General features: G+C 32.0%; 19 protein-coding genes, 1 long non-coding RNA gene and 1 pseudogene across 36 annotated transcripts in view; 13 read left to right on the forward strand and 8 right to left on the reverse strand.

Moving 5' to 3' along the window:
• Positions 1-8,920: 8,920 nt before the first annotated feature.
• LOC105786674 (receptor-like protein 33) lies at positions 8,921-11,721 on the forward strand. The gene is made up of 2 exons (XM_052630370.1): positions 8,921-9,564; positions 9,694-11,721. Exons 1-2 carry the CDS (start codon positions 9,164-9,166, stop codon positions 11,576-11,578), a joined length of 2,286 nt encoding a protein of 761 aa, XP_052486330.1. The 5' UTR covers positions 8,921-9,163; the 3' UTR covers positions 11,579-11,721.
• A 2,020-nt stretch (positions 11,722-13,741) lies between these two features.
• On the forward strand, positions 13,742-14,854 carry LOC105786675 (receptor-like protein 9DC1). The gene is made up of 2 exons (XM_012613178.1): positions 13,742-14,450; positions 14,556-14,854. Exons 1-2 carry the CDS (start codon positions 13,742-13,744, stop codon positions 14,852-14,854), a joined length of 1,008 nt encoding a protein of 335 aa, XP_012468632.1.
• Positions 14,855-15,091: 237 nt separating this feature from the next.
• Positions 15,092-17,196, forward strand: LOC105777199 (receptor-like protein 9DC3). 2 transcript variants are annotated; one of them, XM_052630392.1, is made up of 2 exons: positions 15,092-16,318; positions 16,411-17,196. In XM_052630392.1, the coding sequence occupies exon 2, from the start codon at positions 16,422-16,424 to the stop codon at positions 16,995-16,997; it is 576 nt and encodes a 191-aa protein (XP_052486352.1). In that variant the 5' UTR covers positions 15,092-16,318; positions 16,411-16,421; the 3' UTR covers positions 16,998-17,196. The 2 variants fall into 2 exon arrangements, with proteins under 2 accessions (XP_052486352.1, XP_052486351.1); XM_052630391.1 differs by having other exon boundaries at positions 15,092-15,508; positions 15,711-17,196.
• Positions 17,166-19,998, reverse strand: LOC105777226 (cytosolic sulfotransferase 12). Its single transcript, XM_012600365.2, is given in 3 exon segments — positions 17,166-17,522; positions 17,524-18,831; positions 19,479-19,998. Coding segments are annotated over 2 exon segments (951 nt in total). The 5' UTR covers positions 18,276-18,831; positions 19,479-19,998; the 3' UTR covers positions 17,166-17,323.
• A 379-nt stretch (positions 19,999-20,377) lies between these two features.
• On the reverse strand, positions 20,378-24,053 carry LOC105777207 (uncharacterized). 4 transcript variants are annotated; one of them, XM_052630387.1, is made up of 6 exons: positions 23,844-24,053; positions 22,958-23,350; positions 22,291-22,436; positions 21,812-22,088; positions 21,383-21,655; positions 20,378-21,021 (listed from the first exon to the last, which is right to left on the reverse strand). In XM_052630387.1, exons 2-6 carry the CDS (start codon positions 23,264-23,266, stop codon positions 20,539-20,541), a joined length of 1,488 nt encoding a protein of 495 aa, XP_052486347.1. In that variant the 5' UTR covers positions 23,267-23,350; positions 23,844-24,053; the 3' UTR covers positions 20,378-20,538. The 4 variants fall into 4 exon arrangements, with proteins under 4 accessions (XP_052486347.1, XP_012455790.1, XP_012455786.1 ...); XM_012600336.2 differs by having other exon boundaries at positions 22,958-23,356; XM_012600332.2 differs by having other exon boundaries at positions 22,958-23,382.
• A 6,519-nt stretch (positions 24,054-30,572) lies between these two features.
• On the forward strand, positions 30,573-34,583 carry LOC105777241 (uncharacterized). 2 transcript variants are annotated; one of them, XM_012600388.2, is made up of 7 exons: positions 30,573-31,746; positions 32,342-32,581; positions 32,773-32,862; positions 33,237-33,386; positions 33,502-33,626; positions 33,837-33,966; positions 34,142-34,583. In XM_012600388.2, the coding sequence occupies exons 1-7, from the start codon at positions 31,195-31,197 to the stop codon at positions 34,265-34,267; spliced, it is 1,413 nt and encodes a 470-aa protein (XP_012455842.1). In that variant the 5' UTR covers positions 30,573-31,194; the 3' UTR covers positions 34,268-34,583. The 2 variants fall into 2 exon arrangements, with proteins under 2 accessions (XP_012455842.1, XP_012455851.1); XM_012600397.2 differs by having other exon boundaries at positions 32,345-32,581.
• Positions 34,584-37,202: 2,619 nt separating this feature from the next.
• On the forward strand, positions 37,203-42,430 carry LOC105777250 (APO protein 1, chloroplastic). 2 transcript variants are annotated; one of them, XM_052630402.1, is made up of 6 exons: positions 37,203-37,455; positions 39,015-39,418; positions 40,330-40,385; positions 40,559-40,632; positions 40,983-41,350; positions 41,462-42,430. In XM_052630402.1, exons 3-6 carry the CDS (start codon positions 40,334-40,336, stop codon positions 42,300-42,302), a joined length of 1,335 nt encoding a protein of 444 aa, XP_052486362.1. In that variant the 5' UTR covers positions 37,203-37,455; positions 39,015-39,418; positions 40,330-40,333; the 3' UTR covers positions 42,303-42,430. The 2 variants fall into 2 exon arrangements, with proteins under 2 accessions (XP_052486362.1, XP_012455858.1); XM_012600404.2 differs by having other exon boundaries at positions 37,203-39,418.
• Positions 42,431-43,003: 573 nt separating this feature from the next.
• On the forward strand, positions 43,004-44,142 carry LOC105786676 (cytochrome b561 and DOMON domain-containing protein At5g47530-like). The gene is made up of 2 exons (XM_012613179.2): positions 43,004-43,517; positions 43,565-44,142. Exons 1-2 carry the CDS (start codon positions 43,004-43,006, stop codon positions 44,140-44,142), a joined length of 1,092 nt encoding a protein of 363 aa, XP_012468633.2.
• Positions 44,143-46,648: 2,506 nt separating this feature from the next.
• On the reverse strand, positions 46,649-48,480 carry LOC105777274 (uncharacterized). Its single transcript, XM_012600439.2, has 2 exons — positions 48,114-48,480; positions 46,649-47,069 (listed from the first exon to the last, which is right to left on the reverse strand). The coding sequence occupies exons 1-2, from the start codon at positions 48,420-48,422 to the stop codon at positions 47,049-47,051; spliced, it is 330 nt and encodes a 109-aa protein (XP_012455893.1). The 5' UTR covers positions 48,423-48,480; the 3' UTR covers positions 46,649-47,048.
• A 9,842-nt stretch (positions 48,481-58,322) lies between these two features.
• LOC105777267 (uncharacterized) lies at positions 58,323-60,331 on the forward strand. Its single transcript, XM_012600427.2, has 3 exons — positions 58,323-58,657; positions 58,970-59,036; positions 59,871-60,331. Exons 1-3 carry the CDS (start codon positions 58,368-58,370, stop codon positions 59,967-59,969), a joined length of 456 nt encoding a protein of 151 aa, XP_012455881.1. The 5' UTR covers positions 58,323-58,367; the 3' UTR covers positions 59,970-60,331.
• A 1,295-nt stretch (positions 60,332-61,626) lies between these two features.
• On the forward strand, positions 61,627-69,571 carry LOC105777232 (anaphase-promoting complex subunit 6). Its single transcript, XM_012600377.2, has 16 exons — positions 61,627-61,984; positions 62,280-62,414; positions 62,643-62,716; positions 63,492-63,531; positions 63,617-63,662; positions 63,877-63,956; positions 64,069-64,250; positions 65,323-65,448; positions 65,551-65,625; positions 66,344-66,469; positions 66,924-66,993; positions 67,629-67,711; positions 68,133-68,246; positions 68,477-68,576; positions 69,090-69,125; positions 69,340-69,571. Exons 1-16 carry the CDS (start codon positions 61,739-61,741, stop codon positions 69,442-69,444), a joined length of 1,638 nt encoding a protein of 545 aa, XP_012455831.1. The 5' UTR covers positions 61,627-61,738; the 3' UTR covers positions 69,445-69,571.
• Positions 69,572-70,312: 741 nt separating this feature from the next.
• On the reverse strand, positions 70,313-72,230 carry LOC105777286 (pathogen-related protein). Of its 4 annotated transcripts, none has more exons than XM_012600474.2 (4): positions 72,043-72,230; positions 71,772-71,904; positions 71,371-71,669; positions 70,313-70,646 (listed from the first exon to the last, which is right to left on the reverse strand). In XM_012600474.2, exons 1-4 carry the CDS (start codon positions 72,175-72,177, stop codon positions 70,623-70,625), a joined length of 591 nt encoding a protein of 196 aa, XP_012455928.1. In that variant the 5' UTR covers positions 72,178-72,230; the 3' UTR covers positions 70,313-70,622. The 4 variants fall into 4 exon arrangements, with proteins under 4 accessions (XP_012455928.1, XP_012455919.1, XP_012455932.1 ...); XM_012600465.2 differs by having other exon boundaries at positions 70,313-70,638; positions 72,043-72,229; XM_012600478.2 differs by having other exon boundaries at positions 70,579-70,653.
• An 8,058-nt stretch (positions 72,231-80,288) lies between these two features.
• On the reverse strand, positions 80,289-81,993 carry LOC105777301 (pathogen-related protein-like; annotated as a pseudogene).
• A 3,966-nt stretch (positions 81,994-85,959) lies between these two features.
• Positions 85,960-88,618, reverse strand: LOC105777281 (uncharacterized). Its single transcript, XM_012600452.2, has 8 exons — positions 88,444-88,618; positions 88,016-88,132; positions 87,509-87,702; positions 87,322-87,427; positions 87,071-87,218; positions 86,785-86,924; positions 86,515-86,681; positions 85,960-86,435 (listed from the first exon to the last, which is right to left on the reverse strand). Exons 1-8 carry the CDS (start codon positions 88,520-88,522, stop codon positions 86,142-86,144), a joined length of 1,245 nt encoding a protein of 414 aa, XP_012455906.1. The 5' UTR covers positions 88,523-88,618; the 3' UTR covers positions 85,960-86,141.
• Positions 88,619-89,109: 491 nt separating this feature from the next.
• Positions 89,110-91,336, forward strand: LOC105777307 (uncharacterized). 4 transcript variants are annotated; one of them, XR_001128249.2, is made up of 4 exons: positions 89,110-89,316; positions 89,392-89,525; positions 90,833-90,942; positions 91,031-91,336. It is a non-coding gene; the product is annotated as an uncharacterized LOC105777307 (long non-coding RNA). The 4 variants fall into 4 exon arrangements; XR_008195815.1 differs by having other exon boundaries at positions 91,119-91,336; XR_008195814.1 differs by having other exon boundaries at positions 89,113-89,316; positions 90,833-91,336.
• An 18,890-nt stretch (positions 91,337-110,226) lies between these two features.
• On the forward strand, positions 110,227-114,452 carry LOC105777314 (axial regulator YABBY 5). Of its 3 annotated transcripts, none has more exons than XM_012600528.2 (8): positions 110,227-110,340; positions 110,765-110,890; positions 111,937-112,056; positions 113,243-113,366; positions 113,452-113,500; positions 113,611-113,686; positions 113,802-113,870; positions 114,251-114,452. In XM_012600528.2, the coding sequence occupies exons 2-8, from the start codon at positions 110,816-110,818 to the stop codon at positions 114,284-114,286; spliced, it is 549 nt and encodes a 182-aa protein (XP_012455982.1). In that variant the 5' UTR covers positions 110,227-110,340; positions 110,765-110,815; the 3' UTR covers positions 114,287-114,452. The 3 variants fall into 3 exon arrangements, with proteins under 3 accessions (XP_012455982.1, XP_012455990.1, XP_052486383.1); XM_012600536.2 differs by having other exon boundaries at positions 110,238-110,340; positions 110,801-110,890; XM_052630423.1 differs by lacking the exon at positions 110,227-110,340 and having other exon boundaries at positions 110,462-110,890.
• A 1,020-nt stretch (positions 114,453-115,472) lies between these two features.
• Positions 115,473-119,132, forward strand: LOC105777332 (tubby-like F-box protein 7). The gene is made up of 4 exons (XM_012600556.2): positions 115,473-115,927; positions 116,708-116,795; positions 117,958-118,087; positions 118,362-119,132. Exons 1-4 carry the CDS (start codon positions 115,550-115,552, stop codon positions 118,933-118,935), a joined length of 1,170 nt encoding a protein of 389 aa, XP_012456010.1. The 5' UTR covers positions 115,473-115,549; the 3' UTR covers positions 118,936-119,132.
• Positions 119,133-121,246: 2,114 nt separating this feature from the next.
• Positions 121,247-123,434, reverse strand: LOC105777339 (multiprotein-bridging factor 1a). Its single transcript, XM_012600566.2, has 4 exons — positions 123,190-123,434; positions 122,930-123,013; positions 121,779-121,861; positions 121,247-121,674 (listed from the first exon to the last, which is right to left on the reverse strand). The coding sequence occupies exons 1-4, from the start codon at positions 123,329-123,331 to the stop codon at positions 121,555-121,557; spliced, it is 429 nt and encodes a 142-aa protein (XP_012456020.1). The 5' UTR covers positions 123,332-123,434; the 3' UTR covers positions 121,247-121,554.
• A 5,125-nt stretch (positions 123,435-128,559) lies between these two features.
• On the reverse strand, positions 128,560-132,525 carry LOC105777348 (uncharacterized). Of its 2 annotated transcripts, XM_012600578.2 has the most exons (8): positions 131,597-132,525; positions 131,181-131,276; positions 131,023-131,073; positions 130,442-130,576; positions 130,273-130,362; positions 129,200-129,877; positions 129,027-129,119; positions 128,560-128,879 (listed from the first exon to the last, which is right to left on the reverse strand). In XM_012600578.2, exons 1-8 carry the CDS (start codon positions 132,347-132,349, stop codon positions 128,835-128,837), a joined length of 1,941 nt encoding a protein of 646 aa, XP_012456032.2. In that variant the 5' UTR covers positions 132,350-132,525; the 3' UTR covers positions 128,560-128,834. The 2 variants fall into 2 exon arrangements, with proteins under 2 accessions (XP_012456032.2, XP_012456040.2); XM_012600586.2 differs by lacking the exon at positions 131,023-131,073.
• Positions 132,526-134,052: 1,527 nt separating this feature from the next.
• On the forward strand, positions 134,053-138,649 carry LOC105777361 (polynucleotide 3'-phosphatase ZDP). Its single transcript, XM_012600609.2, has 11 exons — positions 134,053-134,579; positions 134,670-134,729; positions 135,126-135,206; positions 135,661-135,732; positions 135,868-135,924; positions 136,192-136,268; positions 136,710-136,791; positions 136,893-137,009; positions 137,655-137,782; positions 137,954-138,023; positions 138,429-138,649. Exons 1-11 carry the CDS (start codon positions 134,232-134,234, stop codon positions 138,474-138,476), a joined length of 1,140 nt encoding a protein of 379 aa, XP_012456063.1. The 5' UTR covers positions 134,053-134,231; the 3' UTR covers positions 138,477-138,649.
• Positions 138,650-139,458: 809 nt separating this feature from the next.
• Positions 139,459-139,555, forward strand: part of LOC105777375 (uncharacterized) — a 5,025-nt gene continuing 4,928 nt past the window's right edge. For both annotated transcript variants that reach the window (XM_012600639.2, XM_052630453.1), the window contains exon 1: positions 139,459-139,555. This exon is cut by the window's right edge and continues 314 nt beyond it. In XM_012600639.2, coding sequence (XP_012456093.1) covers positions 139,513-139,555 — 43 coding nt within the window. In that variant the 5' untranslated portion in view covers positions 139,459-139,512.

The raw sequence follows: 139,555 nt of genomic DNA on the forward strand, positions 1-139,555 counted from the left end.
ATCATTTAAAGAGTAAATAACATATATTTTTCTAAAATTTGAAAGGTTTTATATTTTACGTGATTTAAAATTTTAAAATGAATTTTAAAAGATTTTAAAATTTTTAAAAATTTAAAACGATTTTAAACTTTTATTTTTATAATATTTATATACTTTTAAAGAAAAGACCCAACTTTCCCTGAAACCCTAACCTTTAACCCTAATTTAAATCATAATGATAATTAATATTAATTATATAAAGCTTTTAAAATTTATAAATATATTGATATGGATAGTTTTTAAAGCTTTTTTTTCCTTCATATTTTAAATTTTTTATTTTCTTACCTCAAAATTATATAAAAATTTTAAAAATTATCTAATTCTTTAAAATATTACTTAATTTTTCAAAAATTATTTATTTAAAATTAATTTGAATTATATAATAATTAAATATAAAATTACAAAAAAATTCAATCATTAGCGGCGTTTATGAGAAAAACGCCGCTAAAGGTAAGCAATAGCCGCGTTTGAACCAGAAACGCCGCAATTATGAGAATTTTTATTTTTCAAAACGGCGTCGTTTGATACAGGAATTTAATTTTTAGTGGCGTTTTTAATAAAAACGCCGCAAAAGTCATATAATTAGTGGCGTTTTTTATAAGCGCCGCAAATTTTACAATACCAAAACGAGGTCATTTTTTCCCCAAATCAGATTTGACTTAAAAAAACTTAAAATTGAGCGGTGGGCTTTATTACCAAATGCCGCCAACCCCCCCAAGTTCTGAAATCAAAATCCTTCACTTCAAAAATTCGCTTTCCCTCACTTCAAATGCCGCCGGCGATGCCTCTCCTCAAGCTCCCTTGCCTATGCTCAAGTCCACCATCACTGGCGCCGCTTCCACCTCTCTTTCTGCTCATAAGAAGACCAAGGGTCGTGGCTTCCGTGAGGGCGATGCTGACCGCCACTCCCGTCTCGCCTCCCGCGACTTCGAGTCCCTCGGCACTAACGGCGGCCCTGGTCCCTAGAGATGTTAGTCCCTTCACTAAACCCTAATTTTTTCTCTCCCTATTCACTTATATTGTTTCATTTTGTTTGATTTTCTAGGGTTTTATTCTTATTTTTTTGCCCTACAAAACAAGATGATTACGAAATTGCTTTCATTTTTGCTGTATGGAAGTTGATCTTAATTTCATAACAAAATTGGGTTTGAAATAAGTTGGGAATTTGATAGTTTTCGCTTAATGCTGAACCTTGAGCGGGTTTCTATTTTTTTGGGATTATATGAATTATTGAACCAAAGCATCAAAACGACGTTGCAGATTTAATAAATAGTTACAAAAGTTTATACCCAAAATGGGTTTTTGATCTCAGGTAATTTAAAACTCTTATTTACTTAATGGTGTAATTTTGAATTTCATTGGAAACTTTAATTTGTTAGAATTTAAAACGTTTTTTAGCTTTGGTATTTGTGTTGTTAATGATGTTAATATCTATCTAATTCCTTTACTTGATCCTTTTTAGTGTGTTTTATTTATCGCATCCTTAGCATGTGTAACTAATCCTTTCTTGTGTAGAATGATATCTTTGTCCTCTGTGACTTCAATTATAGACGGCTTAAAGAGATTGTACCTTTAGAAGTTGAAGCCTTTAGAAGTTACATATCATTTTAATGATTTTGTATCCCCATTGTTGGTGAGTGAGTTATAGATCCAACTCAGTTTTAACTATCCTTGACTATGTGCTAAAAGTTCTATTTAACAGCTCTGTAAAGCTAATCAGCTGGTTCTGATTTTTGTTTATTGCAGACAAATAGTGATTTTATATGCCCTTCGCCTTTACCAAAACCAACAGCCTCCACTTGTTCTTCACCATGGAACCAATGATCTTCGCCTTTATCAAAATAGTGTAGTTTATAAGTTTAAATCGCCTTTATCAAAGTTTAATATAAGCAAGTTAGAGAGGAATCAAGAAAGGGAGCACTTCATCTAGGATACAAACAAGCTTTGGCTTTTTGTAAGTCTTATACATAATTTCTTATACATAATTTTTTTCTTGATTTATTTATGTGTTCTTGTTACTGTAAAATTACATATACAGCATGAATTACTGTAAAAAGAAATAAATGGTTGAAGTTGAGCAGGTGTAGACAATATTCCATTCTTTATACATCTTTCTTTCTTACTCTCTAGTGCCCTTCTGTTTTTCAGCTGGTGTTCCATGCACCACAGTTCCTTTTGAAGAATGAAAATTGAAGCTTTTTCTTTCCATGTTCTCAGATAATGGAAAATTCTTTATACATTCCATGCATAAATTGCGTATTTTCTTAGCATTAGTTGTTAATGTTCACAGATGTGTAGATTATTTTCAATGGCAAGCTAGAGTTTTTATTTAAAATATTTGAGGATGGATTTTGCACCGCTAACTTGATGCTTGATTGTAGGAGTCGTGAATTTCTATGGCAGGAAGGGCATACTACCTTCGCAACAAAGGAAGAGGCAGACATTGAGTTTGTGGTTGAAGGCTTCAGTGCAAGACCTTGCTTCTCGTGCAGCTAGTCGAGCCATGGTCAAGCGCAAAAGCATCGACCTCCAAATACTGAGATATCAATTTGAGGTTTCTGTAGAGCCCTATCTAGTGACCGTTCGCTCTGTGCTCATCTTCGAAGGTCTCTGTTAGTTCATATTTTCTATTTCATTTTACATAATAAGGCACCTATATGGGGTCCTTTAAGATGAATGTCCATGTGAATGTTATTATTTCTCGTCCAAGTCTCTTCATTTGTCCTTGTATACTAGCTTCTTTAATCATGATTGTTAATTATTACGTGTTTTGTAGCTTCTTTTATATTTGGCCGAGTTAATATAGATCATATGAGTTTGAACATAATATTTTAATTCTAAATTTAAATTCATTAATTTTATATTTACCTTTAAAGTTAAAATTTTAATAGAAAGTTTAATTTAATTTAATTAATTTTTATCCTTAAAAGTATATAGTTTAAAGTTTAAATATCAAAATAAAACATAATATAATATTTATCATAGAAATAAATATTATTTAATTAAATTTTTTTTAAAAGTTATGTTTTTAACGGCGTTTGTGAAAAAGCGTCGCTAAAAGTCATTTTTATAGGGCCCTTAAAAGTTATGACCTATAGTGGCGTTTGTGGTAGAAGCGCCGCTAAAGGTCCTGGTCTTTAGCGGCGTTTGTGGTAAAAGCGCCGCTAAAGGTCCTGGTCTTTAGCGGCGTTTGTCGTAAAAGCGCCGCTAAATGTCATGGTCTTTAGCGGCGTTTATTTTTGAAAACGCCGCTAAAGTTAGCGACGCTGTCATTGGCGGCGTTTTTTGCGGCGCTTTAGCGGCGCTAAAAAGCGCCGCTAAAGGCCTAAAAAAGCGCCGCTAAAAGCCTGTTTTGGTGTAGTGTTTATTTGAAATGGATCTAATGAAAGCCTCGGGAAGTGATAATTTCCATGCACTTCTTTTCCAGAGCCAGTGGGATATTGTTGGCAGTGCTGTTTGTGAGTGGGTATAAGATATTTTTGCAGGGAATCCTATTAATTCAAACTTGAATAACACATTGATCGTTCTTATCCCAAAAAAATAGATTTTCTTGAGAACTTTAATCAATTTCATCCAATCAGTCTTTGCTCTGTCTTGTATAACTGGTGATGAAAGTGATTGCAAATCGATTTAAGTTGGTTTTTCCCAACTTTATTTCATAGGAACAAGGTGGTTTCATTGTTGGGCACAATATCTCAAATAATATTATTATAGAGCAAGAAGTCATTCACACCATGAGAAGGAAACGTAATGGGAAGAATTGGATGGCTATTAAGTTCGATTTAGAAAAGGCGTATGACAGAGTAAATTGGGAATTTAGTGATGCATCTTTACAAGTTGTCGGGATACTTGATTTACTTCTAAAAGTGATCATGTCAGCCATTTCTTCTTTGACCATGCAGATTCTTTGGAATAGAGTTCCTACTCGAAAGTTTAAACCGGTAAGGGGGATTCGTCAAGGTTGTCCACTTTCTCTATACCTGTTTGTTCTGTGCATGAAATGGCTAGGGCATATTATTTGTTCAAAATTTAACAAGGGTAGGTGGAAGCCAATTCAACTTTCGAGATCGGGGCCGATTCTTTGCCAATTGTTTTTTGCTGACGACTTGGTCATCTTTTGTAAAGTAGATCTTGATCAAGTTTGTTTATTGGAGAGAGTTCTGAATCATTTCTGTAAGCTTTCTAGGCACAAGGTCAGTGACAGGAAAAGCAGTATTTTGTTTTCCATAGGGTTCGAAATAATATGAGTAATCAAATTAGCTCTATGCTCGATTTTCAAGAAATTCAGAACCTTGGTACCTACTTAGGGGTACCTCTCTTACATGATGGGGTTACTAAAGGTACCCTAAGCTATATGGTTGATAAAGTAAGGCGCAAGTTGCAAAATTGGGATGCAAGGAAGTTATTCATAGCTGGAAGAATAACTCTAGCCCAATATGTTTTACTCTCCATTTCGAATTATTTCATGCAGTCTATGTTGAGACTGAAAGGAATTTATGATGAGATTGATATATTGGCAAGGCAATTCATTTGGGGGAGCTCTAACGGTCATCCAAAAATGTCTTTAGTAATGTGGGATTCCATCTGTCAGCCTAATTCTCGAGGTGCCCTTGGTTTACGTCACTTGCAAGATCAAAATATATCGTTTATTATGAAGATTGTGTTTAATCTAGTCTCCAAAGATAATTCCTTGTAGGTTTGTGTCCTTTGTTCGAAATATGGTTGGAAAGAGCAAATACCAAAATCAATTGCTAGGAGTCCATGTTCACAGTTATGGCAAGCCTTCTATAAGGTTTGGACTCTCTTCCGTGAGAACTTAGTTTGGTCTATTGGTGGTGGTACTAATATTTGATGCTGGAAAGCTTCATGGATTCCTAGTATTGGTCGCTTAAGTTCCCATATTCCCTTTTATGCTAACCTTAACATGGACTGTTCTCTCAAGGATTTGGTCACGCCAGATGGTACTTGGAATTTGGATATGTTTTGTATTTGGTTGTCTGATGAAATGATTAATCGTATTATCAGTATTCCCCCATTCATCTTTATTTGAGTTCGAATAGAGTGATTTGGGCTTGTTCGGCCTCAAGCTCCTTCTCTATTCTGAATGCATATTGGTCGTTTAAAGAAGAAACTTGGAACCCCATAGAGAAATTCTTGAAGAGCACTTGGAAGTATTAGGGACCTCAAATAGTGAGATTTTTCCTTTGGTTGTCATCTAAGCAGAGACTTCTACTGAATTCGGAGTGTACCTAGTTAGGAATTGGTTTTATCAACTCTTGTCCGATATGTGGGCATGGTTTAGAGGATATTATTCATGTTGTTTGAGATTGTCCGACAGCTAAGGATATGTAGATGCATGTGATTCCAATAGAGCTTCAATAAAGGTTTTTTTTTATGACTTTCAGGTTTGGTTTTCTTCTAATCTGTGTTGTAATTGAGTTTGCAGGGTCGTGGAGTTACTTGGTCATCCCTTTTTGGATTAATAGCTTGGCGCATTTGGAAGAATAGAAACCTTTTCATATTCCAAAACATTACATAGTCAGCAACTGAAGTTGTTAAAGCCTCCATTACCTGGGCTCAATTCGAATTTCATCAAAATGGATACAAGAGCAATACTTTGATGCGAAGCCATAATCTTCATACCAATAAGATGTGGGTTCACTTATTCATGAATGGCGCAATTGCAAAGGAGACAGGAAACATTGTTGCTGGAGGTATGCTGCGGGATCAATTTGGAAATTGGATTCTCGGCTTCAATCGATACTTGGGAAAATGTTCACCTTTTAAGGCGAAACTTTGGGGCATCTTGGATGGGCTCCTTGTTATGCTTAATAAAAGATATGGATAGACGAGTAATAATTCAGATCGATAATCTTGATGTGGTCCAAGCTTTATCCAATATTGAGCTAGAGAAACCATGCATCACCTTGTTTAGAAGGCTCCATAAAACTATGAGATCTGAAAGGTAATGGTAAATTAGATATGTGCCTAGAGAACACAACATTGTCGCGAACCGGCTGGCCAAACTTAACCTAAAGTGGAAATCGAGTTTACAAGTTTTTAATGTGGCCCTAAAGGAAATCCTTGAGGTCTTACGACAGGATAAACTGAGTGGTACTTTTAAGCATTTGAATTAATGTAATTTATTATTTATTTTCACAAAGAAAAATTACAAGTAAAAAAAATTATACTTATTAAAGGTAAAATCATTTGCTTTCATTGAGGTTACTGAAGTCTGAAGCAAAATTTATATCATAAATATATGATAAACTTAAAAGAATCAAAAAAACTAAGACATGATTTGCACATATGATACGATTGAAAACTCACCCCTGGCAATTATAGTCTCATTAGCTTGGTTTCCGCAAATCAATCCAATTATTTGATTTGTGCCTCGTCCTTAATTAATGTTAAGAATCTGACGTACACGCTAGGGTGAAAAATTGTAATTCTTCATCAATTTCAGTCAGTCCTTTCTTTGCGGGTAACATCATCTGCTTGATTTATAGAAAAAATAAGAGGCAATTGATGTTGAAATGAATTTTGATTAACTTGACTTTCAACTTTTTTTTTTATTAGTCTAAATACAGACCAGGTCTGATGTTGCAAATTAAAGTTATTGCTACGTTTTATGTAATACACATGATAACGAGTATTAGTCAATTTAAAAGTAAAAAATAAAAATAAAAAATTGAGTCTCGCTTACAAAGGAAGAACAAGCATGTAACTTGATGCAATTAATTTAGACCGGAGAAGAAACTTTATGCTGTCTGCTGTTCGGCGTAAATTTGTGGTGTCTCATCAATTTATTATTGTTTTATAAGGTTATTTTGCACTTTTTTTTCCAAAGAGGGGAGTAAAATAAATCTCACATTTGAATCTAGCATTAAATGTCAATTAGCCAATGAACATTTGACATTAATTATCCTATTTTACTTGCAATACAAAACATGAAAGGGGGGGACGCAAGAAGAAAACTTGTTTTCTTGACAGCTATAATATTTCCATAAACTCGGACCATAGTCTTCATAGCTGAATTTTCGACACCATTCAGATGAAGACTTTATAATAAATTTTCACAATACTACAGCCCTCAGATTAAGACTTAATAATAATTTCCACAATGAAATGTAAACATGATTGGCGCAATTTTCTTGGAATCTTATATAAATATAAGCTCCCCACTCCACCTATTTTCACTCATCCTTCTCATTTTACAATATCCATTTGCTTGATTTTATTGTCTATATCTGAGAGAAACATGAAAGGGTGGTTACTACTGTTGTATTTTCTGCTATTTTTCCTCTTCATTACATGTAATTCTTCTACTCTACCATTATCGTCGTGCCCTCATGACCAAAGTTTTGCCTTGACCCAGTTCAGCAACTCCTTTTCCATTGATTGCCCCTTTTTTAACCCATGGTGTACTGTATCCAGGGCTAAGACAATCTCCTGGAAGGAAGGAACAAACTGTTGTTTGTGGGATGGGGTTAAGTGTGATACTGAAACAAGGAATGTGATTGCCCTTGATCTTAGTTGCAGCTGCCTTGTTGGCCCTTTCACTTCTAATAGCACCCTCTTCCTCCTCCGCCATCTCCGTCAGCTTAACCTCGCCGGGAATGATTTCAGATTCTCCCCAATGGCATCCCAGTTTGGTCAATTGACTAGTTTGACCCATCTAAACATCTATGGGTCACTTTTTCAAGGTAATATCCCCCTAGAAATCTCACACCTTTCCAAACTGTTATCCCTCAATCTTTCCAAAAATTATGAGTTGATCTTTGAAGGACATGTCTTCGAAAGTGTCGTGAAAAACTTGACACAACTAAGACACCTTCTTCTCACAGGTGTCAATATGTCTTCGGCTGTTTTAACCAAATAACCCAAAAAAATATTATATTTATAAAAATAACCTAAGTTTAAAAATAATCACCAAAATAACCTAAAATGAACAGTACTCACTCTTTTTTTGCACCAATGATTACCTAAGTTTAAAAATAATCACCAAAATAACCTAAAATAAACAGTACCCACTCTTTTTTTGCACCAATGATTGGCTAATCATTGTGTCAGACTTAAAAAAATTATTTTTTTGGGTTCTGGCCTGTCAATGGCCGGAACCCATGTATTTTTTTTTAAAATTGTGTAATACTGAAATACGGATATACGAAAAAAAAAAAAAAAAAAAAAATTTTGGGTGCTGGCCTGTCAATGGCCGGCACCCAAGACACAAAGGCACAAAAAAAATTTTTTTTTCGTGTCGAATCGATAAAAAATACGAAAAAATAAAATAAAAAATTTTGGGTCTTTGGCCTGTCAATGGCGGCACCAAGATAAGATACTAAAAAAAATTTATTTTTTCGTGTGTCGAATCGAATAAAAAATACGAAAAAATAAAAAATTTGAGTCTTGGCTTTGTCAATGGCGGCACCCAATCTGATACGAAAAAAATTATTTTTTTTTCGTGTCAAAATCAGATAAAAAAATACGAAAAAATAAAAAAATTTTTCTTTTTATTGTATCGGTGCCGCCATTGACAAGCCAAAGACCCAAAAAAAATTTTAATTTTTTCGTATTTTTATCTCGATTCGACACGAAAAAAAATAATTTTTTTTCTTTCTATGTACTGGGTGCCGCCATTGATAAAGCCAGACCCAAAAAAATTTTTTATTTTTTCGTATTTTTATCTGATCGACACTAAAAAAAAAATTTTATATTTTTCGTATCAGATCGGTGCCGCCATTGACCATTAAAGACCCAAAAAAAATTTTTTATTTTTTTCGTATTTTTTTATCTGATTCTGACACGAAAAAAATAATTTTTTTTCGTGTACTGTGTACTGGGTGCTGGCCTGCACCCAAAAAATTTTTTTTTTGTTTTTTTCTTTTTCGTATATCCGTATTTCAGTATTACACAATTTTTAAAAAAAATACATGGGTTCCGGCCATTGACAGGCCATAACCCAAAAAAATAATTTTTTTAAGTCTGACACAATAATTAGCCAATCATTGGTGCAAAAAAAGAGTGGATACTGTTCATTTTAGGTTATTTTGGTGATTGTTTTTAAACCTGAATTATTTTTGTAAATATAATATTTTTTTGGGTTATTTGGGTAACACAGCCTATGTCTTCAGTTGTACCTACCTCTTTCCGTAACATGTCTTCTTACATAACAACTCTTATCCTTGAGGAGAATGGACTTCAAGGAAAGTTCCCCGAAGATGGTTTCCGCTTTCCATACCTGCAGAAGTTCCACTTTGCAATATTTCTTCTAGAATCCGGGCAGGAACAGGAACTAGAACTCAAGTTCCCAAAGACAAATTGGAGTGGTCCCCTCAAGTCATTGCAAGTCTCATCTCCATATTTGCAGGAACTACCTGATTCAATTGGCAATCTTAGATCTTTGGAGATATTGGATCTTTCCCATAGCAATTTAAGATGGCCAACTCCAGTATCTCTCGGCAACCTCACTCAACTTGAGTATCTAGATCTTTCCCATAATAACCTTAGTGGTCCTATTCCATGGTCAGTTTTCAACCTCACTCAAGTTCAGTTTCTAGATTTTTCAAAAAACAAGTTGGAGGGTTCCCTTCCTTCTCAAGTGAGTGGGCTTTCACAGCTTAGTATTCTACTCTTTGATCACAACTTTCTCAGTGGCAGGGTACCGACCTGGTTGTTCTCTCTTCCTTCTTTAGTTAAGTTAAGGCTCAATAACAACAAGCTGAATGGCAACTTTGAATTGGACAAACCATCAGAGCGCAGCAAACTTGAGCAGCTCTCTCTCTCAGATAATGCTTTGTCATCATTTACCAGTGCAAGCAATGCCAATTACTCGTTGCCTAATCTTGTAAGTTTAGAACTCTCTTCTTGCAGCATAAGTGAATTTCCAAATTTTGTTAGAAATCTAGAAGGTTTAACCTATCTAGACCTTTCTAACAATAGAACTCATGTCCTCGAGAAAGATATGTTTCTAAAGCTCAAAAGCCTTAAAACTTTGGATCTACACAACAGTCCGCTGTCTGTGAGTGACAATAGCAACCTGAGTGTTGTGTTACCCCATCTTGATACGTTGTGGTTGTCTTCTTGTAATATAACTGAGTTTTCAAATTTCTTGACAATGCAAGAGAGTTTGACTTATTTAGATATTTCAAACAACAGCATTCAAGGTCAAATTACCCAAAAAGAAAACAATTGGAAAAGCTACTTACAATATCTTGATCTTTCTAACAATGTTTTGACAGCTTTAAAATATTATCCATGGAAGAATATAAGATTTCTTAAGCTTGGGTCCAACCTGCTAGAAGGGCCACTTCTAGTACCACCAATTTCAACGACTGTTTTCTCAATTTCAAAGAACAGATTGAATGGAGAAATTCCATCTTCGATATGCAATTTGGTTGATTCGGAGTTCGGTGTACTTCTAGACTTGGCCCATAACAACTTGAGTGGAGCAATCCCAAAATGTCTGGGCTTGAGAAATATTTTCATTTTGGATTTACAGATGAATAGGTTTCATGGGAACATCCCTGATTTTTGGGTTGAGGAAAACCACAGGTTACAAACACTTAACCTCAACAACAATGATTTTGATGGGTCATTACCTAAATCCTTGGCCAATTGTGTTGATCTAGAAGTGCTGAATCTTGGAAACAACAAGATAAATGACATATTTCCCCACTGGTTGGGAAATCTTCCTCGGCTACAAGTTCTTGCGTTGCGCTCCAACTATTTCCATGGTCAAATAACACATTTTGAAAATGAGTCGCATTTCTCGACTTTGCGAATCTTAGACCTCTCGCATAATAAGTTCTCTGGTTTAATGCCAACAACATACTTCACAAGTTTCCAAGGTATGATGAGTTTGGCTGATGTTCAAATGGGATATATAGGAGCTGAAGATACTTATTACCGCGTTTCCGTGGCTGTCACAATGAAAGGTGTGGACATTGAGCTTGAGAAAATTCTAACTGTTTTTGCAGCCATCGATATGTCAAGCAACAAATTCGAAGGAACAATTCCAGAAACAGTTGGAAACCTTATTTCTCTCCAGGTGCTCAACTTTTCTCACAACCACTTAACCGGTCATATTCCTTCCTCATTGGGGAATTTGGTAGCACTTGAGTCGCTAGATCTTTCTTGCAACGAGCTTGTTGGGGAGATTCCTTCGGAGTTGACTGGTTTGAATTTTCTTGAAGTGTTAAACCTGTCAGAGAACCAGCTCGTTGGGCTCATACCTCAGGGAAAACAATTCAACACCTTTCTCAACGATTCCTACGCTGGAAATATAGGACTGTGTGGGTTTCCCGTTTCAAAAAGCTGCGGCCGTAGTGAACCACCACCAGCAATTTTTGATGAAGAGGAAGTTGATTCTGCATTTGGATTGGATTGGAAATTTGTAATGATGGGTTATGGATGTGGAATGGCTTTTGGATTTTCAGCTGGCTACATCATGATGACAATTCGTAAACCAAAATGGCTTGTTGGGATGGTTCAACGAGTCGGCAACAAAATTCTGAAGAGATTCAAGAAATATCGTTGAGGAAGACGGAATTTGTGAAGACAGATGTTTGCTCATCAGTGGCTGCTTGAACACCTTTTATTAGGAGTTTCTCTTATTTTAATTTTAAGATGTAAAAAAAGTTACCGGGAAATAAATCTAAAAGATACAATAAAATTTAATAATTATCTATATTTTGTACTAATGAAAATAGTTGATTAAACATTAAGCTGAACATAACAATTATATTAACTTTTATAACAAATTTCTTCAGTAATTTTTTATAAAACAAGCTAATAATATAAGAATATATGTTTGGGTGTCATAAAATAGATAGTGATATATTTATCAATAAACATAATTAATCAATGGATATCTATTTAAATAATTATAATTATTTGTTAATAATCAAATGACATTATCTTTGAATTAAAGAGACATAATACATTATTATGAATAATGGCAACTTTTAATTAATAATTTTTCATTTATAACTATTAAAACGCTATATATTTTAAAATTAATTTAACATATATGACAAAATTTATAATTAAATAGTAAATGGGAAATTCTTACGGTTCCATGGTCTGTCTCTCAGCTAGTTTCTATCATTTCCTCAACCCAATCAAAGGAACCATAATTTTCTTTTAATTTGGATCACTTTGATTTGAAATTTTAATAGCGGAATTTTATGATAGGCAAATTTAATGTCTAGATTTTTCCCAAATTATTATGCCTTAAGTCTCTAGCTCTTTTCGAAATTAATTTTTTTTGAGAAAATTGAGTTGGTATAAGGTTTGATATTTAAAATTATTTGTTGAAAAAAAGGGGTAAATTTAGTCGCGAATTTAAATGAAGGCAAAGAGGTTCCAAGGTGAAAAAGATGAAACAGAACAAATGCTTGCAGGCATAAAGTAGTGTTACAAATCAAGTAATTATGTTATTTATTTGCAGAAGAAAGAGATAGAGGGTCCAATTGCCCCACTGCTCAACCTTTTTCATCTTCATCTTTCCTCCAATAAGTTGTGTGAAATGGACAAAACTATCAAAACTTACTACCTTCTTAATAAATTCAATTTTGATTTATTCTTGCTCCAGAAAACAAAAAATTAAATAATAAGCTCAGCAAACGCTGAATTAAGTTTGAAAATTAATTATTTAACTGCTAAAATTCAAATCGATTAATTTATTATATAATTATTTTCACTCATTTAAACTTTATCTCTTTTAACTATGGTTTGGTGTTGCAACCATGCCTTTCTCCTACATCTTTTTAATAACTAGTCATTGAGGATATGTTTGTTTTAGCTTCCTCTTATTGTTAGTCTTCGAGGGCGTTTGGTAATCAGAGTTTTGGAACTCTTTTAGTTGATTTGGGCACAAATGAATGATTAAATAGTCAAACTCTCTAATTATAGTGTTTGGTGAATAGAAGTTTGTAAGAGCTTGCTGAGTTAAAACCTCCAAAACAAAAAATGCAAAGATGGAAAACGTTTTTCACAACTAATAATTGGGAATGAGATATGTGTGGAATAACACATCTGACGATACTTACTCAAAAGTTACTCCCTTTCGCCACATGCTCTCAAATCTAATAGGGGTGCCAAGATATCTAATACCCTCCATTCTCCCATTTTCACTTTCATGTCCAAAGTTCAAAATAAATCTCAAAAAAGAAAATAAACTTCACCATGAATCTAAAAAAAATCAACTATGGAGATTCATTTGCAAGATTCATTTTCTATGCTTTATTTTGATATAAGTCCGAGTATATTTTGATTTCTAGCCTTTTGTGTTTTATATTAAATTAATTTTAGTTTTAATAGTATATTTTTTGAAATTAAAATTAAAATAATTCCAAAGAAGACTTAATAATAGTTTTGATAAATAAATAAAAAAACTACAACCGTTGGATTAAGAATTTCCCCAATGAAATGTGAAGATGATTGGAGTTGTTTGCTTAGAATTTAATATAAATGCATGCTCACCGCTCCATTTTACGTTCTCCTTTTGCTCGACATCTCTGAGAGAAACATGAAAGGGTGGTTAATACCCTTGTATTTTCTGTTATTTTCCCTCTTCTTTTCCTCTAATTCTTGTGCACTACCACTATCGTCGTGCCCTCATGTCCAAAGTGCTGCCTTAAACCAATTCAGCAACTCCTTCTCCGTTGATTGCTCCTATTTCGACCCATGGGAAGCACACATGACTAAGGCAACCTCCTGGATGGAAGGGACAAATTGTTGTCTGTGGGATGGGGTTAATTGTGATACCGAAACAGGGAATGTGATTGCCCTTGATCTTACCTTCAGCTGCCTTGTTGGTCCTCTCCAATCTAACAGCACCCTCTTCCTTCTATCCCATCTCCGTCAGCTTAACCTTGCTGGGAATAATTTCAACATGTCCCCGATGGCATCCCAGTTTGGCCAGTTGACTAGTTTGACCCATCTAAACATCTCTGGTTCAGGATTTAGTGGTAAAATCCCCCTTGCAATCTCACACCTTTCTGAACTGTTGTCCGGTAATTATGGTTTGATCTTTGAAGCGCATGTCTTTGAAAATGTCGAGAAAACCTTGACGCAACTAAGACACCTTCATCTCTCAAATATCGATATGTCTTCAGTTGTGCCTACCTCTTTCCGTAACATGTCTTCTGACATAACAACTCGTATCCTTGAGGAGAATGGACTTCAAGGAAAGTTCCCCGAAGATGTTTTCCACTTTCCATACCTGCAGAAGTTCCACTTTGCAATATTTCTTCGAGAATCCGGGCAGGAACAGGAACTAGAACTCAAGTTCCCAAAGACAAATTGGAGTGGTCCCCTGAAGTCATTGCAAGTCCGACGTGCATATTTGCAGGAACTACCTGATTCAATTGGCGATCTTAGATCTTTGGAGATATTGGATCTTCACCGTAGTAATTTAAAAGGGCGAATTCCAGCATCTCTCGGAAACCTCACATAACTTGAACATCTAGATCTTTCCTCTAATAACTTTGGTGGCCCTATTCCATGTTCAGTTTTCAACCTCACTCAAGTTCAGTTTCTAGATTTTTCTGGAAACAAGTTGGTGGGTTCCCTTCCATCAAAAGTGAGTGGGCTTTCACAACTTAGAATTCTACGCCTTCATCACAACTTTCTCAGTTACAGGGTACTATCCTGGTTGTTCACTCTTCCATCTTTAGTTCAGTTAAGGCTCAATAGTAACAAGCTGAACGGCAATTTTGAATTGGACAAACTATCAGACGGCAGCAAACTTTATTGGAAATTGGCCAACCATGCTGCTGTTACATTTTGTGTTGAAGTGCATGCAGCTTGATGACATGCTGCAGCACATATGGTTGCTGTAACAGCAAGGTTTCTCTTTAGTTTCTTTGTTGATTAAACTAGTTGAAAATGAACAAGTTGATGACAACTTGATGCATTAGGTGTTGAATGACTAGTTTAGGTGGCTTGTTTATGTGTACAAGCAATGTTTTAATAGTCCCAATGCTGATTAGTGGGGTTAGTTGACTATTTGATGATGTATTTGACTATAAATGTATGTTTTTTCTAGTTGAATGAATGAGCTGAATAGGCTATCAGCCATAAGCTCCCTTGCTGCACATTTGTGAGCAAGTAAAAATACTTCTTGCACCTTGCTTCATTGTTATGCTCTCTGTTCTCTTCTTTTGCTGCTGCCAAATGTTCCAACAAACTTGAGGTGCTCTCTCTCTCAGATAATGCTTTGTTATCATTCACCAGTGCAAGCAATGCCAATTACTCTTTGTCTAATCTTGCGAGATTAGAACTCTCTTCTTGCAACATCAGCGAATTTCCAAATTTTGTAAGGAATCTAGAAGGTTTGACCGATCTAGACCTTTCTTACAATAGATTTCATGTTATCGAGGCAGATATGTTTCTAAAGCTTAAAGGCCTTAAAGTCTTGGATCTTTCACACAACATTCCGCTGTCTGTGCGCGACAATAGCGAGGTTGATCTTGTTTTGCCCATTCTTAATAGTTTGTTGTTATCTTCTTGTAATATAACAGAATTATCAAATTTCTTAACAACGCAAGAGAGTTTGGAAGTTTTAGACCTTTCAAACAACAACATTCAAGGCCAAATTACAGAACAAGAAAACAATTGGGGAAGCAACCTACTGACTCTTGATCTCTCTAACAATTTGTTGACAGCTCTAGAATATTATCCATGGAAGAGTATTCAAGTTCTTGTGCTTGGCTCTAACCTGCTAGAAGGGCCACTTCTAGCACCACCACCTTCCACGATGGTTTTCATAATCTCAAACAACAGATTAAATGGAGAAATTCCATCTTCGAGATGCAATCCAGAGAGTTCGAATTTCATTGTTTATCTCGACTTGTCCTATAACAACTTGAGTGGAGCAATCTGAAAATGCCTGGGCTTCAGACAACTTTCAATTTCGGAGTTGCAGATGAATAATTTTCATGGAAACATCCCTGATTTTTGTGTTGAGAGAGATCCCAAGTTACGAATACTTAACCTCAACAACAAAGATTTTGATGGGCCATTACCTAAATCCTTGGCCAATTGTCTTCGTTTAGAAGTGTTGAATCTTGGAAACAACATGATAAATGACACATTCCACACTGGTTGGGAGATCTTCCTTGGCTACGAGTTCTTGTGTTGCAATCCAACTATTTTCATGGCCAGATAGCCCATTCTGCAAATGAGTCATATTTCTCGACTCTGCAAATTTTAGACCTCTCGCATAATAAGTTCTCTGGTTTTCTGCCAACAACATACTTCACAAATGTCAAAGGTACGATGTATTTGGCCAATGTTCCAATGTTTATATAGGAGCTTCAGCTGACCAACACTATTACACTGAATCCTTGGTTGTCACAATGACAGGTGTGGACATCATGCTTGAGGGAATTCTCATGGATATGTCGAGCAACAGATTCGAAGGAACAATTCCAGAAACAGTTGGAAACCTTATTTCTCTCGATGTGCTCAACTTCTCTCATAATCACTTAACTGGTCATATTCCTTCATCATTAGGGAATCTGGCAGCACTGGAGTCACTAGATCTCTCTTGCAACAAGCTTGTTGGGGAGATTCCTTCAGAGTTGACTGATCTGAATTTTCTCGAAGTGATAAACCTGTCAGAGAACCAGCTCGTTGGGCTCATACCTCAGGGAAAACAATTTAACACCTTTCTCAACGATTCCTACGTTGGCAATACAGGGTTGTGTGGGTTTCCCGTGTCAAAAAGCTGTGGCCGTGGTGATCCACCACCAGCAATTTTGGAAGAAGAGGAAGTTAATTCTGCATTTGGATTGGATTGGAAATTTGTAATGATGGGTTATGGATGTGGATTGGTTTTTGGATTTTCAGCTGGATACATCATGATGACAATTCGGAGACCAAAATGGCTTGTTGGGATGGTTCAACTAGCAGGGAACAGAGTCCTGAGGAGAATCAAGAAAAATCATTGAGGAAGATGGCATTTGAGAGGTCAGATGTTTGCTCATCGATGGCTGGCTGGTTGAACACTTTTTTTATAGAATATCTCTCGCTTGCTCCCATTATTTTAGATTTAAGAGTTTATTTTATATTTGTATTATCTTGTTTTGTTTAGGTTTTTGTCCATGTGTTAAATGGAATTGAATGGAATGATGTTCTCTAAATTAAAAACAGGAATTATCACCACTACATGGTAAGCATTCCTCGTAAACGTAAACATAAAGCAAATGGTATCTAAGAGTATATCATATTCAGAAACTGAAAACAGAACCACCAATTCCAAAACTAGTGAACTTAATCAATTTCCAAAACCCAGACCAGAACCCTCAAATTTCATAGCAGTAATGTGGTCCAACTTTTCTTTCATCTCATTACTCATGTTGTTCTTCCAATCCCCAACACTGCCACGCCTGAAATAAAACTTGTACTCAAAGCCTAACCAAGGATCAGCTCCATGTTTATTCACTTCCAGGTTTTTAAGCCTTTCCAGGCTGCATCTCCACAACACTTTCTACCTCTTCTTCCTTCTCAAAAGGCCTTCCAAGGAAACAAGCCATCCTCCTCGATTCCACCTTTGGGTCCTTCTTCATGTCTTCATATCTCAAGAAAAGTATCTTCTCAGGCCTCTTTATACTTTCTTTCCAATAACTTAAAACATGGTCATGGAATGGTCCAAAGGCATGAACCCCTCTGCAAAAGCTGTCAAAAGCTTCATTCATTGGCCATGGATCATTTCCATGGGTAGTAACCAAAGAGTTCAAAAAGTGCCACAATGACACAAACGTGTCCTTAGGGTGTCGAGTGATATACACGATCTTGCAAGTTGAGTTTTTAACAGATTCGGGTAACATAGGGTAAGGGACATGGGTTCGGAATAGTCTTGGAGAAGGCATATATGAGAGATCAGGGTTGGGATTTTCCTTGAAAAGCTGAAATTCCAGAGATGGCATTAGCTCATTAGGATGACGTTTGAGCAAAGGATCATTGTTATCATCATTCATGCAACCGATGGGATTCATTATTGTTGGGATGATAGCCTTGAGCCATGTGGTGCCTGTCTTCATAGAAGAAGTCAAAAATACATCAGTGTCTTTTGCTTGGAAGTTCAACCTGGCAGCCATGGCAGCAGGAAGATGAGAACTGGCATACCAGAAGCCTTCCCAGTTGTAAAGATCTGAACAACACCACGTTTCTTTTGGGAGTTCGCCGAACAAAGTAGAAAATGCAGATGGAAAGCTAGAGTACTCCATGGAAAGATCTTCCCAAAATATAACACCTGGTAGATATAGGAAAACTAACCAAGTACAAGAAATATAACAGCACTTTGCTTGAAACTAAGAGCTGATCCCAAGCAAAATTTATAATGAGAAAAAAAGGATAAAGGTAGGCAGCCCTAAGTTCAGAGAAAGTCAATAAAACAAGTTAGCACTATATTTGTTTGAATAAATTATGAATATAGCAATTGTGACATGACAATGGTAGTCCCAGCTACACAAAAAAAAAGGCACTTTAAGAATAGATTCGTCCATTCCTATATCTCAGTTGCAAACCTATGGCCAAACCTTAAATCTCTAAAGACGAATATGTCGGACATGTATATGTTCTGTTCTTTTTCTAAGTTTTCCATGTGTTCGTAAGATTCTTTTGAAGGTCAAATCCCATACCCATGTCCGAATATGCACCAAACATACGCGTTAGACTCGTATACTGAAAGAAAAAGGAAGAGTCAGAGACACATAGCTTATAAATCACTGAAGAAGCAACAAAAATTATTGTCTGTCTGTTGAACTTGTTGTACATGCCAGCCTGCAAATTTACAAAATAAATAGAACATATTGGAAGCCAATTACAGTAGAACTAATATTCACTAGAGTAAACATATCATGGAAAATATGTGGCTCACACTATGAACATTAGGTTAAAGTACAGAAGTTACTTAAGCCAAATACAAATAGTTGCAGAAGTTTAGGTGAAAAAATTACCACATCTTTAGGGTAACTTTTCATTTGAAGTTCAAAAAAGTAGCTGGAGAAGTTCAACAAATGGTGAATCCTAAGCGTTGCAAATAACTAGGATAAAACATATATATAGCATGCCCTAAAGTTTGATTCCTAATCTAGTTTCAGGCACATTTCTGGAATGATTCAAAATTAATTTTTAGGATTTACTTTTCATTTTAAGTTCAAAAAAGTAGCTCGAAAAGTTTGACAAATGGTGAACCCAACTTTAAAAGTAGAGTAGAGAGAAAATTAAAATGTTGCAAGAGATGTCAAAACAGAATTAGCTTTAAAATTGCTTTGTTATCCACTCTTTCTAATGACTTGCTTTTGCTAATATATTACACATAATGCTAGCATTATTATATGCTTTTATCATGACTGTTTACATGACGAACTTGATACATAAATAGTAGACACTATAAGAATTGGGAAATTCTTATGGATCCATGGTACCGGATGAAACAAGATCATTGTTCTTCAAGAGACTGTGAGGTTCAATAAACATGTCAGCGGATGGATGCACTCTGCTTCAGCATATAACAGTAAAATGAACATAAATATTGTCTTATTTTGCTCAGCATATGAAAATTACAAATTGTAATCAAGGAAAAGAAAAGTATCTTACAAATCATGAATAGCTGCTATCTCAAAAAATCATCATATTACAAAGCAGTCTCCCATGCCTATCAGTAAACTGGGTTTCTACCTCTAGCTGATGCCTTTAGCAGGTGTCCATCTCAGAGTATGAGCCTCCGTTAGGTGCATTATCTGGAGGTCCATATGGCATGGCGGAACCTCAGGCTGAAATAGCACCGATGGATGCATCATCTGTAATAGCTGCTCTTCTTGCAAAATAAAAAGGTCCAATCTCAGAGCATTTTTCCTTGGAAAATCTTAGTGAAGTATTGACTAAAGGGCAGAGGACGCCAATTAGAAAGGGAAGCAGCAAGCAGAGACAGATAAAGGACCTACAAGTATAAAAGGAACTGAAATGCTATTCACACGACTCATAAGTGCTAGCATGGATCCTATCATGGAAGAGCCATTTCACAGAAAGACTAAAAGTTCAGCTAATATTTGGCTAGGAATTAAATTGGGACATATAGAAAGTTATGAATGAAAAACGAAATGTCAGATTAAGGTTAGAAATTATCATGGTACATTGCATTTTACCCTTGTAGTGTGCAACAAGGAATTGAACATCCTCACTCAAACTATTGTTTTTATTAATAGGACAATCATGACTGAGTTATGGAAGCAGAGAATTAGCCTCCACTCCACCACATGACTGAGTCAGCAGTGGATTAGCCTCCACTCGAACACATGACTAAGTTATGTAAGAGGGTTGCACGTATAAACAACACATCTCCTTGATGTTATAACTCATAAGAAGCATTCAAAATTTTGATGATTCAAAGACATACTGTCATGGTTTTTTTTTTAGATCAGAAACACCTTATTCAGAAACTTAGAGGTTGTCTGGGAAAGAGCTCTTAACATCTGACCATGAAAGCTATGCATTTAATTTAAGAAATTTCCTAATGATTCCCATCATCTCTCCACCTGGAAACCGCCCAAGACAGCCCCTTGCAGCTGCAATCTCGTTAAACTCAAAAACTGAATCACCACAAAATGCTTGAACTTGCTTGCATTTTCTCCCTTTTTCTAAACCAATGGCTTCATTTAGGTCTTCACCTGCCTTAACAGTAGGAAGAGGAAATGGATCAAGGGAAGTTTCCAAAACACTAGACTCCCCACCAACTGCACCCACAAAATCTTTCAACCGGCAAATTGTAAATGGAACTGGTTCGTAACTGTGATCTCCATATTCAACGGGTGTAGAATGGTCACCAGTGACACAAATAAAATATTGGAAGTCCCCAGTTGATTCTGCCTGCCACAGGAGCTTAGCCAGCTGTGCTATAGCTCGATCTACAGCTTCCAAGCCTTTTACTTTGAAAACACTCGCCTTATCGTGCCCTGCATCATCTATTGCCTGAAATTTTGTAACAGAATGAAGTTGCATCACTTAATGATATGGAGAATATTATACATTGTGCAGAAGGCAAATATAAAAACAACGTAAAATATTTAAATCAGTACCCAAGATAAAATATTCACAAAGTTAAAAGATTTTTTCCCAGGCAATATTGCATAAAAGATCCTTAATCAGCTTTTTCACAAACAAGACTGTCTTAAGGTAGGATTAAACATAAGAGTATGCAAACTCTAGGAAAGAAAATGGGGAAATTGAAACATGCTGATTCTGGCCCCAAAAGGTGGTCATCAACAAGCATTTGCTAAATACAGGAAATATTAACAAAGGCAAAAAACTAACGGATTGATAAGGTCATTACCTTAATGTGGAGAAATCCAAAATCATAACCATCTGATCTCCCAGGCTTGTGCTCATCCTCCCCTGGTACAAAGACACTAGGAGATGTTTGTAGAGGGGTAGAGAGTGCCTTAGCTATGGCAGTTGCCTTTGAAGTCAAAAGTGTTCGATAGTCTCCAGTTGCTCCAGGAGCTTCTAGGATATCAATATCAAGTGATAGGCCCAACCCTGCAATAATTTTTGTGGGAGCCACCATGCAAGGCCACAAGCCATGTTTCTTCTCGAATTGTGGAACCTATAAAGCATAGAGGAGGTAGTAGCATTTATTGGTATCTTACAATAGAAATGCAAGAAGTACATCAAATAGAAGAACAGAAAATAAAAACATTTTTTTCTCCCCATTCAAATAAGTAAAATGCATATATAATTGGGAAATTTCAGGACAACACACCTCAATTCGGATACCACAGCCTCTTAGAAGGACGATGTTAGCAACACTTTTCCCTTCTGCTAGCCTTTTTGCATTCAAAGGGTGAGAAACCAGAATCTTTGATATCTCCCTGGATAACTCATTAACAACTGCAGCTGTGTGTCTTGCTTCATCAGTATCATCTAAAGCCTTGGCTTCCAGAAGTAAGCGGTTGTCCTTCAATGGGTCAGTTCCTGATATGTTTCCACTCAGTCTAGGTCCTTTAACAACAACTCCACATCGGTGCTCTGTTGCATACCTGTGAGAGATCTCAGCACCTTAGATATGTTACAACAGAAACTTAATGCTCCAAATCAATTCTCAAGAGAGTGCATAACCAAAATGACAATGTTAAAGTAAAAACCTTGTTGATTAAGCTGGAATTTTCTATATCCTGCAGAACTAAGTGAGCGAATATAACAACATAAACTGACAACTACAGCAATTAAAAACATCAGTACCTGACTCTTACTTCATACTCAGGAAAAGATGGGAGCTTCATTCTATCCAAGGCAGCACAAAGGATAGGCCCCTCTTCTTCAAAATGCCTGTCAGCTCTCCTACTTGTAACTATGCCAGTTTTCTCATCCAAGGTCGCAAAATTTGACTGGAGACAATTGAAATATTGGATTAGGTAACCATTTACAATAAAATATCAAGTTATGAAGAAAATTATGGAACTATAAAATGTTAACTTGTTGCGAAAAACAGCAGGAAGATCTTTAAGAAAATCGTTCCCCTAAAGTAAGTGATCAAGTGAGAAGCTAGATCATATCTGGTAAGGAGAAAGGCACTAAGTTTAATCATTTTTCAGAAAGATAAAAGAATATTAAAGTTCACAATCTCAGGCACGATTGTTAACCTAAGTTTAACATTAAATTAAAATGAAAAAACAGCTAATGACCAAAATTTTCCTCATTCATATCAAGCTAATATCTACATTAAACTCACAGCTAATATGTTATATTTGAGAATCATAAATCTGTTTGGATATTATCAAGATATCAACATAAGCCATGCTCAATAGACGGTCCACTACAGAAATAGTATCAGCAAACAGTGTAAGAACTACTGCAGACAAGAAACAAAGGAAAAAGAACGAAACGAGAGCTAGAGCAGGTTACACACCTTGAATGCAATATCTCCAGGTGACATTGCCAACCCAGCCCCCATGGACTCAAATGCACCACGCCCTCGGTAATAGACTCTCGGGTCATAGCCCAACAATGAGAGGTGAGCCGTATCACTCCCACAACCCAAACCTACTTCCACAGGGTCCATAAGGCCATTAACTCCAGCTGATGCTATGGCATCCAAGTTTGGAACATCAGCAGCCTGCAGAGGAGTCTTATTCCCAAACCTTGGTATTGATACATCTCCTAATCCATCAATCAGCACAAATGCCACTCTTCTCTTTGGCTCTGCAGGACTGCCCATACTTACGTATATTTAACTTTAGGCCTTACTGAACAATACCTTACTTTAGAATGGTGAATCAAGTAACAAAGTTAGCAAAGCAGCCTGTTCCTGCAGCATGCGAAGATGATCCAATGCTTCAATAGCATAAAAAAAAAAAAAGTTTTTAAGCACACTAAAATCCCAAAGAGAAATAAAGAAATTGACTTGGTCAAAGATATAGAAGTTTTTCATTGGCATAAATTTCAGTTAGAACATTGACAAAATAAAAAACTATATATATATATATATTGCAAAGTATAAATCCTGGCAATTCAATCTGTTTGATTAAAAATCTACCAAATAGTTTGAACTCACATGCTTACCTGCTTCCTATATTGAAAGACAAAAACATGCATTAATTTTTCTATAGGAAGTGAAATCATAAAATTTAAGACTAAATAGAATATGGGTATCTCCCCATTATAAACTCAGATCAAACAAAATTCAGAACAAAATCTAAGAAGATACGCAAAAAAAAAATTCAACATGAACCAGTTAAGGATTGAATTAAAAGAAACGCAATAAGCAGACAAAAAAAAGGAAAATTTATTATTACCTGTAGAAAATTAACTTCAAGGGTGATTAATGTAAAAACCTTTTTCAGCTGAAAATAACGATAGAAGAGAAGAGGTGAAGGTCCAAAATCCTATGCAAATATGGGTTTACTTTTTTTCTTTTAATTATTTGTCTAAATTATTTACAAGAGAATCGGCAATTTTATTTAGGGGGTGGTGGAAAAGCAAGAACCCATTCGAACCGAAAAATATAAAAAAGCAAGAAGCCAGGTATTTAAATATATTCTCTTTTAGCAACATGGGGTTTTTGGGGACCCGTGGTGAAACCAATCAATTTTATTAGTATTAAAAAAATTATAAAAAATAAAAATATATAAAAAAATTGATCAATTAAATTCTTTTTCGATTCAATTTTGTTCCTACCAAATTAATTAGTTTAATTTTTTTCTTTAGACTCGTACTTTAAATAATTCTTGATCCGACTCAAATAACCTTACAAAATTAATTGAGTAATTGGGTTGTCTTTTTCTTTCCTGCTTTCTTCTTAATTATTGTATTAAGTTGAATTTGATAATCAAATTTAAATGTTATCGTAGTTTGGTTATGTTTTATTTTGATCAAAATATGCTTTTAGTCCCATGTTTTTAATTGTAGATTTTAAAATTTAGGTTTATTTATTAATGTTATTAAATTTGTTAGTGTAATATTTTGAAATAAAAAAATATTAATTTGATAGTCATTATATCTGATCATGGGTCGGGTCACTCATTTAGGCCCAAAGGTCTACTCGAAAAGTGAGAGGGTTTTGGTAAAAATATAAGCCCGAAAAATGAGTTTGAACAAAAAAATAAGACTCGTTCTCTAAATAAGTCGAGTCTCGGGTAAGATTTTTTTGTCTAAATCCGACTCAACCTGAATCAACCTAAACCTTTTTTTTTCCATTTCGTTGTTGTTTTGTTGTCATTTTACTATTATATTGTTACTATTTTGTTGTTATTGTTCGGATATTGTATAACTCTTATTTTATTGTTAATTTTGCTACTATCTTAGAGATATTTGTTTGTTAAGTTGCTACTAGAGGTGATCATGGGTTGGGCTACCCGGCCTGGCCGGACAGCCCACTCGAAAAATGGGAGGGTTCGGCTAAAAATTTATGCCCGAAATATGGGTTTAGACAAAAAAACGAGGCTCATTTTCTAAACGGGCCAGGCCTCAGGTAAAAAAAAATTTGCCCTGGCCCGGCCCAAATTATATATTAAATATATATTTTTTTAATCAAATATACTTTTAACTTTCATGTTTCACTTTTTTCACTTTCATGTTTTTGATGCTATTTTGGTGTTGTAAAATTTAATATGGGCCGAGCTGGGTCGGGCTCGGGCTTAGCAAATTTCTTTCAGGCCGGGCTTGGATAAATTTTTAGGCCCATATTTCGGGTCGGGCCGGGCCTGGACCTAGAAAATGGGCCTAAAATTTTGTCTGGGCCCAACCCAAACCCGGCCCGGCCCATGATCACCTCTAGTTGCTACTATCTTTATGTTATTTAAGTATAAAGAATTTTTTTAATATATTTTCAATTTGTTAGAAAAACATTTATTTTAATGTTTTAGTGTATTTGATGTATTATATTTTTAAATTTAATAAATAAAAAAATAATCTAAAAAAATTAATACGGTCGGGTCAGGTCGGGCTTGAGTTTAACATTTTTAATCTAGGTCGAGCTTGGACAAAATTTTAGACTCATTTTTCAGGTCAATTAAAATCGAGCCTAGAAAACGGGTCTAAAATTTTGCATCAATCCAGCCCGACTTGGCCTATGATTAGGTCTAGTAGTCATTTAACAAAATAAATGATTTAACAAAAGAATTCCAATCATTCTAAGAATTAAAATTACATTTTTAAATAAAAAAGTAAATAGATTAAATTTCTTAAAATAAAAATAAAAAAATTAAATTTTAAATGCACAAATAGTACAGAAATTTAAAATATATTTTAACCTTTATTTTAAAAATTTTATGAGATATATCACTTATGGTATGCAATTAACTTATTTGGATAAATTAGCCACTCAACTATGTACTTGTGACTATTTTTGTCCTCTAATTATTATTTTTCAATTTAATTATTTAAATTTTTAAAATTAAAATTTTAATTATTCTCCGTTAGTTGTCATTAACTCAAGAGCGGAAGTCTAAAGTGTGTTTTTATTAGCCTAATAACAAATTTAATCCTTCAATATTTACATATTCTATTAATTTGATCTTAAATCTAAAAAGTTCAATAAATTTAACCATCAAAATTTACAAAATTTGTCATTTTAGTTCTAATTATAAAAAAATATTTTTTAAAACCATTTCTTGATAAAATATAAAATGACTTAAAATCTAATATTTATAAATAAAAATCAAAACATAATTATTAAAATTTTAAAAACACAAAAAAGAGAAAAAAAATATATCAAATGACCTTAAATTTTTCCTTCAAGCAAATCTGGGTTTGCCTTAAACTCACCGATGAATCTCGTTAGATGTTGTTGATGGATGTTAGGCCAATAATTAGGTTTCCCCTTTAAAATAAACAATTCTCAACAACTCTCACCAAAACCCCAAAATCCAAAATGCAATAAATCAAAAACTTAATACATGGAAATTTACTCCAATTTTCATTATTCTTATTCCTAAAATTTATAATTAAGGATGCGTTTAGATGGGTGATGAGGTGCAGTACAATGCATTTAGCTTACTTTTATCTCACGTTATAGTATCGTTACAGTATTTAATCTCACTGTTATCGTTCTTTTTATACTAATCGCAAATAAACGTACCATCCATCCAAACTCAACCTAAATCTCAATTCAAAATTACAACTAACAATAGTGGGAAAAAAAAACTCCCCATTTGCTATAAAAGTAACTGAGATTCACATGGTTGTATAACTACAATAAAATAGAAACCAATCTAGAAAATTTTACTTCATATCCAGAAAAACAGAAGTCTTGTAAATACAGAAATATAAGAAAAACATCAAATATGAATTATTACCTAAAAAGAAAGCTAACCCAATTTTTCAAGTACCTTAAAATTGAGATTAAAGGAAGAAAGCATCAATAGACATTCTAAATTTTCAATAACTAAAATCATAAATTTTGTAAACATTGATTGTTAAATTTGTTGAAATTTTTAGATATAAGATCAAATTAATAGAATGTATAAACATTGGAGGGCTAATTTTGTTATTAGGTTAATAAAAAGGGGTTAAATCACTGTTTGGGGCCTGGACTGGGCAACTATTCTCATATTGGGGTTTGAACTTTTTTTGTCTAGATTAGTCCCTAAACTTAGCAATTGCTCCTATATTGGGGCCTGAACTTAGCAATTATTCCCATATCAAAGTCTAAACTTTGGGTTTTTAAGGAATAGCTTGAACAAAAAAAAAAACTTAAGCCCTAATGTGGGAATAATTGTCAAGTTCAGGCCTCAATATGAGAAAAGTTGTCAAATTCAAACTCCAAAAAGTGATATAACCTATAAAAAAAAGCCCACGCTAAACTTTCGTTACTAAGTTGATGAGAATTAATAGGAGAATGACTAAAATATTTAATTTCAAAAAATTTAGTAGTTAAGTTGAGAGAAATTGATAATTGAGTGACCAAAGAACCAAATGCATAATTGGATGACTATTCTTACAATTTACCCATTTTTTTATAATTTTAGTGGAATATATGAAATCATTATTAAAAAAAAAGTCAAGTATTTTAGTTGTACTAGTTGAAACCAAATGAATTAATCAAACTACAATTCATCTCACATTAATGTAATTTAATTATAGGTGAATGAAATAAAGTAATTGATTATTGAAGGTTATTAAATTATTCGTAAGTTCAACTTTTGTCACTTAATTTTAAAATTTTATAAAATAGTCTTTGAATTATTCAAAAGTTTTCATTTAAGTCATTAGATTGTGAAAATCGATGTTGTATGGCTTTCTCTATTTGCACCGCCTACAACAATAGAAAACTTCCATTCCCTTTTTCTTCTACAATTCATTTTTTCCATGAAACAACTTTAAATGCCATGAATCAACTAACCAAAATCCAAATAAATTTTTTATGTGATTTATGACACTGATTATCGAATTAACTTGAATCTAAAATATGTTCTTTTACTCGTCGATAGGTACCAATTCAATGTATCGATTTGTATTTATAATTGCTTGAATATATATTAATTTGTAATTCAAAAGTTGAGCTTTTCTTTCTCTTTTTTCCTTCCTGCTTGACTCCCAAGTATGAGGTTTTATTCTTTCCCTTTCCCTTTTCCTTTTTTTTTCTTTTATCATCCTTTCTTAAGATTTTTTATTCTTTCATTGTAGAACCAAAGTAAGGAGGAGCCTTTTGGGTGTTAATTGTGTGTTCTTTCAGGTTTAGGTAAACCTGTAAAGTATATTTAATGTTTTGCTTTGGATGGTCAAAATTGTTTGGAGCTTTGATGTGTTGTAGCTAGTTTTCTCTAGTCTTTCGTTTTGATGTAATGAGTTTATGCATCTGTTAATTTTGGTCATTATGTAAGCAATTTATTATGAGTGCTACCACATTAAACGAGTTCTAGAAACTCAAGTCTACAAACGATGAAAAGATAAATCACGACTTTATAAGTCTAATTTCCGTTTTCCACATTTTTTTTAATGCATTCAAACTCTATCAACAAGATAAGGTTAAGATAAACGTTGGGTTCCTTTTCCTCTTTTGTTTTAACTCTTTTTTTTTTAATTTATTTTCTCATAACTTATTGAGCTTTATTGCATCTAGCTTTTTGGTAAAAAATAATAATAAAACAACCTATTCATTTTCTTATAATATTCTTTAAATTGGATGTTCCTTTATCTATATTCGGACAAATTATTTTATTGACCCTTTCCACTCTATTATTTATGGTCTTTTTTAATTATTTAATGATATTTTAACAATTTTTTATGTCATTGAAACATAATTTTGCTATTTTTTTACCCTAAACTTTAAACTCCAAACTTGAACTTCGAATCCAGGTCTGAAACCAAACCTCGAACCTTTAATCCTAAACTCAAATCCTAAACCCTAAACCCTTAAAAATTTTATATTTATAATTGTATAATTAATTTAAATATATTGTTATATTAGACCTGTCAAAGCCCGAAAAATAGGCTTGGACAAAAAATAAGTCCTGTTTAAAAAACGAGTCGAGCCTCAAGTAAGGCTTTTTTGGCTTGGGCTCAGCCTGAATTAGTAAAAAGACAAAAAAAAATTGTTATTTTCATGTTATTTTGTTGTTATTTTCTTATTAATTTTTTCACTGTTTTGTTATCATTTCACTATTATGTTACTACTATTTTGTTGTTATTGTTTGAACATTATATAACTATTGTTTTACTGTTAATTTTGTCACTACTTTAGAGACATTTGCTTGTTAAGTTACACATATCTTAGTGTTATTTAAGTATAAATATTTTTAAATATATTTTTAATTTGTTGAGAAACATTTATTTTAATATTTTTAAGTATTATATTTTTAAAATTTTTATTTAAGAAATAATATAAAAAATTAATTCAGCTGAACTAGACAGGCTCAAGCAAAATTTTAAGCTTATTTTTTGGGTGGAGCTAAGCCCAAGCCTAGCAAACGAATCTAAAATTTTAACAAGACCCAACCCGGCCCATAGACAAATCTAATTTATATATTTATTTGGTAGTTATTATTTAATATTTTTAATTACTATTATTTAAAAAATATTATAATCAATTTTGTCTTTTCACTTTCTGTTACACTTATATCGGAATACATATTTTAGAATTACAATATTTAACCAATTTCAGACCATATTACTATTTTTTGATCCATTTTCACGTGTCGAAATTTTATTAGTAGATTAAAAAAATTATTTTCAATATTAAAGAAAAGACAACGCCCCCATAAATGTCGTTCTTTGTTCTCGGATCTCAGACGCGGACCGTGACGTCACAAGTTAGCCCGATAGAATAATATCCTTAGTTTCCCTTGAAAGAAAAAACAGAACAAAACAAAACAAAAAAAAAAAAAAAACACTATCCCGATAAGCAGTAGCCACATGTATCCATCAACGTGGAAGCTAACCAAAGGCAAAACCTAAAATATAATCTGCGTGCCTATCATCTGCCCTCAGCCTCTCTTTGTAGACATTTTCTCCCCTGGTTAAATTCTGCTATTAGTCCCTCTACTTTGTAGAAGTTGTAAATTTAATTTTTATATTTTAATTGATCAATTTTAATCTCTATACTTTTTCTAAATTTGAAATTTCAATTTTGACCTAAAGAGTCGAAGTTAAATTTAATTACTAGACTTGTACTATGTGTACAGTTGTAGATTTAATTCATATTCTCCAATTCGATCATTCTAAGTCTTTATACATTTCAAATTTTGAAATTTTAGTTTTGACATAAATGAGCTCGTTAATCCATTAACTAAATTTTTAATGAGTAATATATATAAATAACAATCTCATATTGCATTATAGGTATGATAATATGTTTGACGATCGGATTTTGGAAGTAAAAACATAATTTAATAAGTTTAATAGTTATTGTTTTATGATGAGTGAAATATTAAATTTTGAAAAGTGTAGGATTAAAAAGCCAAATTAAAGCATAGGGATTAAATACACAATTTTATAAAGTATAGGGACCAGTAGCAGAATTTAACCTATAAAATATTTAAAATAATAAAAAGGAAAATCTTTACCTTCTTCTTCTTAAAGCCTTAAGCTTGTTGCAGATTTTTCTAGGTTGTTTTCCTTTTTTGTTCTCTTTTTGCAGATTACACTCTCTATTTTCACTTTGCTTTTGCTAAATTTCATTGGATCCTCTCTTAAATTTCAAATTTGTAAAGAAATTAAAGAAGCCCCCCCGTTTTTTTCCTCTCAAAACCCAATTGATTTTAGAACCCTAATTTCACTTTTTGTTCTTATTTGAAGCTCAAAAGATACAAATTTTAAAGTTTTCTTTTGGAAAAAAAATTGGTTTTTTAAAGCTTGAATAGTTAATCTGCTGCTTTTTTCCTCTTAATTTTATAATTTTAAAGCTTTTACCTTGAAATTTCAGCTATACTCTAGCTGAATTTAATAACAAAAATAAAAAGGATTTAAAAAGTTTTATATTTGAATGTTTTTCATCAGCTGGGTTGATATGAAAGTTTAATTTTCGTAGGAATCCTTTGATTTAGTTTAACACATTCAAAGGCTACCATTTCTTTAAGCTTCAAGCTTAAAGTTTCAATATTTCTTAACTTAGAACGTTTTAAGCTTTTTGGGTCAATTCCTTATCCGTTTTTTAGCTCTTCAAAAGAACCAGATCTTAGTCTTTTTCTTATTTAGATTGGCTACTTAATGTCCGTAGAAAGGTCATTTGAAGCCTGGGAAGAGGTCCAACGCCATGGCCAGGACCTTGCAGATCGGCTAGCTCAAGGTTTTACTGGCTTAATCCAATCCCATATCACCCCACCTTCGTTCCCATGGCCAAACCCTCCAAAATCCAAGCTTTTCGACCTCGAGTTCCCTTCCCAATCCTTTGTCAATAAGGATTTTGGGCTTCCCATTGACAAGTCTACCATGTTCGACATCGGTGATATCGGGAACAGGATTGGTCAAGTCGGGGCTGATTTCAGTGCCGGCTTAAATGGGTTGGTGCAGCAGTTCTTCAGGAGCTTGCCAATCCCCTTTCGTACTGAGGAGAGTGCTGTTTTGCCTGTTAGAGGTGATATGATCTTGAAAGTGCAGAAGGCTGAGGTGGGTGGCAATGATATGGAGGGTTTGGTCGGGTTTTCAGATCGGTCAAAGGATTTCGGGTTCCTCGAAAATGAGAGTGGTTCGGAGGGTTTGGTGGATGAAGAGCTTTCAGGTTTTAATTTGAAGTCTGCTGGATTGCTTGGGAGACCTCAGGTAAACAAACAAATAAAATGAGAATCTTTGACGATAGTTAGGAGCTTGAATTATGAATTTAATTGCTTGGGAGACCTCAGGTAAACAAACAAATAAAATGAGAATCTTTGACGATAGTTAGGAGCTTGAATTATGAATTTAATTTTTGTTAAATAAATTCTTGAACAAGTACTATTTGTGTTTGAAATTATATAAGTGGCAATTTTAATAGTTGGAAACAAGATGGGAAATTATCTATATTACATATTGATGCATAGGCTAATGTGTTCTTTGGTTGCAACATGTTTAGAGCTGATAGTAGACTGGTATGTAGTAGTATTTGGCTGTTGTTTGTGAAATTTAATAGGCATCTATTATCAGTTTTGCACGCATACCATGTGGTATGCGGCTATCTACGATAGTTCCTTTTGAATTTCTACATGTTCTAAGCAAGCAGTAAATGCTTTCGATAAAGGCATCTATTTCGCATAATGTTAGCTACCATAAGTTATGAATATATTTCTCCCTTTCATATGAATAGAATTGATGGGATAATAACTTTTGAATATATGTTGTTATTGATTTTTTTTCCCTATGGTTAATCTTTTGTTGGCAGCAGGGGACCATAAATATTACCTCGACATATGAGAGTAGAACACGAGATTTAGAAAGTTCTTTGGTTGCAAGGGGAGACCTATGGAGAGTAGAGGCATCAAATGGCAGTTCCACATCAGGGAGTGACAACTCTTTATTCCTTCTCCAGCTCGGACCAGTGCTCTTCGTTAGGGACACAACACTTCTTTTACCAGTTCATCTATCAAAGCAACATTTACTTTGGTACGGCTATGATAGGAAGGTATGGCAATAATTTCATGGAATAATTGTCGCTAGCTGTATTTTACATATACTAAATAGAAGCGTTTATGTTCTATGATAGGTAGTGAGTATATTGAAACCTGAAAGCAAATAGTATGACTTGAAAATTATGTTTTTATGTTTCTCCAAGTGTTATATTTTGTTCTTTGCTGATAAGTTCTTCAATTGCAGAACGGAATGCATTCTCTTTGTCCAGCAGTATGGTCAAAGCATAGGAGGTGGCTATTAATGTCAATGCTCTGTCTTAATCCTTTAGCTTGTGTAAGTTGGTAGTGGTTGAATCCATTTATGCAGTGTTTGTGCTTCTGTTTCAACTATCCGAATTTCCAAAATACCTGTGTTTTCCCTAGTTTTTCTCGTTTAGATTGTTGCTTTAAATTGCATTTCATCTAAGGAATGTTCTCCCTGTACACTTCCTGCAAACTAAAGACCCTTTTTTTTTAAATCAAGCACTCAAGTCTTATTTTCTTTCTGAACGTAATCTTCATAGTAAATAGTGGACTGTGCTGATTAGCGGAATAAGCAACAGGACTTCAGCTCTTTGTACTAAATATTCGAGAAAGATTTATATTCTTGGGGTGATTTTTCTAACACAACCATTCTCTTCTTTCTCGACTCTTCCTTCTTTTATGCAGTCATTTGTAGATTTGCAATTTCCAAATGGACAGTTTACATATGTATCTGGTGAAGGGCTGACGACAAGTGCTTTCTTACCTATTTGTGGGGGACTTCTTCAGGCACAGGGCCAATATCCTGGAGAAATGAGATATAGCTTCTCTTGCAAGGTCAGTTCCTGAGCGTTTACTAGTCTAAGAGGCAGCAACTCCGGCTTTAGGATTTATTATTCCCTTTTTGCTGCCTTTTTCGAGTGCTGAATTTATTGTTTTGATACTTTGTCAGAATAAGTGGGGAACACGTGTCACCCCAATGGTGCAATGGCCTGACAAATCATTTACGCTGGGTCTTTCACAAGAGCTGGCTTGGAAGCAATCAGGGCTCATGATGAGGCCGTCCGTTCAATTTAGGTAAGCTTCTACTAATTTGCCTTGATATGCACAGGTTTAGAGATTGTAAATGAAAGCCTCTTCCTGCACTAAGTCATGTTAAGGAATGTTTTTATGTTTCATACACTGCCTTTGAATCCGTTTATATTGACATGAATGCCCTTTTAAGTTTGTGTTTTTCATTTGCATCCTGCATGGTATTCACTAGTTAGTTTCTACATTTGTGATCAGCTTGTTTCCAACGTTTGGTGGAAGTAATCCGGGGTTGCGGACGGAAGTTATTCACACAGTGAAGGAGGATCTCAATCTGATTTGTGGTTGTGCTGTGGTGGCACATCCTTCCGCATTTGCATCAATATCAGTAAGTTATCCTATTGCAACATCTTCTTCAAAGGTCATTTCATATGCCAAGTTTGTCAGATTTGTAAAAATATGAAAACTGGGAATCCTTAAGCTTTTCTTGAGATTTGAACCTTCATCCTTATTGAAGTTTTTGGAGGTGTCTTATACTCGTTTCCTGTCTACCAATCATGCAGTTTGGGCGCTCTAAGTGGAACGGAAATGTCGGGAAGTCAGGGATAGTAGTAAGAGTAGACACGCCTCTTTCCAGTGTTGGCCGCCCATCTTTTTCTGTTCAGATAAACAACGTTATCGAGTTCTGATTTTTTGGCATCCAACACCTGCTGTTAAATTGTATAGATACAATTGCAGATAAATAAACAATACCACGTGTGAATACCCAAATGCTACTTGGGTTAACTACATTAATCTCTGATCCAGCTTTGGAGATTCATGCTCTTCTTTTCTTCCTTTTGTTTCTAATCTTTTTATCTTCTTTTTCCTGATTTTTTTTTACATGTCAGGTCAACAATTTTGGCTTATGTTTCAGTTAAAACAAGTCTTTGTAATAATTTCTCCTATGCTTAAACAAATTCTTGGGTCTATGTATTTATGTTACTTGGACTCGGGTTTCGGACATGGTCATGTGTATAATATGTGTATGCTCACTTTAGGGTCCTAGAAAGTTTAAACTGTTTATATTCATATCTTAATATGTATCGGACATCGGTGGTGATAAAAGACTGCCGGTTTTAAAGGGAAACATGGATATTTTCAGTAATATATATTTATGTTTAATATAGGAAGTAGTTCTAATAATCAATTAGAAGAAATTCTGAATCCTGAAAAACAGGATATTAAATTAGGAAATTTAATCGGAGAAGAAAAGACTTTTCGATGAAATGATAGAAAAGATTAATAAAATCATATTTCTAAAGAAGAAATATATAAGATCTCTAAGTTTAAAATATGGACTCAGAGACATATAGAAAAATTAGCGGTAACACAATTCGCTAAAGATACAAGAGGAGGATTAATAGAAATCCTCTTTTACTAAAGAAAAATCAAAAGGATCAAAAGAAATATCCTCAAGTTAGATATATTCATTTAGGTATAATCATGATTACTATTAGAGCTTTATTTAGAAGAGGTCTTGATATTCCTATTATAGCTGTCCTTTTAGATAAAATATTTGAAAATCCAATAAAAGCACTTATTGGAGGTATTCAGTCTAATTTACATACAGACGTAATAGGATTTAAAGTTAAACCAAATTACTTTATTTCTATTACAGATTCTCTAATAGAAGAGTGTTTTTGCCTTAGAATTCAGACAAAAAATTCTGATATTAATGATTTGGCAGAAGATCTAGCAATCAGCTGGACTTCCATTAATGAATATACAAATACTGCTGAAGTAGAAATAAAAGAGATTAATAATAAAATTATTGAACTCTTTGAATCAAACAGGTTCACTACTGAAATTCAGCCAAAATTATTAGATTTAAGAGATCTGTCAATTCCAAGAGATTGGATGATGAAAAAAATTAATAGTTCTAGTAGTTCTAAACCAGTTAGTACTATAGAATATATGTCATCAGGCAATAAATTGTAATTTAAAAATAACTGTATAACCCATACAAATGAAAATTTAGTTTTACCTCTAGTTCTCAACCGTAAGATGAAGAGGATAATATTAGTACAAACAAGACACCAATAGGAATTAAAACTTTAAATTCCTATATTTCCTCTCGATCCTAGTAATAATTCTAGAAAAACTAGAAATTCAAACTTCAACAATTGATAAAAGTCAAAAGTTGGAATAAATATCAAAATCACATTTCAATTTAGAAAATATAAAAAATTCTTTAAATGCTTTTATTGATATTGAGCTACAATTTGTAGTTGCGAAGAAATGCAATTCTCAGAAAATGGGAATTAATGAAAAACCTATAAAAATAATAGGAATAGACGGTAGTAAAACTATTATACATTATAAAGTTAAAATTTACCAATCTACATAAACAATGTTAGATTTGTGATTCCTAAAATTGTATGTTTTCCTAACATGAAAGGAGATATATTATTAGGAAATAATTTTATATGTAAATATTTACCTTTTCCTATAGATAAAAATTCTATTTGGTTATCAAGTAAAAGATGATTTTATAGAAATTCCAATTGAAGAAAATAATAAAATTGTGTGTAATAAAAATTTACACCTATTAAAATTAATTAGTAGTTTATTACTAATATTTATTGATTTTTGAGCAGCCTCACGGATAGAGGTAAACAAATTTCTAAAAGAAATAGTCGGTGAATGGACAACTGTTCACAAACAGCCCAACAAAGGGAAAGCAGAATCAAACTCCAAAAAAGGATTTGTACCTGCACAAATACCATTTTATCCTAACCAAGGATATTATGTGTCCTATCCAATGGTAAACCAACCACTTGGATCAAATGTTTTAAATTACCCGATGGTAGACCAACCAATGGGAAATACGTTTTCATTGACTCCAAACACGGTAAGTCAATTACAATGGTCCCAAAATCCGAATTCAGTATCACAAACAAGTTATGCTGAAGTCATTAAGAGAGCTGAGAATTTGTTGAATCACCAACAAATTCAAGAATTAAAAGATCTTTCAAAATTTAAAGATTTTTATAATCCTGGTTTATTACCAGAAAATTTTGATTTTATAAATGAGATATGGAAAACCCATATTTCAAATCAAAGAGCCAATTTCCAAAGACTCTCATCAGATTCTTTACATTTAGATGAAATAGAAGAAATGAATCTCAATAATATGCAAGAAGGTTGAAGTCAACAAAGATAGCAACCTAAAAGGAAGGAAATCCACATACCAACAATAAAGATTGGCAACGTGGATGTCATCATCAAATCCATGATGAAGACAAAAGAAGAAAATCCAAGTGCAGACAAACAAGTTTTGCAACGTGGAAGCTATCATCAAACCAATGATGATGTAAGCAATGATGGAAGCTACCATGACACAAGCAAGTGATGGAAGCAACCATTAATTGAAGCATGCAACGTGGAACAACCAGGTCCATGCAATTAAAGATACAAGAAGACCAATGAGACGTGGAAGCAGCCACATCCATTTGGAAATTGAATCCTTATCAGAAACACTGTTCGGGATTCAAAATACAATTGTATAGAATTTTTAGAATTCCTCTATAAATAGGGAGGAAAGCTCAATTGTATAGCATATTATAAATTCCGCATAAACTTTCTTTTAGAATAGTCTTCTCTTTTGTAACCTTTTCCTTTTGTTAATAAAGAGTCTATATTCCCTTCCGCTCATACTCTCAACCCTTCCCCCGTGATTTAGGTCTGGTTATTAAAAAATAGGAAAGATTGCGGCTCACAATTTGGTCTGGTTAGGTCTGGTTTTATAAAAATTGACCTATGCCAATAATTCCTTTTCTTTGTCCCATATTAGGACCACCAGTATCAATCAATTTACCAATTTTGAAGACAATTGGTACGATATTATTAGTCTCGTTTCAATTTTTGTATGATTCCTACGTACATATCAGCATGTATAGATTTGTCTTGTTTCGTATTGGCTGGTACCATCCCTTCTTTCTAGATGCAAGATTTTTTTCCCCACTTGTTTGTTTCTTGTATCCACTTCTTAACATTGTTCCGAACAAAAATTGTTCATCAATCTACAACGACATTAATACATATCAAAATAAAATGATATAATCGATGACCTTAACTTCAGTAAAACGATGTAAGAATCCACTGTAGCAGAGCAATGCTGGGTAGAGAGAGCCTTGAATGCTTGGTAAGTTTGCCAGAACATAGCCAGGCCAAATCATCCATCGCAGCTATAAAATTAAGGGTAAACTACATTGGTAGTCACCCAAGTATGATCTTTTTTTTCTTTTTTGATCACTCAAGTATGAAAAGTTATAAAACAGTTAATTGTTCAATTGTTTTTTTTAATTGCTCAATTATCTGGATTTTTGGGTGCTTCCATTTCTACATTAGCCAACTGTTGGCCATAAAAGACAATTGAATAGTTAGATGATCATTTTGTAATTTTTCATAATTGGGTGACCAAAAAAGAAAAAGGAAACCATAGTTGGGTGATCTGTACTGTAATTTGCCCTAATATTAATAGCTAACTTGCAATATGCATACACGACTGATTCACCATCTCCAAGCCCTTGGTCAAGCTTGACAGCTGAGTATATTTTACAAATATTGCATGAAAAAAAGCTTTGAAATGTGTCATACTACAGTTTTATCCCCACCCTTTTCACCTACAACATTAATTTCTGGTGAAGCAATCATAAATGTCCAATAAGATCGAAGCTTTTGGCATCCCAAGGAAATATCAGTTGTAACCTAGTCAGCATCATCATTCCCTCATAAAATTCATAATACAGTTGATTCATAGTCCCCCTTCCCCCCAAGTCCCTTGGTGAAACCCTTTTTTTAGACATGGAAGAACTGAGAATTCAAGAAAGGGATCATGTTGTCAATGGTGATCAACAACATGAATTTGATATCAGAAACAATCCAAACTCACAAACTATATCTGATGTGTTAAAATGTTGTTTCATCAAATTGTTGGTAGATGGCATGGATATGGTGTTGAAAGATGCAAAATCAAGGAAAATCAATGGCCTTAATTCTTCACTAGAGGAATTTAGTTTCCATTGTAAGGATTCATGGAAACATGAACATGTCAATATATCTATAGGGGGCTATACTGAATTCCTCATGAATTTTCTTACTTTTCCTCCAGTTCTATGATCAAATTGGTGGGGTTTCAACTTAATCTTTTAGTCACCTTTTTCACATTCCCTATATGGTTTTCTTACTTTGCTTTCATGTCTTTGATGTTTCCATTACATGCTGTAAAGAAAATCATTGAGAAAATTGTTCACAATGTTGAATTAAACTAACAAAACTGTTAAAGCCAAAGCAGTGAACTTGGCAACTAAGTCCATTTCAACTCTAAACTTGAAAAATGAAAAAGTTTCATAAGGTGGCATTTTGTTTTAAAATAATTTTATGTGATGACAGGGTACAATCTCATAGTGTTACATCATCAGAAATCTTGATGGAATCCAAGTTTAGGGACCAAAATATACTTAGTTGCCAAATTCAGGTGGCAAAGTGAAAAAAAAAGGTACAAGTACGAAAGTGAATCTAATTGCTAAGGTCAGGGAGTGAAAGTTATATTAATCCTTTTTTAACGCAAACGAAAAGATGCTCTACCAACTGGAAAAGGTCAAGTTTTGCTCTTCAAAGCCCAATTTCAAAGCCCACCCGTCCTACCGTTGCTCGAAAATTGGAAATTTGTAGTGGGGGTTTTTGCAGGAAGCCTTAAACCCAGAAAATTGAGCTGATTTTTTTTCCCTTCTTTTTTGAGGTGATATTTTGTAAGGCTACCTTACTGATAGACAGTAGCAGCTTCAAAGTTCTAGGTAAGCTTTTCTGTTACTAATCTTTCTTTTCAGCTAACTTTCTCGGCTTTGGGTTTTCTTTTATTCTTGTTTAATCATGGGGTTCATATTTTTGTTTATTATCTATCTGGCTTTTTTTTATAGAACCACTTATTTATTTTTATTTCTATTGAATTGGGTTTGCTTTAATACTTTCAGAGAATTTTCCACTTTGATTTTCTTTCTTAGAGTGGTAGTTTAGTAAGATACTTTCAGAGAAGGTTCTGCTTTGTTGGGAGGATGTGAAAGGGTAATAAAGATTGAAAATTTGTTAGTCCGATTGATTAACCAACAAAGTAGGAAAGTGATTATGAAATTTAACCATTGGATTGACAAAGTTTCCATTTTTACCTCTTTAAGGGAGAAAAATGGGAGATATGGTGCTAGCTAACATGATGATTTGTATTGATTGTAAAATCACTGCATTGGTTACTGCAATTGTTAGGGATAGGTAAGTAGAGTAAATAAATAATGTTTGGAGGGATGATAATGGAGTGGAGGGGAAAGAGAAGGAAAAGAAGGATTTTTTTTCTTTTCAGTCCAAGAGATGGAAAATGGAAGAAAAGAAAAGATTTTTGAGGGTAAAATCATAAATAAATTGACAAGGTCAATGATTGTTTTCTTTTCCACTGGCTTCCTGTTAATTGAAGGGTTAAATTTTGATGGAGCTGAATGGTGCAAAAGCTATCCATTCCCATTACATTGGCTAGCCCTGTTTTTATTTCTCAAAGAGAGAATGGGTTCTGAAATGATTTTCATAATAACATTGATAAATTATTGATTTTAGGCGTTTTTCTTTTTGCATCTTTGATTTTCTCCATGCAGAAAATATTCATGATTTTCCCATTCATTGACATTTTCCCCCATTTCTTTGGTTTGCCTTTTTTCCTCAGACCAATGCTCCAGACACTATCGACAGCGTCATCATTATGGAATCCATCTCAGAGGAGTGAGTCACTTATCTTCCCCTTTTGTTTCCTTCTGACTCCAATATGAAAGAACAAACTTAACTTCACAATTAATACTGAATTACACCAATGTAATGCAAATTAAACGCCACAAAACATATCTGAAAGGAAATATAAGAAAAGTTTATGTACTTGTATGACCTCCACTTGGCAGGTGCATGTTTAGAAATCGTGGAATTTCAGAGGTCTCAATTATCATCTCTGAGTCCGTGTCCTTTTTATTTGAAGGTGAACATTCTTTCTGTCAATTCCTATTTCTTTCTTATTTGATTTCCTCTATATGTGATCTTGAAAGTGATTTCCTCTGTTTGTGGATTCCTTTATTTAGTATGAATACTTTCAAATTCCGTAAACAATCAAGTTAGTGGCTTACAAATTAGTCCATACGTCAAATAGATGCTCTACATTTACATGTTTATGACATGCTTCCCTATCTTGTGGTTATGTTACATGAGACATAACATTTTGTTGATGATACTTAACCATAGATGATAGGCAAGAATTCTCGAGAATGCTTCAATTTCTTTTCTCACTGATGGCAATATTCTAGAGCAATATTTGTTCCCTTCTATATGCAGTTTGGGAGCAAATCAGTTCAGAAAGGTAGAGCACTTGTTTCAGGAACTTTTCCATATGCCTGTCAGAGGCCTAAACAGTACCCTGCCAGCAAGAAGCCAGGGGAATATCCCCAAAATATGGATCTTCCACCAGTACTGCCTAAGAAAAAGAAGAAACCTTATCCTATTCCTTTCAAAGAGATCCAGAAAGCTGCAAGGAAGGATAAGAAACTTGCTGAGAGGGGTGTAGAGAAGCCACTTCAGCCTCCTAAAAACGGATTACTTGTTCCTGAACTTATTCCTGTCGCATATGAGGTGTTAGATGCATGGAAACTTTTGATTGAAGGTCTTGCACAGCTTTTGCATGTCATTCCTGTTTACGGTTGCAGGTACTTGTATTATAGTTTTAGTTCCGATGTTTCTATTGTCTTGTTTTGAGCTCTGCATGTTTTGAATGGTGTTGGTATCTTCAAATATTCATTTATTTTAGTTCTACGCAGTGACTGCTCTGAAGTTCATGTGGCTCATAGTGGTCATAATATTCAGGATTGCAAAGGTCCAAGGAGCTCAAAGCGCCGTGGTTTACATTCATGGGTGAAAGGTTCCATCAATGACATTCTTATCCCCATAGAATCATATCACCTTTATGATCCTTTTGGCCGGCGCATCAAGCATGAAACACGGTTTGACTATGACAGGATTCCTGCTGTTGTAGAGCTATGCATCCAAGCCGGTGTGGACATCCCAGAGTACCCTTCACGACGAAGAACCAATCCCATCAGAATGATCGGAAAGAAAATAATCGATCGTGGCGGATACGTTGAGGAGCCTAAGCCATGGCGTGCAGTGGATCCATCCTCTTCCTCAATTATAGATCTTGACACATGTGGAGCTTGCGAGCGATTTCCACCTCCCTCACCCGAAGATGTACCCATCATTGCACAGGAAACAATGAATGCACATGAGACAGTTCAGACAGGTGTTACGAAGTTGATGAAGAAGTACACGGTGAAGGCATGTGGATATTGCTCGGAAGTCCATGTAGGGCCATGGGGTCACAATGCTAAACTTTGCGGAGAATTTAAGCACCAGTGGAGGGACGGGAAGCATGGTTGGCAGGATGCCACGGTCAGTGAAGTTTTCCCACCAAATTATGTGTGGCATGTTCAAGACCCAAAGGGACCTCCCATGAGAAGTGCATTGAAGAGATATTATGGCAAGGCTCCTGCTGTGGTTGAACTTTGCATGCAAGCTGGAGCTCAAGTACCTCGCAGATATAAACCTATGATGAGGCTTGACATTATAGTCCCTGAAAGTGAGGAGGCCAGCTTAGTTGCATGATCTTCAGGTTTATTGATAATCCATTTTTGGTGCTTTGTATCTTTTTTAACTTTGTATAATTTGTTCATATTCTTATTCCAATGTACCTAACCAAAGATGAAGAAGCCATATTCATTACTTCATTTTTAGAGGCAGGATCTTGGTCTCCTTGGTTTAGTAAAATTGTCTTTTAACTCCCCTAAAATTTGTAAAGCTAATAAAATGGTAAAATTTGTGCTCTGGTCCCCAAAAATTTGCAATTCAAAGGATTTGCCCATTTGGGTTATTGAATTACTCCATTTTCAACACCAGATTGTCAGTGTTGTAATTGATAGAGGCAAATTTTAATGGTTTAAGGAACCTAATTAAACTCAAAGAATGATTCGATGAACCTATGTGATGGCTTGATGGTCAAAGATATTCACCGCCATAGGTGTAGTTCGGGTTCGAGTTACATTAGTTGTGTTTGTTGTTTGGGTTTTGTCCTAGTTGCATTTGTTGTTTGGGTTTTGCCCTGTTATTGTAATTCACCAAAAAGAGATTCGATATTCAATTTGATCCTATTTAAAGTAAAAATAATTGAAGAGTTTAAATTATTATTACATAATCAATATAATTATTTTAAATAAATTAATTCTTTTCTCAAAAAGAAGAGAATTACTACACCGACTATAAAAGCTGATATAAACGAACCCTTCGTCTCAATTCATACATTATCTCCAATGGCTTCTAAATCCTTCTCCTTTGCCTTCCTTCTGCTCTTTTTCTTGTGCACCTTCGCCGCCGCTGAACCTTGCGACAACCACCGATTTCGTGGAGGCAAAAACTTTGCCTCGTGCATCGACTTACCCTCCTTGAATTGCTCACTTCATTGGAACTTCCATTCATTGACTCAAACCGTCGATGTTGCCTTGAGGCAAAACAGTGTTGATCAAAAAACAAGATGGATGTCATGGGCTATTAATCCTCACTCGAAAGGTATGGTGGGTTCACAAGCTTTGGTTGCCTTTCAAAAAGATGATGGAACCATGGTAACTTATACTTCACCTATAACAAGCTACGCAACTCAGCTTCAAAAGGGTGACCTTAGTTTCCCCGTTAATGGAGTTTCCTCGATTCTTGAAGGTAACGAGATGATCATGTTTGCAACTTTGGCATTGCCTGCAAACACTACAACCGTGAACCACCTTTGGCAAGAAGGACCCTTAGTTGGAAATGTCCCTAGGATGCACCCTTGTCTGGTCCCAATATGGGTTCAATGGGGACCTTGGATTTTCTCGCAGGCAAGCTTGTTGTAGACAAAACAAGTTCAAGAAACCAATGGAAGGTAGTTCATGGAATTTTATGCACATTAGGATGGGGTTTTCTAATGCCTGTTGGAGCTTCAATAGCAAGGCATGGGAAGCAATGGCCAGGCACTGCTTGGTTTCGTGCTCATGTTTTTTCTCAATGCTCGGCTTTTTTGATAGGTTTGGCTGGTGGGATCATTGGTGTTTTGCTTTGGCTTGGGGCACTTGGAGCTAGAATTGGAGGAGGAATCCATCAATATATAGGGATTACCCTTCTTGGTCTCGGTGCAATTCAAGGGATCGTAGGGTATTGCAGGCCACATAAAGAAGATAAGAAGAGAGTCTACTTCAATATTTTTCATTGCTCATTGGGATATGGTACCATTGGCTTAAGCATTGCGAATGTATTCTTGGGGTTTCATATGGTACATTTGATGATCAAGACTTGGCCTCAAGTGACATACATTGCTGCAATCTCATTGCTGGGAACCATTAGTCTTATTTTAGAAGGAGTCGGTTGTTGGAGGAGGACCACCGTGCGACGTGAAATAGCCGCCGAGGAAACACTTTAAGCTTTCACCTTGGTTTCTTTTTGAGGTTTTTATGTTCCATTTTAGTTCTTCTTTAAGATCATTTTTTTGGCTACATATGTGTATGGTTGATCATATGCTTTGAAGCATTAGTAACTATTAGTTGGAACTTGGAAGTTTAAAGGTTTTGGATTTTTTTTTTCAAGCTAAGGTTTTTTGAGCAATGGTCGGATTGAATTTTATAATTCAAATAAATAATAAATTAGTGCAAATACTATTTTGGTCCCTATTAATTTTGAAAATAAATAAATTAGCCTCTTTCAACAAAAATTATAAAAGATTAGTCCATAATATTATACAAATATATATATATATATATAAATATATGTGATATTAAAGACTAGTCCTAAATGAAAAAGAGAACCTAATATCTCAAATATTTTATAATAAATTATTTTAAAGTTTATTTTATATAATCCTAATTAATTTTTTTCAAAATGATAATTCACCAATTTTTTTAAATTACATGTTAAAGACTTTTATATGCTTATGAAATAATTTAATTCAAAAAATTTTCAAATGAAAATATTTTATAAATTTTCATACAACAAAGCATAAACAAATTTTGACATATAAATTTATAAAAAATTATATTTGAAAAAAATAAAAGCAAGCTCTTATAAATTATAATAGAATTTATCATCTCTCGTGACAAGAGCATTATGTTATAAATATAAGAGTTTAGGTTTGATCCTAAGCAACCTCATTTCCCTCCCGTATTATCAAAAAGAAAAACTTTTATATAATCTTTATTGTGATTATATAAAATTAATATGTGTAATTATTAATTAATAAAAAATAATGAAGGATTTACAATCAATTAATTTTAAACTATAAAATCTCCATCATGCATTAATTTTAAAATGTATTAGAAAGGTAAATTAATTGCGCTACTAACTATGATGCAGGAGGATAGGGACGGCCACATTATAGCTTGACCTCTTTGATTTCTTGCTTTCTCGACAATTTTTTTAAAATGCAAATTTGTAATAATTAGTGTAAATATATGGAAACTATAATTTAAGTTATGATATGTTTAATTATTTATTACTGTTTACTAAATTATTTACGAGTTTTTTCAATAAAAATACTTATGAGTCTACTTTATAATTAAAATTAAACAATTTTACAAAATAAAATTAAAAAAATATGAAAATAAATTAAGCTTGCCATAAACATTTCAAAGTATATTTTTTAATTTTCTTTTTATGTTTAAAAACTGTCAAAAAAGTTAAATGTTTTTAACACATAGACAATGTTATTTAAAAAACAAATTTGTAGATTACTTTTACATTTTTCCATAAACACTTTAATAAATTCAAAAGTTACTTTAACATTATCAATATTTTGAAAATATTTTTAATTAATATATTTAAAATTTTAAAAATATATTTTGTACATTAAAATTTTTAACAGAATTTAAAAATATTTTTAACAGACGTGTTTAAAACTTTTTTAAAATTATTAGAAATTTTACTTAATTGTTTAAAAGTTATTAAAATATGTTGAAAATATACTACCATTTTTAATTAAAATGTATTGAAATTTAAAACTATTTATATTTATAAATATTTTTAAATAAAATAGTTTTTTTTCAAAAAACTAACTTAAACTTAAAATCTATATAAAATGTACTTAAAATATTATACAAATAATTATATTTGGAATAAAATTTAAACAGTTTATATATTACTTACATTAACAATTTAATCTTTTAAAAAATTTAAAATAATTAATATTATTTTAATTAATATGTATATTCAGCCCATGCATTACATGAGTGCTCAAACTAGTTTATCATCTATCATAACATATTAAAAGAGTAATAAATATTAATACTCCTACAAAATATCAGTAAATATTTTTCTCCCATTGAGTCGGTTGATCGCCTTCTTTCTTGATTTAATAATTTATTTAGTTCTTTAATTTTAATTTTTCGTCTATTTTCATTTTAAGCTTGCATTATTTACTAAATAACTTTAGAATGGATGAAAAATTAGCATTTGTCAATTTGCTGTTATGGCATGGATGTTAGCAATTAATTAATTTTTAAATTCAAAAATATTAAAAGTTAAAATAGTATACAAATTAACTAATTGCTGACGTGGATTTTATGTCAACAAAGTTGATAGATATTAACTTTTCATCTATTTTGAAATAATTTGATAAACATTATAAATTTAAGGACTAAAAGATACGAAAAATTAAATAAAAGTTAAAATATTTTTTGTAAAGTTAGAGAATCAAATAAGTCATTATACCTATGTGGATACTCTAAATTAATTTATTTTTGAACTTAAAAGTAAGCTTTTACTACTTTAAACCATTTATATTTTTCTACTTAAAAGACTTAGAATTCAAATAATCACCCTAATTAAAAAATATCAATTAAATATTCCTAAATAATCAAAGAAAAAAGAAAAAGAAAAGGAGGAATCAAATTCAAGTTTATTACAGACAAAAAGAAAAGAGAAGACAGAAAAGAATGTTTTGTTTGCAGTAAATTTGCTCATTAAATTTCAAAAGCAAAAGAATATCAGGAAAAAACTTCCTTTGCTTACAATATCTGCAGATTACAGAATATATACTGTCTACCACTGATGGGTCGTTGTTACCATTTCAAGATTCTTCTCTACAATTAACAAAACATTCTTTTAGAATCTCAAGAAAGAAACATGGGAATTGCTGAAAATGATAAATCAAAATAAAGTTATATAAATTAACAGAGTATATTATAGTAGAAAGAGGGATGGTACACAAAAGATAACTATGAAACGTAGTTTTACATGCAAGCAGTCACGTGCTTATGCCCTTTTTTGACTGAGACAGTAATGGGATCTTTGTGATGTTTTAGGGTTTATAATGGTAGAGAAATATGTTTTCTTTCTTCAAGAGCAGCACCAAAGGGCCTGCAAATTTGAACAACCAATAACCACATATCAGTTCATGGGACATTCAATAAAATCATAAATATATATTTAGTCTCATGATCTATGATGATAAACATTGAACCTAGATGGACATCATCAAGCCATACATATTTTATTATTGAGCACATGCAAAATGTAATAGATATGATCCAAGTGTGTGTATATATAAGTAAAAAAAAACCATTATTACTCTTTTAGATTTAGAAAATAACTTCAACTTAATTTTGTTTTCTTGTTTCGAACTTGAGTTATTGAGTAAGCTGAATTCAAATATTTTAACAATATTTGACTACAAATAACTTGTAAGACTAATCAAGTTCAACTTGATTTTTATTTGATAAATGAATCAACTAGAGCTCAAGTCTAAATAATTTAGTTTGAAATCAAATATGTCAAATTGATTTTTATTTGATAAATGAATTAATCAAGTCTGATTAAACTAACCCGAGCAATTTAATTTAATTTTATGAAAATCAAGGATTAAAAGTGTAACTTAACTCAAGATTTGATCCTTCCACTCTGAATCAACTTGAGCTTCTTATGGCTTGAGCTTGATTCAACTTAAATCTACTACACCCATACTCGGAATTCAAATATATGTATTTGCATGAATCGGTAGCAAAATCTTTTAACTTGTAAAAGAATATTACTTTCTCGATTTGAGCTTGAGTTATCAAGCAAGTAACTTGTGAATCTAATCAAACTCAACTCAAACTTGAACTTAAGCATAAATAATCTAGTTTGAAATCAAGTATGTCAAGCTAACCCGAGCAATTTAAGTTTTAAAAATGAAACATGTTTAACCCAAGGTTTGATCCTTAAACTCTAAATCAACTAGAGCTTCTTATGGCTCAAGCTCGATTCAAATCTATTACATATGAAACATATATCTATTTGCATGAATGGGTAACAAAATCTTTCTAACATTTAAAAGAAATGTAGAAAATAGTAAACATGCACTCTCTAAATAATACGAAGAGGGGAAAAAAATATTTTAGATAAAGAGAAGAGCAATGTGCTTACACTGAAGCAAGCGATACTGCGAAATCTCCATTTGCAAGCTTTCTTTGCGTGTTTGAGTTGGGAGAAGATGAGTTCATCTTGAGAGCAAATAACTATATTACCAGGGGATGTCAAGTACACACTTCTCCTTACCGGAGGAGACCACAAACAGCTCTGCTCGTAATCGAAATCGTATTGTGATGCATCGAAGAATTTGCCAAGGAGTCGTTCAGATACCGATTTTGAAACCATTTGAATGCTGGGGCTGGCTAAAGCTGAACTTCCTGGTGAGGAAGGTGGTGACGAAGAACAAGGAGAAGATTCGGACATGGCTATGAAAGAAATGAGTTGAAAGGAAGAGAAAGGAATGATGAAAGAAGTTAACTTTTTTAATATATATATATATATATATATATATATATATAAGTCATATATTTTGGATTTAGCTTTCTAAGTTACACTCTCATTTGTACTTATATATATATATTGGGGTGTACAATCTTAGTCCCTTAATTAAGGGGTATAATATTTATTTTAGTCCTTTTAATCACTAGTTATTTAATTTAGGCTCTTTTTAAACAAAATTTTATACTTTTAAGATTTGATGTTAACCCTCAATTGTGATGATGAGAAGGTGGATTGATTAAAGTTGATTTTTGCAGCTGAAAAATAAAAGGGTTGATTCAATGGAACCTCGTTGTTTTATAGATTGCATGGCAATGGGTTACCATCTTCCTTGGGACCCCCCATAGGTCACAGTTTTTAATGATACTATACATTAAAATTATGTCCAATAAAATTGGTACATACATTGTATTATTCATTGGTGTATATTATCTAAAATGACACATAAATCAAGATTTGAAACTTTGAACCTTATGGCATTCATTATCCTCTTTAATTTTTATAATTATAAAAAGAAAATTGGTATATGTTTTTGAACAAATTTTTAGAAAATGTTGAGATGACCGTTTTATATTCTTTCTTGGCTAATAAGTTTAGAATAAACCTTTTATATGGTTAATTAGAACAAAGCTACTTTGAAGTTTGAACATTAATCGGGAAATATTTTAAAAGTTACTGTAGATGAGATGGATGAGAATATTATGTGGTGTAAGGACAGCATACATTACATATACATACATTCACATATATGTTTTTCAATTAGTTTTTATTACAGTAATAATATGAGCCATGTATATATGTATGTATATATTGTTGGGAGTTGGGACATATGTTCCAAATACAATAGACATGATAATTGCAACTTTTATGTTAGCCTGTAAAGTGGTTTATATCACTAAAAGATTGCATGCTACCCTATGGACATCATCATTTTCAACTTTTGTTCAATTATCTAAACATATCAAACTACCTGTACAAGATTGGCTAGATTTGGTAATCTCTTATATAATATAAATATGCTATTTATCTTTATTTTTATAATATTTGATTGAATTCCAACACGAAATGGTATTAATTCAGTTGTTGAAAAATATGAAAAATTTTAGTAAGTGTAATAATGTGATTATAATTTTTATATTAGATAGGAACATATTCAACTAATTATACTAAATTGTTGATGTGACAATGTAAAAATCGATATTTGGCATGCCCGGTTGAGAGGCACCTCGTAAATTATGAGATCTTCGATTTAATACTTAATTTGTATTTATTACATAATTACAAGGGAAGATTCTATTAAGCTCCCTTTAATACGATAAAATATTATATAAAATTCGGATACTATGTTTATAATATGATAAAAATATATTTAAGTTATTAATTAAACAATTCAGTTAAATTAGTTTTGTACAATTAATATTAAAATATAGTTAATTTAAATCATACCAAGAAAATTAAAATTGTTAATTTAAATTATGTTTAAAATTATATCTTAATATCAAAATTAAAATAAAATTATTAAAGACCAATTTTAAAATATCACAAAAATTAAATTTGTTTAAAACTGTTTAAACATGATATAAATTTACTTAAAATTATTTATATGTTTTTTTAATTTAAATTTTTCTTAAAATGTTTTTAATATTAAAATATATGTTTACCATATACTTTTCAAAAACATACTCTTATTTTCGAAAAATTATTTAAAGAAACTTTATGATCTTTTAAAAAATTAGTACATCATAAATTTTTATTAAAATTTTATAATGTTTCAAAAATTAAAAATTATATAACATGTTTAAAAGTAATTGTAACCTTTTCAAGAATATGTTAAACTTCATAAATAAAAGTTGTATTTTTAAAATTTTGAATTAAATTAACTTAATAATTAGGTTAAAAATGGAAACACTAAAAATAGGAGTATTTTGGGTACTCTAATTAATTTAATTTTCTAAATATTGAGTTAAATTTTAATAATAGAATTTACATTTTTAAAACAAAATTTGATTAGTAACCTAATACATAATATTATAAATTTTAAAAATAGAATTAAATTGTTTTTAAACAATATTTAAGAAAATGACTTTTCCTTAGAATATTATTTTTAAAATTTTACACACTATTCATACAGTATTTTGAAAATTTTATACGGTATGTAAAAGTATTGTTTGAAAATTAAAACTTTTAAAAATAAAAATATATTTTATAAAATAATAGAAATTTATTTCCAAAATATTACTTAATTTTAAAATTTTAAACATAATCTAATATTTTTAATTGATACATAAATTAATTAATCTAAAACGTATCTCCTTAAATATCTTAATTAAATTATATATTCAAGTAACTTCTAAGTTCTAATCATTAAAAAGTATATATTTCCTATTAATTTTTTTCTCAAAATATAAAACTTAACTTTTTCACTCCATTTTAAATGTGACAACTTCTAGTATCAAGAAAATATGATATATGTTTCATCAAATAATGAATTTGCATTCATTCAAATCATTTCAAGGCGACAAAAAGGCCAAATTATGTCAGGAAGTTAATCTTTGCTAATATTGTATGGTTACTGTGAAAAGGTAGAAATATGACTGTCCTTAATGAGAAAAATCTAAACACATATGCATGTATTAGTTTGAGTTTGTCATGGGCAAGGGTGGCTATGAGGCTATGCCCTGTTTCGTGTGACGTGTAAGCTAAAAGGTCAGAATCTCCACGGATAGGGTGCTTAAAACTTAATACGAATGGTGGAGTAGACGTAAGATCTGGATTCACTTATGCCGGGAACGTGGTAAGGAACCATAATGGGGATTGGGTGTTTGGTTATGGTCAATAGTTGGGAGTTGTCTCGGTGTTAGAAGTTAAACTACATGCAATTATGGATGGCATTCGATTGGCATGAGAGAAAGAGGTACGTCAATTAGTTATTGAAAGTGATAGTAGAATGACAGTGGATTTAATACTAATAAATGAAAGAGGGGGAAGCCATTGAATAGGGTCAGAGATATGTAATTGGATGGCGAATGATTGGTTTGTGTCAAAAACAACAAATTGGGCTACTAATGTTGTAGTCAAGGAGGTTAGAAGATGCAAAATGGGGTTAGTTGTTTTTGCTCAATCACCTCCAACAGCGTATGATACAATTCTACAAGATAAGGACTAAACAAGTTAATTTTAGCTTCTCTCTATTGAATATTTTTGTTTCAACTTCCTTTTGTACTAAAAGGACAAATAATGAAGATCAAGGATCAAACACATGAGCTTATAACATGTTTTATGTTTAATTTATTTAATTAACTTTATTTAATGAATTACTAATCATTTTATTAATACACATGTCATCCTCATCCACTAACACTTAGGGTGAGTTTAGATGAGCGGTGCGTTTACCTGCGGTTAGTGTAAAAACAGCGATGGTGGTGAGATTAGATACTGTAACGATACTGTAGCGTGAGATAAAAAGTAAGCTAAACGCACCGCACCGCACCGCACCCAATCACCCATCCAAACCCACCCTTAATCAAATTTGGATATTTGATTAATTGTTATTCAAGTCCCTCTAATTTTTTATCAATTACAATTCTATAATGATTAGATTTTACAATTTAGTCTTTTATCCTTAGTTAACACTATTATTTCAGCAAAGTTAATAGATCAAACTTCAATATATTTTTATATTGTCTTCGTTTAATATTTACGAACTCAGCTTATGACAATGAGATCCATAAACCATATTTTTCGATACCACAGAAAATCAGACCTTCTCATAATATTTCAGCAATAAATATATATTATAATTTATAAATATTTAATAATAAATGTTGTATAGTATAAAACATAAATACTTTAATAATATAAATAAGAGTATTTATTTAAATATTGCTTAATTTTATTTACCCTTTCAACTCTAATGCGTCACTATCCGCTCTCATGCATATATAATATATGTGTTAGGAATAATAACAGTTAGTAGTAGTTGGTGACGGTTAGGAGAGTTAAGCTTTTCTGTTATAGTTGGTTAGGTGAGCTTATTAAATACATGCAGTTGTATTCATGCAAAGCACGTTGAAATGAAAGTAACTCGGTTTATTCATTTGAGTATCTAGTATCTTGATATGGTATCAGAGCCATTTTGTGATTTTTTTTCTTACTGTTTTCTTTCATGGCTACAGAAGCAATTCCTGGGACCGACACTCCTCGTCATTCGGTCAGTTCTGGAGAAGCTGTTCACTCACAAAGTTTTGGCACTGGCAGTTCGTTGACGGTTCAATATTTTGCCAAACATGATACAGTAAAACTTGCTGAGCATAATTTCTTGCTATGGAAACATCAACTTTTGTTAATTCTTGAAGGGTATGGACTTGAAGGTTTTGTTCTGGGAACAGTTACGACTCCTCCAGCAGTTTTTGCATGAGGGGATGGACAACTGGTGAATAATCCGGCGTTTCTTATTCATAGAAACCAGGATAAATTCTTAGCATCTTGGCTTTTCTCGACAGTCACTAATGAGATTCTAGTGCATCTCACAGCAGCAAAGATGAGCTTTGAGGTTTGGACTGCAGTCGGGAAAAGGTTTGGTACTACTTCTAGTATTAAGGTAGCAAGTCTACGTCATGCCTTGTACTCGATCAAGAAGTCAGATTTTACTGTTAAAGAATATCTTGCTAAGGTAAAGAATCTTAGTGATAGCCTAACAGCAGTCGGGAGTTTAGTAACTGAAAGAGAACAAATCAATGTCATTTTGTCAGGACTTCCTATGGAGTATGAGTCTGTTCGTGTGTTTGCTTCTACAACTCCGATATCTTTGGATCTTCTTACTGATATGCTTCTTGATTGTGAAACTCGCCACTTAGCTCTTTTGACGGAAACTTCTTTGCAAGCGAATTTGGTAGATAAGTATCAAGGAACTTCTGGGGGTTCGAAGTCCACTTACTCACAGACTTCTAAACAAGGGTATAGTGGTTCAAATCGTGGCGGATCTCGTGGGCGGACTAGAGGAGCTGGTAGGGGTTGGTCTCGATCCAAGCCACAATGCCAGTTATGTGGTAAATTTGGACATATTGTTCAAAATTGTTATCGTCGATTCGATGAGAACTTTTGTGGTCAAAATCCTTCAGTTAATCTGCACCACACTCAAGATTTTGCTCCTCCCTCAGTAGCTTGCTCATCTATGGTCTCTTGTTCTGGCTCGTGCTCATGTTCGCAGTCGTCCTCTTCATTGATCTCTACTGATCAAACTTGGTATCCAGATTCGGGTGCAACAAATCATGTCACACCTGGCAAGTCGAATCTGATGACTGCTGCTCCCTATATAAGAATGCTAGTTCTTACTGTTCATATGTTATGATATGAATATACCACACCAATTCATTATGTATAGATGATGAGATTCCATTGATACAGAGCCAATTCCAATAGACTTATTGGAGGTCCCATTGGCGTGCATCCAGTAGGAATTGAACCTACGAATTCGCCAATTATGAGTTGGGCGCTTTAACCATTCAACCATGGATGCTTAGCGGGGATCCTCGTACATGGTGAATAACCAAATTCCAATTGAAATGAAATCTTTAGGATAAATCAATGCAATTTAGGAGGAATCAATGAAAGGACATCAATTCAAATCCTGGATTTTCGAATTGAGAGAGATATTGAGAGAGATCAAGAATTCTCACTATTTCTTAGATTCATGGACCCAATTCAATTCAGTGGGATCTTTCATTCACATTTTTTTCCACCAAGAACGTTTTATAAAACTCTTGGACCCCTGAATTTGGACAGGTACTAGTCGTGTTTTCATGGAGAATGGTAAGGTTGTTCCTATTTCTAATGTAGGGTCATCTAGTGTCTTAGCTGGCTCCAGACTTCTTCATCTTCAGAACGTGTTGCATGTTCCAACAGTTTGCAAGAACCTGATATCTGTTGGTTAGTTTACAAAAGACAATGCTGTTTATTTTGAATTTCACCCTTATTTGTGTTTTGTGAAGGACATTCAGACAGGGAGGATTCTTCTCGAGGGCCACATGTTTAACGGCTTATACAAGTTTCAATTCTCAAATGTTGCTCCCAACTCCAAATGCTCTCCCTCGAAAGTTGATTCATGCTTGGTCAACAGTGTACAACTCTCGTCAACTGCTGCTTTATGGCATAACAGGCTGGGACATCCATGTTTCAACACATTAGCTCGTGTTCTGAGATCCAATAATGTATATTTTGTGAAGGCTGATTTGCTTCGTTTATGTACAGCATGTCAACTAGGCAAAGCTCACAAGCTCTCGTTTTCTTCTTCCAAGACTGTGTATTCTTTTCCTTTTGAATTAGTAGTATCCGATGTATGGGGACCAGCTAGTGTAGCTTCAAATGGGTTTGGATACTACGTGTCCTTTGTTAGTATGTATAGTAGGTACACGTAGGTTTATTTTCTTAAGAACAAATCTGAAGTTGTTCAATGTTTTCTCAACTTTCATCAGATGATTAAGGTTTAGTTTGGATGTCCAGTTAAAATGTTACAAACTGACTGAGGGAGAGAGTATCGTGTGTTGACAAGGGAGCTCTCTCGATTGGGAATACATCATAGGGTTACCTGTCCCTACACTTCCGAACAAAATGGTACTGCTGAGAGAAAACATCGACAAATTGTCGACATGGGATTGTCTCTTCTAGCCCAATCTGGCATTCCTCTGAAGTTCTGGTATTTTGCGTTTGCACATGCTGTTTTTTTGAAAAACAGACTACCTACAATAGTTCTTCATAATGTGAATCCTTATGAGGCTCTTCATAAGCAAAAGCCTAGCTATGAGCTACTTCGGGTATTTGGCTGTGTTTGCTTCCCTGATTTGAGACCTTTCAATAAGCACAAGTTCCAGTTTCGGTCTCAAATGTGTGTTTTTCTTGGGAGTGCTCCCAATGTTAAGCGGTATCGATGCTTAGCTACAGACAGTCGGGTATATCTCTCTCACCATGTTCGGTTTGATGATATGAGTTTTTCGTTTCAAAATGGCTTTTGCCCTTTAGTAACTTCTACACAAGGTTTGCATCAACAGACTATACTTCTTATAGTCAAGGATAACCGTCTCTTTGAGAGTTCTCATACTCAGTCACTTGGTGCTCGAAGAATGTCTCATGTAGCATCTTCTCTAGGAAATTCTGATTTTTCTTCTCCTACTGGTCCTCCACAAATAACTGAAGTTTCTCCCACGTCTGGTCAACTTGAGGGCAGTACAGTGATTCCTCAACATAGAAACATTCATCCCATGCAGACATGTGCCAAGCGTGGTATTAAACCGAGAGTTTTTGCTTCAGCCTTGGATGAACAGGAACCTATGACAATAGTTGAAGCGCGTCAAAGTCCTAATTGGGCCGCAGCTGCTGAAGCTGAGTATCGTGCATTATTGGCAAATCACACGTGGGATCTTGTGCCCCTACCTGCAGGTCGACGGGCAGTTGGTTGTAAGTGGATCTTCAAGCTCAAAAAGCATGTTAATGGGACTATTGCGAGGTACAAAGGTCGACTGGTGGTTAAGGGTTACTTGCAGGAGGCTGGAGTTGACTTTCAAGAGACGTTTAGCCCTGTGGTTAAGCCCACTACAGTAATAGTGGTTCTTGCTTTGGCTGTTTCTTTAAATTGGTCCCTTCGATAGGTAGATATAAATAATGCCTTTTTGAATGGGGATTTGCATGAAAAAATTTATATGGTCCAGCCTCTAGGTTGAGCAACAAGGTTCTAATGGGCAGCAGCTGGTTTGTCGACTTCGAAAGGCCCTATATGGAATCAAACAAGCACCGAGGGCTTGGTTTCACAAATTGCGAGAATTTTTGGGAAGCATGCAGTTTAAAGTGTCCAAGGCAGACAACTCTTTATTCATTTTTCAATCAGGATCCCAGTTGGCATATGTACTAGTCTATGTTGATGATATAATCATCACCGGAAATGATGGTAAGATCATAGATGAATTTGTCACTCAGTTAAATGTGAAGTTCTCATTGAAAGATCTTGGAAGGTTACACTATTTCTTGGGCATAAAGGTGACGCACACTTCTCAAGGAATCTTCCTTACACAGAATAAGTAAATAACTGAACTTCTTCGAAAAGCTTCTATGGATGAGTCAAAAAGCTTGCCAATACCTATGATTTCATCGTGTAGATTGTCGGCCAATGAAGGAAGTCCCATTGAGGATGAATGTCATAATAGAAGTATTGTTGGGGCCCTGCAGTATGTTGTCATTACTCGACCAGACATAGCATATGCAGTAAACAAAGTTTTCCAATTTATGCATAAGCCTTTGGATCTGCATGTCAAGGTAGTAAAGAGGATATTAAGATACCTACAAGAGACATTAGAGTATGGGCTGCAATTCACTCGAACGTCAAGGTTCTCACTTGAAGGGTACTCAGATGCAAGTTGGGGGTCTGATATAGATGATCGGAGGTCAACTTCAGGCTTTTGTGTGTTTCTTGGTGGAAATCCAGTTTCCTAGAGCTCGAAGAAGCAACAAGCCATATCAAGGTCTACAGCAGAAGCGGAGTATAGAAGTGTGGCTCATGTCACGGCTGAGATAATGTGGATTCAAGCTTTGCTGGCTGAATTGTGTGTTTTAGTTCCATAGAATGCATTGGTATGGTGCGACAGTTCTGCAGCTGTTGCAGTTGCGGGGAATCCAGTTATGCACTCAAAATTTAAACATGTTGAAATGGATCTACTCTTTGTTAGAGAAAATGTTGCTGATGGGGTACTTCATGTAGGGCATATACCAGGTTTAGAACAAACTGCTGACATACTAATTAAGCCACTATCGATAGGGGCATTCACCAAGTTTCGTGATCGACTAGGTGTTGTTGTTACAAGCAGGGAAGAACTTGATAAGCATGGGGCATGTTAGGAATAATAATAGTTAGTAGTTAGTAGTTGGTGACGGTTAGGAGAGTTAAGCTTTTCTGTTACAGTTGGTTAGGTGAGCTTATTAAATACATGCAGTTGTATTCATGCAAAGCACGTTGAAATGAAAGTAACTCAGTTTATTCATTTGAGTATCTAGTATCTTGACAATATGTAACCAAATTAAGTTTTAATTAGATATTGATCATTGCTAAGTCTATATTAGTAGAGGAGGTTCATTGGTCGGCCTGGTTTAGGCAAATTTTATATTTGTTTAAGTTTGGTTTAACTTGAAATATATGTCTAAAATTTTACCAAAGAAAATATTATTTTATTATAAAATAAAATTTGGTAGTCAAACGAAAATGTTTCTATAACATTTTGTAATGAGATATAGTTTATGTTGTGTTTGTTACATTCAAAACAAATTTCTAAGTATGATTTCGAAAAATTTGTTAAACAATGAAAAATATTTTATTTTAAGTAAAAACACAAATAAAATTAATTGCAATCATAGAGGAAAAATAAATAAATGTAAAATATAAAATTATAGGATAAATATGCAATAAATCATTGTACTCTTTTCACATTTAAAATTTAGTACTTATACTTTTAATTCTAGGAATTCAAGCTCTCTAGTTTTTAAATTTTGAACTTAGATCCAATTGTCTATCTGCTAAAATTATTCATTAAATTTAAGTTTATTACAAATTTTTAGTTACATGTTTATTGAATAATTATTTTTAATTCAAAATATCGCACCAATAAACTTAACAAACTATTTAATCATATTAATAATTTAACTTAAATTTTAAAATTTTAAAAATAAAAATAAAAATTAAATTCTAAATTCTAAATTGCAAATGAACATTACATTGTAAATTTGTAACCCAAGTTATACTCTTGATAAACAATTAAAAACTTTTTTTACCCTCTAAAATTAAATAAAGAAAAACCTCTCTTTTATTGAAAGAAAGAAAAGGGGCTGAAGATGAGTTACCTCTTACCGACATTGACGAGGAAGAAAGAAGTAGACACGATCATCCGAGACACCATCGACAAGGTCCTCGTCCTCCGATTCGGCCGTGCCGACGACGCCGTCTGTCTTCAGTTAGACGACATCCTTGCCAAGACAGCGCGCGAGGTTTCCAAATTCGCCACGGTAGCTTTAGTTGACGTTGATTCCGATGATGTTCAGGTTTACGTCAAGTATTTCGATATCACCTTGATTCCTTCGACTATTTTCTTCTTCAATGCTCATCATATGAAGATGGATTCTGGGTATTTAATTTTTATCCTTATTTCTTCGTTTTCAATTTTAATTTAATTCGGTTAAATGAATTGAATTCTGTTGTTACTTTGCTGCTTATTTGCTTTTTCTTAAGTTGCCGACCCGACAAAGCATGATTAGTGAATTATGTTTATGGCTTTAATTATGTTTGGAATTGGGGTTTTATGAATTGTATCGATTTCTCTTGTTTTCAAACAGAAAGAAAAATTTGTCTCTGCAATAAATTATAAGTATTTAGAGACTTCAGTTTGGGTATTAGGGTTCTTCTGCAATTGGGTTAATGTTGTTTTATTGTGATTCAGGACCGCGGATCACACAAAATGGGTGGGAGCATTTCATGAAAAGCAAGACTTCATAGATGTTGTAGAGGTATGCTGTATTTGGTGCCTTAACAATTTCATGATCTATCAATCTCATTAGTCATTACATTGTGAGTGACGTAGTTTATTCATGTAAACATTGTTGTTTTCACTTTCTATTTTACCAATTTGCTAATCGGAGTTGACACTACTCGTAATTCATCCCTCACGGGGCAATGGCTGGAATGAACAATAGCTATTGGAAGAGTGACATATCTTGGTCTAGGAAGAATGGGACATGGTTGAAGCCCTTGTGACCCAGAGTTGTGTCCTTGTCCAACATGGACATGCTTTTGTATGTACTAGACTCGGCCGGATATGGCAAAAAAAACACTAATTCTTTAGTTGGACACTGTGATAAGACTACTTTTTTCCAGAACAGAGCCAAGAGAAAAAAAAAATAAAGACGACGTTGAAACAGTGGTGGCTGGCTGGAGAAGGTGAAGAAAAAGACCTCCCATGCCATGCTGGTATTAAGAAAAAGTAATAATAAGAGATCTCCCATGCCATATCTCTGCGATGTTGTTCCTTAACTTTTTTTCAAAGATACGGAATTGCCATGTCTGTGTCCGTGCTTCTTAAGTCTTGGTTGTAAGCTTGAGAAGTTAGGCCGAATTTTCCTGTTAGTAGTTCCAAGTATGATCTTCTCTTTGTCAAACTGTCTTCTTTGTGGTTTGTGCTAAGCAATTGTTCCCTCATGGTAGATTTCATGGATAGACATTTCCTGTAAAAGTAATAATATTGGTAATGAATTCTGTATTTCTGATACATACCCTTGTGACTTCTACGTTGATATTGACATATCAGCTTTGAGCTAGCTAATCTTTTGACTTTGACCTTGCAGGCAATATTTAGGGGAGCCATGAAAGGCAAGTTGATTGTTAATTGCCCTCTACCCCCAGAACGAATACCAAAGTATCAATTGCTATACAAGGATGTATGACTTTTGGGGGTCTTCACCTGGATCATTTGAAACTTTGGAGTGTATTTTCGGCTCGGCTGATGAATGATTTCAGTTCAAATGAGGGAATGAAACATTGTGCTCCATCCAGAGAGAAAGGTATCAAATATCAATTGAAAGAAAGTCTTAAGGTCATAGGCAGTCAGGTTTTGATCAATGTACAAAAACCATTAGGTGTCTGAACATTTTTCTATATGAATGATTGAAAAGGTAGTTGAAGTTATATTAAAAATATGTGATTGACTTATGATGTATGACGAATTGAAGATTTTGTAAAGCTCCATCTTATACTGAGAATTTTGGTTTATATTCAGCATATTCAGTATGTCATTCATATCTGGAAACTCGTATTGCAAATCACTTTCTTTTGAGTTAGAATTTTTTGATAATCTCGTATTTGATCTGAATGACTCGTATGACTCCATTTTTCAACTCCAGCCTAACTTAAATTGGAGTTCATTTGAATTCAATTGGATTATTCTTTAAAAAATTTAAAATATTAGTATTATATCGATGTTAATTTAGGCATTAAATGTCAACTCGGATTTAATTTGAATTATATTTAAAACATGTAAAATAAACACGAATGTACATTTGCATCACTTTGTTTTTTCATGTTAGATCCAAATTATGAATGCAACATCATATCTAAACTGATGGTTAAGTTGAAAAAATGACTTGATTGGCACAATATTAATACTTGGAAGACTTAATTAAAATATTATACAATTTAGATAGCAATATAAAACTTAAGTCATAATTTGAGGACATCTGGTGGAGTTAACCCAATACAACTAAGGATAAACTATACTGGTAGTCACTTAACTATTAGTAAATTATTTTGGTCACCTAATTATAAAAATTTAGAACCTATTCACCTTTTTCTTTCTTGGTCATCCAGCTATTCAAAATTTCTTTTTAGTTCCCAGCTATTAAATTACTAACAAAAGATAATTTGGCAACTTTTAAAAGTTACATAATAACAACATTAACCCTAACATCTATACATTGTGTCAATTTAGACTTGATTCTAAAACATTAACCCTGAACATTTACACATTATGCAATTTGGCCTTTCTTTTGCAGTTCTACTTTTTTCATGATTGAGGATTAATTTTAAAAGAATTAGAAAATATGAAAAATATTACATTGGATTTTGAGTGTTTCTATTTTTGGTATATTTCTAATCAAATTTAGTGGATAATTTTTTTGACTTTTTAGGTGAAAGGGCTATAAAGAAAAGCAAAATTGAAAAAAAGAGGACCAAATTACACAATGTGTTAACATTGAGAGTTAAATTTTTTAGAATCAAGACTAAATTGACACAATGTATAAATGTTGAGGGTTAAAGTTACTATTATGCCAATTTTAGAAGCTACCACATCATACTCTCGTCAGGCTAGTGACTAGAAAAGAAAAATATAGAATAATTGAGTGACCATTTTGTACTTTTAATAATTCAGTGACCAAAAAAGAAATTTATCAATAGTTGGATGACTACAAGTGTAGTTTACCCTTGAATTAATTTATATGATCCGCTTGGTCTAAAAATAATTAATTGATCCAAGCCAGCACCTAGACCGGGCTCAACCGTCATTTGGGCCAACAAAAACGTGGAAATGTTTCAACAACAAAATCCAAACTCCCGCTCATTTCCTCCCTCTTTTTTTCCACTCCATCTCTGACTCTGGGAAAACCCTTTCAAAAATTTCCTGGGAAAAAGAAAAGAACCCACCATTTTCATTGGAGACATGAGAGAAGAAGAAATAGAGAGACTTCGCGGCGTAGTTCGAGACTGCGTTAGCAAGCATCTTTATTCATCCGCCATTTTTTTCGCCGACAAAGTCGCCGCTATTACCAATGACCCCGCCGATATCTACATGCAAGCTCAAGCTCTCTTCCTCGGTCGCCATTTCCGTCGTGCTTATCATCTCCTTAATGCCTCTAAAATCGTCTTCCGCGATCTCCGTTTCCGCTATCTCGCTGCCAAGTGCCTCGTAAACTCATTTCACAATTACCCTAAAAGACTTGTTCTTTTTTTTTTCCTCCCTAATTAACATTATTCTCTTCCATGTTTAGGTTTTCCTTGAATTATTTTTTGATGATGAATATCACTGTCTGATTTCCGTAATACAAATTTCTTCTTTTGATTATTTTTTGTTGATTTACGGTTTAGAGATTTCCGGAAAAAAAGTAATTTTTTTGGTTGATTGAGGGTTTAGGTTGTACTGTAGGGTTTTAGTTGAAGGTGTTTTTTCTAATAATATTTTTGGATTGGATTGATTTGATCAGGAGGAGCTCAAGGAGTGGGACCAGTGTCTTTTCATGTTAGGAGATGAGAAGCTTGATGAACACGGGGACGCTTATGAAACAAAGGATAATAGTGATATGTACTTGGACAAAGATGGGGAAGATCGTGAAATGAATGTAAAGATCTTAATTTATTGCCTTTTTTCGTTGTTACGATTCTGTCTTCTTTTCTAGTGGGTTGTTCGGGAGTCCTGAAAAATCATTTGGGCTGGGATGGAATTGGTTATATTCCTTTCTAGTATTTTAGTTTTATGGTATTGATTATAACCTCTATAAATAGTTAGCGAATTTTCTCTTTGCATAAAGTGTTAATTGGAGGAACATGACTCATACATTTTCTGACAGATATCTTCAGCCATATGCTTTTTAAGAGGAAAGGCGTATGAAGCTTTAGAAAATCGTGCTCAGGCTCGACTATGGTATGTACATGTAAATGCATTCAAGCATCCTGAGCTAAATTGTTTTCTTTTTTCATGAGCGGTTAGTGCTCATTTCATTAAGGAAAATAAAAGGATTGAAGGCTCATGTCTTGTTTTCCTTTACCTATACAAGTTATGGATTTTGTGATAGCAGTTTCCTGATAATTAACTGAAAGAGTAAAGGATGCATGATATGCATCTAGTACATGGTATAACTCTTATATCTATGTAAAGAATCTTAATTAGATTACATACCCCAAAAATTTTAAATTGAAGTTACAGCCTGTGATTTGGATTGGTAACTAATAACTTGAGGCAATTGCTGTGTTTGCAACATAGACACCCTGATTTTGTGCATTTGAGATTCCTTGGATAGGTTTTATGCACCCTTGAAGGCATAAGAATAGGTGGTAAAAGAAAATTTTTAGACCTGGAACCTTTTTATAGATAGATAATGATGTCTTGTAGATTTGCTGCTAAATAAAGAGTTAATCCTTATTTTGGAGTTTGGGCTTCTTGCTTCTTGGTTTAGTTCTCTTTTCTACTGTTATAATGGTGGTTTTAATATTCTTATGCGTCAATTTTTTTCTGCTATTGTAATAGACAGAGCTATATTTTTAGAATTTCTTTCTGGCCAAACTCTTGCTCTCTTTCTTTAAGTACCCTTGTTTCTTTATAGGGATCTTAGTTTTTTCTTCTCCTGGTTTTGTTGAAAAGAATGTCTATATTGGTTGAAAATGCTTATAGGTTATCTACTTGATTGTGTTTTTTTTAGGTACAAAGCTGCTATCAAAGCTGATCCTTTATGTTATGAGGTACTTATGTGATATTATGCTCACTGTCATAGCTGTTTCATTCTTGATGATTTATTTCATGATCGTATTTTCTGCAACTCTTCAGGCTTTGGAGTGTCTAGTTGAAAATCACATGCTTACGTGTGAGGAAGGTAAGGTTCAACAACTTTTTTTTTTTTGGTTCCCTTCCGGTCATTATTACATCGAATAGATGCTTGAAGTTTGCTACTCTCAATTCTCAAAACTTTGGTTTTCTGATTTTCATTTTTGTTGGACTCTTATGCATTGTTCAGCATAAATGTTTTCATGGTTTAGAAAAAGCAACAATTTTCAACTTTTGTTTTTTCTTTTGCTACTGGATTACAGAAACCAGTCTACTTTCATCTTTACAATTTGGTCCTGAAGATGGATGGCTCTCTTCTTTCTATTCTTGCTTGATCAAAAAGGTGATATGCAGCCTGAATTATCTCTGCTTGGAATATAAGCATTTCAGATTCCCTTTGCTACTTGTTCATTTTCTTTGGTCTATCTTATGCCAACTCTTTTTCTTAAATGCAGTATGACAAGGAAAATGTTGTAGAAGCGAAATTTAAAGAGCTTGAAAAGGAAAGTTCTAAAACTGACCTTTCTAGCCAATCCTTGATGTGTACTTTGAAAGACAACACTGATCTTTTGGCATGTAAAGCTGAATACTACCATCAATGCGGAGAATATCAAAAATGCTTTGAACTAACTTCTACGTAAGTCAAAATCACACTTAACTTTATTTAACTAGTAATTTCCCTGGTCTGCTACATCTTTAGAACTTTTTATGATAAGATAGATGCATATTTTCATTATATTCTATGCAGGGGTTATAGTTATATGGAGACAAACAAAATCTGATCAGTCTTTTACTCTTTTTCATGTTTCAATTTATTACAAATTATTAAAATTTTACAATTAAAAGAAGAAAAAAATCTTATAGCTACAAAAAATCTTATAGCTACTCTCTCTTATCTATTTTCATTTTCCAAGTGTCAAAAATTTGAAAAAGGAGTCATATTTCTTCAAGAATGTAAAAACTTACTAAAAGGTAGATTTTTTCCATAATTTGTTAAACCTACAAACCTGAGAAATGATAAAGTAAAAGAGGAATTTTAAAAAAATTAATCTGTCAAGATTACAGGAAAATAGTGTGAAAAGTTAAATATGCATATACATAAAACACTAGATATTTTGTAACTAGAATTAGAAGAAAAGTGAAATAAAATTTGTAATATTTTTGGTATTTATTCAAAATTACACAAAAGTTGAAGCAAATACTTATGGGGAATGATAATGTTTTGGCAATTTTGTGGAAATTATATAATAGGTAACTGAAAAACTTATTAAATGTAACCTTTTCTTATTTTTATAAATTATATAAATATACTAAAAAGTAATTAAATTGTAATGTTTTTATGATTTGATAAATGGAAGACATTTGTCACAATTAAGCCATGACAGGTATTAAAAAATGAGGCATTTTCATTAGGTTTCATGAAAATATACTGGTCGTTATCAAATACATTTGCAGTGGTTTTGTTGAACTCAACAAGTATAATTTAAAAAACTGTCATATGTCCTTAGGTTATATTTAAAAATAAAAAGGTAAATAAATGAGACGTGGTGGCCTTTTAACCCCGCTTATGGAGTTAAAGAACTCCACTGCCAGTGTATGGCATAATAATCCAAGATATAAGTACACATCTTTTTCATACAAATTGATGGTGATTCTAAACTCTACCCAGGGTGCTTTATATAATGTAAGCTTTACATTTTGCCTTGCAGATTGCTTGAAAAGGATCCTTTCCACCTGAAATGTACCTTGGTGCATTTAGCAGCGGCAATGGAGCTTGGGAATTCAAATGAGCTTTACCTCATGGCTTGCAATTTAGTAAAGGATTATCCTCAAAAGTGAGAAATAGTTTTAGTTGAGCATAAATTTCTTTTTCTTCTCCTTTATGAAGACTTTCTACAGTGTATTACATTGTTCACCTGATTTGTACTTTATTATAGGGCTTTGTCATGGTTTGCGGTAGGCTGTTACTACTATTGTATCAAGAAATATGATCAATCACGCCGTTATTTCAGGTAAATATTTCAAAGCTGTACTAATTTACCAATGTAATGGATGCCTAAGTGAGTAACTTTTTATATTTATGTTATGAAACATCACCTTGTTTGATACTAACAAAATCTTGCATTTGGTGGAAAGAAAAGCATCTATCAATATAAACTTCATTAGATGTTTTGATGATGGTATTGCATCTTGAATTCATGTGTGCTTTGAAAGGGTTAAACATTGTGTCCATGTTCAGTTAATTTTGAGATATCTCTAGCTTGATAATTTGGAAATTATTCTAGGATAAAAACTCTCATGGGTTGGCCATTGATTATGTTTGTTAATTTCTGTTAACTTTGCTCACCGTCCTTTTCCAATTTTACTGGTTGGTAATATGCTTTGTTTTCTTGGAGATTTGATGCCAGGTTGTTTGATGATTCATTTTTTAGCATGCATTATACCTTTAATCTCTACATTTGTCTGTACCGCTAGTAAAATATATTTTAGTTTTGATCTTATTAGGATTTTGTTTGTTAATATTAGCTTTTCCCATTGTCCTTTCAAATTTTCATGGGTTATCTGTTGCTTTTTTCCTCGGAGATTTGATGTGGTTCGATAATTCAGTTTCAATATGAATTACACCTTTAGTTTTGAGATTTATCTCTACTGCTTGTCAAAAATATTATAATTTTGATCTTATTAGGCTCCCATATCAATTGAATTGATTGATGTTGCTCCACTCTGCAGCAAGTCGACAAGTTTAGATGGAACATTTGCTCCTGCATGGATAGGTTTTGGAAATGCTTATGCTGTTCGCGAAGAGGGAGATCAAGCAATGTCAGCTTATAGGACTGCTGCTCGTCTGTTTCCAGGGTAAATTTGTATTATATGTTCTTTCTTCAATCTAGATGTTGCTTTATGGGGAAGCTAAAAGGATATATATTTTCTGTAGTTCTTTATCTTTTGTAGCTTTATTTCCTTGAAACTTTATTGGCACCCATTTTCATCAAATCCATTTTTTCTTGAATGGTGTCTCCCAGTATCTGATCACTATATTCGATTGATATTACTGCTTTCAGAGTTTCTTTTTCCTGCTAGGCTGGAGATTGCAAGTCTTATGGTTTTTCTCCTTTTTCTAAAGCTAGCTATCTGACATTGTACTCAGTGCTCCTGTTAAAATAAAAAAAGTTATGCATTCTTGTTCATTCTTGGTTGTCATTATCCAAAATCTCCCCCATTTTGCATTGCATGTAAGCGTAGTTGAAGTCATCTTATTATTTATGGATTGTCCTTTTACAGGTTGAATCTTGATGTTCTCTTATTCCAGGTGCCATTTACCAACTTTGTACATTGGAATGGAGTACATGCGGACTCACAGCTTCAAGCTTGCTGAGCAGGTGATTTGAGAATATGTAGAAATGGCATATTACATGGTTTGTACGTTAGGGTATATTTTCTAACAAACTAAGGAGGTGGGCATAAGGACAACTCTAGGAAATATAGTCTTGTGGTGGGGAGGACTATAATGTTACATAGTGAAGCAAGTACGTATATAACAGCTAGTATCAATATTGATATTATTTTCTATTACTTGAAAATTGCCTTGGTAGCGTGCATTGTGCCATCTTCCCCAAGATTAGAAGAGATTGCTGTTATAATTTATTTTGTAGAACTATAAAATATCTAAACATCAAAACTTGGATTTTCATGAATAAGTTTGGAAACTGAAGCAAACTCCATATGAATGATAATCTCTCCTTTATTTCTTAAATCAAGCAAAATTGGTGGTCAATTGTTTGGCTGCAAAAGAGATCAGTATAATGATTGACAAGGTTAAAGAAAAAGTTCTTTATAAATTATTGATCATTGTGTTTTTTGTTTTTGGTCATGGACTGTGCTGTTTTGCTAAGTTTTCTTCGCTTATAATAATCTCTTTTGTCTTTGTTTCATTTCAATTATCTTTTCCTAGTATCTTCAGAAATCATTATTTTCTGGCATGATTAAAAATTTTAACTAGGGCATTGCTTTTCAGTTTATCATGCAGGCAAAGGCGATTTGTCCTGCAGATCCACTTGTATATAATGAGCTTGGAGTTGTTGCATATCATATGAAAGAGTAAGGATAATGCACCTTATTTTAGAGTTGGATTTTTAAACTTGTTGAAACTTGTTTTTAAGTTTAGTAGGTTGATACTTCCATGTTTGAAAATGAGAACCAGGGAACAATCTATTTATTATTACTATTATTATTCCATTGAACTTTGTCAACAGATTAATACTAACTAGTAACATTTTGTTTTTCTTCTAAACATAATTTTCTATTACTTGTTTACCTGGTATGCAGTTATCTTCTGCACCATGTTTTATGATTCAAATTGTCATTTCATTGTATGCCATTTTTGGTAAAGATTCCATTTCATGTATATGTAAATATATCATGTGTTTGTATTCCTTTCAGAAGGTTAATTTCTTTTGAAGTTATCTATATCTAGTTTTAATTATTATAACAGCATTTTCCTTCTTTGAAAACTTTGCAGGTATAATCAAGCTGTTTGGTGGTTTGAGAAAACATTGGCTCTTATTCCAAACCCATTAAGTGAAATGTGGGAACCTACTGTGGTTAATCTTGCCCATGCTTATAGGAAACTAAAGTATGTTATTTTAACTTTTTAGAACTCCATGCTATCTTAAAACTTTCTGTTCCCTATTAACTCCACAGTAATGTCCATGCTTTTTCCGAAACATTTCTATATTCTGATGTTTTCAAATCTTTTGCAAGAAAGAATTATAGATACTGGTCTAATTTTGGTGGTATTAGTTAGCAAAAAGACTAGTGTTGAGCTCAATCTTTTGAGACTAATATGGGAATATGGTGTATCAGGATGTTTCGTGAAGCAATCTCATTCTATGAGAAGGCACTAACGTTATCAACAAAAAGCTTGAGCACTTATGCTGGTCTTGCATACACGTACCATTTGCAGGTTAGTCCATACAAATTTAATAGAAGTTATATTTCATAACAGATGCATTAATAATTGAATATTGCTTTATAGTTGATTTTCTAGACTGTAAAAGAAAAGTCTGTTTTGAAATTTGTAATAAGCCGAGATTACTTGCTTCGGAACTTGATAAACTAGGAGGAAATGAAGTCTTTAACCTATACATATCAGTGTGGGTGGTGAATGGTGCTCATGATATAAATTCAAGAGAAGTTATGTTTTCAAAATTGAAATGATCATGGAAGAACTCTACTGTGATATGCTATCTACTTGGAGAACTGTAAGGAGTGTCAAAGCGAGCAATCCCCTCCTCCCCCCCCCGGGCCCCCCCTTCTTTTGAATCTTGATAATTAATGTCGATGCAAGTGGTAAAGGGTCATGGATTATTAACAAACAATTCAGACCGCATGTCAACTTCACAGTACTGTATCTGCTTAGTCTCTGTTTGTGATAGAATTTTCGTTGTATATGATTTTGTTTTTAACCTTTTTGCAGGATAATTTTACTTCTGCAATTACATACTATCATAAGGTCAGTAATCAAAGATCTATTTGCATAGCTTTTATTTGAAATGTGTCAAGACCTTCTCCATGCTGCATCTCCTTTAGCTTGATTCAATAATTTTCAGTATTTAAACATTTGAACAAAGAAATTAATATTGTTGAAGAAGAGCTTCAATGCATTTAACTTATTCTGGTCCCAAATCTCTGAATTTGTTCTTCTTACTCAATTGTTTCCATGACAGGCTTTATGGCTGAAACCGGATGATCCGTTTTGCACTGAAATGTTAAATATTGCTCTTGCAGACGAATGTCGACATGGCATTGAACCCAAAATTGATTTTCACTGAAAGAAGGTTGCAAAGTTTCATATCATTGTTTTTCCTGTAATATTGTTTGTATTGTTAAATGTAATATTTATACAACATTGATACTATTACTATATCTATGCTGATAAAAGCATGTTAATTTTTGTTTTGTTTCTTGTTTGCATCTACAATCATGCAATAGTTATTTTCTACTTGAATGTGTTTACTTTTAGGCTTCTTTTCTTAAAGAGAAAAAGGGATTTCATAGCACTATTCATTGTTCTTTTTTCTTTTGCCCAACTTTCAAGTGGCCAGTAAGTATAACCAAATCATTTCATACATTAATTTTTTAAAAAGTCCAAAGCTATTTGTAGATGGAAGTGTTTAATAGGTTTAGGGATTGGATCAATTTTGTTTTCTTATTAATTAAATTGATGAATTTAGTTTTATATATAATCAAATAAAGTTAAATTCTAATGGAGTTAATATTGTTAAAAAGTGATCAGGTTAATTTCCAACAAAATGTTGTATTTGCAAAACTATAAAAATTTTAAAGATATTAATTTTGTTAAACAATAAAAAGCATTTTTATATAATAAATAATAATTTGTTAAAATTTGAATTTATTTATTTTAATAGTATATAGATTAAATTTAATCTTTTAAATTCATCAGATATTTTTATATTTGTAATAATTGCTGTATACGATAAGCTTGGATATTCTCTGTATATGACAATTTATCTACTTGTTCCTGTGAATGGTAATCCTTCAGCCATACCATAAAATAAAATAAAATAAAATAAGAAAAGTTGTGACAATTTATTTCCTTTAATTATTGTAGAAGATGACAATCGAAATAGCTATAAAAATAAAATAGTAAAAGTGTCGAAGTAAATACATAAATAAATATGGGGTGCAATTGCAAAGTATATTATTCATTTAGAGATATAATTTAGGTTTGAACTTTGAAGATAAGGCTGTAAGGAGAGGCAAACATAAACCTAAAAGGATTAAACTTTATGTACAGTAAAACAAACCTAAGTAATATGAAGTTTGAAATATTGGAATGGAAATAAAGATAGGTAAAATTAAGAAGAGGAATGGAAAGGGCAGGCAGAGGCATGATGAGTTGGTGAAGAAGAAATGGAGATGGGGGGAGCTTTCAATAGGCCACCAAATAGCTGAGCTGGGTCATAGTATACCTCCACTTCTTCTACCTTCAATCCTTCGTCAACCTGTTCATCTTATACCTAAAATCATCACCACCACATCCTACCATAGCATAATCTATCTTATATATATAAACAATAAAACCATATTTTTATACCCATATTCATATACATATATAAAATAATGAGTACTAGATACTGGCTTTTAAGTTAGAGAATCCTTAACCTTTATATTAATGGGTCATTAGCTTTGAACTAAAAATCAAGTTTGTAGTTTTGGTGTAAGTAATTAACATAAAGTTTAATGCTTTAGAAAAGGGGTTGTTTTTTTTGGTGATAAGGAAAGGTAAAAAACCAAAGCAACAAATTCTATAATCCTTCCAAGCTTGAATCTTTTCATATGTGACAACAGAACCCACTTATTTTAAATCATACCTCCAATTAATAGTTAATGGGGCACGACTTATTTTTAGAGAATCAAACCTTGACATTAGTGCTTATTTCATATTATATTAAATATAGACTGTTTTTAAAGAAAGGTTAAGTGCTTAATTTGAGTATAAACTTCTGAAGCCCCCGAATGAAATAAGATTAAAAAATTAAGAACCAAACTTGCTCAAATGAGGACTTCCGCATGTGGTACAATTGCTTGAAAAGTCCTTATTAATTAAACAGGTTTGATATTTCATGACCACTTTAAAAGATTTGATCCTGATTCACTCAAAGCTTCATAGGCCCCAATTGAAAATTTAACCATGAATAATTTATGAAGAAACAAATATTTTAAAAAATATATACCTTAACAGTAGCTATCCCATAGAATTCAACCGTTTCTCCAGTAGGGGCATGTCCTTTAAAAGGACCCTCAAAAATACCCCAATGCCTGAACTTGAAAGCAATCAAAGGAGGTCCAGAGTAAACATGGATGACTTCCCATGCAAATCCACGAGGAAAAGCTGAACGAAATGCTTCATGCGATGATTCAAAGCTCTCTTCATCTGCTTTGTAATATTGAAACTCTTTTGGAAGTGAATTCTTCAATAATGCATTGTAACTGCCCATCTTTAGTGCTTCTTCTCCTTTTAATCCTTCTCTTCCTTCAATCACCAATGTTTCCCAAGCTTTAGTTCACTTTCACTATCACTAATCATATCAGCAATTATCAAAGATATTATGCAGTGTGTATATATGTTAGATACCATTAACGATGAGGTTGAATTTTTCATGGTTGATGGACTTGAAGTCTTGCAATCGAACCTTGTGGGAGAGTTCCATCTCCCATGTCTTTATAGCATTTTGCACTATTTCTTCAAGTGATCCTTCTTCCCATTCCTGCAAAGTTTTCCTTTTTCGGATCAGACCAACATTTGATTCAATGATTGGTGCATGCTTTCTTTCTCGAAAGAACATTTTTCCAAAATAAAGAAATAGAAATGGAAGTTTGTGAGAGATGAAAATAAACAAAACAACCTTGGTACGGCCTTGTTCGAAGAGCTGATTGACATCATCGTATGAAGGAGGGGCACCATGTCGCCATTGAACGTTATCTGCTTCATCGTCCAGGAATGACCTGTACTTATCTTTTGCTGCTGGAACTGTTGCCATTTCTACACTCTTTCAGAGGTTTCCAAATTTTGGATAATTTGTGTTGCAAAGAGCTACAACTGGTCCCTTTTTATAGGACAAAATATGGCAATAATTACAGGGTTAATTGCTTCCAAAAATGCTTTAAAATATGGAATTATATGGTTCACTCGTTTTGATTAATTAGGTTAGTTTATGCCCTTATCTTAATTACACAAATTAAATGAGTTTGGGTGTAAAACCTCCTCTTAAGTTTGAAGAAAATTTTACAAGACAAAGAAGAATTTTTAGATTTCACAAGTGGTTTGATGGTGTGATATTAGATTACATATTCAAAATTTTAATTTTTTTATTATACTCTATAATACAAATGTTACACCTTCAACGCGCTTCTAGAGTCTAAAAAACTTTACTGTCTGTGTATGAAACAATTTCCCATTAGGGTAATTATTTGAAAAAATAAGATAAAAAGGAAAAATGTATTCATCTTAAAGTTGAAATAAATAAGTTAATTAAAATAAAGTTTGAAATATTTACTATATATATTTGTATATAAATAATAAAAAGTTAAAGTGAAGATAAAAGATAAATATAATTATTATTCGTGAATTTTTTAAAAATAAACTAATAAGCTTTCATATATCAATTGAAAAGTTAAACATTTTTAGGTATAAAAATAAATAAAATAATTAATTAATAAGGATAAATTCATTTTTTGATTAAAAAATATGTATTATTATTTTTTTGAATTATATGAGAAGGGCAAAGTCTTAACATCTTACTAGTGATGTAATTAACGCGACTTGAACCCTGATCCAATTTGAAGTAATGAACACCCAAATCATTAGGTCAATACATGACGAAGAGAAATTATTGATTTGTAGAATATATTTCGAATTTCTGTTAATTTTAATTATTAATTTATTTGTAGAATATAGTTTTATTTATCGGAAAAGATAAAGAAATAATTAATAATTGGTAGGCGGTGAAATTGAATGCTAAGTACCATGGTCCATGGTTGGTCGTTTTCATTAACGGTACCATTTATGATTTTCTTGCGTAGCTATGACATACAGAATGACTGCTCATCAGTCATCTACAACTAATGAAAATTGCTTTATTCATATTTTAAACCACAAAAAAAAAAAACACTATTTATTACATATTATATAGATTTTTCTAATTAATCCTTCTCTCATGTTAAAATATTCAAGAAATAATTTTCAATTTCCCCATCTCTTGACTTGGATGAAAGGGAAACTTTAGGTGTCAATCATTTCTTATCCAAATTTCCAATTTTTGACAATTTTAATTTATCAAATAAAATAAATTTTTAAGAAATCAAGATTCCTCCATAAATGAAATTTCTCATTCATCTTGTCATAAAATTAAAATGTAAAGTCAAAAAACTTTTTAGAGAGCGAAATTAAATCGTAAATTTTACAACAGTAAAAAAGTAATTTTAACATTTTAATAGCTTAAATTTTATAATTTTAAATATTAAATTAAATTTGTATCATTTTAAGGGAGTTAAAGTGTAATTTTACCTTTACTAATTTAAAATTTTGAAAGTTTTAAAAACTTAATTAAGGAAGATCGAATCCCTACCACTCCCGACTATGACCTTGTAGAGCATAATATTCCTTGAGATCTCATATTGATAGTCTAAAATAAAATTCATTTAATTTAAAAATTACAATTTACAATTATATACTAGTAAAATTAATTAATACAAATATTGAATTAAATAATTAATTAATAAATTAACTTAAATAACACATAATTTACTCAGGATTGGTTAACAAAATCCCAAAGTTAAAGATGTGCAATTTTATAGTAAAATTCTTAAATTTAATTTGTTAAGACCATAGAACTGAGATTTAATCTGACTGTATACCCTAATTTTATATTACAAATCACATATAGTTAAAAGGAAAATACTTCTAAAATAATTTTCCTCTTTTAAGAAAAAAATTTTAGGTTTTTATTTTAAAGAAAATATACAATTGAAAAAAAACTTGTTAATATTCAAATCAATTACAATCATCATCATCCTCACCAAAGTAGCATGTGTAATAATTATAGATATCTTAATAAAGTCTAAGAAAAATCAGAGATCTTCAAGTCATTTGAGTCAATTTCTATGAAATAAGGGATTTGATTTGCATGATCTAGATCGACCCAATCTTTAATGATTTGTTTCTCCATAAGTCCGATCTTCATAGATGAGCCAGCACACACATCCACAACATCAACAAAGTCATGATCCAATTGTTTTAGTTCAAAAGATTGTCAACTCCAATGAATGTAAGTTATGAATCCTAAGCAGCTGCAGCTGCAGGTGCAATCGTAATTGTTATTGTAACTTCTCTCATAACATCTCCAACATATTCCAAATCTCTATCCTTAATGACTTTCCAAATCATATACGACATGAACCACCATCATAAATTACCTTTGATTGAAATAACAAACTTCCAAATAATTTCTCAACACAAACTTTGACATATTTGTCCTGAAATTTATAAGCTACGAATCCATTAATTAACAATGTCAAAGTTGAAACAAGAATTAACAACACAACTTTTCAAGTAAAACGATGCATTTAATTTAAGATTTAGTAGCAAAAATTAATTAAAATAATTATTTGATAAATTGACGATGAAAATTTTAATTGCACAAAAAAATTGTCATGAATTCTTAATTTGTATTTAAAATAATAAATAAATAAAATACATAATTGTTTCTTAATCCCAATTCCTAATTGTCAAATATTGTATTAAATTATACTTAAAAATTCAATGCATTGGGAGATAAGTCAGACAAACTTATGGTGCTAGATAAGAAAAGATTAATTATAAAATTCAATGAAGCTGAAAAATCTTTTGCTAATGTCTTTGATATACGCACATTACCAATCAAAGAGGTTGATTCTTTTATCAAATTAATATTATATTTTTATCAATTTTATTATAGGTTCGATCATATCTTTTTTTAATACAATGTCTAAAACTACTTATAGCCCTCCCAAACCCATAAATAGGAGCTAATAATCAAAAGACACAAAAAAAATAAAATAAACAATTTTTGTTAAAATTTATTCAATATTATAAAATAAAAGACAGAGAATAAAGAACAAAGAGAATGTGATAGCAAAGAGAGAACGTATTTTATTGATTAATCGGGATATATACAAAGTTTCTCTAAAATTTTTATTTATAGGTATAAGAAGTATAAATAAAGTATAAATCTACTAGCGACTATTAGAATTTAAAATATATCAAAACTCATACTATGTATTCAATATGATTATGATTATTGAAAGTTATTGTAACAAATCCATGTTCATGTTTTTATATTGCATTCATGTTAGATTTCCTAACATGTTTATATTAAGGTTATTAAACGCATGTCCTGTTTATGTTATTTTTGTGTCATATTATGTTTTACGTAAGTTATTATAGCGACTTAATTTAGAGGATAATTTATGCATTTGTGTTATGTTATGTCTAAAATAGTTTCATATTTCACATAATTTTTAACAACGATACAATTTAAGGAAAATTTATATATTCATATTGTGTGTTTATATTTTTCCATATATTCTTATAATTTTAATAAAATTTTACATCTTAATAAATCATTATATAATTTTACACATTTATGTATTTATATAGTTTTCATGTCGTGTTTTAAATATTCCATGTCTGAGTTTATTTCATATTTTCATAATTTATCACATTCATTTTATTTTAACTTCAAATTCATTTTTAAATATATATATATATCCTCAAACTATAAAAATAAGCCTTTAATTATTCTAGTTTAATTATTTATAATTTTATTTTTGATTTTATCATATCTTAGAGACATAATTTCGACCCTACGTTGGATTTATACCCAAAAAATTCATAGTGATGAAAGTATACCGAAGACCATCATTGCCTTCCAAATATGAAGGAGGATGACTATAATTTTCATTAATTCCTAATTATTATTTTTGGTAAAACGTTAAAAAACATTATGGGTTACTTATTGACTTTATTATATATACTCACAAATAGAATATATATCAAAATATATATAAGATATTTTCAATAATTTTGGATAATTAAATAATTAGAATAGTAGGTTAGCTAGTCACACTATTTTAATTTATTATTAAATTTATGGATTAGCATTTTTTCAGTTTTTAATATTTATAATTATTATTTGTATTTTATTCTTTTTAATAGAAATAATTAAGAGAATAAAATTTCAACTGTGGATACTAATAGGATGTAACCATTTGATCGCAAGTAAGTAAAGATATATAAATGATTAAGATTTTGAATATGTCTCAAAGATTAATTCAGATTTTCTTTTGATCTATATAAGATCTTATATAACCACCGGTTGTTCCTTAAAATAGAAAATTTCTCATTTAGATTCTTTATAACTTATAAAATTTTAAATTAGTAATGGTAAAATTATACTTTGACCCCTTAAAAATAATAAAAAATTGATTTAATCTTTTAAAAATTATAAAGATATAAACTATTATTTTTAAAAAATTATAATAAAAAAAACATAACAAGGAAGGGCTAAACCTAATCTAATACCCCACTAGTGTCAGGGTTGCGCAGTGGGTTGTTCAAACAATTTAATATTATTTTTATTGTTACAAGTCGTTTTCGTTAGATTGTCTGTAACTTTATTTTCTTCTCTCAAGATTTGTTGTATTTGCCATTGATGTGCCTTTGTCAATAGTTGGTGAATTCGTCTGATCAGAGCAAATTTTGAGTCTCTTGAGTATTTACCTTGAATAGCCTAAACTGCCTCCATACTGTCTGTATTAATCAATATTCTGTCGCGACCCCGTTCTAAGATAAGGGTCAATCCATCGAAGATGGCCTATAACTTAGCTTCCAAGACTAAACATGTCCCAAGATACCAATTAAAAAGCCTAAAGTCTGCTTCCCATTCTGATCTCGCATAACTCCTCCTGCATATGTGAAGCCTGAATCTGCTTTGATGGCTCCATCCATGTATATCTGGATCCAATTACCTGTCAATACTAAAGAAGAGAATGTTATATACCTTTTGTCAAATTTGGATTTCCAAGCAGAGGTGAACTATTTGGCCCAACAAAAGGAGCCTTTGATCACTTCATCAGCGCTCCAAGGGACGCCTTGAAACACATGAAGATTGCGGTTTTTCTAAATGTGCCAAGCGACTAAGCCAAAAAAACATAACCGGTTCACCTCACCCATCGAGACCTTCAGATAATTATGCAAATTCGCCACGAACCACTCCTTCAAGTCTCCGAAAAAGAATTGTCTTTACTGGAACTACTAGAGTCCAGATTACTTTAGCCGTGTAACAATCTCCGATAACGTGTAGAGCATCTTCAATGTTATGACCACAAATCCCACATGCGCTGTTATCTCCTAGACCTCTTTTCATGCGTTCTACATTGGTGAGTAGTCGATCTTTAAGAGTCATCCAAATAAAGAATCCCACTCTTTGTGGTCCTTGAAACTTCCAAGGAATTTGCCATACCCCATCCATTGAATTCCATGTCGTCTCATAAAGCTTCCAGTAGGTACTTTTGAGAGTGAAAGATCCTGTGGAAAAATTGGCCCATACGACTTTATCAACCCTTGCTACTGGATTTGGAGGAGGGATCCCCACGATCCTGATCTTAACAATGTCATTAGGTAACCAAAGCTGAAATAAGTCTAGATTCCAAGTACCATATTCTGTAACTGTATCTCTAACAAATACATATAAAATATAAAATTTGATACATACAACTTAATCTACACATTACAAACGATAAAAAAAACTAATATATATATGAGAAGAGATCCATTTACACCATTCTATAATTTTTTATATGATTAATATTTTAATAATCAAACCCATATATTTCATGCTTTATTAATGTAGATCATGCATATCAAGTTTGACATAAATTAAAATTTATAACTATTCGTTTTACGTAGAAAACTTTCAACTGCTAAATATATATTAATATATAATATTTTAGATCATTGATATTATAAAGATATCAAATCAATTAAAAATTTACATGTCTGAACAGTACAGATATCTTGTTAAATTTAACGATTAGATTGTTAAAATATTAACCATATAAAAAATTATAGAAAAAGAGTAAAATCACTTAAATTTTACACTGATGTAAGTGATTACAGTTGTTGGATTCAAACTTCAATCCTTCTAAATACCGCCTTTTAAAGTTAATTACTCGAATGAATTAAGTAAGTAATCTTCAGACTTAAACAACAATTAGTTAAATTGCCTTCACATGAATCATACACTAAACACTAGCTTTTTCGTAATATCAAGGTTAGAGTGACAGTTATATATTGACTCTTAGGGCTTCTATGGATCCTCGTTTATCATCGGTGAAACGCGATTTTTGTTGTTTTTTTTTTTTTGCAATGATAGAAGAAACATTTAACCTATGGTAATTAATTTCATGGCTGTTTTTGTTTTCAATCTCATTGAAATTAATCTGAGAGCTTTAGTTTCATATTCAATTTGTCAGTACTTCAAATATACATTTGAAAATTGGTTTGGTTACCAAAGACATCAAAAATTTTCGTATAAAACAAGAAGCTGTCTTAAAGACAGACAGTGAGGTAAAACCGGTGGTGTTGATGTAATAATTGGAACTGTGTTGTTCAAATATACATTTGAAAATTGGTTTGGTTACTAAAGATTAAAAGATTTTCATATAAAACAAGAAGCTGTCTTATAGACAGACAGTGAGGTAAAGCTGGTGGTGTTGAAGTAATAATTGGAACTGTGTTGGTTTGTTTTATTGAAATTGAGTTACATGGTCTTAGAAGGCCTGCAAACAACTCTATTGGATTCATACTAAATTCCAACCTCTTCTTCTCTCTTTGATTCATCAACCTGAAAAGGACTATAATGTTGGATCAACAAATCCTCATGGTTTTCTTCGTTAATTTTGATTCGATCCATGTAGGGTCATATCTCATACTCTTCAGAAAAGAAATTAATAATCCGAGTAACATAACGAAAACAAATTCAATTAGATTTAGTTGTATCGGCTGAGCATCTTAAGTGTATGTGTGTATATAGTAACTTAAGTGTGTCTGCAGAATTATGCTGCAAAAGATCATCGTCTATGTCGATTCCCGACTATTAGCCCCGCTTAGTTCTATCAACATCGAGAAGAAACTGATTGAAACGCTGGCCAAATGTCGTCGTAGGACTGATTCATTGACATGCTGTCTAGCCTGTTCCCCCTTTCTCTTCGCCATCTCTGTGTCTTGAATGAGTTTAGCCATAGCCAAAGCAAAGTCCTTTGGAGTTGGATCACAAGTGCATCAAAGATGCAGCGAAGGTATGCACATACAGCATGAAGGCGATAGAAATTATGTCGTGGCTGGCTTTATGGCTGAAACCGGATGACCCATTTTGCACTGAAATGTTAAATGTGGCTATTGCTAACGAATGTCGACATGGCAATGATCCCAAAATTGATTTCCACTGAAAAAATGTTACAAAGTTTCATATAATTGTTTTTCCTGTAATATTGTTTGTATCGTTAAATGTAATATTTATACAACATTGATGCTATATCCATGCTGATAAAAGCATGTTTGTTATACAATGATAGTAAAAAGAACCCAACCCGGGTTGGATCCAGAATCTAACCTGGAAAACCGTCTTAAAATACAATTCCAAGACCTTCTTTAAAGGGGACTCCATTTTGAGGGGGGGGGGTAATTTTTGGCTTCTTCTTCTCTATTCCTTGACCAGGAGACGATACTCCTTTCTAATTAACCTCTGTTGATATCATGTATTAACAAAGTTAATTTTAGTTTTGTTTCTTGCTTGCATTTAAAACTATACAATAGTTTTTTTACTAAAATGAATACTTCGAATTCGTATAAAGTTATTTTTTTGCCATATATTATAAAGTTGTGTTAATTCTGTGTTTTTATGAATAATGATATTTTAGTCATACTACAAAATAAATAAATAAAAATAAAAGTTCTTAGCAATTTATTTGCTTTAATTGTAATAGAAAATATAGATGGGATGAAGGTTGGGGAGACATCCATAAAAGAAAAAATGGCCATTAGATGGAGCAAAAGTATATATTTAAGGGGTAGTAGGTACATTATATTCCAAAAGGAGATAATCACAAATTTTGAAGGATTATGTAAAAGATACAGATAAAAGAAAAGAAAATATAAATACAATAAAAACAAGATTTAAGGTACTGAAATGGAAATAGAGATAGATAAATTAAGAAGGGGAATGGAAAGGGCAGGCAGAAGCATCCTGAGTTGGTGAAGAAGAAATGGAGATGGGGGCACCTTTCAATAGGCCACCAAATAGCTGAGCTGGGTCATAGTATACCTCCACTTCCTCTACCTTCAATCCTTCATCAACCTGTTCATTTTATACCTAAAATCATCACCACCACACCTTACCATAACATAATTTATCTTATATATATATAATACAATAAAAACCATGTTTTTATACCCATATTGATATATATATTTTGTGATAAGGAAAGCAACAAATTCTATAATCCTTCCAAGCTTGAATCTTTTCATATGTGACAACGGAACCCACTTATTTTAAATGATGACCTCTACAATTAATATTTAATGGGGCAATTTTTCAATTTATATGTATACAAAAAAAATGGGGCACTATATGTGTACCTCAATTCATGTGCTTTTTTCATCATACCTTGTTCACAATCCAATGCCTTCTAAAATTGGAAAAAAAAAAAAACTCTCTAATTTTCACCTCGCTTTTCCATTAATTTCCATTTAAAAATAAGTTTAAAAAACTATCATATTTATTCTAAAGAATCAAACTTCGCCATTGATGTTCATTTCAAATTAACACCAAATATCTTTGAAAATGTTCAGTTATGAACCAATTTTTTTTTTGGACCTACTCAAATAAAGACTTGAAACATACCTTAACAGTTGCTATCCCATAAAATTCAACCTTTTCACCAGTAGGGGCATGTCCTTTAAACGGACCCTCAAAAATACCCCAATGCCTGAACTTGAAAGCAATCAAAGGAGGTCCAGAATAAACATGGATGACTTCCCATGCAAATCCACGTGGAAAAGCTGAACGAAATGCTTCATGTGACGATTCAAAGCTCTCTTCATCTGCTTTGTAATATTGAAACTCTTTTGGAAGTGAATTCTTCAATAATGCATTTTAACTCCCCATCTTTAGTGCTTCTTCTCCTTTTAATCCTTCTCTCCTTCAATCACCAATGATTCCCAAGCTTTAGTTCACTTTCACTATCACTAATCATATCAGTAATTATCAAAGATATTATGCAGTGTGTATGTATGTTAGATACAATTAACGATAACGTTGAATTTTTCATGGTTGATGGACTTGAAGTCTTGCAATCGAACCTTGTGGGAGAGTTCCATCTCCCATGTCTTTATAACATTTTGCACTGTTTCTTCAAGTGATCCTTCTTCCCATTCCTGCAAAGTTTTTCTTTTAATTATCATACGAACATTTGATTCAATGATTGATGCGTATTTTCTTTCTCGGATTCTTGAACATTTTTTCAAGCATCAAGAAATAGAAATCGAAGTATGTAAGAGATGAAAATAATAAAACCTTGGTACGGCCTTGTTCGAAGAGCTGATTGACCACATCGTATGTCGGAGGGCCACCGTGTCGCCATTGAACACTATCTGCTTCATCATCTAGGAATGACCTGTACTTATCTCTTCCTGCTGGAACTGTGGCCATTTTCTACACTTCTTTCAGAGCTTTACAAGTTTCGATAAGTTGCATTTTCTCCACTTCCAAATAAAGGCGAGATACATGTGCGTCTTATAAATTATTTGAGTCACTTAGTTCAAACGGCTAGCTATATTTTTTTATTTTAATATTTTTTATATTATAAAATTATAATTATAAAAAGAGTTTAAGTACATAAACGAATAAGTTTAATTGAGCTCGCGTAACTTGATTATGAGCTGAATTTAAGCTTAAAATTTTATATTTGATTGGGTTCAAGTCAAATACTGATCGAGCTCAAACTTACTACTAATTAGATTCAACTCAACTCAATTACATTCTTACTCTCAAAACCAAACCTTAAAAATTATTTTAAAATATCAAAGAAAATATATAATTAGAGAAACTATATTTATAAGTATAATTCATTATCTATTTAAGTGGATATACTAAAATTTGTAATATTTAGAAATTACAATAATCCAAAGGGATAAACAAGTAATTAATAAGAGTTAGGCGGTGGAATTCATTGTAAGCCATACCAGTTGGTCGTTTGCATTAATATCATTTATGATTTTCTTGCGTACCTATGACATACATCACTGCTCATCCATGCAGAAAAACCCTATAGCCGTTTGCATATATATATATATAAATTAATTAATTAATCAAATTAAATAATAAAGATTCCACCATAAATGAAATTATACAAATTTAAAATTTAGGGCGTATATTCTGTTTTATATCATATTAGCCGCCAGAGATATTCCAAAAGAAAAAATGAAAAAGAATTAAATAATAAATAGGCCTTAGATTATAATGCAGCCACGTAACATATTCTAGGACGGATGTGTACAAATGTTTAAGGTTACAGCGCATAATACGGTTGGCTGTAGTAGGAAACAATAAAAAATAATAACTTTCTTTTGTATAATAACAGGATAAAGTTCGAACAATTAATGCGATTAGTACGATTCGAACTTAGACTACATCTGAATTTTTTGTTCTAAAAATAAGTTATAGAATAATTAATTCATTTGAGTTTCTCATTTTAATTAACTCATTCGCCTCATGAAAATTATTTTAATTTTGATTAAAAGCTTGTACATCAATTATTTGGAGTATTGGACCCACTCTTTAATACTATTCAAACCCTTTTTCAAGACAAACTTTGAAAATTTTGGCTTCAAATGGAATTCATTTATTAACAATGTCAAATTAACTTTAAATATTGTTATTTACGTGTTGGAATACTATTGGGTTCTATATATACAGAAATTATCAATAAAAATAAGTTTAATGACAAATTTAATTATTAACGTTTACATATATTATCAAAATGGCATTTATTGTATTTTTGAGCTTTTTTTTACCATCAACCTTTATTTTTTCAAATTATTTTTTAATGATTTGATGAAAGTATTGTTAAAAAAGTTAACAGGATGATGTGAAATTTCATATGTGGAATATTTTAATGAGATGTAATTTATTATTTAGATAATCTAATAAAATAATTACACGTGGAAAATAATAAAATAAATAAATAATTCATGAAGTTAAAAAAGAAATGTAATTATCTAATTTAAGGTTTCAAAGTGAATGCACTGCTCGCTTTTTTGGTTTGATTTATTAATTATCTTTTCAAACTCACAAGAAACAAATGTATGCATTCATTTTGAAACCTCTTTAGATAGTTACGTTTATTTTCTTTAATTAAGAGTTTTTTAAAAAATTTATGTATGATTTTTTTAATTTATTATTTTCCACCGTTGATTTTTTTAACAATATTTTCATCAAATCATTAAAAATAGTTTGTAAAAAAACTCAAGGCTGGTGGTAAAAAGACTAAAAAATACAATTAGGGCCATTTTGACAAAACTTGTAAACATTAGTGGCTAAATTCATCATTAAGCCATAAAAATAATACTATATCTTTTAAGCGGAAAAAGTTAATTAAAAAAATTAACTTAGCTAATAACTCCTTGGTTCAATTGATAAAGACAAATGTTTTGGATTCTGTGTATCCAAGTTCAAGACTTATCATGTGTAATTATATACGTAGGTTTCAGAGTCTCATCATGTATGGGTGTTTTAATTCAGTTAGTCACAGTTTGTTGACTTTAGTTTGGTTTACTTGGTGGTTACTCATACTTGTATTTATAATTGTACAAAACTTGAAAATTATTAATAAGAAGGCTTAATATATATATCATCTGGTACCTGAGTTTGATACTTTTTTTTAATGTGGTATTTGTGGTTTTTTTGGGGGGACCAATTTGGTACCTATATTTGACAAAAGTTATATATTTTGATGTTCAAAGATAACAATGTTAACTTTTTAGTGTTTAATTCAAGTTTTAAGGTTGATTTGATAAAAGTTATTTGCTAATATTATTAGGGTTGGATTTTTCGTAATTTTGTTAATAGAATAAATTTAGAGTTAATTATAATTTTTTAATGTTGCGTTTAATTTGCCAAATACAAGATTTAATTTTGGTCTTAGGGTTTATTTGATGAAAATTGATTGCTAAATTATTAGTTAATTTTGACATTGTATTTTAACTTTAGAAATTTAATTTCTTCACTTTTCAAATTTCAAAAACACGTCCAACTATTAACAATGCTAAAATTATTTTCTTAAATTTAGACTCATTACAACGTCATTTTTAAGTTATATTGCTACCAAGTGAGTATTCTTTTCATTTCATAATGTCATACTAAAAATTAAACAAAAAAATTAATAATGTTAACAACTAGATCTGATTTTTGAAAATTGAAAAGTAAATGGATTAAATTTTGAAAAATAAAAATATATGGACTAAATACTAAAATTATGAAGAGTAAAGGGACCTATGATAGATTTTAACCTTTTTACAAGGAGATTTAAGACTACAATAATTGGGTTTTCATGGTTGGCAACAGAATCTTTTATTAGGGTAAACTTTTAAAATCCAGTTGAATATGAACTAACACATTGAATTAGGATGTTTATGCATATGATGTCTCTGCAAATTAAGTCAACTTCAAACCTGTTCCAAATTCTAAGACAGCTAAGGATTTTTAATCACATTATCAAAACCTAAGATCCAATTTTCAAGGGGAAAATAAGTCGTTGAATGTATATGACTTGTAGTTGTAATGAAAGAATTTGTGTAAGTGATACGGTAGACTGAAATTAAATGGTAAGTTTTATGATAGTAAAAATATAATTTTATCATTTGAATAATTTATATTTTTATAATTTTTTAAAAAGTAAATTAAAATTTTATCATTTTTATGGGGGTTAAGTGTAATTTTACCTTTATTAATTTAAAACTTTAAAATTTTTAAAGGGATTAAATGGTTTCCATTTTAAGGGGGCCGAGGCCTTGCTAGTCCCCTAGCTACACCCCTGTTTGAGAGATAAGGTTGGAGATATTAATTAAAGGACATTAAAGCGGTAAAAATATCATGGAGACATTGAGATAAGATTGTATTTTGCTTCCTTTATTTAAAAAAAAAATGTAAATTAGTCTTTTTTATATTAAATCAAATAGTAAACTCCTTATTTTTATTAAAAATTTCATCATTGTTACTGTTAAAAAACTGGCATTGCTAACTGAATAACTAAATAGTTATACATGACGTCCATGTTTGCCTCATTCTGACTTTTATGGACCAAATTTTAATAGTAAAATAGATAAAATTTTTAATAAGGAGACCAATTCATTCTTTGATTTAATATACAAGAATTAATTTTCCCAATATTTAAGTAGAAAGAGTAAAATGCAATCAGACTCATAATATAAAAGCTTATATATATATATGTATATATTCTAAATCCCAAGTTTTATTTACATTTGAAAATTGGTTTGGTTAGAAAAAATGTGAAAATTTTAGTACAAAACAGAAGCTGTTTTATAGACATTGAGGTAAAGCTAGTGGTGTTGATGTAATAAACAGAAGCTGTTACATGGTCTCAGAAGGCCTCCAAAACAACTCTATTGGATCATAGTATATTCCAACCAGAAAAGGACTATAAAGTTAGATCAACAAATCCTCATAGTTTTTTTCATTAATTTTGATTCAATTCGTGATACTCTTCGGAAAAAAATAAATAATCCGAGTAACATAACGAGCATCTTAAGTGTGTCTGTATATAGTATCTTAAGTGTGTCTGCATAAGTATGCTGCAAAAGATCATTGTCAATGTCGATTCCCGACTTCTAGTCCCACTTAGTTCTAGCAACATCGAGAAGAAACTGATTCAAACGCTGGCCGAATGTCGTTGTTGAGAATGATTCGTTCACATGCTGCCTAGCCTGTTCTCCCATTCTCTTTGCCATCTCTGGGTCTTGAATGAATTTAGCCATAGCCAAAGCAAAGTCCTTCGGAGATGGATCACAAAGAAATCCGGTTTCCCCATTCTTAATTGTTTCCACTGGACCACCGCTGTTGCACGCTATGACAGGTTTGTGCGCTGCCATCGCCTCTAACGGAACGATGCCGAAGTGTTCATCCTGCATCGAATTGAAAATCTTCGTAAATTATTCTTTAATCGATGTTAACGATTCTTGAAAATGGTAGAAGGCAACATACTGTTGGCGTATAAAGGACACATAGGCATTCAGAGAGCAGAGAATTCCTTTCAGCTGTTGAGCACGATGTAACAAAATTAACCTGACCCGCCACTCCATTCCTCTCCGCTAAGCTTTTGAGCTCATCCAAGTACTCAACATTTTCCCGTAGACGTTTATCAAATCCACCTAAAAGAATAACGCGATGAAGAAATTCCATCCTCATAAAAAATCTTATCAGTGTCAGCATAAAATAATGGTAATACTTGTGTTAAAACGGGAAGGAACTTGCCGGCAATTGTCAAGTCTGCATCAGCAAAGTTCGAACCTCGATCAACATTTCCATCAAGGGTGCGAAGCATTGCAAAAGCAGAAACCGCTAATTCTATGTTCTTTTTCCTTTCAAACCGATTGATGGAGAGAAAATTCAACCTAATCAAAGGAACAAAAATATATCGTTCAGAAACGCACTTATGGCAGGAAGCTTCAGCTAATCAAAGAAACGTTAGATAACGGTTTAAACAATTTCCCGGGACCAAAAAAAAGGAGACGAATGGGTGTACAAGCATGTTGGTTACTTAAAAGAACAGGGCTTGTCGAACTGGTTCACATTAACTGCAGGGTGAAGAACGGCTGGCCTAATTCCTCGTGCATGGAGATGCTTAAATGTTTTTGCAAAGGTAGATGCAGTAAATCGGCTATTAACAAGTATCATATCTGCCATTCCTGAATTCCAATTTCCAAAACATAGCAGAAAAACCAAATCACGATGAACATTATATTCCATATCCTTATCCGTACAAAGAAACAACCAGTATACAGAACCAACCTGTTGTCAGTTCTTCTATAATATCGATAGGTTTTCGATATATCCTCCGCAACAAAGTTGTATGTTGAGCAAGTAAAAGATCCGGAAAATGACAATAGAATACAACCTGAAAAGAAAACAAGTACCGTGTGAGAGAGAACACGACAGATATTCTAGAAAACAATCGACTAAAGTTGATTTTATATACCTTGGTTGATCGTTTAAGCTTCAACAATGGGACGACAACAGAGACCTGGTCTGCTAGTATGACGTCGAACGAAGGCCACATGAACAGCACACAAAGTGCAACAAAAATGCAGCGAAGATATGCACATACAGCATGAAGGCGATAGAAAATATGTCGAGGCAGGAAGTCTCCGTACACAGTAACCGGAAAGATACCTGGATTTCCGAGACACGGTATAAATTGATTTCAGTTAGATCAATGAATTACTAAGAACAAACAAATTTCAAACATTTTCCCAATTTGCAGCATATCATCACATGAGACAAAAACCGAGTAGAATTCAACATTCCGGCTCTGCTATAATCGAGCAGTATACTCACTTTCATTAGTTTTACTAAGCTATATGCACCAAAATTTCCACATTAACTTCAAAAAGTCCTTTTTGTCCTTTTTCTATCTGATTATTCTTAAATTCACCAAATAAGTAGCTAAAATTAATGAAAATAACATATGGAAAATGAAATTTACCGGCACGGGTTTCCTCAAAGCATCGATTTTTATCATGATGAGCTGTGAAAATATGAACATTGTGCCCATGGGATGCCAATTCAACAGCCGCATCAACAATCAATCTCTCAGCTCCACCTTTTAGGTAATAACAGATAAACAGCAAAAAAAACAATCCATTTTTTAATTTGTAAATAAATAAATAGATAGAACTTGCTATGTAACCTAATAATCTCAATCCACAAATTCAAATAACAAAGATCAAGCCTTTTTCCAGTCAAAAATTAGTACTTGAAAACCTAATCATCCTCCAAAACAAAACTAAAAAATTATATTTTCTTTTGATATCTAGATTCAAAGATTTTTTTTAATAAACACGAAAATCAATAAATAAACTAAAACAAACAACCGAAAATTAAAAAAGAAATAGTAATAGAAAAAGGGATTACCTATGCCAAGATCTGGGTGTATGATGGCTATGTTCAACTTAGAGTTGGAGTTGGAATCGGTGGGTTTCTTCCTCTCCATTTCAATTTGCTTTACCCTTCCTTCAATTACTTAAGAAATACCGTTTTAATAAAAAAATTAAAAATAGAAAAAGGGGCTGAGAGAGGGGGGTTCATACCTCAAGGGTCAATTTGTATATAACGCCTTCAAACTGTTTTTTTAGCAAAGGCTTAACTACAAATTGGCCCCAAACTATGTCCTTTTTTTCATTTAAGTACCTAAATGTTTTTTTTGTCAAAAGTATTTACACTATCAATTTTGTCTCATTGTACCAAAAAAGTGTATGATGTCCTATAAGAACATACCATGTGTCATGTTCTTATTGATTGATATAAATTTAGGGTAAAATAAGATCAAATTAATAGTTTAAGTAATACTGTTGACAAAAAAACTAAGTAGCTAAGTGAGAAAAATACCAGTTTAAAATAATGCATGAAATCAAATTATTTGACAAAATTAATAAAAAATTATTTCAAAAAGTTTAGGAATGATAAATTTAAAGTAGAAGGATTAAATCTGTTAAAGACGTATAGTACAAGGGCTTTCTATAGAATTTGACCAATCGCAACGATTATATGTAATTCCCGCTATGCCCTTGCCTCTCTTCACTATTTGCTCATAAACCCATCAATTTTTTCTCTCAATCAGATATCGAAGTTCTCCGCTAAGCTGACCAGTGACCACTGAATCAGTTACCAAAGCAGCTGAAATCTCAGCGCCTCGGCAAAGGAAAGAGAGTGAAATGACGGGAGAAGAAGCGGCGGGTCCGCCCGGACCTAAGGTCCTGCGCCTCCTCATTTTCGTCGGCGCCGGATGTAAATAACTTCATTGAATCTCTTTTTTAAATTTTTACCTAAATTTACTATTTAATTTATTTGCTTTTGCAACAGTTCTTTTTACCATTGGAATTAACAAATGGCGAGAGATAGAGCAAAAACAGGCTCAACAACAACAACGAATTCATCAGCAACCGAAAATTTTAAGCTCCGCCGATGCTGCTACTAAACCCATCGAATAATCTCAGGTTTTTTTATTTTGATATAAAAAAAAGTAAATTCTGTAGCAAATGGTGATGATAATGTTATCCATTTCATTACATTAATACTGGAACTTTTCCCCTTATTCTAATTATAATATGGAGAAATAAGGGGCAAATTTTGTACTCATGATAATAGGTGCTTTTGGGTAATAAGAATTTTTGGTTTAGCATATGCTAAGGATAATTTGACTATGGTTTGCCCTAAATATTTGTATTTTTTAAAAATTAAACTGTATATACTTGCAATATTCGATCCCTTATGCATAGGAATAGTGTTTAGAGCCAAAAATTGGTGAGATTTTGAGTCTTGGAATGGATTTGTAACCAAAATTAAGGGAATTTTCTCTTGTAATTTGTAAATATCCATAGAGCCGATCCGCAACAGAAATGCTAATTGAAGTTATATTAAGGGATGAGGAATGTGCATAGAGGATGTTGGTACCTGTTGATTGTGGATGTCGATGAAGACAACGAACCATTTTGGGTGAGAACCAGGAGATTTAGTGACTTATACTACTATATATGGAGCCTAGCAAAGAGATGAAATGGCAGATATCTTTAGGAAGTATAATTTGTAGATCCATTTTTGGATACTAATTCTCTATTTTCATCTGTCTCAGTTCCATACATTATTGTGACATAGATTGTTAACTGAATCTAACGACTCTGATTGGATGGCAACCTTTGTTGAAACTTGAAATAGATTAGACTTTGAACAAGCTGCATAGAAGTAAATAAAAGAACAACAAAAAAATATCCAGTACCATTACTTTCTCTGATATCTGGCCTCTTTTAAACACTAAATTTACAATTACTAGTGACATATGTCATTAATGTTTTTTCTAATACTGCACCTTAGAGGTAGATGCATGGCTATTTCTCTTTCATGGCTCCTCTCCAAGTGAACATATCCTTGTTTGCACCATTTCCCTACCCTTTGCAATGGCTGGCTTTTGAGATTCATTATAGACACTTTTATTGTTTTCTCTAATCTGTTGGCTTCTCTGGAAGTCCCTCTTAATTTTTCCCTTTCTCCAATTTTTCATGTAGAAGGTTCATGTTCAGCCTAATATGATTGCAGTTATCTCCAGTCTCCCTTCTAGCTTTTGGCTCATTCTTTTATCTGTTGCAAACCTGCCTTTGTCTTAGGTTCATTCTTTGTCTACTTACTATTTTCTTAGGCTCCAATAACCTCCAGAGATGCATGCCAGGAAACTTTTACGGTTTAACGACTATTTTGCTTAGTTCAATTGGAAATTGCACTAATATTAGGTGATCACTGATCAAAACAGGTTCTTTCAAATGTCTACATCTGAAAGCAACGCATGAAAAATGGTATAGACTTTAGATAGCTTGCATTTTGTGGAAACTGTGAATCAGCAGCAGCAAGTTTCAACTAGAGGTGATAATTATTCTGGTTTGGGTTCAAGTTGAATTTAGGCTGTTTCAGGGTTCTTTATTTTTCTGGATTTGATTTATTTTGTATTCAGGTTCTTTCGGGCCGGATCCTTTCGGGTTCTGTTTCCGAGTGGCAAGTTCTAAGCATCAGTAATTAACTAATTACTACATTTGTTGTAGATAGTCAATTCTTTGGATTTGGTTGCAAACTGCCATTGAGATAATGAGCAGATGTCTATCAAATAACGGGGCCTGTTCGGTGAGATATTGGGTTTGGGTTAGACCTATAACTGGACCAAGTAGCCTCCCTAGTCACCAAACCTGGATCATTTCAAACTAGGCTTTGTCAATGATTTCCAAGTCTTACCTGACCCAAAAATATATTTTAATTATTTCAATTTATTTGTGTCAAATTTTGCTATTAGTCCTTGTACGATACGTGAAAATAGATTTAGTTTTTGTCCTTTATGAATTTTGGAATTTTAGTCTTTATCAAGTGGTAATCTTTAAATTCCTTGACTTAAATTTTGCTATTTCTAGAATTTCATTTGATAAACATATTATTGCACGTGCAATGTTATGTCAACTTATTATTTCACAAAATACACATAAAAGAATGCCAATTTAGTTAATGGATTTAATGGCTATCATTTTATCTATGATTGGAGTCTTAAATTTTGAAAAATATAGGGAGTAAACAATGATTAAATTGGAACATATAGAAAATTTTGATTTAATGAAATTAACTATTACAGATTAGATCAGAGTAAAAAAATAAAATTGATTAAATTAAAGTACGAGGATTAAATCAATAATTTATAAATAGTAAAATTTGATCATATAAATATTATAATTTATTAAATTATATATATATGAACTTTTGGGTATTTATCGTCTAAATTCATTTTAGATAGTAAATCCGTTACACAAATTCGAATACTTTAATAAATTGAGATATTTAATAGATATAGATATTGGTCTTTGAATGAAATTCGGTATAATATTCACTTGTTTGGATAACAAGTGAAAAATAAACTAAAGTTAAACTCAAATATTTAAAAAAAATTGTCTGTTTTTCAGTCTATATTCAAGTTAGTCATTATTTTCTTAATAATGTTGTTTTTAATGTTTGAAATTTGGTTCTCTCCTTAAGAATGCAACATATATTATCATTACATTTAATATTTATTGATAAAAATCTCTATCATTTTATTCGTAATTATCTCTAACTTAATTAAAATCCAAACAAATTACAAATATTATTACTAACTCTAATATTTTCTTTTTAGAAAAGTAATACAACGTTAAAAAGAATAATATATTAATGCTAATATTTTTAAAAAAGTGTAAATAAAATTTTCATTAATAAATTAATATCATTTTAATCATGAGTATAAATTTAGATATGAAGTGTCCTTTTCGCTTATGTTTCACGTAAATCTCTTTGACAACGTATATAAAACATTTCTTCTCATATATAAAGCAAGCAATGTTGTACGCTTTAATTCAATTGATTGAATGTATTCAATCATTACAAAAATAAATAAAAAATATATTAATAAATAACAATAAATAACAATATAAAAATAAACCTTCATTTTATAAATTATAACAACAAAATTAAATTGGATTCAAATAATATTTTATCCAATTCAATTAAAATTTTAAATTTTAGTTCGATTCAATCCTCTTTTAAGTTTCATGGTACCGATTGAACTATCAACCCGAAAGTGAATTAAGCAAGTAATTAAAGCAGGGTGAAATTGGGTTAATAATTGACCATCAATAATTGAAGCTGAAAATTACATGTAAAAGGAAGAGGAGTGGCACTCACCATTTATAGCGACAAAAGTGAATGTCGTTTTATGACAATTGAGTGTGTCTGTTAGACTTTAGTGAAACATTGCCTCAATCATTGTCATATCCTTTAATGATCTTAACTATCTCCATCTCTATGCTCTTTTCCATTACCTCCCTACTGGGTTTCTCCATTTAGTTTTCCCACTTACAGATTTATAATCTTTTCAAACAAATTTATATTTGCATTCCCATTTTGTTTCCCCTTCCATGAATAGAATCATTTTTATGGTTAGTGTCAACACTTATTGCACCGTTCTTTGTTACAACAATACTAACAACTAACTGTCAACTTGTAGAGTTTGTTTTTTTACAGTTTCTGTAACTAGAAAAATATACGAGTACATTATAAAAAGTCGAAAGTATGATGAAGTGTTGATCAGAATAGATAGTCAGGAAACTCTTCAGGCTATTCAAGAATCCTTCTCCAAAACATCTTCTTCAGCATTTATCCGGCGCATTCAACAAAACTTGTTAGACATTGGTCAATGGAAGCTCGAGTATATTCCTCGTGAAATGAATTTTGGAATGAGGGTCTTCATTTAATTGAAGATATTCCTTTAGATTGGATTAGGAGTGTGTAATCATTTTCTTTATTTTTTCACCAATATATATATACAAGAGTCCAAGCTTTTTTTTTTCAATGTGCTATATGTATTTTTTTTTTGGTCCAATGTAGTTTATTTATTTGGTAAAAATTATACATTTTGATATTTACGAGTAAGAACATTAATTTTTAGTGTTTAATTTGGATTTTAAGTGAATTTGATGAAAGCTAATTACTAATTTAATACTTATGTTTGGCTTTAATGTTTAATTTGGTACTTGAGTTTGACTTCAATGTACACTTTGGTACCAAAAAAAAAAATTCAATTCGATATTTGATTTTTTTGTCTTAATTTGATACATGAGTTTTGTTTCAATGTTCAATTTTGTACTAAAGTTTTTCCTTTGTTCTAATTATGTACCTATATTTTTTTACTAGAGCATACATGTCAAACGTTTATCGAGCCACATGATGTTGTTTTGATCTGGATACCAAATTAAACATTAAAATCAAACTCAAATACCAAATTGAACTTTGAAAATAAACTCAATTACCAAACATTGCATTAACCTTAATTTTGTCTATGTTCTTATTCTAATAACATTTATAATAACCATGTAATGAAATGCACTTTCATTTATAAACAAATAAAAAAATATTTATTTGAACCTTGTGTGTTAGCCTGATGATCAAGATGTTCATCGCTCTAATTGTGACCTAAATTCGAATCGCGCTAGTCAAGTTACTATTAGGACTTTACCTTCCTCTTATAATTCATCAATATATATATATATATATATATATATATATATATATATATTCATCTTTGCTTTGGCCTTAATGAGAAAAGCTTTCTTGAGAGGAAATCAATCTTTACTTAAAAGGACAGTTCTTTTTTTATTTTGCTTCTCCCGAAATATCTTATCTTGATTAGAAGAGAAGACATTTAATTAAAAGAATATCGTGTTTTATCCTTTAATGAAAAAGATTTTCTTACAAAAGCTAATTTCAATGGGATAACGGAGCCCTCGACAAAACCTGACCAAACTCTTTTATAACTTTTAGCAATGACAGCCACTAGACCCTGTGCTTCTTTGGGGTTTTACTGCTGGATATTAGCTTCCATTCAAATACCAGAAATCTCCACTGTTCTATCACTATCATTACTCCCACATTTTGCTTTTTTTCGATTATCAATTATACCGTCAATCTTGTAATAATTTGTTTGCTATTTTTCTCCAGCTAACACTCATCTATTGTGGTTCATATTCACCTATCCAAAGTGTAATATTTCAATATTATAATAATTTGTTTGATTTTTGTCCAGAGTGTATCATTTGTTTATTTTTGCCTTCTGGCATTAAAATTACGTTTTTCATTTGTCAATTTTGTAAAATCATCATGGAGTTCCTATAGTAAGAGTTAGATTGCATATTTTGTCCTCTCTATTAAAAATAAATAAATTAGTTCATGTACGTTAAATCAAAGTGCAAATTGATCCTTTTTGCTGAAAATTTCTGTAATTTGTACTGTTAAAAATGGGCATGACTAACGGAATAACTAGAAAGTAACACATGATGGTTTTGTATAAAAAGACCTATTTGCTCTTTAATCTAACGTACAATGATTAATTTGTTCATTTTTTAGTAGATGGAACAAAATATAATCTAAATTTTAATACAGAGAGCCTCTATGATACTTTTACCCTACTTGACTCGAAAACAAAGCTAAAGCAACAATCAATCGGACAGAACAACAGAAACAATCAATCAGACCAAATCGATTCTCATTAAAAACTATGTTTTGATAACAACAATACAGAAAAAAGATAATAGAAACATAGGGATTGTCATAATAATGAGTGGTTAATTAGTTTCGAGTATGAAATTACTTCATCTTTTTGGCCAATAATAGTAATAAGAAAGCTCCCAATGAGAAACTTGGTCGTACATGTAACAGGTACAGAAACCAAACAAGATTTGCAATATCAAGTCAAACAAGAAGTACCCAAATATATTTATATATATTTTTATATATATGTATGCATGTATATGTATGTATGTAGGGATTCCATTGGTTTTTGTCTTGTTTTCTCAAAATTGAAGACAACAAATCGATGCATCAATGACATGATCAAATTATGAACCGTGAGGAAGAGAGATGGGAGTTACATAATTGTTGGAGGGGTGTATGAAACTTCACTTTTCATCGGTTTATCACTTAAGATCTTATGGTTTGTTGGTTAGGTATCCTTGGGGACCCTTAACCGAAGGAAAGCTATGGCTGTCTAAACTTATTAATTATGTATATTTAGGATATTAAATGTGACAAATTGGACTCAATTCGTTAGTATTGGAGTTTAAGTTCAACTCATATTTATATGGTGCAACACACTATTTTGAGGTTAGAATCCGGGTCGTGTTGGTGATTGAGTAAATACAAAGCCAAGTACAAATATTGTTTAGTATAGATTATTGTTAATTAAATGTGATACGGAACAAAAGTATTTAAATTGAATTTAAAGATCTATAAACAATTTATAAATTATTTTCTAAACTTTTTAAAAATTGTTTAGAAGTTCCTTTCTTAATTTAATTGTTGATGAGCAATGTTTGAGTTGCTCCGGTAATGTGTTGTGACATCCCGCACTCGGATCCAACGATGGTTAGGTGTGGGTTGTTACATTTAGTGGTATTATTTCTAGAGTTTAGTCGATTCTTGGACTAAACCAAACCTCGTATCGAGTTCAGAGGTACATGCCATAAAAGTGTCGAGTTTGAGTTAAGATTTGGATGCCGAGTCTGTTTGTAATTGTTCATATAGATTGAAATGCTAGGATAAAAATTACGATGATTGGTCCCTCGAGGACAATATATGATTGATGATAGGCTTTATGAATATCATTTCTTAGTGCTTTTCATAAAGATGATAATATAGATCCTTAAAGATAATGTAATCTCAGGAAGGGATGATGTTACCAAATTCTCAACTATATGGTGTCAAATTTTGCATGAATTGCCTTATGAGCAAAGGAAGTTATAAGAGTGTGTTTTGTGACGAACTAAACCTCTGAGAATGATTTTTGTCGTTACCACGTAGTTATGGAAATGGCAATGCGTGTACAAAAGAATGTTCCTTTTATCTAGGATGATCAGTGCCAGAGGAGTTTTGAGACATTGAAGCAGATGTTGACCGAGACACCTATTTTAACATTACCAAAGTCGGGGAAGGATTTTGTTGTGTACAGTGATGCTTCTCTGAATGGTTTGGGTTGTGTATTGATGCAAGATGGAAAAGTAATAGCTTATGCATCTCGACAGTTGAAGCCATATGAACGCAACTATCTGACACACGATTTGGAGTTAGTTGATGTAATCTTTGCATTAAAGATTTGGAGGCATTACTTGTATGGTGAGAAATGTTATATTTACATTGATAGTAAAAGTCTCAAATATCTTCTGTCACAAAAGGAGTTGAATCTGAGACAGAAACGATGGATAGAACTTCTGAAAGATTATGATTGGGTTATAGATTATCATCCAGGAAAGGCAAATGTGGTAACAGATGCATTGAGTAGAAAAGCAGCAGTTGAATTACGGGCAATGTTCACTCGGCTTAGTATTAATGATGATGAAAGTTTGTTAGCTGAGTTAAGAGTTAAGCCGATAATGTTTGATCAAATCAGAGCAGCACAGCTAGAAGATGAAAAGCAGATGAAGAAAAGAGAGATGGTAAGGAATGGTATGGTAGAAAATTTTAGTATTGATGAACATAATTGCTTGAGGTTCCAAAATTGGATTTGTATTCCAGTTGTTTCTAAACTTATAGAGTTGATTTTCCGAAAAGCACATGATAGTGCCTTTGCTTTGCATCCTGGTGGAATAAAGATGTATCATGATCTACGAGAGTTATATTGATGGCTAAGGATGAAGAAAGATATAGTTGAGTATGTTGGTAAATGTCTGACTTGTCAGCGGGTAAAAACAGAACATCAGGTACTAACAGGTTTGTTATAGCCTATTACTATTCCCGAGTGGAAATGGGATTGCATTACTATGGATTTTGTTACGGGATTGCCATTGTCAGTGAGTAAAAAGAAAGCCAACTGGGTAATTGTCGATCAACTCACAAAGTCAGCTCATTTTATAGCAGTTAGAACCGACTGGTCACTACGGAAGCTTGCCGAGGTTTATATATGGGAAATTGTTAGATTACATGGTATTCCGGTATCGATAATTTTAAATCGGGATCCTCAGTTTACATCGAGATTTTGGAAGCAGTTACATGAGTTGTTGGGTACGCAGCTTAATTTTATCACTGCATTTCATCCGCAAACCAACGGACAGTCTGAGCGGGTAATTCAGATATTAGAAGATATGCTTCGAGCTTGCATCATTGATTTTGAATCAGGTTGGGAACATTATTTACCATTTGCCGAGTTTGTTTATAATAATAGTTTCCAATCTAGTATTCAGATGGCTCCTTATGAAGCTTTATATGGTCGAAGGTGTCGATCGCCTGTATGTTGGGCAGAATTGAATGAAAGAAAAGTAATTGGGCCTGAAATAATTAAAGAAACAGATGAAACAATTAAGAAGATTAAAGACAGATTGAAGGCAGCCTTCGATAGACAGAAATCTTATGCGGATTTGAAACGACGAGATATAGAATATTCTGTTGGTGATAAAGTATTTCTGAAGGTGTCACCTTGGAAGAAAGTCCTAAGATTTGGCCGGAAAGGTAAATTGAGTCCTCGTTTTATTGGGTCATATGAAATAGTGGAAAGAATTGGACGGGTGGCTTATCGACTAGCTTTACCTCCAGAGTTACAGAAGATTCATGATGTTTTCTATGTTTCTATGCTTCGAAGATATAGGCCGGATCCTTCGCATATCATTCCCACTGAAGATATTGAAATTCGATTAGATTTATCTTATGAAGAAGAGTTGGTTCAGATATTAGCTCAAGAAGTGAAAGAGTTGAGAAACAAACGAGTTCCTCCAGTAAAAGTATTATGGAGAAATCATAATGTGGAAGAAGCAACTTGGGAACCGGAAGAAACTATAAGAGCGCAATATCCTCATCTTTTCTCAGGTAAATTTCGAAGACGAAATTTATTAAGAGGAGGAGAAATGTAATGACCTAAAATTCACGGGCATCGGAAAAGTGCAATATCGGGCCTCTGTCTTAATGAAATGAGTTCGTGAATAATTATTAGAAATATTTATGAGTCTAGTAGTGAGCTTAACTAGGTTTTAATTAAGTGGACTTAGCTTAATTAAGGGTAATTAGGAAAAAAGACTGAATTGAATAAAAGGAAAAAGTTGAATTAGAGATTAAAAGAAAATATAAAGGACCAAAATGGAAATTATGCCATTTGTCCTAATTGATATTATTGGCGGCAAATGAATTGAAAAATCTAAGATTTTCTTAGATTTCACACATTAATTAAGTTATTATTATTTAATTGATATTATATTATTATATTATGAAGTAAATTAAAACAAAGACAAATGTATGGTAATAAAAATATACATGTGTAATAATTATATTTGTACAATTGTAATATATTTATTTAATTACTTTTTATTTAAGTAAATAGATTTTATTATATTAAAATATTAAATTAATAAAACAAATAAAATAAGGACAATTGGATGTTGATGATAATAGACAAGTGTAAAATATATGTGTACAAATGTAATATAAATATTTGTAATTAAATAGATATTTATTATAAAAATTATTATTATTATAACTATCATTAAAATAATAAAGTAAATAAACATAAAAGAAATAAAGAAACTAAAAGAATAAAAGAAAGAAATGAAGGAGAAAAGAAACAGAGAAGCATTCGAATAGGGAAAGAAAAGAAAAATGGGGAAATTAAGGTTTTAAAGCTTGGAATTTAAATTGGTAAGTCAATTAAGTTCTTTTTACTTAATTTTGGTGTTTTAGGAGTTTGAGAATAAAGTTTTGTTGAAATTAAGTTGAGGTTTTGGAAGTTTTAGGTTTTTGAACATAGTTCATGTTGAACAAAATGATGAATTAGGGGTTTAATTGATAGAATTTATAGTTAAAATTTATTAAGGGATTAAATTGTAAAAGAAGCTATAAGTTTTGTGTTAGAGGATTAAATTGAAAGAAATTTAAAATTAGGGTTTTAATATGAACATTGAATAGTTAAGTTGAATATGACAAGATATTAAGTTAGAAAAGTAAATGAGTTAATTAGGATTAAATTGGAATTAGGGTATAAATTGAAAAGAAATTCAATTAATTATTGTAAATTAGTGTTATATTAATAATGAAAATTTATTATTATTATTTTCGTAGCTAACAAAGAACCCGAGGCATCGACATCGAAAGGAAAGGAGAAAGCTATCGAGGACTAAAACGAGAAATTCATGGTTTGTATTACTATAATTCAAACTACTATTTATTAAATGTTATATTTAAATTTATGTGTATGGTAAGTAAAATTTTAAGGTAGGTATCAATATTGAAATGAATGAAATTGAGATGAAGTATGATTATGTATGAATATTTGATAGTATATTGTTGGAAAGTGGAAAAGTGTATCGAATTGAATTGTACATTGAAAGTGAAATTGAAATTGAGAAAGTGATTTGAATACCCTATTAACTAATCGGGCGTAGTCGGATATAGTTGGCATGCCATAGGATTGGAAGAGTACGGGAATTTATCGGCTTTTCCGATCAGGCACTATATGTGTCGTATTAGACACCACGTGTGTCGTTTCAGGTACTTTATGTGTTGTACACTGCTTCTGATATGTTGATCATATACTGAGTACTGTTTTAGGCACAATGTGCCGTATTGGTGTGTTTCGTTGGAATCTGTGTATCTGCCAAGGTTTAGGTTTGTTAATAGGGTGAATAATCGAAATGTGAGAAAATAAATTTGATTGATCGTACGACTGAAAGTATAAGAAAGAAATTGTTAGTCGAATTGTGAGATTTGAAAGCATGAACCTAAGGTTCATGAATTGATCAAATTCAAGTTATTAATATATGACATTGTTGATGAATTATTATATGAAATATGAAACTGAATGTAAATTAGTTCTTATAAGTTATAAATTTTACATGTTTAATGTTATATGATTAATATTTATAATTCATTAAAGTTATGTAGTTTGAATTATGGTAATACCATTGAGTATGAAATACTCAGCGTACGGTTGTTTCTATGCGCAAGTCAATAGAAATCAAAGGTCCCGATTCAGTATCCAGATCAATCCCGACTTCAGAGACAATTTGGTGATGTAACCTTTCTTTGGGTAAAAGTGGCATGTACTTAGGTATTATATAAATTATGTACTTAAGTCTTGTAATTTTGGTTGTAAAATGATGTCTAATATAGATTATAAGTATGAAATGAAATAATATGGCATATTTGGTAAATGTGGCATGAAACTAAAATGGAAATAAATGAAATTATTAGTTCAATTAAAAATTATTTATGAATGATCAAGTAGATAAATTGTTAAATTAATGTTGTAGGCATAATTAGGCATATTTGATTGTGGAGATGTATAGGTTGTTATATTGGTTGCAAATTGCTTGTGGTTTGAAATTGTAGGGAAGGTTAGATAATTATAAAGGGGTTATATTGAGTCTCGGTCCACTTGTTAGCTACGGGTTCTTTGTTATATTGGTTGCAAATTGATTGTGGAGATCGTCGGGACAATGGTAAAAAAATGTGTAGGCGACCAAGTTAGTGATTGTGACAAATTTTGAGAACAGTTTCAATCCAAATAGGGAAAAAGGAAATACAGTTTAGAAATGGACAATTATTAAGAACCAAAGAATGTGAATAAGTTGTGGTAAGAACAAGTGATCTAATGATGGGAATTCTATAGATTCTATGTCGCACTTAATCTAATATATGGTATTATTCCCCATGACCTTGGAAAGGTGGTACATACATTTAAATTTGCATAAATGTGAGTCTGACTCAGATAATTAGGTTCAGACTATGAGATTTTGAAGAGTTTTAAAAAGTGAAAAGAACTGAAGATTGAGTTGATTATTTGCTAGAAGGAATATGATGCAGGGATACAAAGTAACTTCGAACGAGTACGAATGAACTTAGAAGAGAATTGAATGACCTTGATAAGTTGACCCACTAACTACAGAAGTGACGAGAACAAATCGATATGTGACTCAAATGGAAGTTTAGCAATTTATTAGTGGCATCGAATAGGTGGGAATTGTGTATTGATTTGAAAAGAAGGAAAAATGAGAACAAATTAATGAGAGAAATATTATTGGAAATGATCTCTTGAAAAATATATATATACAAAGGTTGAACCTGAAATTCATAATTGCTTTATGTTTAAAGTTTCAATGCTACAAGGATATCTTTTTGTTCCTATGCAACTAATAATTAGTTGTATTGCATGGTTGATTATAATGTAAGAAGACAACATATATTAGTAGGTAATCTAAAAGGTTAATAGTTTGATGAATCAAAATTAAGCAAATTGATTAAAGGATTATTATGTCGCCTATCAAATCAAATTGAGAAGATATCTTATCTTGGGTATCGGAGTGGTCGACTCCCAAAAGATAGAGACGTAGATATGATTGTTTGGATTGGCAATACATTGAATAGGACCCCAAGTTGAATTAATTCTAGATTTGTTTATTAATTAATTTACTTATGACATTCATAATGTTACTTACCTCAATCCTGAGTGAGTGACTTGTATACTTTGGATGTATTAAGAGTCTGAGTTTAAATAACTAAATAACTGGAAGTTGGTACGTTGGATATACGACTTCTGCATGACATAACCTCATTTACAATATTGAAACTTATACTTCAATAAAGGGTTAATGGTATCCTCTCATTAACATTACATGCCAGATGAAAAAATAATACGGCCACGGGTCATTTGTCTAAGACAAAAGATTTAATAACTATTTGTTAGTAATTGACTTTTTTCATGAAGAAAGATGTAATAGTTACCATGAGATAAAATAGGATCATATTGGGTAAATGAAATTAATCTCAAGTAAACCTTTACAATTCACCATTTATTTATTAAGTAAGATAAAATCACTTTCTCTTTTAAGTTTTTTTATTATCTAAAACCGTAAGTAAACCCTCACAAATAAAGAAATAAAAGTATGAATGAATAAATACCTCTAGAAGGTAGATATACAAATAAACAACTCTCTCAAATATAACTCAACACTTGAAAGAATAAATAAGAATTCAACCCACAAATATTTACAAGTAAAATGAGAATAACAAAGTGAATATTTTTATGACTTTTTAACATTTAAGCTATTTTTATATAAAAATTGATGAGCATATATAATATTCATCAATTGATAAATTTAATTTCTTAAATTTTAATTATAATAGTTTAAATATCATTTTAAAAATATTATTTAAATGCTATTCCAGCCTTAATTTATATGTAATGGTGATTAAAATTTTATCAACACTCATTTAACTCAATTCAAATCGTGTTGCTTTCATCTTACTCTCGGAAGAAAAAAAAAAAAGAAGATTTTAAACTCTCATAAAAAGATGAGATGTGTAGTAAAAGCTTCTTCTTAACTTTTTTCCATCATCCTTTTCTTAATAAAGAAGATAAATAAGAAAGACAGCCTACACTAACACCCTTCTAGGTACAGTGAAGGCCGTGCTATGTTTATGCAGAATCTGTAGTATCTGGCCTGGGGGACTGTTGAAGGAATGGACACCCATGTTCTGAGACAATGCTAAGCTTCCCATTGCATCCCCAGCTCGACTACCCTCACCATACATGTGAAGTGTGAGCCACTCATACCACTTAATTATATCATTCTTTTAAATTTGGGTAAAATTCGCTTAATATTGTTTTTCTTTATCCAACACATTTTAATCCAAATTTTATATAACTTGACCTGGCCGACATTAGTTGGTAAGAGTCAAGATTTTGATTCCTTGTAAATGTAATTAATTTCTTTTTATTCTGATAATGTAACATTTAGTCCATGAATTTAGTAACTTTTCTCATTTTGATTCTTAAAATTTTTATGCATAATATTCCCAAAATTTGATCATTTTTCTCAATATGATCCTTGATCTTGGATTTTATTAAAGTATGATTATGTGGCACGTTAAAATTGTGCCACTTCATATTTATAGTTTTAATTTTTTTAATTTTAGATAATTATTAAAATAACTCCAAGTGATAATGTGGCACAATCTTATAGTTTCACATCATCACTTCGAATGAAATCAAATTTAGGAACCAAATCGGAAAAATAACCAAGTTCTAAGACTAATATGGAAAAAAATTTAGAGACTAAGGGTGTGTTTGATAAATTAAAAATTAAGTATTGAATTTTTAATACTAAATTTTATAAGTGCTGAATTTATATTTAAAATTGTTTGGTAAATGAGTATATAATTTTATCGTTTGATAAAAGTAAATACTTATTTTAAAAGATTATTTATTTTAAAATTTTAATCTTATTAATCTAATATTTTATATTATTTTGGATAAAAGATAAATATAATAAGTTGAATATTTCAATTTTTTAAGAAGACAATAGTTTATTTAAATTTTAATAAAATAAAATAAAATAAGTTTTTCTTCATTAAATGATAAACACTATCTACTTACTTATCTTATTCAACACTTTTTAATTAACAATTTTATATTAATTAAAATTTTAAAATGATTATCAAAACACATTCAAAATTTAAAGGTTAAAATTTTCATTTTAATAGTTTATCACACTCCTAAATTAAAATTTTGACTAACTTCAAATATTAAATCTTCCTTTATTCCTTTCTTATTTGACCTACTCCACTAGAATCCAAGTAAATTTCAATTTATGCACTGTAATATGCCATAATTATATTTTACTAAAATAATATATATTATATAAACTTAATATATTAATATATCATATTATATAGGTTAAAATATATATCATAAGTCTCTATACTTTTTATAAATTTGGAATTTAATCTTTATATTTTTATTTTTATAATTTACTTCCTCTATTTTTCATATATTATAATTAACAATTGTAACTAAATTTTAAAATCTAAAAATAAAAATAAATGAATTAAATTTAAAATTTAAAATTTATAAAAATAGAAATATTTATCAGAAATGCAGAAGTTAAGAAAATATGGAGCAATAAATAAATAGTGGGTTTCTACTTGTGTAGGTGAGTTAAGCATGCAGCAAGTTTAAGAATATGGCAGTCAAGAAATTGCGTGAAAGACATCTTAACTTATCATAGCATTAAGTCTAGCCCTTAGCCTCTGTAATCGAAAGCTTTCAGGCCCTTTAGCTATCTTCCTTTAAACCATTTTTTAGTGAAAACCATTTTTTAGTGAAAACCATTTCTTTCAAGTCTTAGGCTGTCTTTTTTTCCTATATGATTTGTCAGAATTATTCTTTTTGAAAAATATAGCCTCCTTCTGGGTTTTGACCTAACTAATTAATAAGGGTTTTGAAAGTGATTTACATTTATTTTGGTGAGCCGCCACTAGAATATTTTGTGGTTATTATTTTTTCTGTGTTGATTAGACTTATTAGGTTTTGAAGTGATTTCTTTGCATGGGGTCTGAACTAATTCTTAGATCACAACTATTCATTCCTCCACACAAGACTTTCCTGCTTTTACTTCTTTAGTTTCATGTTTCTTAGGTTTAAACATCACATCTTATTACTAATTGAGTTGGCAGTAGTTTCTTAATAAAAAAATTAGTTAATTTCAATTTCAAAATTAAGTAAATTTATTCTTCTTAAAAGTTTAAAAGTCTTTTGAAATAATAATTGACTCATTAAAATGATAAAATTTTAATTAACCCTTTAAAATTATAAATATTTAAGTTAATACAATGATGAAATTACATCTTAGCTCTCATAGAAACTTGTAGATACTCAATTTTGACCACTATCATTTTATCTCTTGATTCCTTGAGATAAATCATATTATATTTCAAGAAATTGTGCTATCAAGTATGGAACGAGTAGCATTTCCATTTCACCTTCCGGAGCAACAACTATTGTTTAGAATAGTTGTTGTTCAAAACAACAGTTGTTCGAGAATAGTTATGTCTAAAATATCTATGTTCAGAACAAAGTTTTAGTTGGGACAACTGTTATCCAGTGTAGTTGTTATTTGAGAACAATTCCTGTTGAGAATAGCTAAAGTTCGAAATAACTATGTTTAGAAACAACCTCTACATTGAGAAGAACTATGTTGATAAAAACTCATTTTGCAACAAGTCAAAGTAACCATTATTTAGGAACAATTCTCATCAAAGAACAATCATTGTCTTACATTTCAAGAGATGTTGCGAAAGATTTTTCATGTGTACCATTTCATCGAAGTAGAAGTGAAAGTAACCCAGAATATCGCAAGGTTCTTGGGTTATCTTTACTCTTGGAATGTTCCAGAGAGCTTGACCTGGTGGATCAGTTATGGAGGTAGTTAAGATGTTTTCCTCTTAACATTTTCCTATAATATTGAGTGTTTCTCCCTTTTTTTTTTTTTAGAAACATAGTGAATTCTTATTTATTTATTCAGTATCACCCACAAAATCATTTCCTAATTAAAAAAACCATTAATGCCTTTGTAACTTAAAAATATTTATTATTACTCTCATTAATTACTAGTTTGTAACTTTTATTCTTGAAACACTACAAACATGAGCTTTTCACAACCGTTGAGAGACTTTTGACACTTGGATATTCTTATTCTTAAAGCTCTCTCTAACATTATTTGAACTTGTTTTCTTTGTTTAGGGGAAATTTGTGTATATATGCTACAAAAAAAAAAACATTTGAGAAACTAGGCTGATTTTCTAAAAATTTATTGATCTATGTTGTCTTCGGAGAGAGAAAGGAAAACGTGCTCTGTAAGATGCGTTTTCACTTTGGTAAAAAAAAAATTCTTTTTTTTTCTTTTTTATTTCTTGCGGTTGGAAATTAAAAGTTGTAGATTTATTTTTCTTTGTGTTTGAGATAGACATGGTTATTGTTTTAAGGAATGTTTGAATTTATGGTGGTGTTGTGAAGATGGGTGACCTACAAATTTCATCTGCCATGTGAGTATGGAGCCATCAACCGGGAAGCCGGATCACGGTGTAACTCAAGGTCCCAGTTGGCGGTGTTTATACGGTTTGGGGTTGAAGTGTAACTAGGGTTTCAAGTTTACAAAGGTTATGTTGTCAAGGGATGGAGCATAAATGGGGTCATAGTTGACAGTGGTTATGCGGGCACGACAACCAATTTTTTCTCGTCAGAGGGAAATGCTTTATAAAACTCAAGCAGACGTACGAAGAAGAAAAATGCAGTGACCTTTTAGTATAATCAAGTATTTCATTTTATCCATGTCCACCAAAGGAAGTGATCCCGTTATTTTAACCTGTGACATAATTGGGGTGTAACAAGTTTTACTAACAAGGCCACTACATTTGGTGGACATGGACAACACGAATTACTTGGTTATATTGAAAGGCCACTACGTTTTTCTTCTTCGTACGTCCATGTGGGTTTTATAAAGCATGCTCCTCTAATGAGAAAAAACTGATTGTTGTGCCCACATAACCACCGCCAACTAGGGCCTAGTTATGCTCTATCCTTTGACAGCATAATCTTTGTAAACTTGAAGTCCTAGTTACACTTCAACTCGAGACGGTATAATCACCATCAACTTGGACCTCGAGTTACAATGCAATTCGACTTCCTGAGTGATGACTCCATAGTCACACAACAGATGAAATTTGTAGGCCACCCAGCTCCATGATACCATCGTAAATTCAAACATTCCTTAAAACTATAATCATGTCTATCTCAAACATAGACAAAAATAAATATACGAACTTTCAATTTCCAGCCCGTAAGAAAAAAAAAAGAAAAAATATTTTTTACCAAAGTGAAAACTCTAAGACACGTTTTCCTTTCTCTCTCCAAAAATAGTGTACATCAGTAAATTAAAAAAAATCAATCTAGTTTCTCAAATGTTTATTTTTTCAGCATATATACATAAATTTTCCCTTTGTTTAGCCTTATCATTAACCATATTTCTCTTTCTCCACTTTACATATCATCACTTGCCGCTACGCTCAGTGTTACCGGATTTACTTCAATCTTCCTCTCTGTCTTCTCTTAGTACATGTCGTTCACTTGTTTGCAACTCTTCCTCTCTTTCCATCAAAGAACCATCTACAAAGTGCATAACTCAATTCCACCTCACCTCCAAGGAAATTTTTTTCTAACTTCACCTATTATACTATCAATACCGTATATGAGCTGAACACAACCTATACAAAGTAGACAAGATAATTAAGCCTTTTCTTTTTAGAATTTAGAAATACAAATACAACATAATTATATAAAATAATACGTATACAAACAACCCAACACCACAAAGGTAATTAAAAACATGTTTGCAGAGTACATTTTTGTGAAAATAAAATTAATGATGTTGGTATCAGCGTTGGGCACCCCCAAAGTGCGTACATATATATTTATATACATACGTTTGCCTTTCGTCTCTCTCATGATTCCCCAGTCTGAGACATTAAAACCCTCTTTCGTTTACAGTTCACAGTGAATCGCTGACTGTATAAACATTGGGATCGGAAATGACCCACGCCCTTCAAACCAACAAATCCCACATTATTTAATTCATTAATTAATTTATCTCTCTCTTGTTTAAAATAAATTAAAGAATTTACCCTATCCAACATTTCTGATATTTGGTTTTACAAAAGTTGTTTGGCTCATTTACATTTGCAGTGATTCTTGGAGTCTTTTGGTCAAATTCTGATCGAAATAAAATATATATATATTTAAAAGTGTAGGTTAAACTGTGGAAAAGCTAATTCATTTTGGATTTGCAGTAATTAAGTAGTCAGGAAAATTTCGATATGATTCCAACTATTTAGGGTAAAAAATTGTATAGAAACCCACACTTGCATTTTGATTCTTGTTTTTCTTTTAAAAAGAAAAGAATCTTTGTATGTAAAAACAAATAAGTTCATCATTTTCTTTTGTAACAATCGAAAATAATTTGAATTTCATATTAATTTAAGGATTAGTGTACTATTTATATGTAAGTTTGGTATATGAGTTTTTTAAATTTGGTATTTGAGTTTCTCTTTTATCTCGCAGAAGTATTTGATTGCAATGTGACTTCTACTTTTTTTTGTCTTAATTAAGTATTTATGTTTTTTTTATTAGAGGACACATTTCAAATATTCATGAGATTGTTTGGTTTGGGTATCAAATTAAACATTAAAATAAAATTCAAGTGCCAAATTGAGAAAAAATCTTAGGTGAATGCTCTTTATATATATATATATAAATTTAGCAATATGTCGATAAACATGTTGTGTCATTTTTAAATTAATACCATATCATTTGGTTAAAATTCAACTCATAAAATTAACAATTCTTTTCAACTGATTCAAAATTTTATCATTTTGCTCGTTTTTCTAAAATATAGAACCTTTAAAATCAATAGATGTTAGGTGCAGTGGTAAGATCCAAGTATATATCTCAAATTCAAACCCCTGTTTTTTACTTAAATAATATAAAATAAATATATATTTACTGAAATGGGATAACAGAGGCATTTTTTATAAAACTAGGCAAATTAAATAATAAAAAATAGTGTCGCCTAACTAATCGGCGGCACCAACCTCACCTACCACCAATCATTACACTCACGATTAGTTTTGAAAAAAAAATTTTGGTGCTGCCTGAGCAATCGGCAACACCGGTATGTATCATGTAAAAAATACGCACCTGAAAAGTATGAATACGACACCAAAATAAATTAATATATAACTTCTTTTTTTAAAAGATTAAAAAAGCTGGAAATCGAATTTAAAGCTGAACTTCTGACTAACCAATTATGTCGGTGGCAGGCCATCAAGTCGATGCCGCCACGACATTGTCGTGACCAATTAGTCACAAGTTCTACTGATTTTTTTTTTTACTTTTAATGCTTCTTTTAATCTTTTAAAAAATAAAAAAGAAGAAATTGTATCGATTTATTCCAATGCCGATTGCATGATACATATCAGTGTTGCCGATTGCCCTGGCGGCACCAAAAAAATATATTATTTTTTCAAAACTAATCATCAATGTAATGATTGGTGGCAGCTGAAGTTAGTACAGCCGATTGATCAGACAACGCCACTTTTTAGTGTTTAATTTACCTAATTTCCTAAATAATGCCCCTTGTTATCCCATTTCAAAAATTTTTTAATTTTTATATTATTTAGGTAAAAAATCCTTCAAACCCTGAAATAACGTCCTTAGTAAGGTTAACCATGAACCTTGAAATGATACCTATGCAATACTTATTTTAAAAATGCAGGGATCAAAATGCATTCAACACTATAAAATAGGGACCTAAACAGTACTTTTACCAACAATTTACAATTAGAAACAACGAGATATATATTGATAAGATTCGAGCTCACAAATCCTTTAGGTGAAGACGAATAAATATGGAACTAGCTGTTTCCATGGTGACTGATGTTTGGAGTTGGCAAAGTTACACTAAGACGATATAGTTTCTTTGATTCCCAGAAAAAAAAAAAGAAAAAAAAAACAAATAAAAGATCTAAAACCCATGGTGCAGGCTTAGTGTTTATTTCATAGCCAACTATAAACAGGGTCCATCTGGTATTCTATCAATACCTTGTATAGGACACTTTGAAACACTTTTATATTCTCGAATAAAGTAACCATGTCCCCTAAATATTACAACATTTGCATGTGTTTGTGAATATGTCTTTGAATTCAACCCCCCCAAAAGAAACCCCATAATTTTTAATCCAAGAAATTTATATCCTTTCATTCATTATATATAATATGTTATATTTCCATTGTAGTTTCAGAAGAAGAAGAAGAAGAAGAAGAAGAAGAGGAAAAGTGAAGGGTTTATTGTTTGTTTTTAGCTTAAAAAAACCAGGGAACAGCTTTGAATTGTAAGTTGATTCTACCCTTTCCTTATTTTCTAACCCTAACCCCAACCCCGTATTGTTTTGTCTGCTTTCTCCCCCATGGCCCCATTCTCCATTTCTTTTTCTTCAGAGTGAGTGTTTGTGAGTGAGTGACTGTGATGTGTTTTAAAATATTAGTGAGAGAGAGAGAGAGTGTACTCTTTTTTTGTGCTGCCTGTCATGGCACTACAAATCCCACGTTTTCCTCAGTCTGCCTTTACCTTCTTTGTTCATCATAGTTTCTTCAATTAATTTCCCTTTTTTTTCTTCTTTTCTTGTTCAATATAATTGTTTGTGTTGTTTGATAATATAATTATACATTTACTTTGGGTAATTCTTACTCAAGTTTGTGTTTTTTTTTTATTTGTTGTTCTTTTTCTTTGTCTTCGTCTTAAACTTAATTCAAAAGGAAAAAGAAAAAAAGTAAAAACCAGTTTGGTATCAGGGAAAATAAAAAAAAATGTCAAGCTCCCACAATTCTGCACCAGAACAACTCTGCTACATCCCTTGCAACCTTTGCAACATCATTCTTGCGGTATTTAATTCTGATCCTGCATATATATTAATAATGTTTATATATATATATATATATTAATCTGACTTCATATCATCATCATGATGTCAGTTTCTTTTACTGCTAGCATAATGGCTTTGTATAGTTGCAGGTGAATGCTTAGGTCTTCAATTGTTCAATATCTAAATAATAAGCAATGTCCTAGTTTCTAGTTTTTATTTTACATTAAAGACCCTAACTTTCAAAAGTATTATTTTTCCTTTTATCTTCTTCTTCTCTATGTTACTAAGCTTAATAGGAGAATCTTATTTGATGAGTTTTCTTTTATGTAATTATTTTAGGGTTTTCATGCAATGAAGTCAAGTCACTATCCTAAGACTTCCTTTCTCATTCTTTTGCAGAAAAAGTGATAAATTCTCTTCATATTTTTTTTCTTTTCTTTTGCAGATCTTACCCTGTGATCTGAGAGAAGTTATTTAAAAAAAATATGGATCTTAAATTCATTTTTTTTAAAGAAAGATGTAGTGAAAACAAGCATGTGATGATAGATTTGCTGATATATAGAATGAAGATGACATTTCCTTCATATTTTTTTCCTCTGAGATTACCTTAACCTTTTCCTTATTAGAATACACTACACTACCTGCCTTGGGGTGTTTTTTTTTTCTTTTGTAATGACAAAAAGCTTCTCTTCTTTTTTTGTTTAACTGATCATGGAAAATGAAAGGGACCATCTCAGTTGTCTTCCTCAAAACCCCCATTTTCATGTAGGAAAGAGGTTTTTTGAACAATGAGAAAGTCCAGGGGGCAGGCAGTGTTGAGTATTGACTACCCTAAAAAAATGAAAAAATATAAATAAAACAAAGCCCTAGATACTGTACTAGTTGGAAGTTAAAGAAAAGCTCTATATACTTCCAAAAACATTTTTTTTATTTTCTTTTTGCTTTGGAAAATCTTAGAACTTTATATGAGTTCTTGTTCTTCAAACACCTACAAGTTTTAATAAGCAAATGATTTGTATGTAAAAGGGTTTTATAAGCTAAAATTTTTTTACATGATTTTTGCAGGTCAATGTTCCATGCAACAGCTTGTTTGAAACAGTAACAGTCAGATGTGGGCAGTGCTCCAATCTGTGTTCGGTAAACCTGGCAGCTTCCTTTCAATCAAGGGCTGGAAAAGATGTTCAGGTTATGATCATCATCTTTTTCTTCAATATTTTTTTCTTGTAGATCCAGTTAGGGTTTCTGGGATTTTATCTCTTTCCAAGGAAAATCTCTGTAATTTCCCATGGGGCCTTGAAATCTAGGGTTGCAAAGCCCCAAAGAATAGTTTATTTACAAAGCATATTTTCTCAGATCACTCAAAAAACCCTAGGAGCTGCTCTAAGGACCCATGATTAAAACCAAATTCCTAAATATTCTTTTTCATAGGTCAGGATATAGTTAGCTAATTAGGGCAAATCAAAGTTTCAGGATTTTCCATTCTTTCATTGAGCCTCAATTTCAAAAAATTTCAATTCGATTTTGATTGGCAAGAATTTTAGGGTTTGTAGGCTTTGGTCACTACACAAAATTTTCCTTTTTCTTAGGTTTTGTCTTCTATTGTACCAAATATAAAAGCCTCAGTTTTTAGATCCCAAGGATGCTATTTTATATATATATATATAAAATATCATATATGTGTATATATAAATATTCTGTTTAACATCAATCTTGGTTGCTTCTGGGATGTGGGTGAAAGTTATTTAATTCAGCACAATGAAACTATTTTTTATTGATTTAGTCACTTCAGTGTTGTTTTTTCCTTTGTTCTTTCTTTCTTTTTAGCTCATTTTATGGGGAAACTAAAATCTAAAAAAGGTTTCTGAAGAATATATATCTGAGAAAAAGCAAATGGATAATGCTAAGTTTTTGCAGACAGAAAACTTTGCAAAACCATTGATCATGCTTGTCCAATCAAAGAGATAGATCCCAATCTAATGCTTTAAGTGGAACCTAATAAAAACTTTGAAATGTGATTAAGGTCATTCAGAGCTATTAATCAACATTATAATAATATACTTTTTGCATTGATTAATAGAGAAAATTGCTTCATTAGTGCCACAGGATACTCCATACATTGATGTAGGGATCTTTGAAAGAATTAATCTTTATCTATCATAAAACAAATATAAAAGACACCTTAATATGATTAACTATAGTGATTTTATACCTGTATGTTATGATATTATTTTGTGGTTTTCAATTTTTCCGTCCATACTTTCGATTAATCTTGATAGCGACTGCATTTAGATGAGATAACCGAAATTGCGTTGTGACTGCAATTTAAATCCAGAACATAGTTAATTGATGTTAGTTTATTAATGGTTTTTAGGTGCCTAATTACACATCATCGGAGTACAGAATTGACTTAGGGTCTTCCTCCAGGTGCAAGAACAAGTTACCAAAGCGAGCAACAACTATAAACACTACCACTCAAGAAAGGGTTGTTAATCGACGTGAGTATCCTTGCATTATTATTTTGTGTTTAATTTGTGATTCATTTTAATTTTAAAATATACATTTCATGGACTTTTTTCCCAGCTCCTGACAAGAGGCATAGGGCTCCTTCATTGTACAATCAGTTCATCAAGTAATAGTGACTGTAATTTGATCATTAATTATGTTGATTTTTTTTTTTTTTTTGTGCTCTATATTAATAACCTCTAATCTTTTGGGATGAAAATGGGGGTATGTTTATAGAGAGGAGATTCAGAGGATCAAGCTGAACAATCCTGATATCACTCACAGGGAGGCATTTAGCACTGCTGCTAAGAATGTAAGCTCAATATTAGCTTTCATCATAAAAAAAGAAGAAGCATAGTCTAGTTTGAACAATCCAGATATCACTGACAGAGTTTTGTGTTTGTGTGATTTGGGGTTCTCAACTACAGTGGGCTCGCTTCCCTCACATTCATTTTGGACTGATGCTGGAGACTGACAATCAACCTAAGCTGAATGATGTAAGTACTAACTTCCATTCAGAAGCAATGCAAACTATATAATTATCTTTTCTTTTGTTTCACTTACTGGGGAAAATTATGGGAAGGAGAAATGAATGGACACTGATATAAATTTTTTCTTAAAAACATTATCTCCAACTCATCATAGTGAAACGAGTTTCTTTCAAATGTATGTCACGATTTGATTCATAACTACTATTAATTTGCATAACTTAAATATAAGGATGGTGGAGGGACCAAAACCATAATTTACATACACATTTATTTGGAACTCAATTAGATCTAAAACCAACAACATTAAATTTTGTTGAACATGCATGGGCTACTTCAATTTTTGTGTTGATTCACCCTTTTTTTTTCCTTTGAATTTTATAATGCAGGACTCAACTGAGCCATTCCACCAGCTGCTTAAGTGAATAAATGGCTATTGATACTTACTAAAATATGTATGCTGTTGAAATAAAAGGCTTTCGTTATGAGAGCTGTATCAACTTATAATTTGTTTGTTTAAATGCACTTTGCTTTATTAATCTATGTCATGATTGATGTTATTATATATATATATAAGAGTTTTGATGCATACATTTCATTTTTCTCTCATAAAAATTATAGGTACGTAATGTAAATTGGTATTGGTTAAAAACTTTAACTAAATTTTTCACCAAATTGAAAACTCTTTATACAACTAAAAATATCTATGATACAACACAAATTTAGAATTTTATTGGGTTTTTTTTTTTAAAATGTGACAACTTTGAGATTCTAGGTTTACATCATATCTCTTCTCTAAGTTATAAATAGGAGAATAATGCACTTTAGCTTACTTGAATATATGTCATCTTGCATTGACAACAATGTTTATTCCAATCCAGGGGTGTAACTAGGGTGGTTGGCAAGGCCCTGGCCCTCTTAAAATGGAAAAATTTTCATTTAGATTCTTTAAATTTTTTAAAATTTTAAATTAGTAAAAATTAAATTACACTTTGACCCCTTAAAAATGATCAAAATTTAATTTAATCTTTTAAAAATTATAAATATATAGGCTATTAAAATGATAAAATTACTTTTTATTACCGTAAAACTTACAATTTAATAAAGAAAACTATAGAAGTTGACATTTAAATTCTAAATGTGAAATTGTGAGAATCATTTTGGATTAATTAGATTAAATTTACAATTGAAACAAATGTACCACTGTTTTAACAAAACTATTGTTTTATTTATTAACAAATTGATTAATACAGTAAAATTTTAAATTTTAAATTTTGAAAAGAAATTTTATTTATGGATGAAATTTAAAAAAAAATCAAACAAAAAATAACAAAATGACAACTCAACAGACTCAAAATTCAAAACACTGACAGGGCATAAAACAAACATTTTAGGATTATCGATTCAAAGGGACCGAGTCAAAAATTAAAACAAATCCCAAATCTCACCAACCCCCGTTTGATCACCGCCAATCATATTTTGCCACGTCACATTGTCTCCCTATCTTATTTGTCCCTCTTCGGTTTCGCTCACCGCGCTGTTATTCTTGCAACCGTCATCATTTTTATCCTCCATTTATTTTTTTCGTTTTTTGTACCCTTTTTTTTTCACATAAAATCCCCCTTTCTGAATCTCTTCTCTCAAAAGTGTAAAAGGAAAAATATAAAAACAACAGAGTCTTTGAAACGATGTCGTGTTCGTCTCCGATGAGGAAAACCTCGTGCCTTTCACGTAGGTTCTCGAGATCATTGAGACTGTCTGCCAGAACGGCGGCGTTAACAACAGTCTCGACCAGGGAGAATCACCTGGAGTCTTCTTCTACATCATCACCGTCTTCGCCGCCGCCGTTGGCGGAGGCTGGAGGGGATTCATGGTCGACGTTGCTGCCGGAATTGTTAGTTGAGATCATGGAGCGTGTGGAAGCGAGTGAAGAAATGTGGCCTGACAGGAAAAACGTGGTTTCGAGCGCTTGCGTATGTAAGAAGTGGAGAGAAGTTACGAGGGAGATCGTTAAGGCTTCTTCTCAAAATAGCGGCAAAATCACTTTTCCTTCTTGTCTTAAGCAGGTAATTTATTTATTTTTATTGAAATTGAAATTGAAATTGAGATATAATTTCGTAATCTGATAGTGTATGTAAGTATCATTAAGGTTTCAAATATTTGTAATTTAGGGTACTTTAACTTTTTTAGACTTCAAATGTTTGCGAATTGGAATGATTTGTGGGGAATTGATGTAGAATTAGTCTTTATTTTGGTTCATTTGTTTGAGTTCTAGTTATGGTAATGTCCTTTACTGATAATTGTTATTGATAGATGCATTTTGTTCTTGGTATGTAATTTAGGAAATTATTTTGTGCTTCTTATCTGTATATTGGGTTATTTGGGGGGAAATGTGCTGGGTATAGAGTTTCAAAAGTTGAATCAAATAACATTTTTTGAACCTTTATTGGTGATTGGAAGTTAAACTTCATGCATGGTCAATTTTTAGCATAGCATGGTTTACTTCTAATAGAAATGACACTTTTTTTTTTCTTGTGATATATAAGGAAATTATCATTTGAGGGTTAGAATTGTTTTCTGGGCACTTGCAATAATCAGAAAATAACTTATTCAAAAGTCTCGCAAATTGGGGAAAATAACTTATCCTGAATGTTGAATTTTTGTCTTTTGCGATCTTTAAATGTATTAGCTTATTGCTATTGGTTTGAAGTGGAGTTTTCAGAATTTGAGCTGCTTTATGGTTACTGGTTATGAATATGAAATGCATTTAGGATTTACAGTTGTCAATTGATGAACAAGTTCATAAGTTTTGGGGCTGATGGTTTTGTTCCCTTTCGCTAATGCAGCCTGGTCCACGGGAGTTTCCTAACCAGTGTATTATAAAGCGAAACAAAAAAAACTCAACATTCTTCCTTTATCTTGCTCTTTCACCATGTAAGTACTTTTTTCTCTTTTCACAAGCAAAACATGATAAGATGCGTAAATTAGTCTGATATGCTGTAATACATGCTGACAAATGGGTTAAAAGGGACATAATTCACTTTGTCAAAGCTCCTTAATTAACTTTTGACTTTTATCTGGGTAGGTTCAAAACTGTGGACTTTTGACCTAATACCTTTGCCTAAGTCAGTTTGACTTGGTCTTAACCTTTCAGATAATGATTGTCAATTTGCTTAATGGTCTTAGACACCCATTGACTTTAAAAGGGCAATGAGATTTCATCATCTGAACCTGTCTATTCTATACATGGCACATTGTCATCTTAGATTTGGGCTTTTAACGTGATGATATCGATCTGCCCACTATTTTCTCTGGAAAACAATGTATGGTGGCAGTTGTTAATTTATTTTACTAGAACTTGTCCACTCTTTCTTGTATTCAGTAATCGAAGGGTGTCAGAGAGGTCTCCTGTGCTGGGTTCTTGAATTATATCTTCAGTTCTATTGACTAATAGCTTCTATTAAACTGAGAATTCATTGCTACATGCAATCGGGTTTTCTTTTTTTTCCTTTTTTTAAAAATTTTTTTTAATAGTGTTGTTTTCCAGAATAGCCTTGTAATAAGCATAGCAAAATAATCATTATGTGGCTTCTGAGAGAAAGGATACGGGTTGGTAAACAATTTGATATTTATTAAGTCTCTGGTCTCGGTAGTCTTCTTTAGGTGTGGTGGTATTATCTTCAAATTGATGACAGGTTTATTTCTGACAAGAGGTATATGAAGCTATTGCTCGAGTCATAAGGATCTGATATTGTAACCTCTTTACCCCCAACTCTCTCTCTCTCGGGATACAAACTAGTGATATTTTCTTTCTGGAAGCAGCAACTTTGGGCAATGGAAACATGCAAGGATAGCAATCATTTGTCTCTTTTTAGTTTTACATTTAACAGTTCACTGACTACCGAGTATAATATCTTGTTACCTTTTGTTTATATACTAAGACCTCTTTGCTATTCAATTTTAGTTCTTGAGAGCATGCCCATGTTAGCCAATCTTATTAGTAGTTCTCCCTTTTTGTAGCCAACATGCAACTGGATGATGCTAGCTGTTAGTGGTTGAAATTACCTTATTTTAATCTTTTCCTGATGTTTGTCAGCATTCACCGAGAAGGGGAAGTTTCTATTGGCAGCACGAAGATATCGACATGGTGCTCATATCGAGTATATTATATCCCTTGATCCAAATGAACTATCTCAAGGCAGTAATGCCTATGTCGGGAAGTTAAGGTACGGCACTCATGATTCCCTTTTTTTTTTTTTTTTTGGCCAAATGGCAGTCATGAAGTTTAGTAGAGGTATTTTGTGATGTCTCTTTCTAGAACTCTGATTACAGGATCTCCTCTTTGAATATATTGCATACGGTTAGTGGCAGTGAATTTTTAAAGGATCTTTGTGGAACAATATTTATGATGCTATTACTTGTCTTGATGCAACAAAAATAGAATGCTTTATAGTTCAGATTAAAATGTTAAGCTGACACACAAATTTAAAATCTTTGCAGTTCGGATTTTCTAGGTACCAACTTTAAAATCTATGATAGTCAGCCACCGCACAGTGGTGCTAAGCCCTCGAGCAGCAGAGCAAGTCGCAGATTTGCAAGTAAGCAAATCTGCCCCCAAGTTCCAGCTGGCAATTTTGAGGTTGGACAAGTGTCTTACAAGTTCAATCTGTTGAAATCGAGAGGTCCTAGGAGGATGGTTTGTTCAATACAGTGCCCTTTGCCGGAAGATATGGCTGATGAGAAGTATTTAGATGACATCAAGATGAAAATGCCCGAGCATGCCTCATCCGGTCATACAATTTTGAGGAACAAAGCTCCAAGATGGCACGAACATTTACAGTGCTGGTGCTTAAATTTCCACGGTCGGGTAACTGTAGCATCCGTGAAAAACTTTCAGCTGGCTGCAACTGTTGAAGAGAGCCAACTGGGAGGGAAAGAAGAGGAGGAAACCGTTCTCCAGTTTGGTAAAGTAGGGGATGATACATTCACCATGGATTATAGGCAGCCCTTATCGGCTTTTCTCGCTTTTGCCATCTGCCTTACAAGCTTTGGTACAAAATTGGCTTGTGAGTGATTTTACTATGTTTATGTACTATCATATACATATATATGGTAACAAGTTGTGCTACATGTTTTAATATAATATTTTTTTTTCTTAAATGTCACTTGAAAAACGTTTGGAGAGCCTTGGCTTGGTGAGACAAAATCAAAATCATGTACATGTTTTCTCTTTGTATCTAATAACATTTGCTGAAATTATTGGTTTAAAAATATCTTTGGACTTTTAGTTGCATCAACATGCAAGTACCTTGTGTAGTTTCTCATGTCTTGAAATTTGAGGGCAGGGTTTGGGAATTGAATAGGAAAAAAGCATTTCTTTGGAAATGGTGTTCATAGGGAAAGTATCGACAAAAGCATATGATTTTTACTTCTTGTTTGGTATTATTAACTCTTCCTTTTGGTATTTTATTTGCACTCGAATAGTTGGAACATTGCATTCAGGCCGCCATGTTTGTTGACAAGTTAGAAGCTCCTGGTAAAGAGGTTTCCAAAATTGATGGTTTTCTGTTGAAATCTTCTAAGGAAAAGGCTGGATATGAGAACCAAATTTCTTTTAAAAGAAGAATATATCATAGTACTTCAAAATTATTATTAATTACAACTAACTAGTTCTCAATTCTCAACTTCTTTAATTAGGTTTTTAAAGTATCAATATCGTATTAATTAGATTATTTGGTTAGTTTATTAGTCAAGCCATTTAAACATTTGTGCCTAAATTGCTTGGACAACTTAAATCTAACATGTTAGGAAAATGAAAAAATAACCCTACTAAATTTTAATGACATGGTCTCTATTCTTAATCAAAAAAATTATTCTTGTAATCCATATGAATGTGTTTAAAATTTGATTTATAGTAACGTTTGGTATGATAGACGAGGTGGGGCCTGTAGCTCAGAGGATTAGAGCACGTGGGACAGGTGAGGGAAGGAAGAAAGATCTCTGATCCAGTGGATGCTTGAAAGTGAGGTAAGCCGATCCCATGAGAAGGGTTCGAGCCGAGCTGCTTTAGCTAGTAGAAAGCGGTTAGCGCCTGTCGTAAAGGGCATTAGGTTCTGAAAGAAGACCTGAAGACCGGGTTGTGACAATGAAAATTTTTCCTATTGATTTGAGTGCCGATATTATCGTTTTGTAAAATATTAAAGGTTGACAAGGTACGGTACGTCAGTCTGAGAAGTTTTATTTACTTTACTTGAACTTTAACTTTCTCTTAAGAGTTATTTTTCCATAAACATGGTAAATTAGGAAGTTAAAAAAAATATTGAGACAGAAGTAACCCTATTTTTCTCTATTACTTCAACGGATTTTTCACAAGTTTTATTCCCTGATTTTATTTTATTTTTCTAGCTACAAACTTGATTTTGTACTTGTATATGTATGACATACTTTTTTTTATAGAATATAGGTAGAATTGTTCTACTTTAAGTTGTGTAGGAATTTTAAGATAGATCACCTATGGTTTTACACTCCTATGATTTAATTAATTGTAGTTTTGCTTCAAATAATACTTGAAATTAACTTTTTATATTCTATGAGTTAATATATGCATTATTATTGTTTAGAAAATATATGCAAGACAAATTTTAAATAATTTTGCTTTCAATTAAAATTATAAATTTTAAAATTATTAATTAAATTTTATTATTAAATATTTAATCTAAATATTTAAAATTAAAATTTATTATAAAATTAAATTCATGAATATTATCTTTATTTAATAAGAATAAATTCGTTAATTATTATTATATTTTTAAGAAAGTAATTGGTGAACTAAACGTGAGAATATATCTTCCATGAAATTTTAATCAATATCTTGAAAGAATCACATTCGTAATTATCACATTTCAAAGCATATTCTAGTGACATCATACATAAAAAGTACTAAACACTACATATCATTTTAAATTTGATTCACATTATACTCAAAAGTAAAATTTAATACTAAAGCTGACAAGACTAATAAAAGGACTTAATTGATACGATTTGCATAACTTAAAATTTAAAGATCCATTTAGAATCTAAGTATGAGAATATCACATACAACTAACCCAAAAGTGTGTTGAATACAAATAGAGAGTCCAAATGACATTTTTTAAAAATAAAAGAAATGAAGAGTGTGGAATTACAAAGCAAACCTTCACACCTTAAAGTATGAAGCAGCCGAGCAAGTTTCATGAAGTTCTCTACAACATTTTGTTGGTTTTTAAGAGCTATAATACAGTTACAACTACAGATTCAATCAATTAACCAACAAACAGATCACATATTCACGAGGGGAAAAAGACATGTTCCCTAGATTCCGAGCACAAAATTCCAATTGCAACAAGTTTACGCCAAAACAAATTTATTGGTGTTTCTAATTGTTGAAACCATCATCTGTTCAACAAAGGAGTGTGTCTTACTCTAATTTCACAAAAGCAAAACATAAATAGCACAGAGAATCCCTTGCAACAGTCAAGAACACACTTCATTTCATCAGTCATAGTCATAGTCAGTCTTCAGATAACATCGAAGACGCTGTTATTACATGCGAGCCATAGTAACAGTAGAGCGCATTTATTTACATCACCATTTTTTAGGACTCAAGAACTGGACACCATATTCAACTTCTGTTTGATTAACGACAAGACCCTCCTCACTTCTTCCCTCTCAGCTTTGCACCAAGTGCCCTCTCGAGTTTACCTATAATCTGTTGGTTAGGAATAGCTTTTCCTGATTCGTACTCTTGTATAATCTGGGGCTTTTCATTGATCATCTGTAAGATAACAAGAAAGATTTAACGAAAGAACTTAACAATAGAGACTCATAACACTCTCGGGGAGTGCACATCATGCATACACATAGATAAATGAGAGAGACCTGAGCAAGTTGAGACTGGGTGAGTTTCTTCTCCATTCGAGCATGCATGATGGCTTTCTTCAGTTCAGTTGGCACTCGTTCATCTGTTCATCAATTCAAGCACAGATCAAAGATCATAATAGAAACACTGATTAAAAACAAAGGTGTACAAAAGTTTAAAACTGATGAAAACATATGGAGCAAGTAGGGCGGAGAGGAACACATACGGTAATCATATAAGCTAAACAAACTGATCAGAGGCCAGGATTAGGATCTTATCATAATAGCCAATTATGTAAATAAAAAAGCATCTCACTTGTTATATGAGATTGAAGGAAACTACAAAAACATGTAATCAGGTAAAATTGATAATCACGAAAACAATATGTAGATAAAATCATAAAAGCATAATTGATCTTCCAAAGCAATCGAAACATCTTAACAATGCATACATAGATGCATTAAAAACTTGCATCAGTTCCTAAACTCGAAAGAAAGAGGAAACCAAATGATACACAAGTATACTCACAAGACAAAGAAAGGCTAATCGAGACACCTTAACAAAGTACACATAGATGCATTAGAAACTCATATCTGTTCCTAAACTTACGAAAGAAAACGGATATCAAAAGACACACAAGTATACTTATTAGTAAAAATAAATTCACAAAAGAAAGAGAAGATAATCAAGACAATTTACAAAGCATGCATAGATGCATTAAAAGCTCATATCGGTTCCTAAACACACGAAAGAAAGCAAAAAGCAAAAATCAAAGGGCACACAAGTATACTTATTAATAAGAATAAATTTATAAAACCTCTCTATCCCCAATGATATGCAAAGTTTTTTCTTATTTTTTAATAGCTTAGACTAGTAAGACAAAACTACTAGTTAAAGAGGATTACATATTCTGAAACATACTTTAAAATTTATATCAACAATTACTTTGGTAGCATACAAATATTAAAATCCATCAGAACACACAGATTTATAGACAAATGATTTTATTACCGTTATTTAAAAAACAATACATTCAAATTTAAAATTATCATTCTCTTTTGAGAAATAAATTGGGAATATCATACATAAAAATTCATTTATAATTCAGATATAACTTAGTTATAATAGGGTAAATAGAAATTTAAATGCAAGGGAATAAAATATTTCTTACGAGCAAGATTTTCAGTTTCCTCATCAAGTTTCCTTGTATTCAAAGTAGTGCTACTCGATGCTGCCTTGTTCGTCCCAGCATTCGCTGCAAAATTCCCATCAACAAAATTAGATTTTTATTATTCTCTATTTTCACTAAAAACAAAAACCCTAATCGATATGATAAATTGTCATCTAAGTTAGGTATTTAGTCCGATGATCTGACTAAACGCAGTTTTCCCAAAAGAAAAAAGAGTTAAAAACTGAAAAGGAAAAAATTACATTTCTTGACGGATTCGATCTCGGCACCGGCTCGACGGGCGGCGTTAACGACTTTCTCATCCTTCTTGGTGGCAGCGTTTGGGGGCTTTTTCCGAATAACGACGGGCTCCCAGTCTTGAGTTAAAGGTCCGATTCCGGCCATTTTTCTTTTGTAAGCTCTGAATTTGGTCGATTGGATGAAAGGAAAAAGGAAGGAATAAAAAAAAGGAAGAGAATTTTTCTTCCTTGGTCAGAAATGCAGCAAAAAAGCAAACGGGCTTCGTCTATTTATATGAGGTATTATCCCCATTTACTATTAACTATTATTAGATGACGTGGCAGTTAATCACTTAAAGTTAAAAACATTAGTTGGGCTTGAGTTCTGATTTGGGCTAATGTCCAAAAATTCAGATAGATTTGTTTATAGGTAAGATTTTTTTTTAAAAATTATTAAATCAATTTTTTTAATAATTAAAATCATACTGAAAATTTTAATTTAATATTTTACCCTAATTCTTTTTTAGAACGCTTTAATCTTTACTCTTTAAATGTTAGTTAAATTGATTTTCAATACTCTTTATTTTATACTATATTATAGAATTAACATCTACCGATAATATTTATATAAAATCATAATAATTAAGCAAACTAAATTGACATTTAAATAATCATTTTTAGACAAAATCATAATAAAAACTTATTTATTATAGATTAATATGAAAATTAAAGACACATTTTATGTACTTTGTAATGAACTGACTTTTTCCGTTGTCAGAAAATGCTGTTTTAAAACTCCATCTTCGTAAACCGAGTCCGTAAAAGTAAAATAGAAAGATTTATGGAGATAATATGAAAATATATTAAAGATTGGTTAAATAATTCAACCGAGAGAATTATTAATTAAAGCTCAGAACCAGTATTAAATTTTAATTTAAAAAATGCTTGGAGACCTAGTTAGCAATAATTTAGAGGACCAAAATAGTTATTAAATCATTTTTGTTTTATAAGTTAGTGGAAATGATGGTTTATTTAATGAAATTGCAATTCAAAATATAAAATAAGATTAACTAAGTAATTATCATTAACTAGTTTAATTAAATACTAAACTAAGTATATATGGCAACTTAGTGGAATGAAAGATGAAGTTTCAAGGTGAGATGGTAAGAGTCTCTCCTATCTTAACTAGTGGACAAAGGTTCAATCTTCGTCCCGGGTATGGAGCAACTTTAAAACTCATGGCTAACATTTACCCCCTTAATGGGCCTCCACAATACGAAGAATTAGTTACTGTGCTTGCTCCGATAGATACTTTGAACCATTAATTTTCAAAGGTAACCAAGCCTTTTTCTTTGATTTTTATAAATTCTTGATCATCAGAGTTTAATCTAGCTATTCCATATGTTAATTTGATCAATTGTTAGATGTTTATCAAACTGCCATTAAAATAAAATTGATCGTTTTGAGCTCGATTTGAAGAAATTGGTAGCTAATAAGCTTAGCTTATGATAAGGACTAAGTTAGAAATTAAGTTAAACTTGTTAGATAACTTTGTAATATTAGAGACTAAATTGAAAACTCATGAAATTATGTTGTAGATGAAAAGTATAGGATCCCTAATGAAAGGTTGTGAAATTTAATTTTGATCCGATGTTAAATATGGAATATGTGTATCGCGAGTATAGAGACTAAATTAATTAAAATACAAAATATGTTGGCTATGTATTTTAATGTGATTGGGATGTGAACTGACATTGTTTTATAATTGCATTATTGAACGTAGCTAAAGAGTAAAGACAACGACGGGCCTCGCGAGGGAAAGATGAGAGTCGTAGATGAGTGACAAATTCAATTTGTACTTTTAAGATTTATTTTCAACATATATACATGATTGTTGCATATTAGCTATTAAGATAAAATCATTACTTGTCTCATGAATTGATTGTGTTTGATGAAATTGAATGTCGAAGATTGACTTGATTTGGAACATAGTAAAAACGAGCATGATATGAACATGTTAAATGATTCGTAATATGAATTGATGATGGGAATTATATGAAACTATGATATTAAATATGTAATGATCTGTTATTGAACATTAGTTACCCTATTAATTGTTCAGGCAAAGTCAAATATAATTGGCATGCCATAGGATTAGATTGTGTACGAGTTTATACTTTGATCTTTTTGATGATGCACTAGTGTCACGGACTTAGAATTTTTCCACGCGATCTGTGCGGCCTTAGGCAGTTTCTTTGCTTAAAAAATGCCTAAGTTAGCCTAACTCGCAATGATAACGGATTCAACAGTAAAAACACCTAAGTCAGCTTAATCTCGCAATGATAAAGGATTCAACAGAATTCCCTCAAGGCACCCACGAAGAACAGCAGAAGAACGAAGTAAGAACGAACTTTGAAAGATGAACAAAAGCAATAACGCTTGGGAGAAAAGTTTGAGTGAACACTCTCAAAATTCTTATTAACAACTGAATGAATTACAATGAGCAAAGAGGTCTCTATTTATAGTTGAGCCTCAAAGTATATGAATGGCTACAATTAAAAGCTGTATACAATTAGAACTCTAAGACACAATTAGAAGCTGTATACAATTAGAACTCTAAGATTACATAATCATATCTTCTTGGATCACTTTCCATATTTACCAGGCTCTTGAGATGGGCTTTTAATCTCTCCAGGCAACGGGTCAATTTGGTTGGGCCAAATGACCTTCCTCAAATATGATGGATCGCACAAGTTTGTCATGGTTGCGTGCTCCCATGCGCAACCCATGACACTAGGTACTAGTATGATATAAATAGTGCTGAGCGTTAATTACTTCAGTCTTTCCGATGATGCACTAAGTGCAAGTATGATATGATAGCATTGAGCGCAAATTACTTCGGACTTTCTGATGATACATTGAGGTGCCAGATTGATGTGTTGGTTGGATAATCCATGTATCCATCTTGAGCCTGAGTTCAATTAATGGGGATTATAAAACATTAACTTGATGAATGATATTTCAACTGAATCATAATATGAAATGGTACAATATGTGTATATATATGAAATGTATCAAATAATAGCATGTGAAATATCATACGAACCGATTTAAACGAGCTTTGGTATTGAACTTTGACAAAATTCGATGTGTTCCCCTATTTCTTCACTCCTTTTCAACATTATAAACTTGGAAAACTATTATAATAACTTACTATGTAAATTGATTTTGCATTAAGTTCATAAATTTTGATATTGATTATATTTGATCTAATTATAATTTATATTTTAATTATTAAAATAATAATTTTAATATTAAAACTAATAAAATTAAAATTAATGTTTTGACATTAAATTTAAAATTTGAACAATATATTAAAATTATAATTAAATTTATTTATTATTAATGTGTACATACAAATTAAGTTGAATTCTAATTCCAATTCTTTTTTTTTGGAATTATTTTTTAATATATTCAAAATGAATTCTTAAGATATAGTATCCAATAATTATTCAAAATTAAATGTACCAAATAATTATCATTTTAATATAGTTTTTTATGAAAGATTATTAGTATAGTTAACTATCTTATACTTTGTTTTCCCTCAATTAGTTAATTTATAAAAGATTAATAGTAAACCAAAATTAAATGGATTCAACTATTATCGATCGGGTTAGGATCAAAATTTTAAAAATCGAAAAGTTCAAGATTAAAATTTATCAATTCAGAAAGTATAATAACCAAAATTGACCAAATTATAATATATGAGCTAAATTCACAACTTAAGCATAATATAAAGACTATAACAAAATTTGACAAAATAGAATTATTCTTTTACCCTTATTCAAACTTAAAATAAGTATTTTATTAGGACACTTTTTTAATTAATATATATTTTATATCCATCTTCAATTACATTTTAATTATAATTTAAACTATTTAATTTTATCAATTTAAATGTTTCTTATTTAAACCAAGAATAATTTGCAACATATGTGATGGTCCACACATACATTAAATATTTTATGAGAAATTAAATATTATTATATTAAAATAATTAAAAAATTAAAATGGATAAAACCCAAGAAATATCAAATAACATTTTATATTCATCTTCCATTACACTTTTATTACAATTTACACAATTTATTTTTTCAATGAGTGATATCTTATTATTTTAAATAATTTATTTGTAAAATATTGTGAATAAACTATGGGCTAAGCCGCTAAGGTATTTAGTACCGTATTATCTAAAGGAGTTACAATATTTTATTAGAAGTCGAGTTATATAATAATAATAAAAACACAAAACGAAACCATATACAAAAATTATGATATATAAAATAATAGGTGAGATTATCATTATAAAAAATAATATTATATTTTTTCATTTTACGATATTATTTTCTTTTATGATTTTCTACTAAGAGATTCAGGGCTATAGCCTCAAGGTCTAAGATTTTTCAATTCCTAAATATAAAAGAAGATCCTTCCAACATTTTTATAATATTACAAATGATATTAAAAATATTATTCTTGATAAAAACAAGTAGGAAATCTTCTTAAAGAAGCTAAATTTGAGGAGTAAAAATTGGAATATAAAAAAAGCCGTACCTACTCTTGGCACTCACATTACTTTTCTCATATCTTTCATTTGCGTATCATGTCTAATTTTAACTGAACATTCTTAATAAAGTTAACATCTTGACTCCGCCACTGAATTTCAATTGATTGTTTCAAAGAGCACATGAACAAACAAATAATATAATGTCAGTATTAAGTATAATTATATTATTATAAATTTAATAATATAATTTATTTTTACTTGGTATTAATTAAATATCTCATCTATTTATTTTATATGATTTTCCTGTTGTTAAAAATTATTAGTTTGGTTATTAATATTAAACCATTTTTAATATAAAAAAGGAAATTATCAATTATATGGTCAAAATTTTCAATTATTTTAATTTTATAAATTCATTTTATACTTTATTTATTTTATCCTATCGATAGTTTTATTTTATTACTTTAAAATGTTATTTTTTCTCTAAATTATTTTTGAAAATTAATTAATCATTTAATTATTAAAATATATCTTTTGAAAAATTAAAAATACATTATTTAATGAAATAAAAATAAGCACGTACAACGCCATTGGAAACTGGTTTTAGAAAAGCACATAATGATTAATAAAAGTTTTCAAAAATTCAAAACTTTCATTAAAAAATAAAATAATTATCAACAACTATGAAGTAATTTTTCCGTTCAAAGATAGAGAACCAAAGTGAAAAATAAGACGAAAGTGACAAATAAGATAAACACTAGGGATTAAATTTATCATTATACCATAATTAAATAAATTATTTAAATTTAACTAATTATTTAAGAAGATAAAGCCAACTCAAAAGATTTATATTATAAGTCTTGAATTAACACCGATCCCAAATAAGTTGGTTTTTAAGTCATTCGATTCCTAAACAACCACTACCACTTATCACATAGAGAGAGCAATGCTAAATGGAGTTGTTGATCCTAATGGTACTTGCGCAATAATTTAACACAAACTTTCACTACCTACCATGTTTTCTAGATAAATTCATTTCTTCTACTTGAGATGGTGAGCATCTTCGTCACTCTGATCTTCAGAACTAGAATTCTCCATGTCATCATTGGTCTGCTTCAGATTTTGTGTTATTTTCTCCTGAAGATTTCTGTTCACAATGAATGGTTAGCAAAGAACAAAGCAATTGCCATGCCAGCTTCAATATTCTAAAATTTCAACATGGTTAAACCATATTGCTTCCCGAAATGCGTAAAGCAAGAGAATAACATAAAACATTCGAAAAATACTAACTCACCATGGGATTTTCTGGTTTATCTTCATTTGCTCCAATATTCAAAGCTCTGTTTTCTAAATTAGCATCTTTGTCGGGTTCTTCGTTCAAGGTATTCTGCAACGGAAGCTATTTAAGGAGGGCAAAGAGTTGAGGGTACCAGAAAGCATTTAGGTCAATATGGGTGCATTACTGACCTCACTATTCATCAACAGGATATTATTTTGATGTGCATCAACATCCTCCTTTGAACCTGACTCGGACTTTGATTTATCCGTAAGAGCATGATTGATGGAATGGCTATAAGGTTTGTTCTTCAACATGATCGATGGAAGATGGTCAACATCCCAATTAAGAACCTTACAAATAACCTGCCCAAAAGCTCTATGAGCTTGCTTCCTTTTTGTCTTTGATATTGCAGTGGAATGCTGAATTAGCCCCACACAATCTTTAAAAATCCTCCAATCTTTCTTCCCAATCCCACGACAGACCAAACACCAGAAATCCCCATCTCTGCAGTGAGTCTCGTAATAACTTCGGAGTTCATTGTTCTCTGTGAAAAGCCTCAGAAAGAAATTGAACTCATTACTGTCATTAGACCCATCATCATCCATTAAATCATCTTCATCAAATTCATTATCATCTTCATCGCTGTCTGATCCGGCTGTTGTAGATAAGAATTGTTTGCAAGCATCAAAGACATTCAGCTGCCACTGCACCATGTTTATTCTAATCTGTTCTTCGGCAGAAATCACATGAGTGATAGAAGCAGTACAAGGCTCAAAGCTGGGCCATTCCGGAGTTGTTGAAGTGGACACATCAATGGATTCTATGCAGGGCCACCCGGTGGTTGTGACCTGAGACGAGCCTAATCCCTGCATTATTTTAGATTTTGATGGTACCAAAATCATTTATCGACTTTCATCAGTTTAACATTCAAAAGCAAGGGTGCAAGTAAGGGAATCTAAAATAACGACTTGCAGAAGGCAAAACTTAGGTAATGCTTTGCAAGAATTGATGTGTAGCTGAGGGAAGATTAGGTAACTTAATCTCATAAACTTCCTAATGCTTTCTCCGGAAAACACCTTAATACTTTCAAATTTGACTTTCTTTCACCAAATAACAACGAGTTTCTAAAAACTTGTGAATCATGGAAAAGCTTTTTAGAGCTCCTTGTGGTATGATATAAAGAACAAGGTTGAGGTTCTGGTAAAGTAATTTCAGGTGATTTATATGACATACAAACACTGCTAGAAAACCGTTATCTCACCAGATCATTAACCGATCCTTTGATTGGTTCACCATCTGAAATCTCGAGACTTTCAACATTTTCGTTGGCAACCTCCTCCTCTAAGGAATTCTACAACTCACAAGAACAGCAAGATATCCATGTTTACTAAAGATTCCAAAAATGATAAAACGAATAGTCCTACACTCACATTACTCATGTTACAGGCCATCAATTCACCATTACTCTCATCATCACTAGAAACCTCTTTTTTAACTGATCCATTGCCATCAGCATTCACGAACTCTACATCACCCAAAATAACATTTAAATCATCCCCCTTATCCTGCAGCATTGAACATAAGCGAACCCTTGAGCTTCACAAAACCAAAATTAACTAATGCACGAACAATGTCAGGATAAGGAACATTTGAAAAAAGCCACAACATGGATAAAATCAAACAAAAGCATGCTCTGACCGAATTGAATAGACGAGGTTGGCTTTAGTACTTCACAGAAAAGGCTTAGTTTCAAAATATTCTAGGAGAAACTCTAGGCTTTTTGACAACCATTGGCATATCCTCAAATCATCTATTGTCCTTCCTCTAAATACATCATGAGATTGAATACTTATAGAACATTAAGAAGAAGAATTATAGTGCTCTTAGGAATGAAATAAAGACAATGGTACTAAGTATACCGGCAAGGGAATATCAGTAAGTGGTACCTTTTGTATTTAAGTAATTTGCTAACTGATTTTTGAAATATCAAAAGTTTGCATATCTGACATACATAATAATCCTGCTCAATTGTCCATGAAATGCCAACCCCACACCTACAATGCTATAACAACGATTATTACTTCACATCATGCAGTGACCACTACCATCACAACATTGCAAATGGTCCATAAAAACACTAACAGAAAAAGTAAAGAGATGAACTCTCACCAGAGAATCAGAGGCATCTTCCCAGACTTCGCCACTTGAATTTCCAGTTTCAAGATTTTCTACATTTTTATTGGAACCTTCTCCTTGCAAAGTGTTCTGCACTCAACACCATTAGGATACAAGTCTTTATTTCACTATACATCCAATTCCTAAACTCATATCACACAAAATTCCTCACTAATTAAGCAAATAATAAGGGAAAAAACTCACTCACCTCACCGACCATCAATTCAACATAAATCCTCAACACTACAAACCTTACCATTCATAGCAGTTCATATAACCAATAATCATCAATGTAAATTCTACAAATTGCTCAATTCAAACAATCTATACCATGTATCCAACACTCATACAGCTTCATGATTGATACAATTATTAGGCAATTAAAATGCAAATAAACATAAGAAGTTTACCTGTGATTCGCTTGAATTAGCCAAAATACGACTCAAAGGCTCTCCTTTCAACAAAATCACAGGCAACCTATCAATGTCCCAACCAAGAACTTTACAAACAACCAATCCAAAAGCTCTATGGCCTGTCTTACACTTTGTTTTCGAAATCGACATACAATGCTGTACAAGTCCAACACATCCCTGGAATTTCTTACCTAAATTTTCACCAATGCCACCACAAACCAAGCAAAAGAACTCACCTTTCTCATGATTCTCCTCATAGTAGCCCCTCAACTCACTGTTATTCACAAAAATTCTCATAAAAAACATGTCTACTTCATTCTTTTCTTCTTCTTCATCAACATCAACATCATCATCATCACCATCATCGTTTTCTTCATCACGAACCCTTTTCTTGAAAAACTCTTTGCAACCGTCAAGAACATTGTTTTGCATTTGCATGTTGGCAAACCTAGCTTGGTCTTCAATTGAAACAGGTCTGACCATGGGGTCTGGTTTAGACTTGGGTTCTGGCCATCCAGGAGAGGAAGGTGATGTGGGTTTCAGAAGGACTGACCAGTCGAGCCCAGGGTCAGGTTTGGGTGGAGGGTGGGATCCAGAATGAGCAAACTTTCTTCTGTTGATGGGGTTTTGGGTTGAAGGTCTGGGTCTTTTCTGATGGGTTTGATTAGTGGTCTGAGGGGGACCTTGTTCCCATAGATAGTGTAAGTAGATGACTTCGTCTCTTAGCCTTTTCTCATCATACGGGTTCATTAGGACAAGGATTCTTTCGGGTTTTCCTTTGTTTATGGAATCTTATGAGAGAAGATTCTTCAACTTGAATGACTTATTAAATAATTTTAGTTGGAGGGCGAGAAATTGATGCCAGAGAAGGGGAAAACATGGGAAAGAGGAGAACCCTGAACGCCCAACGTGAAGTAAGCATTAAAAGACACATAGTTACCTTTTTCTTTTTCCTTTTGAAAAATAATTGGAATATAGGGTTTCCTTTGGTAAAATCACTTATCCAGCTTCTCTCAATTTCAAATTTGAGCAAATTGATCCCTCTCAAAAAAATTGGAGCAATTTAATCTATGTCAATTTCAAAAGTGAGCAACTAAATATAATTAATTACTATGTTAATATTTTCATCAATTGCACATAATTTTAATTAGTATAATAACAAATTTAACCTTCGATGTTTATATACTTTTGTCGTTTTGGTATTAGTTTTAAAATTTTAAATAAATTCAACCTCAACAGTTATAAATTTACTCAAATATTATGAGATAAATTTGTTAAATTAATACCAGATTGATAGAATGTAAACTTTAATTGCTAAATTTATTATTATACCAATTAAAACCATATACAATTGATGAAAAACATTAATGTCATGATTAATTGTCCTTAGTTGCTCACTTTCAAAATTGACAATTATTAAATTGCTTTGATTTTTTGAGAGGGGCCAATTTGTTCAATTTTGAAATTGAGAGAGACCGGAGAGAACTTTTTATCTTTTTCTTTTATAATATTGGGTAGTGATCCAGTCACACTTAAACCTGTGTTAATTGGGTGTCGAGTTAACTAATCACAACTTAATTTGATAATGATAAAATACTTTTATTTTATAAAAGAAATTGTATAATTTTGAAGGTATTTTTGTCATTTTATATAAAAATATGCCCACATAATAAGATTTTAATTGAAACTTTATTTTTTAATTTTTAATATTTGTACTTTTCTATTCAATCAAAACCTCGTTTATTATTTATATCAATTTTTATAAATATATTTGCTACATAATTTCATTTGTCACGTGTCATTATCTAGTTTATTAAAATTTGGATTCTTTTTATTCAAAAATGTCTCCTTCCTAATATGTGCTAGGGTAAACTATAAAATTGTCACCCGATTATATCTTTCATTTTATTTTGGTTACTCAATTTTTTAAAATTTAGAATTAGAACTAAACCGACAAATTGTGTAAATATTGAGGACTAATTATTAAATTTTTAGAATTCAAACTAAAATGATAAATTTTGTAAACATTAAGGGCTAAATTTGTTAAAATTTTTAATATTTGAGATTAAATTTATAAAATATGTAAATATTTGATCACTCATCTAGTTGCAAGGCGATAATTAAAATATTTAATTTCGAAAAGTTAATAATTAAATAAAAATTAATAGTTGATAACCAAAATAGATAATTGTGTTGCTATTTTAATTAATGAAATTATTAGGTATCTAAAATATTTTGATAAATAATAATATATTTTTAAGGAAGGTAATAATAATAAAGATATTTATGTTAATTTATTAATTTTTATTATATAAATATGATATTTTAATTAATTTATTTATATCAAATTGTAGAGTTTAACATTGTGATGCAAATCATCCTTCTTTTTCTTCCCAAAAAATGACAACGAAAATAGGTTAAAAGGCCATTCCACTCTCTGGCCTCTGTTTTTACTTTTTTTTTTTGTGTGTGTGTACTCTCTCATTTTCTCACCACCCAAACAAATATAAAAGATTATTGAAGAGCAAAGACACTGTGACACTAAAACGCCAGCTCCCCAACAGAACTACCGCAAAATGGCGGGAACCCATTAAACCTATTCGGCTCTTCCCGGAGCCTCACATCTTTTTCTATGCTAAAAGTTTCCTTTATCCTCACAATCCCCAATAAACCCAAAATTCCTCATTTGTTTTGCCACTTCTCCAAACCAGAATCCCCTAAAAGCCCCAACCTTTTTTCTCATTTTTCTTTTCACTTTTGGGAAAAGCGGAATATGTCCACCAAAATCGTAGCTGAGTATGCCAAGTCTGGCAGGTCCTCTTGCAAGAAATGTGGGAAAACCATTACTGCTCAGGTCCTGAGGTTAGGCCTTGTTACCAGAGATGCTAGGGGCTTTGATATGACCAAATGGCACCACTTGAATTGCTTCCATGAAAAAATTGATTCCCTTGATGTTATTAAGGGCTTTGACTCTCTCAAGGTTGAAATTCCTTTTCTCTTGCGGCTAAAAAATTATTTTAAAAAACTGGGTTTTGATTAAAAAGGGATTATTTTCTGTTATTGGTGTTAGGGTGTTGACCAGGAAGCTTTAAAGAAACTGGCTGATGGGTCTATTAAATCGCCTAAGCAGGTACTTTGTTAAGTTTCCGAACTGTGATAGCAAATATGAACTGATTTTATCTTTTACTGGTTAATTTTAGAGTTTCGTAGTTGGTTTAGCTTGGATGCTTCATAACACAGTTGAGTGTGATTTGAGAAATGCCAGTTAATTATGTCTGATTTATGTTTGTACTGTTGTGCTTTGTATCCGAATTTTAGATCAAGTTTGTGTAATGATGAACCATTGTGTCCAAGAGGACTCTAGTTCTGTGTTCTGTTTAATTCCTTGCTGTCATGAGTGCAATGACTAATGAGTCGTACAAAAATGTATTGCTTATTCAGTTATTCTCTCTCCTACCTGAAACTCTACATTAAGAACAAACAAGTAATTTTAACTAAAACAACTATTTATCTATTTCGTGAACAGTTGCGAGGAAAAGATGATGAAGAGGAAAGGGAACAAGATGAAGAAATTGAATCAGAGAAAAGCAATACAAAGAAAATTAAGGTAGGGGAATACCCCTTTCCATTTTCTTGCATGGCATAGAGACCATCAGAAAGAAAAGGAGAATCAGTTTTCCGTTTTCACCTTTCCGTTGCACTTATTATCATTTATCTTTCATATTTTATGCCATGTCGTGACAGAAAGTGAATAAAAACAAAGAAGATATGAAGTGGAGGAAGTAAGGGCGGGTTATCCCTTTTTTCGCTTTCCTTGTATGTTGAGCAACCTAAAGAATAAACAAAGGAAATAACGTTGTAATCACCTATTGTTATTTCCAAATTCAAAGCCTGCCTGGTTAGCCGTGCACTAATTATTCTATGCATGGATAAATGTGTAAAGTGTGGTCGGTTCATGTGGTTAATGCATTTATATATGTATAATGCTTGAGTTCATGATATTTGTGTAGTTGAGGATCCCCAACAACTAATCAGTTCTAAATTTGTATGCCATCAACTAGTTGTCGGCACCTGATGAGAAAGCTCAGTTGGACGTAGCCTTTTCTGTCTCTGATATCAAGGATAAGTATAAGGTATAGTATATTTTACTTGATGTTTTTGAACCTTAACATATTCTAAAGAAGTTTCTTTATTTAGGGCTGAAATGTTTATAAATTGTTGAAAAATTTTCGGCCTTTACCTGTTTGTATCTTTTTCTTTGCTTTTAGGATGCTGCATTAGAACCGAAATGGAAGGCATTCCAGACAATTATATTTCTTGAGCGGGTAAGATGCCAATCATATAATACAGAAGAGAAACGGATGAAGAATAAATTGATTTCTTTTATGATAATGGATGCAGAAGCTCAATAATTGGTTTAATCTTACAGATTCTAACTATTTGTCATTTTACTTGTTTGATCTTTTGGTGGTATATCCATATGCTTCTTATGTTGAGGCATATTAATGTTCTTGAATCGTTATTTATTTTAATTGATTTTCTGGTATCGAGTACTTCAATTATAAGGTGGCATCTCCCTGTATCTTTCTCAGGATGACGGTCTCCATGATTCTGGTAAAATTGCAGCTTTTGATTTCGATGGTTGTCTGGCTAAAACATCTCTTAAAAGGTATGGTTCTATGCAGTTTTTGTGCATTTAATTATGGTTGTTCTGCATATATACATTTGAATTTGCATAAATTTGACATGTATTGGCGTCAGATGAATAAAATACTTGCTTGTTTTTCTATCAGTTGATTCCGCATCTTTGTTATATGAAATTCTCGAATTTTTGTTCTATGTCATTGATATGCATGCCCATTTTTTAACTTGTTTTTGGTTCTGAATGATGTTAAATTCTTTTAAACATTTTTCCCTCCCACGCATTCAATTTGATTGGATGGAGTAGAATTCAACATAACTGCCATGCTGGATATAGGAATTAGAGGTTTAGGAGGTATGTGGAATAAAGGGGAAACGGTTATTGTGCTGATAAATGTGGGAATCGTTATTGTGTTGAATTGAAGTAGCTGCTCTATTTTTTGAATTGATATCTATACTTGTCTTTCAGAGTAGGTGCAGATGCTTGGTCCCTTATGTATCCTTCAATACCAGAGAAGCTGCAGAGTCTTTATGAAGAGGGCTTTAAGCTGGTTTTGTCTCGTGTTCTGAAAGCTTTCTGTTTGTTTATTTTCTAAGAAAATATAGCTGCAATCTTTTTTCTCATTGCAACTTTGGGTTGTGCAATATTTAGGTAATTTTTACAAATGAATCCAATATTGACCGCTGGAAGAATAAAAGGCAGGTAGCCGTGGACTCGAAAATTGGACGTATCACCAATTTCATCAATAAAGTAAAGGTTCCAATGCAGGTTTGGTTTTGCTCCCTTTGGTAAACCTTTATTATTCCTCCATAAAAGGAAAGATCCTCCATTCTATTTGAACAAATCTCGAATAATTTCTAGCACTGAAACTTAAACCAGCATGACGGTGCTTGTTGAAATAATTGCTCCCAGTCTTCATCTCAATGGTGTTATCAAGGTGGTGCTCAAACCTTTAGATGATGGAACCCTTCACTGAGAGAGTGGGGAAGATACTTTCATCTGGCAAACCCAACTAGTTTGAGATTAAGGCTTATTTAAATCGAGTCTAATGTGCTGCTTAAAGTTTGCAGCAAAAGAACAATTATAGTAGTAATGGGAACAATCCAAAGTCCAACTACGAGGTCTGTTGGGATCTTTGAATGCACTGAATAAAACAACTTGTTAGGCATCATTCTCTGATATCTGAAAAGGTTTCATGGTCACTTTATAATGCATGATGCTATCTGAACAATGAAGTACAAATCACCATACTGATTTCTGTAATGATGGGATCATCTATAACGAACATCTGGCCTTATCTTCTTGCTTGATTTCTTACTTTTTAAATGACCCTGGAATGCTTCTGAAGTGCTCTACTATCATGTAAGAATACCATGAATTTGACAGGTCTTCACCTGTTTTATATGCATGCAGGTTTTTATAGCTTGTGGGATAAGCAGTTCTGGTGGTAAAGCTGTTGATCCTTTCCGCAAACCAAAGCCTGGCATGTGGCACATTATGGAGAAACATTTCAATTCTGGCATTCCAATTGATATGGATCAGTTATTTTTCCCGTCTTTGTTATCTTGTTTTGCTATGTTTCACTATTCTCAACTTTTAAGTATCTATGTTTGTACTTGCTGTTGGTGATTCATGAAAGATTTTAGTATAATCGTGTGATGTGGGCATTTAAGTTTATTTATTTGACGGGAATCTGATTTTCTGTGTTCTAGATCTTTTTATGTTGGCGATGCTGCTGGGAGACCCAATGATCATAGTGATGCTGATATAAAATTTGCACAGGTCTCATATAACTTGTTCATTGTATTGATTATTTTATTTCATTTTTCCGAAAGCATTAGTTTTCATTATTGATTTATGTTTGCTTAACTTGTCTTTCTACTCTGGCATTTTGGCTGAGGCTGGAATACTGAAAATGACCTTTTTTATATCAGTAACCAATATTCCTGCCTAGTTATACAATTTTGTAACCTTTTTTCCATGGTCTTGCTGTTGTTTCCGCATAGCCCTTTTTCTGTAACCTGCAAGAACGAAGAAACTATGGTCCTTTTAGTGCACATCATCTAAACTGCCCCCCGTTTTCTGCTTGTGTGCCACTTGGATGCCTCAATTATTGATATTGATCAATGTCTAAACTCATATATTAATTAAAATAGTGTCATTTACACGGTTTTGTTATGGTTGCAGGCGGTAGGATTGAAATTTTATGTTCCTGAGGACTATTTCAGATCTTAGTTCGGGTTAGTGGATGCCGGCATGTAGTACTTTATGAGTGACCGGCATGTAGTATTTTATAAGTTTCAAGCTGTACTTTTTATCTTATCTTATATATCCTTTTAACAGCAAAACCTGGACCCAAATTGCTTGTGAATAAAACTTTATTAGTTTCAAGCTATACTTTTATCTTATCTTATATATCCTTTATGCTTTAGATTGTTTCATTTAAGGCCTTTCTTTGCCTTGGCAGCACATTTATCGAAAATAAAACTTCATTCGCATCCATTATCCCTAAAATCGAGCACATTCTTCCGAACAGCAACACTGAGTTCCCCCGGCTAATTGCTAAAAGGATCAGCTTTCCTGTTGATTTCAAATTTTGGGTACCCGATTTTACATTGTCATCTTGTTGGAGATCATGTACAGCTCTTGTTGAGATATTTCAGTAACAGAACATGAAACCAATTAAGCTCATATGACTCTACTGGTATTTGAAAAGTTCCCAATTTTCTTTTCAACATCAAAATTGGAGCGTTTCAGATATTTAAAGTAATAAGAATTTGGTGGAAATTCCGAACATGTTTAACATGACTTCAGTTCATCATTGTAGTGGATTGGATATTTGCTGTTTCCGATTATTCCGAGTTCAAATTTACAAAGAAGTTTTCGAATTTGAATATGATATTTAGTAAGTATAAAAAATTATTATCCGACTAAATTATCGATATTTGAATCAGAATTTAAATATTATCTGAAATTATAAGAAAGAAGTTGAATATAATATATATTATTTAAACCCATAATTGAAAATAGGAAGTATCTCATTTTAGCTACCTAAGTTAATAGCTAAGCTTCTAAAATGACCATAATCTGATGTTGATAATTTGAGAATTTAATTAGAATATTTTCAAGTTTGAAAGCCGATTTAGAATTTTAACCATAATTTGAGGATGTCTGTTATAATTAATCCAATTTTCACGTGTTCTTTCCTTTCATAAACTCAGCTGTCAAGAGAAAAAAAGAATCCGAAATCAAAATCCGTAATCCAGTGTCAATGTCCAAGCGGAGCCACCATCATTTGACGGAACTCGGCTGCA

The sequence above is a fragment of the Gossypium raimondii genome, chromosome 1, assembly GCF_025698545.1.
Source record: "Gossypium raimondii isolate GPD5lz chromosome 1, ASM2569854v1, whole genome shotgun sequence".
In the NCBI taxonomy this organism is placed as follows: domain Eukaryota; kingdom Viridiplantae; phylum Streptophyta; class Magnoliopsida; order Malvales; family Malvaceae; genus Gossypium; species Gossypium raimondii.

Coding starts and splice junctions, on each gene's coding strand:
- LOC105786674 (XM_052630370.1), top strand. CDS start 9,164: ATGTCTTCAGTTGTACCTACCTCTTTCCGTAACATGTCTTCTTACATA. Junction 9,565..9,693: donor CTTAGTGGTCCTATTCCATG/GTCAGTTTTCAA, acceptor CAACTTTCTCAG/TGGCAGGGTACCGACCTGGT.
- LOC105786675 (XM_012613178.1), top strand. CDS start 13,742: ATGACTAAGGCAACCTCCTGGATGGAAGGGACAAATTGTTGTCTGTGG. Junction 14,451..14,555: donor GGAGATATTGGATCTTCACC/GTAGTAATTTAA, acceptor TTCCATGTTCAG/TTTTCAACCTCACTCAAGTT.
- LOC105777199 (XM_052630391.1), top strand. CDS start 16,404: ATGACAGGTGTGGACATCATGCTTGAGGGAATTCTCATGGATATGTCG.
- LOC105777207 (XM_052630387.1), bottom strand. CDS start 23,266: ATGGGCAGTCCTGCAGAGCCAAAGAGAAGAGTGGCATTTGTGCTGATT. Junction 22,437..22,957: donor CTGGAGATATTGCATTCAAG/GTGTGTAACCTG, acceptor AATTGTCTCCAG/TCAAATTTTGCGACCTTGGA. Junction 21,022..21,382: donor TTGGATTTCTCCACATTAAG/GTAATGACCTTA, acceptor ACAAAATTTCAG/GCAATAGATGATGCAGGGCA.
- LOC105777241 (XM_012600388.2), top strand. CDS start 31,195: ATGTCCGTAGAAAGGTCATTTGAAGCCTGGGAAGAGGTCCAACGCCAT. Junction 32,863..33,236: donor GTCTTAATCCTTTAGCTTGT/GTAAGTTGGTAG, acceptor TCTTTTATGCAG/TCATTTGTAGATTTGCAATT. Junction 33,387..33,501: donor GATATAGCTTCTCTTGCAAG/GTCAGTTCCTGA, acceptor ATACTTTGTCAG/AATAAGTGGGGAACACGTGT.
- LOC105777250 (XM_012600404.2), top strand. CDS start 40,334: ATGCTCCAGACACTATCGACAGCGTCATCATTATGGAATCCATCTCAG. Junction 40,633..40,982: donor CGTGTCCTTTTTATTTGAAG/GTGAACATTCTT, acceptor TTCTATATGCAG/TTTGGGAGCAAATCAGTTCA. Junction 41,351..41,461: donor ATTCCTGTTTACGGTTGCAG/GTACTTGTATTA, acceptor AGTTCTACGCAG/TGACTGCTCTGAAGTTCATG.
- LOC105786676 (XM_012613179.2), top strand. CDS start 43,004: ATGGCTTCTAAATCCTTCTCCTTTGCCTTCCTTCTGCTCTTTTTCTTG. Junction 43,518..43,564: donor TGTCCCTAGGATGCACCCTT/GTCTGGTCCCAA, acceptor ATTTTCTCGCAG/GCAAGCTTGTTGTAGACAAA.
- LOC105777274 (XM_012600439.2), bottom strand. CDS start 48,422: ATGTCCGAATCTTCTCCTTGTTCTTCGTCACCACCTTCCTCACCAGGA. Junction 47,070..48,113: donor GCAGTATCGCTTGCTTCAGT/GTAAGCACATTG, acceptor TCAAATTTGCAG/GCCCTTTGGTGCTGCTCTTG.
- LOC105777267 (XM_012600427.2), top strand. CDS start 58,368: ATGAGTTACCTCTTACCGACATTGACGAGGAAGAAAGAAGTAGACACG. Junction 58,658..58,969: donor CATATGAAGATGGATTCTGG/GTATTTAATTTT, acceptor ATTGTGATTCAG/GACCGCGGATCACACAAAAT. Junction 59,037..59,870: donor ACTTCATAGATGTTGTAGAG/GTATGCTGTATT, acceptor TTGACCTTGCAG/GCAATATTTAGGGGAGCCAT.
- LOC105777232 (XM_012600377.2), top strand. CDS start 61,739: ATGAGAGAAGAAGAAATAGAGAGACTTCGCGGCGTAGTTCGAGACTGC. Junction 63,957..64,068: donor ATTCTTGCTTGATCAAAAAG/GTGATATGCAGC, acceptor TCTTAAATGCAG/TATGACAAGGAAAATGTTGT. Junction 65,449..65,550: donor GTAAAGGATTATCCTCAAAA/GTGAGAAATAGT, acceptor ACTTTATTATAG/GGCTTTGTCATGGTTTGCGG.
- LOC105777286 (XM_012600465.2), bottom strand. CDS start 72,177: ATGGCAACAGTTCCAGCAGCAAAAGATAAGTACAGGTCATTCCTGGAC. Junction 71,905..72,042: donor TCGAACAAGGCCGTACCAAG/GTTGTTTTGTTT, acceptor AAAACTTTGCAG/GAATGGGAAGAAGGATCACT. Junction 70,639..71,370: donor ATGGGATAGCTACTGTTAAG/GTATATATTTTT, acceptor TAAGATGAACAG/GTTGACGAAGGATTGAAGGT.
- LOC105777281 (XM_012600452.2), bottom strand. CDS start 88,522: ATGGAGAGGAAGAAACCCACCGATTCCAACTCCAACTCTAAGTTGAAC. Junction 86,925..87,070: donor GACAAGCCCTGTTCTTTTAA/GTAACCAACATG, acceptor TCCTTTGATTAG/GTTGAATTTTCTCTCCATCA. Junction 86,682..86,784: donor TGCAGACTTGACAATTGCCG/GCAAGTTCCTTC, acceptor TTATTCTTTTAG/GTGGATTTGATAAACGTCTA.
- LOC105777314 (XM_012600528.2), top strand. CDS start 110,816: ATGTCAAGCTCCCACAATTCTGCACCAGAACAACTCTGCTACATCCCT. Junction 110,891..111,936: donor TTTGCAACATCATTCTTGCG/GTATTTAATTCT, acceptor TGATTTTTGCAG/GTCAATGTTCCATGCAACAG. Junction 113,501..113,610: donor TTGTACAATCAGTTCATCAA/GTAATAGTGACT, acceptor GTATGTTTATAG/AGAGGAGATTCAGAGGATCA.
- LOC105777332 (XM_012600556.2), top strand. CDS start 115,550: ATGTCGTGTTCGTCTCCGATGAGGAAAACCTCGTGCCTTTCACGTAGG. Junction 115,928..116,707: donor TTCCTTCTTGTCTTAAGCAG/GTAATTTATTTA, acceptor TCGCTAATGCAG/CCTGGTCCACGGGAGTTTCC. Junction 118,088..118,361: donor GCCTATGTCGGGAAGTTAAG/GTACGGCACTCA, acceptor AAATCTTTGCAG/TTCGGATTTTCTAGGTACCA.
- LOC105777339 (XM_012600566.2), bottom strand. CDS start 123,331: ATGGCCGGAATCGGACCTTTAACTCAAGACTGGGAGCCCGTCGTTATT. Junction 123,014..123,189: donor GATCGAATCCGTCAAGAAAT/GTAATTTTTTCC, acceptor GGAATTTTGCAG/CGAATGCTGGGACGAACAAG. Junction 121,862..122,929: donor GGAAACTGAAAATCTTGCTC/GTAAGAAATATT, acceptor ATTGATGAACAG/ATGAACGAGTGCCAACTGAA.
- LOC105777348 (XM_012600578.2), bottom strand. CDS start 132,349: ATGAACCCGTATGATGAGAAAAGGCTAAGAGACGAAGTCATCTACTTA. Junction 131,074..131,180: donor AAGATGCCTCTGATTCTCTG/GTGAGAGTTCAT, acceptor TCGTTGTTATAG/CATTGTAGGTGTGGGGTTGG. Junction 130,577..131,022: donor CAATTGAGCAGGATTATTAT/GTATGTCAGATA, acceptor TCAATGCTGCAG/GATAAGGGGGATGATTTAAA.
- LOC105777361 (XM_012600609.2), top strand. CDS start 134,232: ATGCTAAAAGTTTCCTTTATCCTCACAATCCCCAATAAACCCAAAATT. Junction 135,733..135,867: donor ATATCAAGGATAAGTATAAG/GTATAGTATATT, acceptor CTTTGCTTTTAG/GATGCTGCATTAGAACCGAA. Junction 136,269..136,709: donor GCTAAAACATCTCTTAAAAG/GTATGGTTCTAT, acceptor CTTGTCTTTCAG/AGTAGGTGCAGATGCTTGGT.